The sequence below is a fragment of the Mus caroli genome, unplaced genomic scaffold (genome assembly GCF_978045245.1).
Source record: "Mus caroli unplaced genomic scaffold, Mus_caroli_1 scaffold_4, whole genome shotgun sequence".
Lineage (NCBI taxonomy): Eukaryota > Metazoa > Chordata > Mammalia > Rodentia > Muridae > Mus > Mus caroli.
The window spans coordinates 125,280,236-125,405,251 of NW_028227259.1; the positions used below are offsets into that span (position 1 = coordinate 125,280,236).

The window sequence follows — 125,016 nt, forward strand, 5'->3', positions numbered from 1 at the left end:
GGACATCACAGGTAATGATTGCTTAATAAATGTCATCGTCGTTGCTTGTTTTGCAGTTAGTTTTAAGAATGGAAGACACGTGGAGAGGGGGAAATTTAGGCTACACATTTTCCTGATGTCACAAGTGTGTCTAAGAAGTGGATTTAGTTTTCCTCTCTGCTGAGAGAAAGATGTCTATAATTACTGAAGACACTCCGGAGTAGAGTTGGGACAGATGGAGCCTGTCTCGGTTGAGTTTGCTGTGGGTTGCTCACTGGTATTTCTTACATGTGGAGTTTTTAAATTATCACAACTCTGCTCACTGCCTAGATCATAGGCAATTTTATATTTTGTCTTTTAACTTGCGATCTTAAGCATTTGTGATGGCTGAGCAATGTCCGGTTGGGCGCAGCATTCTTAATGATTCCCTGTGAATGGACACTCAGGTTGCGAGTCTACTCGGCTGTACCTACACAGTGTGCTTCCCTCTTGTTCTGTGAAGGTTAAGCGGCATCCCTGGAAGCTCCCTACACAACTTGCAAGCAGTTCAGTGAACACCCACATCTTGTCTGCTTAATCACCAAGTCTATTCATCCACTAGGGTGGTCCTAAGAAGATGCCAAAGCCTGGGAGGGCTAGGATAGTAAGACTGTTGGCTTCCATGCATCTGTGAAGGCCAAGGTGTCACTAAGGCTGGTCTCCCTGATCCCTGATACCTCCCTGTGTGGTCACAGTGAGGGGTGAGTGAGGAAAGGACTCTTGAAGTGTTACCACCTGGTCCTGTGCTGAATTTGGGTCCTTTTCTCCCTGTGACCAAACACCTGACAGGAAACTTCCAGAAGGAAGGGTCTGTGGGGGTGGTATGGTAGCATCTCCGTGGTAACTGTAGTGTGCCGCTGTGTCTGTTTATCCATCACCTCAATCTTTTGAGAGTGGGAAGTGGAGAGTGGACAGGAAGTGGGGCAGGGCTATAGCATCTCAATACCAGTCCCCAGTGGCCCGCTTCCTCTGAGACTTCACCTCCACAAGGCTCCACAACTTTCCCAAACACCAGCTGGGGACCAAGTATTCAAATGTGTGGCAGTGGCGACATTGAGGAAGAGGGTCTCGGTGAGGTACTATCTACATCGGGTTGGCCTGTGGGCATGTCTGTGGGGGAGGTATCTTAATAACATTAATCCATGGGAAGACCCAGCCCACTGTGGGTGGCACCATTCCATAGGCAGGAGGTTCTGAACTATTTAGGGAGTGGAGAGATGGAACAGCACAGCAAGCAAGCCTGGGCCCGTCTCTCTCTGCTCTTGACTCTGGATGTGGTGTGGACAGCTGCTCAGAGCCTGCCTTGACCTCTCCACACTATCAGAGTGTAAACTGGAATTGTAAGCTAGAAATAAATGCTTTCTCCCCGAAGTTGCTTTTTGTCGGGGTATTTTATTACAGCAAAAGAAATAAAACACAGTCATCAATATCTGAAATCGAAGATTCATTTCCTAACACATGAGTGGAGCAGGGTCATGTTCAAACAGTAGCCACCATTTGATATAGATAGGTGCCACCTACAGAGAGCCCTTATAGGAGGGTGTACATGTATGTGCTGGTGTGTGTGTGTGTGTGTGTGTGTGTGTGTGTGTGTGTGTGTAACAGAGAGACAGACAGACAGAGACAGACAGAGACAGAACAGAGACAGGGACCAAGTATATGTAGAGGCTAGAGAACAGCCTCTGGTGTCATTTCTCAGGCATGGAGTCTGCCCTTTTCTTTTAAGACAAGGTCTCTCATTAGACATCAGCCCTGAAGTTCACCAATTAGACTACGCTGTCTGACCAGCAAATCCCAGGAAACCACCTGTCTCTGCCTCGCCACACTGGGATCATAAGCACATACTGCCACATCTGGCTTTTTTTTTCCATTGGATACTGGTGCTCCAACTCCAGTCTTCAGGCCTGCAAGGCAAGCACTTTACCCACTGAGCCATCTCTCTAGTCTTTGTTAAATATATCCCTCATAACAAGCCATCAGTGTGTGGTTTGTTTGTTGTTCGTTTTTATAGCTTTATTTATTTTATGTATATGAATACACTGTCACTGTCTTCAGACTCAACAGAAAAGAGCATCGGATCCCATTACAGATGGTTGTGAGCCACCATGTGGTTGCTGGGATTTGAACTCAGGACCTCTGGAAGAGCAGTCAGTGCTCTTAACCACTGAGTCATCTCTCCAGCCCCAATGAGTGTTGTTTTTAACTTCATTTCAGATGTGGACAATAAAGAAAAAAATCTGGTTCAGAGGTTCAAGGCAGGGTTAGAATAAGATCCTCGGATGCAAGTCTGAGTGTCTCAACTACCTTCCACACCCATCCCAAACTGGGCTCCGATTTACAGACAGATCCTAAAGGAGGTAGCTGTGGCTCCCACCAAGTTAGGGATCTGGTCCTGCAGAAGCAACTGTGACCGTGTGTGGAAGTAGCTTATACATGTATGTGTGAGAGCATACACACATGCACGTAGCAACCAGGGGCTGGTATCAGATGTCTGCATCAGCATCAGCTTTCCTGACTGGCCATCAAGGGATCCTTCCTTCCCCACCTCCCTGTGCTGGGATCACAGGTGCACATCACCATGCTGGGCTTCTTGCATGGGAGGTAAGGATTTGAACCCAGGTCCTCACATTTGTACAGAAAGCACCCCACTGAGTGAGCCAGCTCCCCAGAATTGCAATCTTGGAACACTTCCCCAAAGAGACTTGACGACCACCCCGTGAAACTCCCCCACACACCCCATGAAAACCAAGCGAGCTGCCACATGGTGGCTGCCTACGGACAGCCTCTCAAGCTGCAGCCTGAGTGTTAAGATGGAGTTTGGAAGGAGAGTTCTCTCAGCTCTGAAGCACACTCCACCTGCTCCCCAAAGCAAGATTCCAATTTCGTTCAAGCGCCACTTGTGGAATTGCTTCCCCACTTGCCGACGGTCCTGAAACACGGATCGAGTGGTTTTGCTCTGGTACGCACGCACGCACGCCTTCCTGAGGACTACAAGCTTTCCTGGTGATAAACCGAGCAGACCTGTTAAGTGCCGGGTGGGTGTACACTCAGAGAATCTAAGGAGAGGTGTTCGACAGACTGCCAGAGGTTTAGGTCAAGTGTCTCAGCTTCAGACTTGTCAGGAGCTCATATCTTATAAAACCAATGAGTCTCTGCACACTCATTCTGCACACCGGGCTGAGCTCTCAAGGAACACCTGAAAATTGTTCTTTTTTTTTTTTTTTTTTTTTTTTGGTTTTTCGAGACAGGGTTTCTCTGTATAGCCCTGGCTGTCCTGGAACTCACTTTGTAGACCAGGCAGGCCTCAAACTCAGAAATCCGCCTGCCTCTGCCTCCCGAGTGCTAGGATTAAAGGTGTGCGCCACCACGCCCAATCTGAAAATTGTTCTTATTTTTTGTCTTTTTTATTTTATCGTTATACTAGTTAAAAGTCAAAAACAGGGGGCTAGAGAGATGGCTCAGCGGTTAAAAGCACTGACTGCTCTTCCAGAGGTCCTGAGTTCAATTTCCAGCAACCACATGGTGGCTCACAACCATCTGTAATGGGATCTTCTGGTGTGTCTGAAGACAGCTACAGTGTACTCATATACATAAAATAATTCTTTTTTAAAAAAAGTAAAAAACAAAGTACATTGCCTTACTGTCACGATCCAGCCAGAAAAGCAAGATGTTAAAACGCAAACACCAGAAGGGAATTGTCCCCAAGGGAGAGACTGGGCTTGGAGAAGCATGTGATTCTTTGTGGTAAATGACAACCAACACACACAAGCCCTTTAGATAGGGGCAGAGAGAGAGAGGATCCCATCTCAGGAATTTGAACAGTCTGGGTGCTCGGTGAGTCTGGATCTAAGGAGACTTAATGGGAAGAGAGACATCCAGGATCCTCACCTAATGACCCAAGTCTCCAGGCCCTCCTCTGGCTCCTGAGCACACTTATTGCATGGCCTGCTGTCTGCTCACCCCCATTCTCAGTCTGTCCCTGAAGGCCTGAGAAGTGTAGCATAGAAAGCTCTAGAAGTGTGAAGTGCCGGCGTGATACTTTCCTCCCGGGTTGGCCCTCCACTTCTGTTCTGGCCACACCTTCACCCCCTGCTCCCCACTGCTCACCGATTCCCTCCCGCACACCATCATAGTCAGACATGAAACATCATGACCAAAGAGCAGTTTGGGGAGGAAAGGGTTATTTGGCTTACCCTTGTAGTCCAGGAACTTGAACAGGGCAGGATCCTGGAGGCAGGAGCTGATGCAGAGGCCATGGAGGGGCCTGGCTTACTGGCTTGCTGCCCATGGCTTGCTCAGCTTGCTTTCTTATAGAACCCAGGATCACCGGCCCAGGGATGGCCTGACCCACAATAGGCGGAGCTCTCCCCCATCAATCACTAATTAAGAAAATGTCCTACAGCTGGATCTCATGGAGGCAATTTTCTCTCAAATGGGGGTTCCTTTCTACCAGATGAATCTAGCTTGTATCAAGTTGACATAAAACTAGCCAAGACACAGATTTTCTTTTCTTTTTTTTTTTTTTTTTAAGACAGGGTTTCGCTGTGTAGACCAGGCTGGCCTTGAACTCACAGAGATCCATCTGTCTCTACCTCAAGAGTGCTGGGATTAAAGACATGTGCAATTATTGGCCTTTTTTTTTCTTTTTACTTAGCTTCATTCATTGTTATATGTGCATGCCTCTGTGTGTGTGTGTGTGTATTGTGTGTGTGTGTGTGTATTGTGTGTATGTGTGTGTATTGTGTGTATGTGTGTGTGTATGTGTGTGTGTATTGTGTGTATGTGTGTGTATGTGTGTGTGTGTGTGTGTGTGTGTGTGTGTTACAGTTGATTCTCTCCTTCCCTTATGTGGGTTCTAGTGACTGGAGACATGTTAGCAGAATCAGCTGCCAGTGCTTTATCTGCTAAGCCACCTTACCACTCACACACACACACACACACACACACACACACACATACACTTGTTAAAAGGTGAGCCACGGAAGCTGGGAACATAGTTCAGCTGATGGAATGCACGAAGCTCTGTATTCAGTCTCCACCACCACAGAAAATGTCATGCGGTGGTTCATGCCTGCAATCCCAGCACTGTCAAGGATGCTTGGAAGTATCTGCAGACAAATGGCAAGCAGGGGAGTTGGTAGAGGGGCAGAAGAGTCTGGGCTCTGTGGGTGAAACCAGCCAAATCCACAGGCAGTAACAAATCCCACCTGCTTTCCCCCAGGCTCATCCTAGAGACTGGCTGAGGAACAAAAGTAGCCATTTGGGGAATGCTGGGCGACCCCCAGGTACCCAAGAGTGACGACAGTCATGCCAGCATCTTACAGTGGGATTTACAAACCCACTGGACACAGGAAGTCGGGGCTGTTCTTTTGCCTGGTGGGGAACTCTGTCTGCAGGAGCTCTAACGTCATCTCTCTCACCTTTTTTCTTTCTTTTTGACATACTGCTCCCTAGGCAGAGAGGAGACAGCAAGGAGACAAAGAGGGAGGATTGCTTGGCCTTCTTGCTTTGGCTTCTGAGCTCAGAGCTCACAAAGAGACAGTCCATTTTCTTAGATTTTGGAAGGTGTTAGGAGGGCACAGGTGTGCAATTGTGTGTACACATGTGCACACGCGCACAAGCCAGAGAAGTAGAGTGAATGCCCTGCTCTTCACTTCCTGCCTTGTGCCCTCCTTCATCCAGGGTCTCTCACAGCACCCAGAACCACAGACTAGCAGTCAATAAGGCACAGCTGCCCTCCTGTCTCTGCCACTGTGATGTTAGGGATACAGGTATGGCCACAATCCTGCCCATACTTCTTACATGTGTGTGCTGGGATTTGAACTCAGGCCCTTGTGTTTCCATTGCAAGTGCTCTTACCCACCGAGCCATCTCCCCAACCCTTCTTCCTCTTCTTGCAGTTTTAGAAGCAGCCAAGTGTGACTGGGAGGGCCAGATCCTTGCCCAGCCCCCAAATCTACCTAGGAGAAAGTCATGCTTTATGGTGAAGTCTAATCATTTAGTTGAGCTGAGACACACTAAAGCTGCCTTGGTCTCTGCCAGGAAGGCATAGCCTCATACATCTAAGCTGTCTGCTATGCAGTGATGGCACACACCTTTAATCTCAGCCCTCTGGAGGCAGAGGTAGGCGGATCTCTGAGTTCAAGGCCAGTCTGGTCTACAGAGTGAGTTCCAGGACAGTCAGGGCTACACAGAGAAACCCTGTCTCAGAAAACAAACAAGTCTGTATTTGACCACTGACTGCTGTAGCCTGCTGTGCATCCTGAGAGCAGGTGAGGCAGGCTGAAGGGGTAAGAGAAAGGTGGTACGAAAGAGCCACTAAGGAAGTTTAAATCCCAGCCTCACCACTTAGCTGCTGTGTGCCCCTGAGCACATTGTTTAACTTCTCAAAGCTTCCCTGATACCTTTCTGTTCATCTTCCCTAAATCCCCCCACCATCTGGTCCCTCCCAACTCTTCTCCTCCTGAGACTTCATCTTGGAATTAAGTTATCAATCCCTTGAAAAACCTCTAACTGGGCCTCCAAGATTTACGGACAGATTTGTTTACCATATATAGGCAAAGCAGTTGTTTAACAGGGCCCTGGTGACACAGGCAGATAAGGTTTGACTGGGGAAGAAAGATGAAGAAGCTCCCAGAAGAGGTAACACGATGTCTAGGAGGAGGATCCAGGCCTCAGTTTCCCCATGCAAGCAGCAGATAAAGTGAACAAAGGTTCACTGAGCTAAGATTTCACTGCCCCCTTCCCTATATCCTGTTGTCACAAAGCCCATTTTACAGATGATAAAACTGTAAAATCACCCAGAGAGATGAAGCAACTGGCTCTGGGTCTCCCAGCAGCACACAGGAGAACTGTGTTGAAATCTCAGAATCTTTTGGACATCTCATGGTTCTTTAAAGGCACGAGAATGAGTCCTTGGATAGGGCTGAGGAACGGGGACAGAGAGAAAAGGGAAATCGGGGATGAAGAAAATCACTGACAAGGCCAGCCATGCTCTACACAGACACTGCTAACATGGGCCTGAGCATGAAGACTCCAAGTCTCTGAGGGAGGCTAGCTGCAGCAACACATTCCCTCCCCCTAACTGCAGACAGCCCTGGTCCCTGAAACCGTTACCATGGAAACCACTTCTCCAGGGTCCAGGGCAAAGAGCTGAGGCCAAGTGGCAGGAGGCTGAGAGAAGGAGCTGGCACGGGCCTGAGGAGTGAGTGCTGGGGACCCAGGAGGGAGTGACAGGGTCACCAGATGGCTGCAGGGCCGGAGGCCAGCACACTCCACAGCACGAGTCCCAAGTGATCCCAGTCTGTCAGGCTCTCTTCGACACAATGATGCTTCTACCCAAGAACAAAAAGAAACTACAGAGCAATACATGTTTCCCAGGCCTCCTGAGTGCTAGGCAAGCACTGGTGAGCCATAGCCTTGGTCTATACCTGAGAAACCCAATTTTCTCTCTTTAATCATGTTTGGGTTCTCTGTGTACCAGATCCTCCCAGAGTGCCAGAGTATAACGACCCAGTAAGTGCAGATCACTACCTGTCCCCAGTATAAATAGCATTAAGAACCTCAGGAAACAAAATAGGATTGAGCACCTGTAATCCTGGCCCTTGAGAGGCTGAGGCAGGAGGATCACCAGTACTTAGGAGGTTGGAGGAAAACCTGTTCCGGTGTTCCGGTGAACTTTAACATCACTTTGACTCGGCCTAGAGTCATCTGAGAGGAGATCTCCAACTGAGGAAAAACTAGGGTCAGATTGGCCTATGGCTGTGCCTGTGGGTACTGTCTTGACTGGGAGTTGATACAGGAGGTTTCAGCCCACTATGGGTGGCACTATTCCCTAGGCAGTAGGTCATGAACTATATAAGGAAGCTAGCTGGTCATAAACCTGCCTGGTCAGCAAGCAGCAATCTCATAGTTCCTGACACCATTCTTTGACTGTGAAAGGAGTTCAATGGTTGGAGATAATGCCATGTAGACTAGCAAGCAGACCCACCTTTGGGTTCCTACCTTGACTTGGCTCCAAGATAAAATGTAATCCAGAATGTAAGACAAATACACCCTTTCCCTCTCTAGGTTGCTTTTGATCACTCCAACAGAAATAAAACTAAAACAGATAAGGACCAGAGGTTCATCTTTAGCTGTATAACAACTTTAAGGCCAGTCTGGGCTACATAAGACCATGTCTCAAAAGCAGGTAAATAAACCCACTCCAAGTTAAAGGTATAGATTAAATCCAAAAGATACTCCTAGGTAGGTTTTATTTGAGGGTTCTTCACTGGCCAGCTTGTATTCACTGCTGTGTTAAGGGCACAGCAATAGTAACACCCGATGGTCATCATGCATCATGAAGGTCTATCCTGTGCCAACTCCCATCCCCATTGTTGGATAAAATGTTAGTGCAGTTACTATCATCCCATTGCACTGAGAAGAAATAGAGGCTCAGAGAGTTTTGCTCACCAGCCCAAGGACAAACTTCAGTATGTGGCAGGGTAAGTAACAGTAGAAGGAAGGGCTGGAAGCTGTTCAGATCGACACTCCTACAGCTCTGAAACTCAGATGCCCCAAGCCAGTGTGACTGGGCTGGAACTGGTGATGTAGGAAACAACTTTTCTCTCTCTAAGGACTCTGAGGTAAAGTCTCTCAGCCTCACCAGCACCCAAAGGTGGCCAAACTTGCTCTCTCTCTCTACCTAGCACCTCAGAGTTTCTGTTTCTACCTCAATTGTTTTTCTTGGCTGTGACAAAACACCTGGAAAAAAAGCTCACAGTTCATGGGGCTCACAGTTCAGGGGCTCACAGTTCATGGAGCTCACAGTACAAGGGATCACAGTTCATGGGGCTCACAGTTTAAGGGCTCACAGTTCATGGGGCTCACAGTTTAAGGGATCACAGTTCATGGGGCTCACAATTTATGGGCTCACAGTTCAAGGGCTCACAGTTCAGGGGCTCACAGTTCATGGGGCTCACAGTTCAAGGGATCACAGTTCATGGGGTTCACATTTCAGGGGCTCACAGTTCATGGGGCTCACAATTTATGGGCTCACAGTTCATGGGTGCAGTCCATCATAGTGCAGAAGACATGGCAGGACCATGAGACAGCTGGCCATACCATATCTGCAGTCAGGGAGCAGAAAGCAATGGATGCTGGTATTCAACCTACTTTCTCCTTTTTCTATTCAGCCCACCACTCCAGTCCATGGATGGTGCTGTCCACATTTAGGGTGGATCTTCCCTGCTCTGCTGAAGATTTTTGGAAATATCCTTATAGACATACCCAGAGGTTTTTCCATGGTGGTCTTAAATCCCACCAAAGTTCACAATGGAGATTAACCACCACAAGTCTGTCTTTTTGTCTACCCTTAACCCTACCGTCCTATAGACACTCATGATGACATCTGGCCACAAATAACCCAAGCCCTCTCTCATATCAAGACCCTCAACTGGACCACACATGCTGTGACCCTTCTGCCATGGAAAATGTCAGATATAGAGACCCAAGACAAGGAGGAGGACTTCTTTGGGGACCCTAATTCATCCAACTAAAGTTGGTTAGTGGTATAGCCAAGACCCAAGATCCAGGTCTGTCTGTCTGTCTACCAAGTCCATTCTGTGAACTGTGACACCCCTCATGCCTTATTCCCAGGACAGGAGTACCTGGATCCTCCAACCAGGTCACTGAGAGGTTTCATAAAGCTGCCCTAAGTAACAGCAGGCCTTGCATCCAACACCCGAGGGTTCTCCATCATCACAGTGGCCTTGGGACCTTGGACTGCATTTGGCCCTCTCTGGAAAGTGGGTATAATTAGATCACCTGCCTCATAGGACTGTGTGCAAGGGGAATAAGGTCATAGAGAGAAAAGATTTAGCAGGCCAACCAGTGTAACTCTGAGCTCCATGGACCAGAATTATTGTTATTATCACAAGAGTCATTATTGTGAGTGGAGCTAGTCACAGCCAGCCCTTCCTGAATGATGCGTTCAGACCTGCATATCACTGAGCTTCACTAAGTTCCTCGGGTGTTGGATGCAAGGCCTGCTGTTACTTAGGGCAGCTTTATGAAACCTCTCAGTGACCTGGTTGGAGGATCCAGGTACTCCTGTCCTGGGAATAAGGCATGAGGGGTGTCACAGTTCACAGAATGGACTTGGTAGACAGACAGACAGACCTGGATCTTGGGTCTTGGCTATACCACTAACCAAGGCTTACTTATAAACTTACTAAGGCTCTTGTAAGTTTAGACTGGGCATGGCGGCACTAGAACTCTGGAGACTGGGGCAGGAGGCCAGCCTGGGCTACACAGTAAGAGCTCACAGTAACAGATCTTGAGTTCAAAAAGCAAGACAGCTCAGCAGGTTAAAGCACTTTTAACCTTCTAGATTGATCCAGACAACCTGCATTTAATCCCAGGGACACACATAACAGGATGGGGGAACTGATTCTCACAAGTGCCTTCTAACCTCCACACAGACTCCACAGCACATGTACCTACCCAGATACATAGATGATGGATGGATGGATGAATACATACATGCATAGACACATAGATAGATAGATAGATAGATAGATAGATAGATAGATAGATACATACATACATACATACATACATACATACACAGATAGGTACATACATACATAAGTAGATAGTTATATAGATACACAGATAGGTAAATACATACATATATTTATATATATATATATACATACATACTAGATATATACATACATATGTACATACATAGGAAGAGAGATTGACATTTAAAAAAAATAAAATTCTCTCTCCTACAGCCCAGATACCCTCCCTGGACACTCCTCAGGTACAGATGTTCCTAAGGGCACCTCGGGGACCATCAAGAGCTCCCTGATCCCAGTAAAAGCTTTAATGGAACTCATGGGTGCGTTACCGACACCCATGAGGGAAATGACCACAGTCCTCTGCTTCAATCCCAAGGCCTGTGTAAAGTGTGAAGCAATCCCAGGACTGGAGGCAGGGGGGTGGTACCCCTAATTTTAATTACCTGGTAAGCTCTCTAAAGCCAACTGCATGGCATAACGAATAAAACAAGGGGTGCTGGGGCCTGCTCAGCAGCACACAGCCACTAGAGGCTGTAATTAACATCTTCCCAGAGCCCTTCCAAATGAACAGCCACTCGCCTCCAAAAAGAAATATTTTGACAGTCAAGGTTGAGTTACTCTCTAGACAGTGTGCTTATTTAAAGCAAATGTGGTTGGCAAAACCATTCAACCTCCAATTGGCCACTTGTTAAAAAGAGTTTTAAAAGAACTCTGTGAGTTCGAAGCCAGCCTGGTCTATGAAGTGAGTTCCAGGATAGCCAAGGCTACTCAGAGAAACACTGTCTCAAAAGAAAAAAAAAAAAAAAAGATGTATTTGTTTTATTTATGTGACTACATGTGTATTGGAGTATTGTGTGCAATTGTGTGTGGGCACCCATGGAGACCACCTGAGGCTGAAACTATAGATGGTTGTGAGCCACAAGGCAGGTACTGGGAATCAAATTCGGGTCCTGGGCAAGAAGATCAAGCATAAAGATCAAGCATTCTTAGCGCCCAAGCTATCTCTCCAGCTCCTTGCTTTATTTAACTGAAGTCTTTACAGTCCAGAAATTTCATGTTGATTCCAAAAGTACAGGAGCCTTCACAGGGGACAGTGGCAGAGCCAGCTAGCATTCTGGCTAATGATCTGTACATGGCGATGACCAGACACACCCATTAGATGAAGGGGTGAGAGAGAGGGACTGTTGTCTAACAGCAGACTGCTAATTTCTTTTTTTAAAAGAAAGATTTATTTATTATTGTATCTAAGTACACTGTAGCTGTCTTCAGACGTACCAGAAGAGGGCATCAGATCTCATTACAGATGGTTGTGAGTCACCATATGGTTGCTGGGATTTGAACTCAGGACTTTGGAAGAGCAGTCAGTGTTCTTAACCGCTAAGCCATCTCTCCAGCCCTAGACTGCTAATTTCATTAAGGGGACTTTAATTACTTTTTTTTCTTTCTTTCCTAGCTAGAGAAACAGTAGTTACCAAAGAATGCTTCTATTATTCAGAATTAAATGTGAAGTTGAGACATCACCGTGATTGCGCATGCGCTGGGTGGGGCAAGAGTGATTCTGCATAGCACTAAGAGGGTTCCTTGAGAGTGACGTCAGTCCAGTTCATAAGGGAGAATGCCTGAGCCTCGCTTGACTCGAGTGTAATCTTGGGGGACATTACACTCACTGTGTCTAAATTCATTCCACGGAGGCTTCAAGAATCAGCTCTCACGTACAGAAAGGAAAATATAACATTATTCTGGACTAAGAAAATTGACTAATAAATTAAGAAGTATAAAAACCACATGGGCTCTGCTCCAAGCTCACAGTCGAAATGGTAAGGAGACAAGACACTGGCTGGGGACATGGTCCCCCTGCAAGGCACACACTTAGCAACCTTGAGGACCTGAGTTCCGTCTCCAGAACCTGGGAGTTTATATATAATTTTATATACATTAAAAATAAATATAAGGGCTTGAGAGACAGCTCAACAGTTAGGAGCACTGGCTGCTCTTCCGGAGATCCTGAGTTCAATTCCCAGCAACCACACGATGGCTCATAATCATCTATAATGAGATCTGGTGCCCTCTTCTGGCCTGCAGACATACCATACAGGTAGAAGGCTGTGTACATAATAAATAAATCTTTGAATAAATCTTTAAATAAATAAATAAAATAATAAATAATCAGGGCAAAGTGGTATGCAACTATGATCCCAGCACCGAGGATGTAAAGATAGGCGTCTCCCTGGGGCTCAGCGGCCAGCCTGCCTAGGCTTCATGGTAGGCTCTAGGTCAGTGAGAGTCCCTCTCAGGAGCAAGGTAGACAGGTCTGCTGTCTAACGTTTTTCCCTCAGAACTGAAACTCTTCCAGGATGCGCAGAGAAAGGAGGTTTATCAGACTCAGGCTGGGAGCTCCTAGGCTGCAGGTTTCCTGGCTCTGTCGCCAGTGATGGGGTGGTCCTGTGGGGGTCACTAGTGTTGGGATAAGCTTCAAGAATGTTGCTGCCTCTGAATCATTCCTGCTCTTGTAAGTCACCACAATAAGATCTCACTGGGGTATAAATAATTGGCCCAGCAGTTCAGAGCATGTACTGCTCTTCCAAAGGACCTGAGTTTGATTCTTTATTTTTTTTTTTTTTGGTTTTGGTTTTGGTTTTGGTTTTGGTTTTGGTTTTGGTTTTGGTTTTGGTTTTGGTTTTGGTTTTGGTTTTGGTTTTGGTTTTTCGAGACAGGGTTTCTCTGTATAGCCCTGGCTATCCTGGAACTCACTCTGTAGACCAGGCTGGCCTCGAACTCAGAAATCCGCCTGCCTCTGCCTCCCAAGTGCTGGGATTAAAGGCGTGCGCCACCACTGCCCAGCCTGAGTTTAATTCTTAGCACCCACACCAGGCAGCTCACAACTGCTTGTATCCCTAACTCCAGGAGGGGCCAACCCCGCTGTTCTCTGCAGGCACCCGCAGCTGTGTGCATGAACACGCATATCCAAATTATTTAAAAGAACAACAATCAATGTTTTAAAATCTTATTGGCTCACCAAGGAAGAAGGATGCTAGCTAATCAGTCGCCATGGCAGTAAGACATGGCGACTTTGGTCAGGGTTGGCTTTCTAGAGAATTGGGTTGGTCTGCTTCTCACTACTGAGCTGCCTCTCAACAAGATTCAAGATGGTAGACGGACTTGGGCATGGCCTGTTATTTGTTCAATGTGTATTATCAGGCTCTGGGACACTGTTACAGCAATAAACGAACAGCTGTGATCTGAGGGGGGGTCTACTGTGAAGCCATCGGTAAAGAGCAACTGACAGCAACTGGGGGTGGGGGGGAATCTACCAAGGAAGAGAGGGAACAGGGCTTCAGAGAGACAGACTATCACATGCAAGGGCTCAGGAATCACAGAGGAAATCCATGGAACAGAAGCTGGGTGTGAAGCCTTAGAAGTCTCATTGAGGAGCCTTGTGTGGCCCCAGGGGTCCATAGAGCCATGGGAGGAGAGCAGACATGCATGTAAGAAAGAGAGGAGATGGAGGGGGCTTGGGGTTCAGACAGAAGATGGGTCCCTAGTGAGGAACAAGCACTATCTCCAGGATAGAGCACAGAGTTGCAGTTCACACTGCAGAGGGAGAGAAAGGATGGGAGTGTGAACAGGGAAAGATGGTTTCAGTGGGACCGGAGTCCGGTGGGAGGTTTCAGAGGATGGAGGAACTTCTAAGGCCCCGCCCCCCAGGTTAATTGTATGGTGGGGTCAGTGGATGAAATGAGTCTTCATGGGCTGGGGGAAAGATGGGGCCTGTCCAACAGCATCTCTGATGCTATGCAGATGGCCACAGCCACACAAGGCTACGTAGCCTGGACCTGAAACAGGCCTTGTCCTGTTTAGCTTTGAGGAATTAACTCTAATGTTTACCTGAGTTCCCTTCCCATGTTATAGACACACTCTCTGCTCCACCCCCTGTAAATGTTCAAGACCGAATCCAGAGCAAACATTTCTGGTGAAACTTTAGTTCCAAACTGACATGTGATGTGTCCCGGTTTCACTTCTGCCGCTGTGGTAAAAACCTGTTGACACACAGCACCAGGAGAGAGGGCTCATTTCAGCTCCCGAGTCCATGTTACAGTCCACCACAGTAGGGAAACCAAGGCGGCAGGAGCTTGAAACAGACAGTTACATCACAGCCACAGTCAAGAGTGGGAAGAGTAAGAGCAGGCAAGCTTGCTACTCTGGTAGCTTTCCCTACGCCTTCATAGTCCAGAGCCCACACCTAGGGAATGGTGCTGCCCACTTTCCCTATGTCTACATAGTTCAGAGCCGGGGCCTAGGGAATGGTGTTGCCCACTTTCAGACTATGTCTCTTTACGTCAAGACAAGGCAGTACTCCACAGACATTGATCTAGACAGTCTTCCCATGTGAATCTAGATAGCACCAATTAAAACTGGTCATCATGCGTTATACACACAGATATTTTAAAATATAGTGTAAGAAGTAAAGTCGTGTGCTAGGAATGGTACAGCGTGCCTGTAACCCCAGCACTTGGGTGGCCAAGGCAGGATTGAAGATCTACTAGCCTGGGCTATAGGATGAATAGAAGGTTAGTGTGGGCTGCAGGGAAAGAAGAATGGAAGGGAGGGAAAGAGAGGAGAGGAAAGAGGGAAAGGGCGGGAGAAAGGGAGAGAGGGAGGGGAGAGGGAAGGGGCCTTAACTTTCCACCACCTTGTCAATACTTACTAGCAATCCGAGCAGTGGCTGAAGCCACAGGAAATGTCGATCTAACATCTCCACTGGAAGCAGAGCCCTTAATTAATGAAACAAACAATTAACCTTGAGCACAGGAACGTTCCCCAAGGCACAGTCCAGGAGTTTGCTCATTCAATTCAATAAACATTCCCACGGAGCCTCTGGCGGGCAGAACTTCACAGGCACTCCCTTAGGAAACAACCATCAGCCAATGATCTTCAGCCTGTGGTATACACACACACACACCAGGCCAGCCATCCTGGCAGGCGGGCACGGGCAGCCCACTTCCGGTCTCCAGGACCTCTTCCACTTCTGAAACCTGGGCTGCCATTTCACCACCTGGCTGTTGTCAAAGCAAAGTCAGATCCATTGTGAAGCCAAAACCGGCAAACAGATACCAGGAGTTGAACTCAGATCCTCAAGGTTGGCAGCAAGCCCCTTTATGTGCTGAGCCGTCTTACAAGCCCAATTTAAAAAAAAAAAAATTCAAATAGCTCCCCTGCTTTATGTACTTCTATACGATCTACCTTTATTCTCTTGATGTATTTCAGGGGATTCACGGGCCCAGATCCTTTGCTTCTGGGGAATTCGCTGACTCACTGTACACACTCACTTTCCTCCCAATAAAGGCCACCTTTTGTCCAATTCCCAAACCCATTGTACCCAAGACTGTAAAGAAGAATTGAGTGTTGAAGGTGCCTGTGTCTCAGCCACATGAGATGAGCCAAGTATCTTTAATGCCAACCTCAGGGGGCCTCTGTCAGAGCTGGAGAAGGAAAGGATAATAAAAGTTAACATGGTCACATGGCTGCCTACAGCCCCCACCCCCCAAAGAACTTTGCAATCATGAGCCATTTAACCTTCAGCTCAGCCTGCCTGACAAAACAGCAGTGTCCTCATTCCCAGGTCAGAGATGGAGGCCGGCCTGAAGATAGGCCTGCTTCTAGAAGGTAAGGTAAGGATTTGAACTCACAACCCCTCCCTACACTTTTTAACTCTAGACTTACTATGCTGCCTGGTCTCATGTCAACTCGACACTCAAACTAGAGTTATCTGAATGGACAGAACCTTAATTGAAACAATGTCTCTGTAAGATCCAGCCATAAGGCATTTTAAAAATTATTATTTCTGAGCTAAAGGGATCTGCAACCCTATTGTTGGAACAACATGATGTACTAACCAGAACCCCGGAGCTCTTGTCTCTAGCTGCATATGTATCGAAAGATGGCCTAGTCAGCCATCAATGGAAAGAGAGGCCCATTGGACTTGCAAACTTTATATGCCCCAATATAGGGGAATGCCAGGGCCAAAAGAATGGGAATGGGTGGGTAGGGAAGTGGGGGGCGCTATGGGGGACTTTTGGGATAGCATTGGAAATGTAATTGAGGAAAATATGTAATAAAAATATTAAAAATTTTTAAAAAATTATTATTTCTTAATTATGGATAGGGGAGGGCCCAGCCCATTGTGTGTAGTTGTACCCCTGGGCTGGTAGTCCTGGGCTCTATAACAAAGCAGGTTGAGCAAGCCATGGGGAGCAAGCCAGTAAGCAGCATCCCTCCATGGCCTCTGCATCAGCTCCTGCCTCCAGGTCCCTGCCCTGTTTGAGTTCCTGTCCTGACTTCCTTTAATGATGAACAGTGATGTGAAAGTGTAAGACAAAAAAATTCTTTCTTCCTCAACTTGCTTTTTGGTCATAGTGTCTTGTGGTGGCAATAGAAACCCTAACTGAGACACTCACCATAAAAAGGACCCGAGGTAGGGTCTGGCACAGTGGAAGCCCTCAGTCACTGGTCCTTGTTGATACAGTCACAATGAGCAATGTTGGAGAACTGCAGTGCTGTCAGAACTGGCTTTAATTATTCAGCCACTGGGGACAGTGGCCTGCAGTGTAACCTGTATTTAAACTGAGAGGGGGAAAAGAGATTGCTCCTTACCCAAGATCCATTTCTAATTACCCCCTCTCCCAGGGGTAAATTGGTGGGAGTGCAGCCTCTTCTTGCTAGGTGCTGGGTATCAGGTGAGGAAGCTACACTGGTTTGAGCATCTGCCTGAATCCTCTGTGCAAATTAGCTCCATCTTCACCGCAGCCAGGAGGCTGCAGCTGGGGGTAAAGCCACTTAATTAAAGCTGTTGGGCTAGGGAATGATACACATCGAGCACCTGCCCACCACAGTGCCAGGGATAGAGGCAGGACAGACAAGAATATCACATTTTAATAAAAAAGAAAGAAAGAAAAAGAAAATATGCCAGGTAGTGGTGGTGCACAGCTTTAATTCTGGCACTTGGGAGGCATAGACAGAGGATCTGTGAGTTCAAGGCCAGGCTGGTCTACATACAGAGTTCTAGGTTGGCAGGGTTGGGGATGTGCTGAGGTATCTGAGGGAAAGAAGCAGGGTGAATAGGAATGGACCCAGTCAAGATAGTCAAGAAAAAATGTACATATGTATGAAATTGTCCATGAAAATATTTTTAAATAGTATAAAAATGGGAGGGGAAATCAAATTTTAAAAAGTTAAAATACAGCCACAAAAGACTCACAGTATCAGAATGGGGAGCTGAGCTAATTGCCGTTAACCAGTTGGTGAAATGTTACATTGTGTCAGGGTGGATACAATGTAACATTCCTCTGCTGTTTCACAGGCCCTGGTGCCCTAGCAGGGCCTAGATCTTCCTCTGAGTCTCCAGAGGCTCAGAATCACCAGCCCTGAGCCTCCCAGGCTCCCCACGGACATCTTAGCCCCAGGAATAGAATGTCACTTTTGTCCTGCTCCACAGACACCTTGGCTCACTTTTGCATATCTCCAACGCCATCCTGCTAATGTGTCAAAACCAATACAGCAGGCAATGGTGTGGAAAGAGGCAGACAGATGCTGACAGCAAGCAGAATACCAGGAAGACAAATGACTCGCAGGCACACCTTGGGATGCAGAGGTTAATTACTGGCATCTCAGATACCAGGCACACCCAGCCCCTCAATTAACCTGTTCTCATCTGAAAATCTGCAGCTGTTACAACTCACAGGAAGTGAGTTCTCTGGCTGGCAAGGTGGCTTGGTGGTTAAGGACATTTGCTGCTCTTGCAGAGGACCCAAAGGAGCCCTGTCCACTTCCTTTGTGGCATACTCTCTAGTTGACTTGGAACTTGCCAATTAAGTGAGGCTGGCTGACCAGCAATCCCACCCCCACCCCCCATCCACCTGTCTCTGCCTCCCCAGAAGTGGAATTATAAGCTCTTCCCACCATATCTAGCATTTTATGTGGGTTTCAAGGTTCAATTTAGATCCTTATTCTAGCAAGGGAGGTGCTTTTCTGACTGAGCCACGTCCCCCCAAGTTGATATCTCTTCACATAAGAGCACCAATCCAACTCAAGTCACGCCACGTTCCATACCTCCTCATCGCCCCCCATGGTCTCCTAACACCATCAAACAGGGAATCGTGATCTTAGCACATCAATTGTCAGTGTGGGTGTACCTTGTACAGAGCACAGTTTCTGCTAAAGTGACGTTTACATCTTTTATTTTTATTACTTTAATTATATGTGTGTACACGTGTGTGGGTTTGTGTATATGAGTGCAGGTACCAGTGGAAGCCAAAAGGGGGTGCTAGGTGGCCTGGAGCTAGAGTTACAGGTGACTGTGAGCTGCCTAACATGGGTCCTGAGAAGAGACCTCTGATTGGCTGCAAGAGCAGCAAGTGCTCTTAACTGCTAAGCCATCTCACCAGCCCCTACATGATGTCAGTCACACACTTAGGACAGGTGGACTGCCATCCACGCCACAGCAGAACGGAACATGTGGAGAACAGACTGTACTCTCCTTGGCCAGAACTGACCACATAGTTTCCATGTACTGAGAACTGCCACACGGGACTATTTAATGAATGTCACAACCACAGCTCCATGAGTCACCACATAAATAAATACATCTTTGCCATAGTGTTACCACACGTCACTGACTGAAGGCTTCAGAGAAGAGCTCACACGGGTAAGGAGAGTGAAGTGGCTGGCCATCCCCACACACAGCCATGTGTTCAGCAAGTCATCTGTCCCTGCCAACTGCCTTTGAAGGGAAGGCTTCGTTTCAAAGAACAGATCGCAGGAAACAAGGCCACACGATGCCTGCGGGCTACCCGAAGCCTCTTGCAATGGCTCCCTGCCCAGGCCTGATCTGAGTCCTGTTCTAAAAACCCTGAGCCTGCCAGCGCTGGTGCTGAGAGCAGATCCAGTAGAATAATCCTGGAACCAAATGCCTTCAGGGACCACTGATGGAGGAAAATGTCCTCCTTTTTCACGGGGACAAACAGGGATGGATTCCCCAGCTCAGTTAAAGGGACAGTTGTCACAACTCTCTTGCTGTGTCTACTTAGGGTTGCTTTTCAATTTCTTTGTCATTATTATTATATTGTTGTTGTTATTGTTATTCATTCCTGATGCTGTTTTTATTGTGTGTGTTGTAATTATTTTTATTGTTATGTGTGTGCCACAACGTGCGTGTGGAAATCAGAGAATGATGTCGTTGGGTTCATTCTCTCTTCTCACCTCTATCTGGAGTCAGAGAATCAAACTCAAGTTCCAAGGCTCACAGGGCAAGCTTCTTTACCTACTGAGCCATCTCTGTCGGGCAATAACCCAGATTTCCAGTCAGAACTGCTAGTTTGGTTTGGTTTGGTTTGGTTTGATTTGGTTTGGTTTGGTTTGGTTTGGTTTGGTTTGGTTTGGTTTGGTTTGGTTTGGAGACAGGGTCTCCCGTATCTAAAGCTGGCCAGGACTTCATGGTCCCTATGTGGAAGACAGCTCTAACCTTATGATTCTCTGTTTCTGCCTCCCGAGGTCTGGGGTTACAGGCACCTGCCACCACACTACACCCTGTTTAATGTGACTGGGAATCACCCCAGAGGCTGCCTAGGTGAGTGCTAGGTGAACTCTACAGGCTGAGCTGCATCTCCAGCCCCAAGATCTCTTGCTCTTTAAATGTCAGGATTAAAAACAGTAGATTGTACACACTGTGGAGACTGGATGGAAATCTGCTGTCAGCTGTGCATGGTGGCACACACCTTGGATCCCAGCTCTTGGGAAGCAGAGGCAGGTGGTTCTCTGTGAGTTTCAGGACAATCTGGGCTACAAAGCAAGTTCCAGGATAGCCAGGGCTCTGTTACACAGAGAAATTCTGTCCTTAAAAAAAGAAAGAGAAAGAGGAGAGAGAGAGGGGGGGGGGAGGGAGAGAGAGAGAAAGAGAGAGAGAGAGAGAGAGAGAGAGAGAGAGAGAGAGAGAGAGAGAGAAGGAAAATTACTGTCTTTTCCTCATCAGTCTCCTGCTGTTTGAGTTGAGGCAATGCCCAACCTTAACTGGACTGAGCCACTCACTAACACAGGCCACCCAACCAAGGTGAAGGGATGAGGCATCTGCCCCTAACCAGATAGGGCTCCAGGATGCCTAAGGCTTTGTGAGCTACACCCAGTTCACTATACAAGGAAAAGGTATAGGGTCAAGGTCAAACCTGGGCTGGGGAGGTGGGTCAGTGGGTAAAGTTCTTGCCACACAAGCATGAGGATCTGAGTTCAATCCCCAGAACCAATAGTAAAGTGACCGATAAAATGGTGATCCCTGTGCTGGGAAGATAGAGATGGGAGGGTCTCTGGGGTTCCCTGGCCAGCCAGCCTGGATGAACCAGTGAGCCCTGGACCATTTGGAAACCCTGTCTCAGAAAGCAAAACAGATCGCTCCTGAGGAATGACACTTGAGGACAGACTGACTTCCACAGGTGTATGTGCACACATATTCACACACACACACACACACACACACACACACACACCAGTCCCTCAAGTCCCACAGTAATTGACACCCCTGGGCCCCTCATTTCATGACTTCTTCCTGGGAGGGCCAGCTCACACATTAAAGCAAAGCACCTAATTTAAAGTTTTATGGTTAATAGCCACACGAGGCTTTGCTGTACAGTGACACGCCGTGGGGTGTCCCCTTGAGGAAACATCCTGTCCTTGAGCTGCTGAGCACCTCTCTAGGACAGACATGCTATGACTCAGATACGAAACGTTCCAAAGGCTTGAAGCAGGAGAAGGTCCCCACCCTCACCAACCGAATCAAGAATCCTACTGCCATTAATACCGAGAACGGTGGCCAACGTGGAGAGACAGTCTGTTCTTAAGTTCCAGCCACGTTTCTAATAAGAATGTTAAAATAAATAAAATACAATAAAATAAAATAGGCTTTGCAGACGCTACTGCCCCTGTGACCACTTGCTGCAGGCGTGGTCAACCCCACCATGTTCTTCAGCATCTCCGCTTATGACGAGCCCTTGGGCTTCGTCTCCTTCAAGCTGTTTGCAGACAAAATTCCAAAGACAGTAGAGAAGTTCCATGCTCTGTGCACCAGAGAAAAAGGATTTGGATATGAGGGTTTCTCCCTTCACAGAATTATTTCAGGATTCACGTATGGCGGTGGGGCGGTGATTTCACACTCCATAATGGCACTGGCGGCAGGTCCATCTACAGGGAGAGATTTGAAGATGAGAACTTCATCCTGGAGCATACAGGCCCTGGCATCTTGTCCATGGCAAATGCTGGACCAAACACAAACGGTTCTCAGTTTCTTATCTGCAGTGCCAAGACTCAAGGGGACACCCCACCCCACAGCGTGTCACTGTACAGCAAAGCCTCGTGTGGCTATTAACCATAAAACTTTAAATTAGGTGCTTTGCTTTAATGTGTGAGCTGGTCCTCCCAGGAAGAAGTCATGAAATGAGGGGCCCAGGGGTGTCAATTACTGTGGGACTTGAGGGACTGATGTGTGTGTGTGTGTGTGTGTGTGTGTGTGTGTGTGTGTGTGTGAATATGTGTGCACATACACCTGTGGAAGTCAGTCTGTCCTCAAGTGTCATTCCTCAGGAGCGATCTGTTTTGCTTTCTGAGACAGGGTTTCCAAATGGTCCAGGGCTCACTGGTTCATCCAGGCTGGCTGGCCAGGGAACCCCAGAGACCCTCCCATCTCTATCTTCCCAGCACAGGGATCACCATTTTATCGGTCACTTTACTATTGGTTCTGGGGATTGAACTCAGATCCTCATGCTTGTGTGGCAAGAACTTTACCCACTGACCCACCTCCCCAGCCCAGGTCTGACCTTGACCCTATACCTTTTCCTTGTATAGTGAACTGGGTGTAGCTCACAAAGCCTTAGGCATCCTGGAGCCCTATCTGGTTAGGGGCAGATGCCTCATCCCTTCACCTTGGTTGGGTGGCCTGTGTTAGTGAGTGGCTCAGTCCAGTTAAGGTTGGGCATTGCCTCAACTCAAACAGCAGGAGACTGATGAGGAAAAGACAGTAATTTTCCTTCTCTCTCTCTCTCTCTCTCTCTCTCTCTCTCTCTCTCTCTCTCTCTCTCTCTCTCTCTCTCTCTCTCTTTCTCTCTCTCTCCCTCCCCCCCCCCCTCTCTCTCTCCTCTTTCTCTTTCTTTTTTTAAGGACAGAATTTCTCTGTGTAACAGAGCCCTGGCTATCCTGGAACTTGCTTTGTAGCCCAGATTGTCCTGAAACTCACAGAGAACCACCTGCCTCTGCTTCCCAAGAGCTGGGATCCAAGGTGTGTGCCACCATGCACAGCTGACAGCAGATTTCCATCCAGTCTCCACAGTGTGTACAATCTACTGTTTTTAATCCTGACATTTAAAGAGCAAGTGATCTTGGGGCTGGAGATACAGCTCAGCCTGTAGAGTTCACCTAGCATCCACCTAGGCAGCCTCTGGGGTGATTCCAGTCACATTAAATGGGGTGTGGTCTCTGGGAAGGTGAGAGAAGGGGAGAGCACTGTGGAAACCATAGAGCAGTTGGGGTCCAGGAATGGCAAGACCAGCGAGAGGACCACCATTTCCAACTGTAGTCGGCTCTAATTCCTTTGGCTTTCGAGCATCTTATCCACCAGACCATTCCTTCTGTAGCTCAGGAGAGCGCCCCCACCCCATCTGCGCACAGTACCCTGTCATCTTTGCTCTCACTCAAGTTCTTTGGGTTCCAAATTTTTCTCGTTCCCTTCCAAGTCTAGCTAGATTGCAGAGTTGAGTTTATGATTATGAATAAAAACTAAATAAAGACATATAAGATAATAAAAATGTTGCCAGTGAAGGGCTGGGGCGACGTCTCAGTGCACAGAGTGATCGTCAAGCATGTGCAAAGCCCTTGGTTCCCACCGTAGTGCAGCTTAAGCCCAGCATGGTGGTGCACACTTCTCCGGCCAGGGCTCAGAAGGTAGAGGCAGGAGGGTTGAGAGTTCAAAGTCAGCCTCGGACATCTAGGATAATCAAGCCAGCCTGGGCTACAGAAGACTCTATCTCCAAAGAAATCAATCTTATCTTAAAATTTAAAAGGGATGGGTAGATTTCTCAGTGGATAAAGGCAATGTGACCTGAGCTGGATACCAGAACTTGCATGGGGAAAGGAGAGAACCAAGTCCTCTGACAGTCACTTTCACATGGACATTCACAAACACATATACACACACATGTGTACACACATGCACACACATACACATACATGTGCACACACATACACATATATATGCACACACATGCACACACACACAAATGTATTTTTCAATTATTTATTTATTTTATGTGTATGAGTACATGGTAGCTGTCTTCAGAAACACCAGAAGAGGGCATCAGATCCCATTGCAGATGGTTATGGACCACCATGTGGTTGCTGGGAATTGAACTCAGAACCTATGGAAGAGCAGTCAGTGCTTTTAACCACTGAGCCATCTCTCCAGCCCCTAAATGTAATCTTTAAGGTAGTGATGAACCATACCTAAAGCCTCAATATATGTAACCTTTCTATTCTCCTAGTTGTAACCCTGAAGTTTTCTGATGGGTAAAAAGCCCTGCTACCCTGTGACCTATAGCTTTATCTTACCCCAGTGCAAATCCTACCCATGGACTCTGGAGCCTCTGTATTATCTCATTTATAGAAGAGAGTAAGGAAGATAATGGGGCAGATGACGCCCCTTGGAAAGTCTTTGAGCACAGCAGTTTCAATGGCCTCCCAACCCCTGCATGCACCTATAGCCATGACTCTTCAGAAGCCCACACACTCACTTGAATATGTTTATCTCGTTGCTCTAAGCACTTCTCTTCTGCAAACCCCCGTCCTTATGTATATATCCAAGTCTCTTGTTGATACATAGTCTCCCCGGGATTCTTTCTGCAGTTGGGACCCCCTGGGGTGGGGGGTCTCTGGCGAGAATTCCTCAGCCACTTCAGGTGCCACACCTTCTAGTTCAACTTAGAGGATACCGGTTCAGTTCAGAGATCTGAAAGTCCAGTGAACTCCTGGGAGAGGGAAGCTTGGGAAACCCACTGGAGTGTCTATTTTATGACAGTCAGACACAGATGGAAGGCACCTGGGTCGTTGTCCTTTTGTGTGTAAGTTCAGGGGCCCACTCTAAAGAAATCCCAAATTGCAAGGCCTCAGATTGCAGATCCATGCAGGGTCCAGCAAGTTTGAGCCAGTTTAGGAAGTAGGTGACTCCCCCATCCTTGGTTTGCGATCCACACAGGCTGTAACCATCTCCCAAGTTAAGAACCCTTAAAGATTCTACACCGGGGACAGCACGATGTCTTCAGAAAATGTGAAGCTTTCTGCCAAGCCTGACTGCTTGAGTTCCATCCCTCAGGACCCACATGGTGGAAGGAGAGAATCAGCTCAGGCAACTTGTCCTCTGACCTCCACACATGCGCTGAGATACGCAGACACACAACGGACACACAGAGAGACATACCAAATCAATAAACAGATGCCTTAAAGTGTAAGATACTATGCTGTAGCCCTTTCGTTGTGGAAGTGGCAAACTGAGGCACAGGGCTGCTTCCAGTTGACACGGATGATGTCATTATCCAAACAAATGAGGTCAGCCCTGGGAGGAGTACAACAGCAGGTGAGTGGAGGTGAGGTTATGGTGCTGTCAGAAATGCAGGACCCTTCCTTCCCTGGACCCTGACCCCCACACCACACAGAAACACAGCCGCAGAGTAATAAGGGGTCCAGGCAGGATGGATGGAGCTGGCAAGCTCTGCATCATTTATGCATGTCCCTAAGACTATAAATGTAGTCACTGACAAGGCTGTAAATGCGAGAAAATGAAAAGATGGGGATTCTGAAGGAGAAGCACAACGAGGAGCCAGAGTCGATCAAAATGCCTACCGAGCAGGGCTTGCTCAGACTCGGCCCAGGGCTAGGTCCAGACTCAGCCCTCGTGAAATATTATGCATCCATTAAAAATGTTGCCCATAGTGGCTGAGGTATGCTCTGTGACACTTGCCAAGTACACATAAGGTTTGTCCTGTACTACAGAGAAGGCAGGGCTGTCCCCTGATGACCATGGTCCCACATGCCTGTCATGCCAGCACTAAGGACCTGGGTCTGTAGGTCTGTCCTTCTGCGACCAGCTTCTTTTAACGTGAGTTGCGATTTTTCTGTGGACATCCCCAGATCTCTGTCTTCTGGTGGTCGTGGTCTGGGTTGCTTTGGTTTTGACCTTATTTGGGGTTTTGTTTGTTTCTGCGTGGGCCCTATCAGCATGTGACTCTCAGAGAACTTGATTTCTCATAGCACCGGGGGTAGCAGCAACCTTGGATGTTCCTATGTGACACCCAAGAAACCACGGTCAGCCAAGCCAGCCAGAGTCTTGAGAGAAAATCTACTTCTGTATTGAGGAAGGTGACTCAGGGCTGGGCTGGGCTCCCCGGCTGCTTGGTGACCATAAAGGGGCAAAATGCCTTTAAACTGAGGAGCATAGCTGTCCCTTCCACAGAGCCTTCTGTGCTGGTGAATGGCAAGTCCCAGCCACTGTAACTGAGGGAGAGTTTTTGCCTGAGGCCGGTGTCTGAGAACAGCAATCTCCACTGAAGATCCACTCAATCCTTCCTCTCCAGCAAGGAGCAGAGTATGACAACTCTGGGGACAGAGATGCAGCCCTCAAGAAAGTAATAGTGTTTCAGATGAAAGCTAAAAGAATAACTCTCAGGACTCATGCATTCTGAGGGACATCTGATCATCCTCTCAAGTGCTTGTTCTTTTTAAACTTCATCATGTTTTTAACCTCCAACGGTCTTATCCAGATAAGTGAGTCTCCGGGACTACTCCTGCCTTCTGCACAAACAACCAAGCCATAATAAACACCTGAACCTGACCATGCCTGAAGGCCTCCTCCCCAAAGCCCAGAGCTACAATCACAAAGTGAACACACACACACACACACACACACACACAGTCTCTTGTAACAGATTCCCAGACCTTAGCATGGCTGATGCCATCAGGGAAGTACCATTCAGACCATGGGACCCAGCACATAGGCAGCATCACCTGTCAAAAGGAGAACAAAGACCTATTCCATTGGCATCCATGGTTCTGGGAAAGTCCCTACCTGTGCTAACCTTGCTCTTTGGCTCTGTAGTTCTACTTCTGCCTAACTGTTCTTACTGAGGTGTGTTGTTAACCCAGGATGTGGTTTTGTTTTGTGCTTAAAAATAAAAGCTCACCCTGAGAAAGGTCCAGGACTGCACTGAAGTCCCTAACATCCAGTGTAGTCACTGACCAGCTAATAAAGACTTGCTATTAAGCCTCATATGCTCTACAGAGTGAGTTTTAGGGCAGCCAAGGCTATAGAGAGAATCCCTGTCTCAAAAGAACAAAACAAACAAACAAACAAACAAACAACTTGCTATTGACTTGAACCCACATCTGAGAATAGTCTTCTCTGGTGGATACCCAATTTCAATCTCTCTCTCTCTCTCTCTCTCTCTCTCTCTCTCTCTCTCTCTCTCTCTCTCTCTCTCTTTCTCTCTCTCTCCCTCCCTCCCTCCCTCCCTCCCTCCCTCTCACCTTCCCTTCCACCCCTCCTTTCCTCCCTCCCTCTTCCTGCTTTTAGTTACAATGGCCTTCTCATCTTCAAAACAATCCTGTAAAAATTACAGGAAGGTTTTTCTTTTTTTTACAAACTGAAGCATCCTGAAGAAAATCCTTCTTGCTATCTGTCTTAGTCAGGGTTCCTGCACAAACATCATGACCAAGAAGCAAGTTGGGGAGGAAAGGGTTTATTCAGCTTACAATTCCATACTACTGTTTATCACCAAGGAAGTCAGGACTGGAACTCAAACAGGACAGAAAGCAGGAGCTGATGCAGAGGTCATTGAGGGATGTTCTTTACTGGCTTGCTCAGCCTGCTCTCTTATAGAACCAAGACTACCAGCCCAGAGATGGTCCCACCCACAAGGGGCCTTTCCCCCTTGATCACTAATTGAGAAAATACCTTACAGTTGGATCTCATGGAGGCATTTCCTCAACTGAAGCTCCTTTCTCTGTGATAACTCCAGCTGTGTCAAGTTGACACAAAACTAGCCAGTACACTATCAAAGTATCTGAGGCCAGATCTGAGCTATAGGGGTGTTGATCACTGCACAGGCAGAGACAGGAGGGCCCTGGAGTTCACTGGCCAGCCAATCAGTGAGGGAGACCTTGTCTCAGAAAATAAGGTGGACAGACATTGAGGAAGACGCATGGATCCTCCTAGAAGCTCAAGGCATTGTCACAAGTCAAATGCATCCCAGTGTGTCACCTGGCCCGGCCACTGTCACTGCTCTACTGCTCTGCCACACAGCATTCCTTGAGTCTCCATTGCTTCTCCTTATGATGTAATGGTCCCCTGGGACCTGAAGCTCATCGCCACCAACCAGTGCCACAAACAAGATCCTGAGTCATATTGCTAGCTCAGGAACAAATCCCCAAATCAAAACTCCCAATCCAATTCCAATGGGATGTTCTTCTGCTTCACACACCATGGTAGAACCAAACCACTGAGAGCCAGACACCACTGGCACGATATTTAGCTTGGAAAGTGGTGCCTACCTGTAACTCCAGCACTCAGGAGGCTAGGACCAGAAAGGACAGGCCAAGTTATGCAGGGAGATCCTGCCAATCAATCACCAATCAATCACCTAGGATTTTTTAAATGTAAATTTTCATTGCCAAAATATTAACACACGGTTACTTTAGAAGCCTCCGTTCCTGCTTCTTCAGGAAATAGGGCAATCCTGTCACACAAGCCCGGATGCCTCCTGATGGTATGTCTCCCGTAACACTGCTGCTCAGACTGGCGCCACCTGCCTGGGTTAGCATTCTGCCTTGTCCCTTGCTACCTCACGGCTGCAGGCACGTGACTGGCACCTTGCAGGCCTCAGGCTCCTGGTCTGGAAGCTGCAGCTCAGGTCACAAAGAGACTCCCCATGTGCCAGGCGCTGCAGGTGGAATGCCTGAGGAAGGGACAGGGAAGACTGAAGGGTATGACCTAGTTTCAGTTCTTCCCTGTCATCATCGTCCCTGAGGCACTACCATTGGCCCTCATTTGGTGTCCCCAGCAGTGACCTTTACCTTCGGTGGCCTCCAAAATTGGAGTACCTCACCTTCTACTTCCCAGGACCCAGATCAATCAGGGACAGGTTGTACCCTGAGTCACCCAGATTCCCATCTTCCCCATGAAAGTCCCACACAGGGTTTGGTGGTCGCTGCACACAGGACAGAGAGGAACAGGGCTGGCTGGGGATGGGTTCAAGTTCTCTTTCTCTCTGGGCAAGAGGGCATTTTCAGGGGTGTGGCTGAGTGCCCCTGCTGGATCGTCACTGAAGCTCTAGAAAAGATAAAGATGCATTGCCAGCCTTCACAAACAGAATCAGCTCTGTTGGGAGAGCGCCCCCCTAGCATGCTCAAAGCCCTGGGTTCTAGGCTGGAGAGATGGCTCAGCGGTTAAAAGCACTGACTGCTCTTCCAGAGGTCCTGAGTTCAATTCCCAGCAACCACATGGTGGCTCACAACTATCTGTGATGAGATCGGATGCCCTCTTCTCCTCTTCTGGTGTGTCTGAATAAATAAATCTTGAGAGGAGGGGGGGAAGAGGAGAGAGGGGAGAGAGGGGAGAGAGAGGGGGGAGAGAGGGGGGAGAGAGGGGGGAGAGAGGGGGGAGAGACCTGGGTTCCATCCCCAATAGGGCAAAACCCAGGCATGGTGGCTCAGGTCAAGCCTGTCATCCTAGCAGGAGGATTAAGAGTTCAAGGTCGCCGGGCGTGGTGGCGCACGCCTTTAATCCCAGCACTCTGGAGGCAGAGGCAGGCGGATTTCTGAGTTCGAGGCCAGCCTGGTCTACAAAGTGAGTTCCAGGACAGCCAGGGCTATACAGAGAAACCCTGTCTCGAAAAACCAAAAAAAAAAAAAAAAGAGTTCAAGGTCGAGCTGGAGAGATGGCTCAGTGGTTAAGAGCACCGACTGCTCTTCTGAAGGTCCTGAGTTCAAATCCCAGCAAACACATGGTGGCTCACAACCATCCATAATGAGATCTGACGCCCTCTTCTGGTGCATCTGAATACAGCTACAGTGTTCTTAAATATAATAATAAATAACTCTTAAAAAAAAAAAAGAGTTCAAGGTCACAGTCAGCCAGTGGTTTGGTTTTGCTGTTGTTTTTTTATTTGGTTGATCCATTTCCGTCTACCTCTCTTGTGTGTGTTAGGGTTACTCTCCTGTGATGAAACACCATGACCAAAGCAACTCTGGAAGAAAAAGTTTATTATTATTTGGCTTACACTTCCAAATCACTGGAAGGAAATCAGGACAGGAACTCAAACAGGGCAGGAGCCTGGAGGTAGCAGCTGATGTAGAGGGTGATGGAGAGATGCTGTTTACTGGCTTTCTCCCCACAGCTTCCTCAGCCTGCTTTCTTATAGAACGGAGGACCACTAGCCATGGGGTGGCCCCGCCGATTGGGCTGGGCTTTCCTCCGTCAATCACTAAGAAAATGCCCTACAGGCTTGCCTATAGTCTGCTCTTCTGGAGGTTTTCCTTCATTGAGGCTCCTTCTTCTCAGATGACTTTAGCTTATGTCGCGTTGACACAACACACCTCTCTTTTTATCTCCTGAGCCCCCTCCCAAGGAAAAGGCTTTTGAGTCTGTCCTGGAGAATACTGAGTTTTCTCTGGTTAACAGAAGTAGCCGTCATTATCCTGTTTAGTAGGCGAGAAAACTGGAAATCAGAGACGCCTAGTGACCTACTCAGTCACTCAGCTCCTAAAGGTCCTAATGGAAACTTGAACCTGGTGAGCCTTTATGCTCCAAGCACCTTGGCCTGGCAAGCGCTTGTGCTAAGCCACCTTCTGAAAGGAAGGTTTTTATTAATAGCATACTTTCAATACCAATTTGTTGGTTTCGCATGAATCTAAACCTCTGCCTTCACCTGGGCTGGCAGCAGCCTCTCCCACACTCAACTTGGCCCTTCTTTTATGATTAAAGCATTTTGGAAAAAGACCAAAGTTTGACAAAAACTGAAAATGTCTCTTATTTCATCCAGCCCTAGTTACTGGCAACAGTGGGCGGCTTTTCCTTTCCTCTCTTATTATTTTTTTTTTTAAAGCTGCTTTCTTTCTATTTCACTCTTTGTAGTTGGTAAATTCCCTGCGAGCAGCTGCTTGTGAAATCTAAAGCCCTGAGCTGTGGAGTCCGTGTGAGGCTGCGCAGCTCTGGGTGCAGGAAGCCCACATACCAGGAGCAGCTGCGCCCATCCGCTGCCGCTTCGACTTCCCACTCCCACTCCTAACCCGTCTCGGGGTCCTTCCAGGTCTCATGGTCCCCAATGTTATTTTTAGACCTGACACTCAACTCTCACAGCAGTGTCTGTTTGAGAACTCGGAAGATCACTCTGTCGGTGAAGCGCTTGGTTTTGCAACCCCAGCCCTGGCTGCTTCTGGGCTTTCACGCAGGGTGCTGACGATTTGAACTCGGATCCTCGTGCTTGAGCAGTAGGCCTTTGACTGACTGAGCCACCTACCCCACCCCGGCCCCCACCACCAATTTTCTGAAGTGAAGTTTTCTCTGTAGCCCGGGCTGTTCTCAGACTCTCAAACCTCTTGCTTGGCGTCTTGAGGGCTGAGCTGAGGCTGGGCCCATCACACCTGGCTTGGATTATTTTGAAATGCCAGGTCCTTGCGAGGAAAATTGCAAACAACAGAAGACATAGAGGCCATCCTGGGCTCGGGAGTGTCTTGCACACTGAGCCTGTGCGGGCATGGCTACAGCAGCACAGCAGAGGTTTTTCCTCCATCAAATAACATCACATACCCGGTGTTTGGAAGGAGGGCAGCCCCTGCTCCGTACAATTACCAAGCACTCCTCACAGTGACCCGTGACAGACCCCTTGTTAGCCTGGGCCTGAACACTGAGCCAGAAAGAATCAGCTGGGGGCCATCAGCAGGAGAGCTGCAAGTTCCAGCTCCAGGCAGCAGCTCCTCACCATACTGAAGAGCGCACACAAATCAGACTGAGTCCTGAGCTGACGACCTGCAGGGGGCGCCACTCATAGAGAAGGCCATGCCATCCTCCTGGGAATTAGGCAACAAAAGACCTCATGCAAGATGTCACACCATCTGTGATGACCTCTGGCTGTGACTTATTTTACAGATAAAGCTCTTTTAACATCTATTTCTACAGAAATCTAGTTAGGTTGGGTTTTTTGTTTGTTCTGGGTTTTTTTTGTGGGGGAGGTATTTTTGGTTTGGTTTTGGTTTGGCTGGTGTGGGGGGGGTTGTTGTTTTGTTTTGTTGTTGTTGGGTTTGGGGGTTTTGTTTGTTTTGGTTTTGTTTTGTTGTTGTTGTTGTTGGGTTTGGGGTTTTTGTTTGTTTGTTTGTTTTGTTTTTTGTTTTGGATTTTGTTTTTGTTTGTTTTTTTTTCTTTTTTGGACAGGGTTTCCCTGTGTGGCCCTGGCTATCCTGGAACTCACTCTGTAGACCAGATTGGCCTCCAACTCAGAAATCCTCCTGCCTCTGTCTCTGTCTCTGCCTCTGCCTCTGCCTCTGCCTCTGCCTCTGCCTCTGCCTCTGCCTCTGAGTGCTAGGACTAAAGGCACAAAGCACCACAACCCAACTAATTTAACCCCAGCCACTGGTGACATTGGTGGATCCACAGGTTGCACGATGTGTATGTACCCCTTTAGGTGGACAGATAAAGATCCAGGCTGAATCTAGGTCAGATGATATACATAAGTAACTCCAGATAGAGGATCTCAAGTTCAAGGCCAGCCTAAGCTGCATCGTGTATTCCAGGACAGCCTGAGTCACAGGGTAAGACCCTGCCTCTAAACAGATAACTCTCCAGATCAGCAAAGTCAAAGTGGGCCAGGGGTAGAGTCCCTACCTGGCCTGCACAAGACCCTAGAATCCATCTCTACTACTAGATAGAAATGGTCAGGCTGCCAATCAACGGTGATGCCATTGAAAGCCATAGATCTGCAAGCCCAAAAGTGTGTGCCATGGGAGGCCTTTGGTAGAGTGCATTATGGAGGAAAAAGAGAGAGAGAGAGGAACGAGTACCAAGGGGGTTGACAGGACACCCACAATATCTGCTGATGGGACCTGCTGGGCTCCTTCTAAGTCCCCCCTGGTCCTCCACTGAAGTGGAAAATAAAGTACAGGTGACATGGGAGAGGGGAGGCCAGCCTCTAAGCCTGCAATCGTGGAGTGTCAGGAGGCCTCACAGTCTGGTGGCCAGTGGTCAGCCATGCAGTGGTGGTGTGGGGAAGAAGAGGATGATGGGTAGATGGAGGAGAAAGAGAGAGAGAGAGAGAGAGAGAGAGAGAGAGAGAGAGAGAGCTGAGCCAGAGTCCTCTGCTGGGAATGGTAATTACAGGTGACATTCCCTGAGGGCACCATGTCATTTGGAACTCAGTTCAAGGTAATGTGATGTGTAGCAGTTTTTTCCCAACCTGAGGCCTATGCCCTGCCTCGGGTGGTTTGGAGGGGACTCAGAACAAAGGACAGGCTGAAAGATGGCCCCTCTAGGGATAACATTCCACACAGGGCTGTGTGCACAATCCACTCCAACAGTGAGATTACCAGAAACTGCCTTCCATCTTAGAGGACCACGGTGAATTGCCCCAGCTGGCCACCTTGGCAGGTGAGCTGGCTTCCGGAGGGGCGTGGTCACTTCCTGCTAGAGAAGCACTTTGCATTCAGTCTTTTAAAATTGCTCTGGTTTCTCTTCTTAAACAGAGCCTAAAAATACCAACTGAATGGCAAGCGCTTGGGATTCACGCCAGAAAAACTAAATCAGTCACAGAGGGAGTCAACAAATCAAGGCGGAAGGACCGCTCCGTGCCTGCAATCTCAGCGATTGGGAGGTGGAGGCAGGAGGATTCCGGCCTCACTGCCACATGGGCAGGCGTACTGACGACTGCTTCCTCAGCCAATGACAGTCCAGGCTCAGACTGGCCCTGAACTACACAGGGTCCTGTGTGTGTGTGTGTGTTCAGGACACAAATACCCAGGTGAGAAACTTTGGTATCAGGAGCAAAACTGAAGCCATCCTCAGACTTACCCCCATCCTCCCTGACCTCTCATGAAGCTGCTCAGTTGTACGTGACAGGGCCTCCCATAGCCCAGACGGGCCTCACACTCACTAAGTAGCCAGAGATGACACTGAACTCTTGGTCCTCCTGCCTTTACCTTGTGAGTGCTGGGATGGTAGGCATGTGCCACCTCACCTGGTTTTAGGTGGTACAGGGGAACAAACAGGAGGCTATGTGCCTGCTGGGCTGTACCAACTGAGCTATGTCACAAGCCCTGGACTTGGGGATTTAATGGAATTCAGTATCTCGAAGACCAAAACTGAAAAGCAGGGCATATCAACACACACCAGTAATCCTAGCACTCCAGGTTTGAGGCCAGCCAGGTTACAAAGATGCTGTCTCAAAAAAAAAAAAAAAAGGAAGTCATGGGTAGGCATACTATCCTGTTTTATACATGGAGGTAAAGAACCTTTTTGGAGGAGGGTGGCCTTGAATAGGTATAAGGATAGCCACAGCTCTCCCAGAATCTCATGCAAAATGTGGGCAGCCTGGAAGTTGCTGGAATTTTCTAGTCCAGAGAATTCTCCAGGTCTCTGAAATCTTCACACACTGCCCATTCCTGCTCTAAGCACAGAAACTGTCATCACTGTCAACTGTGTCTCCTCTGGTTTCTATCACTTTAGATCCCTCCTTTCCTCCCTACCTTCCCTCCTCCCCCTCCCTTGCCCTCTCCCTCCCCTTCCTTATCTCCTGTTCACCCTCCCCACCTTCCCTCCCTCCCTTACCCTCTTCCTCCCCTCCCTCAACTCCTTCCATCTCTCCCTGGTCCTCTTCCTTCAAGTCAGCAAGTATCAATTTCTTATCTCACATTCAGAAGACACCAGTAAGACATCGCTAAAATACATCTGAACCATGGTTTTGGGAACCGCAGCAGGCGGGCAGCCTGCCATTCCGTGCTTCTAGATTGCTCCTGGCTGCATTTTTCAATGCCCAAGGATGGCTCTTAAAAAAAAAAAAAATCACCCGCAGGATGACAAAAGGGCTTGCTGCAGCCTTAATTCAGCATTGATCTCCCTCCGTCTTTGTCCCCACAATCACAGCCATCTATCCTGCCTAAACAGGGGGATGGAACTGACTTATTACAATAATGGAATAATACCCGCTCTCCCAGTCTAAAAGCCCATGTTTCTGAAACCTCTTTAAACGTATCTATCATTCACCCAAACCAATGTGTCAGTTTTCAGGGAAAACTGGCAAGATGGGGAAGGTGGCTGGGGAGGAGGGGAGGAGGGGAGGTGAAGGGTGGATGGTTGCCATGGTAATAGAGGATTTCAGTGATGAGTATCCATGGTGATGGGCTCTGGGTTCTGAGCGGTTTTAAATGCTTTAGTTAAAGTCTGTAGCAAGTGCACAGCTGAGGACCCAGGAGAGGGAGCAGGGCACTGTCTGCTCCTGGATGGGTGCAGCAGCCCTGGATTGTTCAGGAAGAAGGGAAGGAATAAGGCCGTCTAAGGACGGGCATGCTCCTTGGGAGACACTAGTGAGCAGTGAGCAGAAACCGAGCTGCCTCTAAAGAGTGCTTTAACACCTGTGGGTCCTGTTGCATCTCCATGGCTTGCTCCACAGGGTGGCACCTATGATAGACCCCAGCCATGCCTGCTTCTTTCCACAGCAACCCCCAGCTCTCCTCAGAACCAACGTCATCAAGATTTGGCCTTACCAGAGATGGTTTTACCATCTCCTTCCACATTGATTCTCAGAGAATAGGAACTAGAGAGAAATCCACCTGACAGCTGGATATTTTGGAATGTCCCAACAGAAGTTGGCATCCTCTGAGCTCACTCCAAGTCTAATGGCATTCCTTTTATGCCAGGATACTCACTGGGAACAGTGAAGACTAACACAGCAGGGACTTAAAAAGTGACAAGCCAGGGGGCATAGGTCTGTCATCCCAGCACTCAGGAGGCAGAGACAGGAAGATCGATCATAAAAGTTGGAGGCCAGCCTAGCCTACATGGGGAGTTCTGGGTCAGCCAGGGCTACTTTGTAAGACTGGCTTCAAAAACTAAATCAAGCCGGTGGTGGTGGCGCACACCTTTAATCCCAGCACTTGAGAGGCAGACGCAGGCGGATTTCTGAGTTCGAGGCCAGCCTGGTCTACAAAGTGAGTTCTAGGACAGCCAGGGCTATACAGAGAAACCCTGTCTCAAAAAACAAAAACAAACAAACAAACAAAAAAAAAACAAAAAAAAAACCAAAAACTAAATCAGTAAATAACACAACTGCAGAGGCTTGCGGGAGTCAGGCTCTGTCTACATTATTATACAGCCACCATATAAAAACTCCCTTAGCCGGGCGTGGTGGTGCACACCTTTAATCCCAGCACTGGGGAAGCAGAGGCAGGCAGATTTCTGAGTTCGAGGCCAGTCTGGGCTACAAAGTGAGCTCCAGAACAGCCAGGGCTATACAGAGAAACCCTGTCTCAAAAAACCAAAAACCAAACCAAAACAAACCGTCCCTTTTCATGGTCAGCTCATTATTTAATAGGACTCCCCAATTCCAGCCATTGCTTCTGAGCTCCGGGGGGAAAGGAACAGAGGAAATAAAAACAAATACAAAATAAAAGCAGCCTTGTAGAGAAGGTCTCTGGGAGATAACTGACGAGTCCCATCTGCATCACCTAAGATGGGATGGCACCTAGCCTCGAAGGAGAATAAAATCATAGTCTGCTTTCTGGGATGCTACCAAGAACTCATGGCAGAGCCAACACTAGGGGAATAAGCAGCAGTCTTAGCCACATGCTCTCCAGTGAGAGCTAGACTCCACCTGCATGCCCTCCCTTTTCCCTCTCCCTCCCCACCAGCTCTCCTCCTCCTCTTCCTTCTTCCTCCCCCTCCTCTTCTTCCTCCTCCCCTTCCTCCTCTTCTCCCTCCTCTCCCTCCTCTTCTCACTCCTTCTCCCCTTCCTTCTCTCACTCCTCTCCTTCTTCCTCATCCTCTTCCCCCTCCTCTGCCTCCCCCCTTCCTCTTCCTCCTATTTCCCCTCACCTCTCCTCTCCCTCTTCCTCCCCCTCCTCTTTCTCCCTTCCTTCTTCCTCCCCTTCCCCCTCCTTCTCACCCCTCCTTCCCCTTCTCCCTCTTTCCACTTCCAGGAATCTCTGAAGTAGCATGTTGAGGGAGACTCACTTTCCCCATGCTCTGAGAACTGCAGTGACCACTGGACCCTGCAGATCCCCAAGTGGCCTTCTTGGGAAACTCTTGGGGGCTGGCCACCAGAGAAGGCTGTCATCTTCCACAGAAGGCCCAAGGTCGATTACGACTCTGGCTAGACCAGCCTGTGCCATTTGTGGGCCACTCTTCTCACTGTTGTAACAAAATTCCCAACAAGCAAATTAAAAGGGGATCCATTTATTTTGACTCACAGTTTGAGAGGGAAGGGATCCTCTGAATCGAGAAAGGGCCTGGCAGAGTTCACAGCAGCAGTGGGCATGGGAGACAGCGGATCGGGGAATAGAGCTCAACACGTCAAATTGTAACTGGGTCTTAACTGCTCCCACCCGGACTTAGTATTGCATAAGAGTTCAGTCAAGAGAAGACCAGAGTCCCTGCTCTCCATCAGAAATGAAGTCCCAGGGCCTTGAGGCAGTGGTACACACACACACACACACACACACACACACACACAGTGCAGTACAATCACCAAGGGAAACCCATCCCTCGCCATCCCCTTCCAATGGTAAGGGAGAGTCAGACCATGAAAGTCTCAGGATGGTGCTACTGCGTTCTGGATGTTCTCCTTTGAACAAAGAGAGCACCTGAGCTTCACGCATCTCTAGACACCCAGGAATGTTAACCGTGGTTCAGAGCATCTGTTGCATTCCACACGAGAGGGGATCTGGTTCCTGTGATAAAAATCTCTGACTAAAGTCAGCTTGGTCACGACCATATGGTCACAGTCTGTCATAGAAGAAGTCAGGACAGGAGCTAACTCACAGCCAAGGAAGCAAAGGAGAGGCCATGGAGAAAGGCTGCTTCCTGGTTCACTCCCTGGCTCATTCAACTAGCTCTCTTATACCGCCCTGCCTATAAATAGCCATGCCCACACTGGGCTGGGCCCTCCTCCATCTATTAACAAAGCCTCACAGACAAGGTCATTCTGCTCTGGACAATCAGCCAGGTGAGGCTCCCTCACCAGGTTGCCATAGGTTGTGACAAGTTGACAGAGGGAGCTAACAGGGTCTTAGCCGGCAGTCACCCAGCCAGTTCGTTCACCTTGGTTTAATTTTTACTAGCTTTCTAGTTTGGTAAGCATTCGGAATTTTCCATCTGTAGCTGTGGTATGCTTTCCTTTCACATGAAATGTCTTTTGATAGGTTTTATTATGTTTATTTGGTGTGCGGCCTGTGGGTGTGCTGGAGGTCAGAGTGCATCTTTCGGGAGTTGGTTCTCTCCTTCCATCTTGTGGGTTCCAGGAATGGAACTCGGGTCGTCAGGCTTGACAGCAAGCACCTTCACCTACTGAGCCATCTCACCAGCCCCCAGTGTCTTTGCATTTTCACAAGTAGATTGATTTTAAAGAGGGAAACAACATTAAGCAAGCAGTGGTAAGGCTCAAACACATTAGATTAAACATGGGACACAGTGGGTTTAATGGAAAACATAACTGTTGAAGCAGGAAGACGGATGAGTTCTAATCTGAGTTCTGACACTGCCTTGCTGTGTGATCTTGGACAAATTCCTTCACCTCTCTGAGCATCCATTCTCATAGCTATAAAATGGGGGTGGGGGTTATATAACTCCAAAGGTCTCCAAAGGACAGAACTCCAAATGTTCACAGAGAACCCCAAATATAACTTGGAGATCCTAGCTATCACTTTTTTTTTTTTTTTTTTTTTTTTTTGGAGATAGGCTGTCATGTAGTCTAGGCTGGCCCCAAACTTGTTATGTAGCTAAGGCTATCCTTAAGTCCTGGGAAGACAAAGCTTGCACTGGCTAGATGCCATTCTTCTCAGTCGCTTACCCCACGAAGCATCCGAATGTGCACACGCAGCCAGCCCAGCTTAGCAGCGGAGAGCGGGCCACATTTGGCGCATCATAATGATGTCTTAAACCAGTGTGGAGCCCTCTCCCAAACTTGCAAAATTAGACTCAATTATTTTTAAAACAATGTCTCCCTTAATTTGCAAATGAGCACAGCAGAACATTAAGCAGGCTCCTATTTTGGATGCTAAATATATGGCCTTTTCCATCAAGATTCTGTCTTCACACACACAAACACACACACACACACATGATCACCATCACCACCCCCACCCCGGCTGTTTATTTTATTAATAAACATTTCCTGGGTTTAAATTAGCCCCAGGCATCAAGCCCAGGGCACAGAGCAGCTGCTGGCTTTTGCACTGTAGGAGCTGTTCGTCTGATTCTACCCCAGATCTAACGCCGGCTTCCTACTTTCTCAAGAACTGTGGGCAGATTCTCCTTGGCATGCTGGAGTTGAGCTGATGAGCGATCACTGTGTCTCACACCTGCATTCCCCCAGCTCATCAAGAAACACACTAAAACTACAGGAGGGACCTTGAGAGATGGCTCAGCAGTGAAGAGCACAGACGACTCTTATAAGGGATCCCAGTTTGACTCTGAGCACCTATGTTGGGGGCGCACAACCACCTGTAACTCCAACTCCAGGGGATCCAACACCTCTGGCCTTCAAAGGTACCTGGACTTATGTGTACATACATATACATATACATATACATATACATATACATATACATATACATATACATATACATATACATATACATATACATATACATATACATATACATATACATATACATATACACACATACACGCACATACATGCACATACACATACATACATATACACACATACATATACACATGCATACATATATACATCCATGTATATACACATATATACACATACATACACACATATACATACACATACATACATATATATGTACACACATATATACATAATTAAAAATAAGACAAAAATCCTTAAAAAGAAAGACAAAAAAGAGAAAGGAAGAAATGACAAGCCATTGTGGTGAGCATATCTTTAATCCTAGCACTTGGGAGGCAGAGACAAATGAATCGATTTGAGTTCAAAGCCAGCATGGCCTCCATAGTCAGCGCCAAGCCAGCCGGGGCTATAAACTGAGCTCATTTAATTATTTGTTTAAAACCCCTACACAGCTGCAGCTGTGGCTCAGGTGGTGGAGTGGTGCATACCTAACATCCCAGCATGGGAGAGGGGCATATACAGGAAAATCAGGAGTTCAAGACCAGACTCTGCCACGTAGTGAGTTCCAGGGTAGTCTAGGCTATGTGAGACCCAGGGTCAAAAAATTTTAAAAACAAACAAACAAACAAACAACAACAACAACAAAACGCACAATAGCAAGCTCTGCCACACCAGGCAGAGAGAACTGAGTCTGAGAACAGCAACAGACCTCAGCAACACCGAAGAATTCTGCATGACACGAGATTCATCTAGGGAGGCATCGGGAGGATGTATCAGGGGAACAGTAGCTCAGAGGCTCCCATTTGATGAGCCTCAACTGAACCCTCAGCCATGTCAGGCAGCAGCTTCTCCTTGTTCTTGGGTACCACAGAGCCAGTGTGGTCGGATGCTCTGCAAGAGTCAGGTGGATCTCTCAGCCAAGAAGAGCGGATCACGTTGAACAGTAACAGGATAAGTGAGAAACCTTATTAGGGAGAGAGATTAAAAAGAGAGAGAGGGGGAATCGGGATAGCCAGAAAGGTTTATGATTTTAAAACAAAAACAAAACAAACACAAAAGGGAACAAACAAGATGACTCCTAAAACAAGCCTGAAACAAGCGTGCATGGAAGGGCATCCCATGCCAAGGGAACAGACTGAGCAAAGGCCCCGAGGTTGGAGCCTGCCTGGTCTGCTTAAGGGAAGTAAGGAGTCCTGTGTAGCTGCAGCACATCAAGGGACATACAAAAGAATGGAAAAACAGGGAGCCAAGGGGGCTGAGCAGAAGGACCCAGCATCCTTCAGGGCCACTGGAGTGGACCATTGGGGTGGACAGTGGTAAGGAGGGCATAGGCAGGAAGAGACTGCCACACTAGTGGCACAGGGTGGAGGTGGCTGGGCGGCTGGTAGCAGCTCTGGATATAATCAGAGGTAGAACCAACAGAATTAACTGACTCCACCCGGGACTGAGTTCGAATCCTAGCACATTCCCGATCTTGGGCACATCACAGACCCTCCCTGAGACACTGTTTCCCTTGGGGCTACTGTGTGTCAAAGCCTTCTTCAGCCTCCTCCATCCAGCTCCTGTGACTTCACAGAGCTAAGGAGAATGGGGTCTAATCAGAGATGGACTCTGAGGAGTTGATGGGATCAGGATCATGGAAGCAAGGTGGGTCACAGCCCAGGACCATCCTTGATCCATCTTTGGCCTTCCTTTTGATGCCCAGCCTCAGTCTTTCTCTTCCCTTCTGTTTACACACACACACACACACACACACACATATACACACATACACACATACACACACACACACCACTAGCTGCAGCCTCTTGTCCATTGAAAAGGCTCAGACGGCCCCAGGGCCTTTGCACATGCCAATCATGTAGGATACAAAGATAGATAGATAGATAGATAGATAGATAGATAGATAGATAGAGATAAATGATAGATATATAGATAAGATAGGTAATTATGTCCTACCTTCCTTAATGGCTTCTAGCTGAAGTCCAAAAAGCTCTTGCGACTTAGTTGTGGCTGCCAGGGCAGGATACAGGAGACTGAGGTGGACACATTGCTTCCTAGTCAATCCCATCCACAGTTCCTCTCTGCTACCCCAAGTGGTAACACCAAGGCAAACACCAGTCAGACCCACCAAGTCACATTAAAACAGCAGACACTGTGGGCCAGGCTACTGCCAGGGACCATATTGGTGCCTATGGCCCCTGCTACTGCAGAGGGCTGTGTTGAGTCATGCCTGCGCTCTAGACTGCCATCAGAGACCAGGCTGAGGTCTGTGGCATATGCTGACACTGGACACTATGTGAGTGTTCACGGACCACGCCGTCATCCGTGCTCCTGCTGACTGTAAAGCACGAGGAAACTCCTTCTGCAGTGGATGACTGGGTGCAGACTCACAGTTGAGAAACAGGGACACAGAAGGCTTCTGTGACAACCCACCCCATGCCCAGAAAGAAAGTAACAGCCTAGAGAGCCATGGACAAGATCTCTTAAACACTGTGATATGGATGCTGAAGTGAAGCTCTCAGTAATCGGTGGCTTCAGGCAGGGGTGCAGGTGGGGAAGGACTCTGTTTTCTTTAAGGGGCTGGCCACCAGGAGTCTGACCAGGCTCCAGTGAGTATATGGACAATAGAAACTGGATTTCTTCTTCCTCTTCTTCCTCCTCTTCTTTTTTTTTTTTTTTTTTTTTTTTAGTGGTAGTGGGTAGTTAATGGATGGGGGTGGGTGCAGGAGGACTGGAAAGTGTGATCAGGGTCCATGATGTGAAATTCCCAAATCAATAAAAAAAATTTATGTTGTAATTAAAAAAAAAAAAAAAAGCAGACACGTACTGGCTGAGAGAGGATCAGTCAAGAGAACTTACCAAGCAAGCATGAGCACCTGAGGTCAGCTTCCACCTCGAGTGCTGGAATAGCATACATGTTCCACTGTGCCCAGTCAAAAAGCCAATGGTTTCCCTGGTTTGCTACATATTATTAACTATGCCTCTGTGCATGTATGCATGCATACACGTGTGTGCGCGCACTCATGCCTGATCGTGTGTGTGTGTGTGTGTGTGTGTGTGTGTGTGTGTGTGTGTGTAAGTCAGAGGACAATTTACAGGACAATTATATCCCTTCACCATGTGGGGCTCAAACTCAGGTCATCTGGTTTGGCAGCAAGTGACTTTACCTGCTGATCCATCTCTCACTGGGCCAGAGAATCATTTCCAAAACAAAGTTTTTGTTAGAAATGCTGGGTGGGAGCCTCCATTTGGTTCTTTCTTTTGCAAATGTTTTCTGTCCCATCCTCTTAGCTCACACTAGATGGAAAAATGGATGATTAATAATCTGGAGAGAGAGCCGTTGGCACCATTCACATGCCAGCTGCTATTATGCAAAATTGTTATTCAGATTATGCAAACAGTGTCCTCTCAGAGGGGCAAACTTGCTCCAAAGTGGGTGGAGGAGACCATAGGAGGAAGAGGTCTCAAAACACAGGCAGAGGCTCCTAAAGCCTTGGAGCAAGCAGGGATGCCACGCCCTACTTGAAGTTGCTTCAGCATCTTCCGGTCACTTGGACCTTGCTCTGCCCAGTCCTGGGGAGGCAGAAACAGGCAAGCCCATTGGGCAAGCTCTGGGCCCATGAGAGACCCTGTCTGAAAAACCAAGCTCCTGATACCCGATACACACACACACACACACACACACACACACACACACACACACACACACACACACACATTTTAAAATTAAAAACTGCCAGGCTCAAGGAAAGGGAATGAAAGCAGTTGATAGAGCTGCCTCTGGAAGAAAGTGAGCCACTTAGCTCTCCTCTCAGGGTTTGGGTTCCTTGTCTCTAGAAAGAATTAGGGTTGGACATGGTGGTATAAGCCTGTCATCCCAGCACTGAAGAGGCTGAGGCAGGAGAATGGCAAGTTTAAGAGTGGCCTGAGCTATCTAATGAGAGCTTACCAAGAGAGGAGGGGGGGGGGGGAGGAGGAGGAGGAGGAGGAGGAAGGAAGGAAGGAAGGAAGGAAGGAAGGAAGGAAGGAAGGAAGGAAGGAAGGAAGGAAGGAAGGGGTGTTAGGATGCAAAATCGCTAAAGGAAGACCCCAGACTCAGTATGCAGACAAAGAGATGCAGAAACATCCAACATGCAGGGGTCAAGCATTCTCCAAATGAGGAGTGCAGGCCTTCTTATGGAGAGCCAGGGGGACTCTGCAGAAGGATTAGGTAATCTAAAATTTCACTGGTGGGTGCTAAGGGGGTCACAGGTGGTCAGTGGTCGCATTCCTAGGTCATGAACGTTTAACCATAGGATGACATGGCCCATTCTGAGATATTTCCCCATTTTGTAGTTATGCCCAGGCTGTTCCTTGAGAGGGGGTTTTATGACCTTGTTTCTGGTTTTTATGGTCTGTTCCTGGAGCTGGTGTCTCAGAGCCTTCTTTTCAAAGTCAGGGCTGGTCCTTAAATGGAGACAAATGGGGTTTATGTTGTCCTTTCAGAGGGAAGAAGAGGAAGCAGATGCAGAGGATGGGGAAAGGGGAGCTTTGAGTTAGAAAGGGAAAAGGAGGAGCAGAGGAGGAGGGGAGGGGAGGAGGAGGGGGGAGGGGAGGAGGAGGGGGGAGGGGAGGAGGAGGGGGGAGGGGAGGAGGAGGGGGGAGGGGAGGAGGAGGGGGGAGGGGAGGAGGAGGGGAAGGGAGGAGGGGAAGAGATCCATTCTATTAGAGCAATTTCATGCCTGATACTATAGCAGATTTTAAAAGTTATGGGTTTGGGTGTTTCACCGGCATCTATGTATGCACACTGTGCAGACACAATGCCAAAGAAGGCCAGACAAGGGGAACATTGCAGACCCTGGACCTGAAGTTACAGACATGCTGGGAGCCAAATCCTGGTTTCCCAGAAGAGCAGCAAATGTTCTTAATTGCTGAGCCATCTCTCCAGACCCTATACCTGAACTGTAAACCAGGTCAACAGCCCATGACTTGAGGTAGGGGACATCACCAGGACATCCCATGTCCCAAATGCAGGGCACATTCTACCCTTCAGGGGACAACCGTAAACACGCAATCAAGGATCTTTGTTGCAACCACTACCCCATGCTCTCCCAATGCTTTCCTAATGTGCAAGCAGCAGAAGCTGGAGGTAGGGGTGCTGCCAGCCCCAGCACAGGAAAGAAGGCACCTAAGGTGCCATGTGGGACCTGCTTCAGTATGCCGAGAGCAACAGCGGAAGCTCTGTGAATGAAGACGGACATGACTTTCTCCTGAGCCTAGAAATCTGTCAAGGCTCAGACATCCGCAGCTCCCGAGAAGACTCTAATTCCAGCATCTTCCTCTTTCCGTTGCCATCTCCTCCCATGGTTACAGGGATCTGGCAAGTGCTTTGGGGTTCCACACGCTGGCGTGGTGTCTAAGAATATCTAAAGCTGCTTCCCAGGCATCTGCGAGGTTGCCTGCCTTGGTTGGTTTATTTGATTTTATTTCAATACTGTCTTTGGATCCCTGTCTGCTCCGTGAGCCCGGGTACCAAGCAGGCTTCAGATCTGAGGGCCAAAGAGATGGCACTAAAGCCAAAGGAGCTTGTCACCAAGCCTGCTGAACTGAGTTTGGTCACCAAGATTCATGTGGCAGGAGAGGACCGAGTCCCACCAACTGTCCTCTGACCTCCACATGCATGTGATAGCACATATGTGTTCCCCGCCCCCACCCCCATATACACAAATAAATGTAAAACATAAAATAAGGCTCAGAGTTTGAGAACATTGGCAACAATGGGATGTGATTCCCAGAGCTACACGGTGGCCCTCAACCACCTGTAACTCTGGCTTCAAGGGATCCTGGAGCACTCTTCTGGCCTCCACAGGTACTGCAGCCATGCGGCAGACATAAATGAAATTTTAAAATGATTTTTTAAATTTTGTTTTTCAAGACAGGATTTCTCCATGTAGCCCTGGCAGTTCTAGAACTAGCTCTGTAGACCAGGCTGGCTTCAAACTCACAGAGATCTCCCCACCTCTGCCTCCTGAGTGTTGGGATTAAAGGTGCGAGCTGCCACCACCACCTGCAATAAATTTTTAAAAAATAAAATAAGCTGGGCCCCATGGCACTCAGGAGGCGGCGACAGGCAGAATTGGAGACCAGCCTGGTTTACATAGTGAGGGCTTGTCTCAAAATATTAATTTTAACTGTGTAAAATAAGAATTCAGAGCCTCACCTCCAGACGAACTAGCATAGCCTTGGCCATGATTTTCAAGAATATTTACCTCCACAGGCAAATCTGCTTCTACAGTTGTTCTCAAAGTACCAGAGGACAGATGGGTGTCCTGGCAGCTTCAAGAAGTTGCACACTTAGAGCTGTTGCTCCATGGTAGATTGCTTGTGCCACTTGTCCAAGGCCCCGGGTTCCACCCTCGGAGGTACAAAAGGAAGTGTGGAGTCAGGTGTGGTATTACATGCCGGTAATGGTAATTCCACCATTTGGGGAATGGAGACAGAAGGATCAGGAGTTTAGAGTCACCCTCAGTTGTTTAGTGAGTTTGAAGCCAGTCTAGGTTATATGAGAACCTGGTCCCAAAGTTAAGGGAAGAAAAGGAAAGAAAAAGGAAAGGGGAAAAGGAAAAGAAGGCAAGGAAAAGAGGAGGAGGGAGGGCAGATAGATCTGATCAAGGGCAGAAGTGGGTCCTGAGACTGAATTGGCCACCGTCCAGAAGAGAGTGACCATTCTTTAGCTGGGAGGGTCCAGTGAGCCTCCCCCAAGACCATCATCCTCTGCCTGGCTCTGCTCTGGGAAGCTGAATTCTGTGGGTCACAGGAGAAGGTGGCCCACGCAGATCCCTCTGAGCACATGCCTGTACCCCTGCCTCTTAGCCCTCTTGACTTAGCAGTGGGTTAGGACAACGCAGCTAGAGTTGGAAAGGGAGGAAGGGACCGCCAGGAACTTCTTTCTCTCTTCCCCGCCACCTCTTCTAAGCCCGAAGTCTCTGCTGAGGGCATTTTCCCTGGCCCAGGACCCTCCCACTTCAACCAAGTGACAGAATCTATATTCACATCTTCATAGCTACACGGTGCCTTTCAAAGGCAGGAAACACTAACCTGTCTCAGGACTGAATCTTTGCTAAATAGAAGAGGATTTGAACCCCAAATTATTTTCAGTATAATTGTCATAATTTCAGTATAAAGCTGCTGTTCCTGCCATTGTGGTGGCAGACATCTTTAATCCCAGCACTGGGGAGGCAGAGGCAGGTGGATCTCTGAGTCCAAGGCCAGCCTGGTCTACAGGGTGAGTTCCCGGACAGCCAGGGCCACATTCTGAGACTGTTTGAAAGCAAAATAGAACATGTTCTACCCCGGGAGAGGAAACATTAGATCATTTGACCCAGAACTGCAAACAGGCTCTGAAGTATAGGGTTACTTCCTTGTAGCTTTTTTTTTTTTTTGGGGGGGGGAGAATTATTTTATATACTTGAGTACACTGTAGCTGTCTTCAGACACACCAGAAGAGAGCATCAGACCCCATTACAGATGGTTGTGAGCCACCATGTAGTTGCTGGGATTTGAACTCAGGCCCTCTTAATCACTGGCCCATCTCTCCAGCCCCCCTTGTAACTTTCGATTTGCTTTGTTTTATAGAGTCTGAGGAAGACCTTGAACTCCCATCCTGCCACCACCTCCCAGGATTACAACCTTTGGTTTGCTGGTTTTCTTAGATTTAAAAGACATGACATTCTTTTACATATTCCTGGGGTCAGAGTGACATTTCAGTCTGGTAGACACTGTGGTCAGACTGAGACAAGCGGCGTTGCCATCATATAAAACATTATCATCATTTCTTCACATTAGGGAGTGCGCAAATCCTGGCAATTAGCGATTCTGAAATACACCATTAATTGCTGTCAGCCACAATCATCCTCCTGTGCCACGGCACATTAGGTTCTATAGCTCCCATCACACTGCACCCCTGAGCTCATTCATCATTCCCCCCCACCCCGTCCTCCACAGAATGCATACTTATGATCAGAATGGTATTCGGGATATTAAATATTTAGCTGGGCCTCACGTGACATGAAAAAAAAAAAGCTTTGGTAACTGTGATTTGACAAAACTGGGAGGAGAGATCCTCAACTAAGGGATTGCTTCTGTCATTCTGGACTGGGCAGACTGAACTATGGTTGGGCCCACTCCACTGTGGGTGGTGCCATCCCTAGGCTAGGGATGCAAAAGGGGGGGGCAAGTCAGAGAACGAACAGAGAGCCAAGCGGCAGTAAATGGTGTTCCTACAGTGTCTATTTCAAGCTCCTGGAATTCCTGCCTTGGTTTCCCTTGATGATAGATACTGTCTGCCAAATAAACCCTTTCCTTTCCAAGCTGTCTTTAGTCAAGGTGTGTATCACAGCAAATGCAGTTTCTGGAATCTGGACCAGGTAGGGGAGGGGCATCTGCGGTGTAAGCTCCAGGACCAAGGACACCAAGCAGAAGTGAGATGGGACCACACAGCAGGTACTTGGGCCAGAAACTTCTCTGTGGAATGGCAACCTAATCTAATCCATGGCCTCCTCGCTGTAGACTTTGGCCCTTCAAGCAAAACAGCCGCCATCTTCATTGGATCAGCCTGCTTACAAGTCCCTCACATGTGGATTCTGTATGGATTGTTGACCCTCCCTCAGAGGCAAAGTGTGAGAAGTGCCCTCAGTCTCCCTAGCCTTCCACTGGCAGCTCCTAACTTGAGATGGCCTCAAGGTCTCAGCAGCTGCTAGGGTACAAAAGGCTGAGGAAGGTAACTGATTGGGGCTCCATCTATGAAGTTATCCAGAGCCAGCACCCATGCTGGGTGTGGACTCCAGGACCACCCACATTGCCAGTCACCCCTCACCCACACTCTGTAAGGTGCCCAGTACTTCACTGGCCGCCCAGAGTGAACTCTGATGAACTTGTACTCTGGTTTGCCATTGGAACTGAATGAGACAAGGACAAGTACTGCTTGTGTCTCCACTGGGAAGGAGCTGCTCTCACCTGCCTATCTTGGAGGGGCACAACACCAGTAGGCTCTTTCACAGCGACTCTAAAAGGATACCACACTGCCCACCATGTACAGCCCAGGATCTCAGGAGGATGTGAACTAAGGCAAAGGGGCCAGGAGTCCCCTGTACTGAGGTCTCCCGGCTCCTCTTCCTCACCCCATTAGGTCTCAGGCACCTTCAGTAGTAACATCCCATTAACTCCCTTTGACCTGTGGCCTGGGAGGAGTGGGCATGTTTCTCCTGGCTAACAGGCACCATGTTAGGTGGTTTTGGTTATTGTTCACCTGTCTGGCATGGCTCACAGCCTTGCATTTAAAAAGCAATCTGTATTTTCTGGAGAGTCAAATGACTGGGTAGATCGCATCATTTTCATGATATGCCTGGGCTAGACCCTAAGGCCCATGGCATGTTATAGTGTAAGTACCCCAATGCCTTCCCTTCCAACAGAGAACAAACAAGTGCCTACTTGGGTGGTCATGAAGTGATTTCTTCCTGTCCAGAACATGCTGAGGTCGGAGGGTGGTGGCCTAGAGCTGGAGGGCATGGCTCAGCAGTAGAAAGCCTCTGTACTGCTGGGATGGGCTCAGTGATAAAGACAGAACCCTTGCTTTGAACATGACTTGCCCAGGGAACAACAAGGTCCCCAAGAGCAGTGCTGTCCCTTGACATAAACACCTTAACACTGCTCGGCCAACCCTGTGTCCTGGTCATCCCCACAGTTTGGGTCTTTATTTCTTCCCAAGTCCTTCTGGGCAGAGCTCCTGCCTGTCCTTAGAGGCCACTAGCTGCAGTTCTGTGGCTCCCGAGCAGAACCTGGGATGACGGGCCAACTGAGCCACCGTCCCACTTCTTCCCACCACTCCTTCCCCACACACGACAACAGACCAAATGACAAATACTGTAATACAAGAAAATGATTTTATTCTAATTTTTAGTTCCAGACAGCTCACAAATCCACTGCCTCTGACAATACCCAGAGTATATGCAGATACACTCATGGCACAGCTGGGGAGGCAACAACTTGAGGTTTCTCTACACAAACTATTCTGTTAATGTCGCTTAAAAATCCAGACTACACGATATGCATGGGCAGAAAGCCAGCTGAGTGCGTCTCTTGACACTAAAGTGTACTAAACAGCAAACAGCCAACCCTTACATGATTCACACCAAAATGATGACACCCAAAAACACGTTCCTTTTAAAGGACAGGTCTATCAGTAAAATATTATATTTCTTTAATACTCTGCCTGATGGATGCTTCTTATGCTGTGGGAAAGCTAAATGTGAGTCTGGTCATCGGCTTCTTGGATGGGCCTTTCCCACTAGCTTTTATTAATCAGAGTCACAATTAGGTCATAAATAAACAGGTATATTATTAATCCCATGATTGAGGTTTAGGAAGAGGAATTGTGAAAACTACTTGGATGCACAGCCAGGTTCTACAGCACCAACAGGAACTGCTCTCTGCTTCCTGTGCCCTCAACGCCCCACAAGAGCAACAGCTGCTAGTGACTGGGGATGCAGTGAGCTCTACTGGGGAGCTTCCAAGAAGGGGAAAGGGTTCAACAAAGCAGTGGGCTAGCACAGACCCTGAGACAGGCGTCTGACAATGTAGAGCGAGCCCACACTTCTGCCTGTGCTTCCCTCCCGAGTGCATCTGCCTCAGTCCTGTCCCAGAAACAAGGCTTATATTCTTGGACTCCCACCAAAACCCCTAGAAACAACACTGAGCACCTCTGAGCTGCTGACAGCAGCACTTCCTAACCCCGGTCTTCCATTAGAAAGGCACCAGCTGCAATGACAGAGGCAACCTGGGGCCTCAGGAAGGCTGCACACCCATGTGACAAGCATTATGACTCTCAAGTGTAGCTTTCTAGAAACCAATACCATGTGCTAGACAATGCCCCACCCCACCCCCTCCCCGAATAGAAAATCCTATACTTCTGATTTAAAGGCTCAACAGTGAGGGGAGACTCAGGTCACATGCAGCCTGCTCGGTGCTGGCCCTGTGCCTCTGACCTGCTCGTGAGCCACCTGTGCAACTTCCACTCTCGCTGTCTCAAATCCACACCTCCCATACCTCATCTTCCCAGACACCGCACCACACAACACACAGAGTGCCCTCTCCTGAGACCCTGCAACCACCTTCCATAACACTGACAGATCTGGGACACCTAGGGATTCCTGTTGCCCTATTGGAATGACAGCTGGCTGGCTTCTGGGGGGAATCCGAAGGAAAACATTTGCTGTACTGAACACAGGGGGCCAAGGGCAGGTCTCTCTGCTCCAGGATCTCAAGCTGCAAGTAGAAATGTTAGCTTGAGAGATCAGCAGCTCAGCTAACCTCTGTGTGCTGGTGAGAAACTTTGCCTTCCAAGTCCAGAGTCTAGACATTACCACCAACCCAACACAGTTCATTGTGACGATGTGCTATAGAGAGTAGGATCTGGGATCCTGGCTGTGAATGCTGAACTCATCTCATTACAAGCTCTTGGAGAAGACAGCAGTCTCCACATTCCCACCAGGCCATGCTGTGCTCTGAAGCAATTGAATTCAGTTGGAGAAGGGGCCAGGATCGATGCACATGCTCTAAGAAAATGGTGGCCCCTGTGCTCCCCAACTACCTCAGGCTGCCAGGGAGCAGGAGGCCCCAGACAGGGCAGCTGCAGGGCAGGTCCAGTCCTTCCTCACAGAAATGGAAGCAAGAAGAATCAAGTGGAGACTGTGCGGTTGCTTGGTCACGAGCATCACATCTGGAAGCTCTCGCTGAAACGTGCTCTCAAGGATCAAGACTGGGCAGAGGGACATCTCTGGAGAAGGCACTTACGGCAGAACATTAGCAAATCCTGCTGTTTGGTTAGGGCAGACACGGCTGACTGGAACTGATAGGAGGCCTGGCCAGGACTGCCGCTCTTCATACTCAGCCAAGGCCCAGGAAGCATCGCCTTCCCCCACCTGCGGTGCTTCAGGGATGAGCTCCCATGTCCGCACCACCAACCCTACCACACCAGGTCTTCAGGTGGGTGCTGCAGCACACGTGCGGGGCTTGGAAGCTTCCAGAAGGCCTGCTGTACATTTCTCATCCGACACACAGTTTACACCAGCTACTATAAGCAGCCTGGGCTCTTGCTAACTACAGCCACTTGCTTCTATGCCACGGGCTGGGGCTGTCTGACTGGTGGCCCCAGAGCATAGGACTTCACACCTTGGGCTGAGCCTGATTCTCTCACAGCAGCCACGGAAGAAGTCATCATGGTCACTCCAGGCTTGAGTCTGAAGAAGACCTGGCCACTTCTGCCTTTTCACCCTGGGGGACACATAAGGGTCCAGCCACCCTGCTCGTAAGGCTACACAGACACCCAGAAGAGACCAGGAAAACACCTCATTGAAGCAGAAGCCCAGGGCTTTGACCATGTTGCCAACCTCCCAAGTGACCCTCACAGGACAGCGGGGGCTCATGTAACCCAGATCAGATGTGCTGAACTGAAGAATGGGAGTGGGGTGGTCAGGAACAAGTGAGGACCAAAGACCACTCACCCCGGGATCTTACTAACACTCCAGTACAGAGACAACATGGTCACTTTGCCCAGAACAGCTTCTCTGTCCACACCTGCAGCCAAGGAGTCATCTTCAGAAGAAAGACTTCACATGCCAGTTCCCAGGGCCTTTCAGCCATGACTGTCTACCCCCTGACCCTCTCATTCAGTGGCTGAATGACCATTTCACTAAACAAAAGAAGCCACCAAAAGTGAACTGTCCTTGACTGGGTCAATCTGTTTTAAAAGTGCCCTGACATGTGTCTGCAGGGAGCACAAAGACCTCCCAATGTCACTGTGTGGACAGTGAGATGCTAAGAGATGCCTGGGTCTTGAGGGTGCGGTGAACTTGTGCCATAAAAGTGATTCCCCACTCGGTGCTCTCCCGTCCAGTGTGGCACAGCCAGAAGGCCCTCACCAGGTGCAAGTCTACAGCCTGGCCTACTGGTCCCTGGAACTAAACAGTGAGTCTCTGTGATGATGAGTGACCCTAAGCAGCCACCAGCCAGGGCACTGGGAGCCCTGTGCAGAGCAGCAAGATGAACAGTGGGTTACAGACGGCTGGCTTTTGGGGAGGCTGTGCCGGAATCTCCCTAACTCCTTTCTTCTTACAAGGGGCCCATGATTCCCCAAAGAGAGAGAAAGAAAAAAAAAAAAAGTCAGGTCTGTTAAGGTCATAAAAAGAAACAAAATCCTGCCCATAACTAGAATTTGAGTCCCATAATGTAGAAAATACAGAGCACAATTTAGCTGCTTCCACAATTCAAAACCAATTCTATGAAAATCGCATTGTCAAGAACGCAGAGCAGTTTCTCCTTAGCTGAGGAAAGGAGGTGTCAATTAGGCACGTGCTGTTCAAATGGTTCCAAACTTCGCTTCTCAAAAGGCAGTCAAGTCAGTGCCGGCGAGCTTCTGAACGCACAGGTCCTGGAAACTTTCGTCTAGTCTTGACATTTTAGGAAAGGGGTGAAAGTTCACATCTGAGAAAGAAACACGTTACACTTTTAGGGAACACACATCTATACAGCTTCTCTGAGGGGTGCTGGGCACTGAAGCCGGCATGCCACACACACACATGCTGAATAAATGCTCTCGGTTGAGCTACATCATCACTGCCAGAAATGTCAACGTTGCGACGCCATACTGTGTGTTTCTAACTTACCACAGAAGCCAGGGAGGCACACCTCACACCTCACTGAAAATGACTCAATCAAAACTCAGGGGAGCCTGGGACCCCACACCCTCAGAAGCACCCCTGCTGTTGATGCCAAGACATGGACGACACAAGTCCACTACATCCCTGTCAACTGCTGGGCCAGTCCCATGCCCACACAGTTAACTGATCTGACTTAATGCTCCATGAACTGTACACCAAACCCAGGCTGGAGAGGGCCAAGGCAAAGAAAAAGAGGCTGCTCTGCACCACTCAGTCACAGAACATCTTGCTCTGGCATGCACAAATCACCCGTCTGTCTAGACTGCTGTGAATCCGCCCCAAAGAGAGCCATGATATTCAATACCTGTGTTCTGTCGCCGTGGGCTCATCTGAAACTCCTCTGCTGCTGCATGAGGCCCACATTCTCATAGACTCGGGCACTGTCCTCCCTCATTCTGCAGACAGAGAAGAAGGAAGACGCTAACCTGAACTGCCATGTCCAGCTATGCCCAGACCGACCCCCTTCCCACTCTGGAGCTGACTCTCAAAACAGACATCAGACACATGAAGTGGGAAAAGCAGCAGGGGCCTCAAGTCCTATGCCTTTTGGAGTATGAATGGAGGGCAGGCAGCTTGGAGAGCAGGGGAGGAGTTGGGTCATGCACACAGACAGGAATGGTGGCCATTTCCCCAGAAGCATCACAAGTGAGGGCTCCAGTCAACCTCAGAGCCTTGGATGAACTAAAGCATCTGTGGGCCCAGCCTCCTTCTGTAAAGAACAGAATCAGCAGGCAGTGTGGACACGAGGACAGATCCTGAGCAGCCCCAGGGCCAGGATCTGAGGTGTGCATACTACATGGGACAACAAAAAGGGTGTGGCAGAGTTGCTTGCCAGTCACGGGTGAGCTTCATAGGAAGGGTGCTGGCTCCCCATCAAGTTACCACAGCTAACTGTGTAAGACACCAGTGTCTCCAGTCAGCCTGCTGGTGCAGAGGAGAGCAGGAGGGGACAAGGTGACTCAGGAGAGAACACCCCTGCCACATAATTTCATTTCTGTGTTTAACAGAGAGAGAATGTAAACACAGGCCTCTATCTGCTCTCAGAGCTGCGTAGTAGAGCCAATATTAAAGTCAGCGGGGCTTTAAAAGCCCACGGCAGAAGCAAACAAGTGGGATTCCAGGGGAAGGAAAGGTAAATGTTATGGCGGAGAGCAACCTTGGGCTACAGGCAGCACAGCTGCTAGCACGTGACTGGCTAACAAATACTGCCCTGTGTGTTCTACTTTAAACCAGGAGCTGCCAAAGCCCTTCTGGAAAGAACCAATGGGTGATGATGACCCTGCTGGTCAGATGGTCCCTCTGTCAGCTACGCCTTGGGGTTTTCCTTTCCCAGGTACATGAGGGGTAAAGGGGCTACAGTGTGAGACATGTAAGCCTGAGCCCTTGTGGACATCAAGCATTGAGGTGACGGGAGGAGCAGAGTGAGGTCACAGCAGACTTCAATCCTATCCTGGCCAAACAGCCCTGGAAACTGTCAGTTATGTTGCAGGGACCCGGGTCTCCTAGAATGTGAATGTGGTTTCTACTGGAGTCCTACTGCTCCCGGGAGTCTTCAGTGGCAGGCTATAGAGCACCAACTCAGAGAACTGGGGTGTTTCACCCCAACATGGCCGAAGACACTTTGACGTCACAAGTTGTAAGCAGACTGTCTAACAGACACAGAGAATGATGTGGACAGGCATAGCCACACCGCTGGTTACATACTCTACCACCTGAGCCCTCCAAGCTGCTGCTGCACAGGGTTGTTGTCGGTGACAACAGTGAGCACCAGGGATTATTTTCCATTTTTTGTCCTAAGTTCAGTCCTACTTAGAGTCTGACTAATAGGGCCTGGGCCCTTTCTGCTTCTAAGTGGGTCTCTAGTTGAACTCACATGCTGGAAATGTCACACTTTCCTGTCACAGATGTACAAACAGTTAAGATGGCATCATACTGAATGCCTCTGGAACACAATCTTTCCTGAAATCTGAGTGCTTCTATAAGAGGCAATCTCCAAGTTCAAGGTCAGAAATTTTAGTGTGCTCAGAAGGCTCTGGCGGCAGTTTGGGGCAAGCTGTCCTATGGAGCTGAACCAATGTGCTTGAACCACCACTATAGAACAGCCGTTCCTTAAAAACTGTCCTCACCACCACTGGACACCCCCTGCTGGTACTGCTTGGTGGCTCTGCTTGGTGGAAAGAACTTTGAAGCCAGGCGTTGGGGGCACACACCTTTAATCCCAGCACTTGGGAGGCAGAGGCAGGAGGATTTCTGAGTTGTCTACAAAGTGAGTTCCAGGACAGGCTGTCTTGAACCCTGTCTCGAAACCCCCCCCCCAAAAAAAAAGAAAAAAAAAAAAGAGAGAGAGAACTTTGAGCTTTCCCTTCGTGTTTGCTGGCCACACTGTAAGGGACAGCACTTTCCACTGAAATAATGCTCCCTGCAAAAGGAAAATTAGATTTTCCCCAGAGAACCCTACCTAACATGCCCAGGGCCCCACAGGATCCTGGAGAGCTCACCACGTGCCTACTGGTTAGAGGCCCTGCAACCATGAGCCCTAGAGAGTCCCTGCAGCCCACCGCCCCATGCACCATCAGTGGGTAGCAAGCAAGCCTGAGGAGAATACTGCAAGCCTGAGGAGAATACTGCAAGCCTGAGGAGAATACTGCAAGAAACTGCTGTTAAGCTCCTACCAGACCTACGCTGCCGCCACATCACTACTTACTCTGCACAGGGTGGTGTTGGGGTGCAGGGTGGCAGGGGACTCTGATCACCACTTGTCTGGTCCACCAAGGAATACTTAATATTGGTATATTCATGTCCTTTCCTTTTGCTTTTCTGAAAGTTAAGGAAAAAAAAATACAAGTAAGGAGGATTGTGGATATGATTTTTAGAAAAATACAGAAACAAACAAGCTATTTTATCAAAAGAAAAAAAAGATGCTGATGGACAGGCTAGACTCTTTTTTTTTTTTTTTTTTAAGATTTACTTATTTTTATTTATATGAGTACACTGTACCTGTCTTCAGACACACCAGAAGAAGGCATCAGATCCCATTACAGATGGTTGTGAGCCACCATGTGGTTGCTGGGAATTGAACTCAGGACCTCTGGAAGAACAGTCAGTGCTCTTAACTGCTAAGCCATCTCTCCAGCCCACAGGCCAGACTCTTAAGAACACTAACATGCTAACATGGTTAGGAGCTCACGGCACCTGCAGGAGGAGTGTGCTGCAACCACAACCCTCAGAGCCCCCAGAGCTGCAAGGATGCAGGAACTGCTGACTGACACAGGCTAGAGGCACTACTCCTGCTTCAGCACAGAGCTCTATCACTGTGTGCACGGATGGAAGGCACAATAATGTACTTTATGTATTTAGCAGTATTGGCGATGGCACCCAGAGCCCTGCCACAATGTTGAGATGTGCTCAGCCATCTCAACTACAGCACCCTAAGATGAAATGGTAGGGGAAGGAAACCAACAGGAATGTAATCTCACCTCACCATGTATTTGCATGTGTGAGAGATGTATAAAGGCTCACACATGCCACGTGTGTAGAGAGCAGACAGCCCTGCAGAGTCAGCTCTCCATTCGGTGAATATCCATAACAATGCACCTGTACTGCGCATGAGCAGACTTTCCCTATGTTCAAGGCCTTCCTGGGCTACATGAAGACCACAGGAGGAATGAGTAGGTTCTTATACAAGGAACATGAGAATCTACAGGCTTCATGTCTAAGACCAAGTGCCCTGGGATGCTTAGGCATGGGTACACTATGGGAAGAGTCAATGGCCACTGCACACTATCCATGGATACAACAAATCCAATCACAGTGAGGCTCCTGCGTGGCCACTCTCTTCACTCTGACACTTTCCATTCTGGGAGACTGAGCAGCAAGGAGAGGGAGCTGTGCACACCACCATCACAGCACCGGGGAGGAGGGGGCAGGAAGAACTGAATTCTAACCTGCAGTGGCTATTCCTGGTCATCAACTTGACTATATCTGGAATGAACTCCAATCCAGAATTGGAAGGCTCACCAAGCATCCTGACTTCTACAAACTGTGATTAGGGCAAGGGCTGTTGGGGACTGTGGCAGGAGGGAGACACTGACCGCAGTACATATCTTCAGACATAACGTCTTCCACGGGCTCTGGAGGCCTCATGCCCAGCACTGGACTGGACAAGGTAGAACAAACTTGAACTCTACTGAGAGTAGACTCCACCACCTCAGCATGCACTGCAGGGTGCTGGGCACACTAACCAACTAACCATGACAACCACCCCACAGCATTTCCACACACAAAATACACTGTACACTCTCAACACATAGACACAGTATTTTTTTTTTTTTGAGGCAGAGTCTCATTATGTAGCCCTGACTGGCCTGGAACTCACAGAAATCCCCCTGCCTCTGTGTCTCTGCACTATAGGGATTAAAGGCATATGCTACCATGCCCAGCTGGCCTTGATTCTGTAAGTTCCCAGTGAAAAAACCTCACCATCATCTTCTCAAGAGGCAGAGCTAACCTGACTGTCCTAAATCAACTTAGCCCTGAGGTACAGGAGTGGTGCAGAAGGGCCTGGCACAGCACAGCCTGAGTCTCAGCTGCAGGGTGCAACTGACAGCTTCTGGAATGTCCCAAGTATGGAGCAAGAGCAATAGTGTGACATAGAAAATATTCCAGATGAAAGACAGGAAACAAACATGAATGCTATATACACCGTGTGACCCTGACTACAGCAAGACAAACTGGAAAAATCTGAATGTGGAGTGTGGCCTACTTTAGCTTTTTGAGTTGTGTTTATGTCTGTGTGTGCACATGAGGAAGTCACCATGAGGTAGGTGTGTGTGTGTGTGTGTGTGTGTGTGTGTGTGTGTGTGTGTGTGCGTGCGCAAGCTGGATCCCTTGGAGGTGGAGTTACCTGCAGTTTTGAGCCCTCTGCCATCATGTCCTCTATAAAAGCAGTGTGTATCCTTAACCTCTGAACTGTATTTCCAAGACATATGTTTGATTTCTTGTTTGGTTGTGGTTTTATCAAGAAAAGGTCTAACATAGCCCAGGCTAGACTAGAATTCCTAGCCTTCTTGCCTCAAGCTACACAAGTGCTCACACATGCTGGGCAAGCTTGTGTGCAGTACTGGGATGGACCCCAGGAGCCTGGTAAATGCTCACACGCTGGGCTCCAGCCCTGACCTGCAGATTACACAGAGCTTTCAATTTGTTCTCCCAACTTAGTAACTGAATCATGATGATGTAACAGAACATCCTCTTTTAAAAAATATATACCAATGCACTTAGAAGCAAAGAGGTACAGACTCATGTAAGTTATAAACATTCCCTTTTTAAATATTATGTATATTAAATAAAGTTTGAAGAAAAAATAAATGCTTGTGTTCAGAAGTTGGATAAAAGAAATACCACGCACTGCTTTTGTAAATAAAGTACTTACTAATATAAATGGAAAATTAAAAAAAAAAAACAACCCTCTCAACAAAACTGCAGTGGCACAGCTGGGCACTGGTGGTGCACACTTTTTATCCCAGTGCTTGCAGGGCAGAGGCAGGCAGATCTTTGTGAGTTTGAGGCCAGCCTGGTCCACAGAGTAAGTTCCAGGATAGCAAGGGCTACACAGACAAAGAAACTCTGTCTTGAAATAACAAACAAAAAGCCCAGCAGCACAAGAGGCAGTCTTACTAAGTCACTCAGGACTTTCCCTACAGTGCTCTGTCCTGTCCTCTGCTAGCCCCTCTGTGTATCTCTTTCTTGCTGGCGCGTATGTTGTCTGTCTTCCTCTGTTTCACTCCCCCTCTTTTCCCACGGTTCTCCACCCAACTGCCACTTTGTTTTCATTTAGCAATTCTTTTACTCCCAAAGGGCTTAACTCATCCAAAGTTGGAAGATGGCTACATTTTGAACTAATTCATTATCCTAAATGAGTTTTGTCCTGTTGCTTAATTTAAGAATCCGCTGGGCTAGGGCTGGAGCCACAGTGCAGTGGTTAAGGGCACAAGTGCTTCTGCAGATGAGAGCTAAGTTCCTATCAGCAACCCTGGGCAGTGCACATCCTGGTGCAAGGGGTCTGATCCTCCTCCTCCTACACATGGACACAGGCTCACACACATTGAAATTCAATTTAAAAATAAGCAGGGAAACAGGTAGTTGAATGTTTTGTGTGCAGTTGACTCTCTTGTGTGCAGTGGTAGTTTTCTTTTTCACTGTTGCTTTGTTGTTTTTGCAATATCGTCCTATATAGCTCTCACTAACCTGGAACTCAATACACAGCCAAAGATAACCTTGAATTTCTGATCCCATCTTGGTCTCTCAAGTGCTGAGATTCAGGCACATGCCAACACTTCAGGTTTACATGGGGCTCTGTGTATACTAGGCAAGTTCTGAACCAAGTGAGCTACACCCCCAGTCCAAACCATACACGCAGAAATGTATGTTTATTTTTGAGACATAGGCCTCACTATGTAGCTCTGGCTGTCCTAGAGCATACTATGTAAACAAGGCTGACCTTGAATTTACAGATTAGTCCTTTCTCTGGGTGCTGGCCTTAAAGGCTTGTTCCACCACAACCCATCCCTCCTATATACTTTTTTAACACCAAAGTTCCAAATTCCAAAATCTGAGTTAATACAATTGCAAAGTGCTAACACATACTAGTATCAAAATGGATTAGCTGAATGAATGACTGTATGAATGAATGACTGTATGAATGAATGACTGTATGAATGAATGACTGTATGAATGAATGACCGTATGATGAATGAATGACTGTATGTATGAACGAATGAGTGAGAGAGTCAGTGAGTGCAAGCTTGCATCCTCACTTGCTAACATGTAAGTAACTGAAACACATGCTTTGTGTCCCCATCAGTAAACACCCCTGCCCCACAATCAACCAAGTTACTAAATAAGTTTTTCCCCCCAAATTATTTCCTAAATCCAACTTACAGCCTCAGTCTTAACAGTCTCAGTGCCAGGAAGCAATATGAAGGCTCCAAGCACAGTCCCGCAATGGGGAGCAGCCAAAGACCCTCGATTCCAACTCAAATACAAACCCAAACGGAACAGAGGACTTCTCCCAACAAGATGACAGCATCATGTTTCTGACCAAGCTGAGCAACCATGTGCTAGCTCTTTATTCCCTGAGCATCTCTTCTAAACTGAGTGGTTCCAATTAAATGTAAACTGGGAGACATGTATAAAAGAACTTTAGGGCAGCCATCCAGGTTCAGAGGTGGGAGGTGCAGGTCAGTGGTGCAGTGCTAACTTAGTGTGCACGAGGCTCTGGGGTGCAGCTCAGGGGCAGAGTTCTGAGCTGGCGTGCATGAGGCCGTAGGTTTGCTCTTTAACACCACAAAAAAAAAAACAAAAAAAAAACAAAAAAAAAAAACTGCTTACATTGAATTCATATTTAAAAAATTAAAGTTGGGGCTGGGTGGCTTGTGACCTCCTGACACCGCGTCTACTTGAGCACCTAACCTCAGGAAGGGGCCTCCTCTGGCTCTCGGAGGATGGCGTGGTTCTCCTTGCTCTTCCAGGCCAGCATGGCGGTGCACACCTTTAATCACAACATTTGCGAGGCAGAGCAGGTGCAACTCTGAGTTCAAGGCCAGCCTGATCTACAAATTGAGTTTTCAGGTCAGCCAGGGCTACACAGCGAGATGATCACTGTTTTTTTTTTTTAAAGCTACTCATTAAGAGACAGCCTGCTGTGCCGGGCGTGGTGGCGCACGCCTTTAATCCCAGCAGAGGCAGGCGGATTTCTGAGTTCGAGGCCAGCCTGGTCTACAAAGTGAGTGCCAGGACAGCCAGGGCTACACAGAGAAACCCTGTCTCGAAAAACCAAAAAAAAAAAAAAAAGAGACAGCCTGCTACCCTATGACAAGCACCAAGTCCCCTCTCCTGGGCTTTTTGGAAAGCAATAGCAATAAAAAGGACAACCATGGTTGGTGTTTAGACACCACCCATCTGCTGCAGCACAACAGGGTTTGGGAGAGGAATAAGAAGAGCTCCCCAAAAGAACGGCTCTCCTCATCTCCCTCAGCTTGGCGCATCCTAATTAGCTCAGCTTTGTGTCTGTTATGAATAGTCTCACATGGAAAGGCTCCAACTGCACACTCTTCATTATGCATAGCTTATTAAAATTGAAATTCACTGTTTCAATGCAGCCAAATTAGTGGCTCAAACTGCCACGCTCTATTAAAAATAAGGCATTCATTTTACAAGGCAGAATCAGAATAGATCAATCTAGAGCAAAGCTGAAATGGCTGGAAACTGTGGACCCTGAGTTCTAAGCCTAGCATATGAAAGTCACTTCCTCTTTGTAAGGCAGAGCCGACTGCCGCTCAAGACGATAGCACCACACTTCCCTCAACTGGGAGGCAGTGGATGCTGACCACAGCTTACAGGGAGGCCAACTGTTAACATTTTCCAGATGAAGAGAGCACGTCCAGACAGGAGCTGAGCCATGTGTCAGAGCCTCATTCCATACCTGCTCCTCCTCGATCCGGCGCTGCAGTGTCTCTATGTAATGCTGGACAGCCATGTAGATAAACCGGTACTGTGCTTCTGTCTGGACCATCCCTGACCTCTGGGACCGCACCATCTGAATGGTTTTAGGAACGTCGATGTCACAGTCCACACCTGCAAAGCACAGACCCTAAGGCTACAGGAGTACCGCCTTCCACAGCAAGGACAGAGAACTAGTCCTTCCCATCCCACTAGCCATGCGGGTGCAGGGCAGAACTCCTGAGTCAACACTCACAACAATGCCAGGAAATGCCAGGACAAAGTGCTGGGATCAGGAGCCCCTCACTCCCCAAGAATGTCACCCCACACCAGGGCAGGGGATGAGTGGCAGGAGGGACCATGTGACACAGGTGACAAAAGAAACAGTGATGGGACCAAAGTGCTAGGACTGTTTTTTAGCAAAACACATTGAAAGTGAATCTCATCCGTATTTCCATAACTGCTTCTTTCTCCTGTAAATTCTCTCTCGCAGGCTACTTTTCCTGGCACCTCCTGTCACAAACTTGAACAGGAATTGCGGCGGCTTGTCCTCCAATGACCTACCTTTCTCTCGAATGATGTCAATAAGGATATCAATCACAATGAACGTTCCTGTCCGGCCAATCCCAGCACTGTAGGTAGAAGATTAAGAGCAGAGGGATGAAGTGATGGAGTTTCACTCAGAACCAAGCTATCAATGTCAACGGGCTCTCTACTGTGTGTCCACACAATGTGTCTCGGAGAAGCTTCCTATCAGCTCCCCCTGCCCATGCAGAGGGGTTCAGTCCTGGCATGGCCCCCTAGGGTAGCCTTGTTTCCCCATCTGTGGAGTGGAGGGGATCGCCATGAGGTTCACAGTGGTGAGGCACGGGGCCCTGAACAACACGCGGCATCTTTTCTCTACTCCCAAGTTCCACACAACTTTTACTTGAAAACAGTTGGACAAACCATGGCTCTTCTGGGCATACAAACACAGACTCGTGGCTTCCTGTCTTAAAAGCCACAGCAGACACTCAGGGGAAGAAAGGTGTGTTCGTTTCTATCCTAAATAGCCAAAACCTAGCTGCAAAACCTACATTTATGGTGGTTTAAAAACAAAAAAACAAAAAACACTGAACAGTCCAGCGTGGTGGTACAGGCCTGTTACCACAACATTCTGGAGGCAGAGGTAATGGCCAACATAGACTACATAGTGAAATCCTATCTCAAAATAACAACAACAAACAAAGTGATCGACAAGGAATGCTTCCCTCGTTTCTGGATGGGCTCAGCATATGAACGAGACTGTAGAAAACCGAAGCATCCCTCAAGAACCATACACTCTGCTGTGGTGACCCTGGGGCAGCCTCCACAAAGGCCTATGTGGGAAGGACTGCCCTCAGAATGAGCAGTCTGCAGAGTGCTGGGAACAGTGTGTCTGTCACATCCCTACCAAGGACAACTGACTTCCCAGCCCCTAAGTAACAGAAACTATTAAAGGAAAGCAAGCTGGGCAGTCACCTGCAGTGAACCACGACAGGGCCTGCATCCACGATGCTCTCCTGCTTGTGGTGGACCTCCTCCAGGAAGTCCAGCACACCTCCAGGGTCACTAGGCACGCCATGGTCTGGCCAGGTCCGAAAGTGGTACTGCCAGACGGTTCTCTCTGTGTTTCCCTGGAGTAGAGCCAAGAAAAGCCAGAACAGAATTAAATAAACCAAGGGCTGAGGAGCCACAGCGGCCACTGACCTTTCCTGGCACCTTGCAGATGGAAAGCCACTCTCTGGTGCCCAGGAGTGCTTCTTTGACAATCAATGGGTCAGCCTGGAAGGAGCACCTGCCTGTTAGGAGATCCAAGACATGGAGCTAGGCAATTTGTAGCATCTTCTGGCAAAATGTAGCCAAGGCATAGCCCAGAGTCATCAGAGCAGGCCATATTCCCCGACTTCCTCAGTCAGGTAGCACTCAACTTCAGAGCTGCGGAGGCCCCTAAGGACTGCAGCCTGTCTTCCCAACTAGCAGCCTGGCAAACTCTAGCTCCCTCAAGCATCTGCCCTTGCAGCCTCATGCAGGCACCCACGTCCATTACAGCACTGTCACAGCCAGACAACAGGCTTTGTGAATTAGATGGTGAGACTTGGGCTCAAATCCCAAGCAGCCCCTTACTGCAGAGTCAAACCCCCAAATGCATTTGCAAAGACCTGTTCCTCACACAGAGGGTTAAAGCAGCTAAACAAAGGCCCTCCCAGCTATCGGAAGTAATGGTGAGGACTGAGAATATCCTGGCTGTTCTTAGCGACAACAGCAGCAAGGGATCAACAGAGGCACCAGGACCACTTTGACCACAGAAGCTCAAAGCTGGTCCAGAGGAAAGGAAAGGAAAGGAAAGGAAAGGAAAGGAAAGGAAAGGAAAGGAAAGGAAAGGAAAGGAAAGGAAAGGAAGAAGAGAGGGCGGGAAGAACAGAAGCTCAAAGCTGGCCTGGAACAGCCACCAGTGACTTTCCCTCGGAGACAAGCCAGGAAACACTAGGGAAAGGGAGAGGGCGGGGGGAACAACGAAAGAGAGGAAAGGAAGAAGAGAGGGCTGGAAGGGCAAAAGATATGAAGGGGAGAGAAAGGAAAGGCAGGGGTCAGAGGGAGGGAGGGAGGCTTCAATATCCACCAATGCTGGTGAACTTCCTTACATCCAAGGGCGCTTGCTGTGATTAAAAAATCTCCTGTGTGCTACATGCACTTAATCTGCTGATGTCATGGAAAACTAACCTTGTCGTTACTAAGTGATTGAAACCCAGGCAACTTCATGGGTCACAGACAGGCCAGCAAGAGAAACAGAGCATGCACGGCCACACTGCACAGCAGCACCGCTTCTTAGCCAGGGCATCTCTGTACATCAGTGCTGTACAGTAGGTGACTTGTCATAGCAAGGCGGGAGCCAGACGGATCCATGTTAGCCTCTATGCCAGGATAAGAGCGCAAGTGTGCCACCATCTCTCACACCTCCCTCTCAAAATCTCTTGGTACACAAGATGGATCCAGCAAGCCCTGCAGCATTCTCTGTACCCAGAGACAAGCCACACAACACACATTCCTTTCAAAGGAGGGAGGGGGTGTTGAACAAGATGAACAGCTTCTTGCTAGCACCAAAGAAAGAAACTGCCTGTTTGCTACTCAGAAACACTGACAAGCCTGACAGTTCATCATGAGATGTCACAAGAGGGCTGGCAAGGCAGCTCAGCGGGTAAAGACACCTGTCACCAAACCTGACAAGCCCAGAGAACCAACTCCCGAAAGCTGACCACCAGAGATGTGCCAAGAGGAACACACCTCCTGTGGCTTATACACACTATATACACGCCCCTCAGAGAGCACAGGAAACAGAGCCCTTTCTGCTCACCATCAGCCCTAGGCTCTGCTCCTCCTGCCCTCCCATCTCTACAGAGGAAAGCTGTGGTCTAGAACCAGCCTACCCACAATACACTGGGTCACAGCCCTCTGTCCAGCGTCCCTGACAACTGCACTTCCATGGCTCGAAGGCATTTCCACAGGATCCCTGCTGCCCCTCCTGCAGCCTACTCTGCAAGTCTGGAGGCTACAGGGTCATCCTGTGCTCACCCAACCATCACTTCCACTACATGGATCCCAAGCCAGCCTCTGCTATCCCGTTCTCCTATGCTCCCCCAGCCAACGCCCACCGTCTCACTTCACCTCACCGCTCTAGGCAGCATCCGCCAACTGCTCCTGAGCTCTCCCTGCAGCGGGCTCATCCCCTCTGGTTCTGTGGGTCAGAGGGTGAGTGCTCAGTACCGGCTGTGGCTGGTTAAGTGAGTATCAACTTCCTTCCCTGGCCATCTCAGCACACTGCACCCTTTGACTTGGCCCTAACTGCACTCTATAGTGACATATCAGGGCATGTGATTCAATGTAATCTGGACAGTGGAGTGTAACCAAGAGCAAGACAGCACCTGTGTTGTCTGTCCCCAGCAAGCAGCACAGTGCTAAAAACATATGTGCATCGCAACTCTCCTGACACCCGATGGAGATGCCTGCTCAACAGCTCGGCTTGATGCATCCACACAGCAGCTGTGCGTCTGGCTTCTCGCACTGGCCACAACAATGCTGTCCACTCATGGCTCTGAGACACCTTTGGTCTCTTTTTTCCCTCCAATAGCCAAACTGTCCCGACCCCTGCACATGACTTTCCAGGAGCCTGACCCTCACTGCTTCCATTCCATTCCCAACCAAAGGAGTAAGCGCAGCAGGAAAGCCCACTGCTAGAGTCATGCAGAACAGGTCAAAGGCCTAGACCAACACAGAGGCCTCCCAGAACACAGCTTTACATGTGCTGACTGGGCACAAGAATTGAGACAGGGGGCTGGAGAGATGGCTCAGCAGTTAAGAGAACTGACTGTTCTTCCAGAGGACCTGAGTTCAATTCCCAGCAACCACATGGTGGCTCACGACCATCTGTAATGGGATCCGATGCCCCCTTTTGCTGTGTCTGAAGACAGCTACAGTGTACTCATATATATATAATACATAAATAAAACTTAAAAAGATTGATTTAAAAAAAATAATAATTGAGACAAGTTCCAAATGGTGGATAAAGCTCAAAGCTCTTAATACAATATCATCAAACCACATGGCAGAGAGAGAGAACTAAGTCCCACAAATGGTGCTCTAACCTTTGCATACATACAGGCATGCATGCATGCATGCACATGCATACACACACACACACACTATAAATGTAAAAACAAGTAAGTAAACTTTAATATCCAGGAGCCAGGCATGGGGCATGCATGCCTTTAATTCCAGAACATAGACGACAGAAGCAGAGGAATCTTTTTGAGTTTGAGGCTAACCTAGTCTATATTGCAAGTTCCAGGCCAGGCAGATAATCAAAATAAAAATACTCAGATAGTCATGGTAGCACAGAACTTTAATCCCAGCACTAGAGAGGCAGATGCAGGAAGAGATCTGTGAATTTGAGCCCAGCCTGTCTCTGTAGCCAGTTCCAGGTCAGTCAGGGATTCATAGTGAAACCCTGTCCCATAATAGTAGTAGTAGTAGTAGTAGTAGTAGCAGCAGCAGCAGCAGCAGCAGCAGCAGCAGCAGCAGTAGTAGTAATCTTATTTATAATACGAGTAAGAATGTTATAAATAATAATTAATTTATTAATTTCTAAGGCTATTTCCAACAAGACCTAACCAAGAGTATTTCTGCAATACCCTCCTGAAATTCTCCTGCCCAGTCAGAATCCCATTTTCCTGCAGTCAGACTATCAGGATGTGGCTCAGACAACACCTGTGCCCAGAAGGTTATGGAGAGGCCCAACCTCACGCCAGCTGGAGAAGCCACACTCAGGTCACCTCAGCCTGAAGCACAGCTATCTAAGTGTAGGGCTTCTCAGCATACCTGACTTTAATCCATGAGGATAAAAGTGGATTTCTTCATCTAGGAATCCCCAAAGAAATCAAACAAGGCCCTTGTAAACACACAACAACATGACTCCGAGCCAGCCACTCCAGGACTAAGCTGAGCCACAGGCCATGGAGAAGAGCTCCAGCACTAACCTTGCTCACAGACTTGCTCACAGCCTGGGATGGTAGCTGCTCCCCTACCTGGAGCCTGTTTTTCTGCCTGCATGCAGAGCCCCTCTGGCTGGCAACTCAGAAAGTGTCACCTCTCAGAGGCCCTACCTACCTACCCTGTCTCATGTCACAAGAGTTGAAGGCTGCCAGGCAGTGGTGGCACACTCCTTTAATCCCAGCACTCGGGAGGCAGAGGCAGGCGGATTTCTGAGTTGGAGGCCAGCCTGGTCTACAGAGTGAGTTCCAGGACAGCCAGGACTACACAGAGAAACCCTGTCTCGAAAAACCAAAAAGCAAGCAAACAAACAAACAAACAAACGAGTTGAGGGCCAGGAAGCTGCACCCTTACCCCCATCTCTCCACACTCTGTGAGGGCAGGACCTATGCCTACCTTGCTCACAAGGGAAGATAGTGGCAAACTGGGCCCAACAGCTATGAGACACCCCACGTGGCGCTCAACCAGTGAGTGACAGGACATAGGACAAAGGTTGAATGCGAGCAGAGTACAAAAGTGACTGCGAACCATGGACAGCTATACAGTGTCTAGAATACGACAATATACTTACTTGTCCGACCTTGGAGAGTTTGAGCTCTCGTAAAGTGTAGTCATGGGCGGCACTTTCTTTGACGTTCCTAACACGCATGACCCCGTATTCTTTGAGTGCATACTCATCAGGCCAGTACTTGACACATTTGCTCTGGAAGGAACCACAAGGAGCCTGTTAATTAATGTCCCAAGCCCTAGTGAAAGTCCAGACCTGCAATGACCAATCATCCCAGGCCTGCTGGTGACAGCAGCAGGAGGCTCCTCCTGGGACAGGAGCCTGCCTCCATCCTCTAGAATGCCAACAAGAGAACAATGCAAATGAGCAAGGCAGGTCACAGGGGGGAGGGTAGGAGGTGTCACAGGTTGGCCTGATGCCCACCCCATGCCCCACCCACTAGCTGCCAGAGCAGAGTCAACACCTGCTTATTCAGCTCTGAGGATGAAACCGGCAGAGTGGGAGGGACTGTCCCCAGGCAAGCAGAACTTGTAATTCCAGCATTCTACCAGTTGTTCTGAGAGGACGGGCAGATGGCTGACACTGTCTTATCATGTGTGCCCGGATTTCTCTGACCCAAGTGTGAACAGCTCACTCAGAGGGGCAGCCAGGGTTCTGAGCCAGCTGCTTTCTCTGTATCCAGACTCATCTGACACCAACCATACACTAGCTTCCCAAAACCAAGAACACAGTCTGCAATGGCTGTTGGCTTCAAGAACAGATTGGGGGGGGGGGGGGGAGAGCACACACCATATTGATGTATGTATTGAGTATTGGCACTTGGGAAGCAGAGGCAGGGAGGTCTCTGTGAGCTCAGGGCCAACCTGGTCTACATAGCAAGTTCCAGGCCTGCATAGTGGTACCCTGAACAGATGAACTGAAAGCTGAGTGTGCACACTTGTAGTCCCTGAAGACAGAGGCAGGAGAATCACTTCCAGTGTAAGTCTGGATTGCTCTACATAGTGAATAGCAGGCCAGTCAGAACTATATAGCAAGACCCTGTTTCAAAACAAACACCAGGGCAGGCAGCTGAGAAAGAAGTAACGATGACATAAAGGGAAGAGGCCTTGCCCAGCCGAAGAATGAGCCCGTGTTATCTCCAAGAGGAACAGTTCCATCATCTACCAATGATGAGTCCAAGGCAGAACATGCTCTGTTTCTGTCTTTCTGCAAACTTCAGTCAACCGTGACACTCACTTTCTAAAACCACCCATGTGAACATCAGCAAGGGAAGTTTACATCAAAGTCTAGAAATGCAGAGTAACTTACAGGTGGTGAAAAACAAGAGGACAGCTAGCTACAGAGCTTAGTAATGAACCCAGAGAGGACCCCAAGACAGAAGTAGCAGCTGATGGAATATGTGATGTTTTTATTCTAAATTCAGCCGCACCTCTGCATTTGACAGTCTGGTAGGATTTCTATCAATGCCAATGTAATGGTGCTGTTTTCTGACCAATCAATTCAGAGGATTGCTCTGGTCACTACAGAGGCCTCAACAGAGAACACAAAACCACCCTGCCTTGAAAAGAGACATTTCAGCTGACTCACAGCACCTGCGACCCTCTGCTTAGTGTTTTGCATGTTGCAGGACTGCTGCGTAGGAGAGCTGCCACAGTCTGGTTTTGCTTCTGTGCAGTGAGGGACACAGGCTGTAAACAAAGGCTGTCAAGAGACTCCAGGACTACTGTGCACACTCCCAGAGTGACATGAAGGACTGGGTCAAGGAGGTGAGGACTGGAGCTGAGCACAGGCACCAGGTACCATTCTGCCCAGGCTCTCTGCTCTGGAGTTTTCAACTGCACTTCCAATGGTGGCTAACCTGATTCCTCTGTTACAAGCCCACGACCTCTGTGCCAGATGAACTCTGACCTTTCCATCAAGCAGAAAGCAGGAACTGGGAAGAGCTGTAACTGAGAAGAGCCCAGGAACTCAGGACACCTAACATCACTGCTAAAGGCATGCAAAAGTACACCAACCAAAACCCTGCACCATCACTTGCCTCTCAGCTGCAAGGCTCAACTACCAAGAGCCCCACCTGTCTCAAGTTAGCTTCTATATGTGACTATGAAATTGCCCTCAATTTTATATAAGGCAATAGAGAATATCCAAACAAAAACTCTAACCAAAACACAATTAAAATCCAAGTATCAAAAACCTATAAATTGATTTCACTTTGGAATGATGCAAAGATAGCACAGTCTTTCAAGATGTCTGCTTTCCTGGAGGGGCAACACACTGGGTTCTAGGAACCTACAGCTTCTTAAGGAAATAGGAGCTCAGCTGAGGCTGGGGTGTGGGGTGGAACACAAAGGATGGCTAGGCAGCTGATACAAAGTAACACACAGTGGCCAGCAGTCTTGACATCCAATCTAAACAAGCACAGGCCACAGCCTGCAAAGAGTTAAAGGCAAAAACAACTCTTCAGCTGAGCACTCCACAGCACAGAGCAGAGGTTACAGGCCAATGTGTACTAACAGTGGAAGACACTAACTATCTATCAAGCACCACCAAGAGGCAGAATGGAGCTACTGTGGGAAAGCATAGCTGGGGATGAGCCCGGTGCAGAAGAATTCACATTAAAGTGACAGGAGGCTCTCTATGCTAGAGAGTGGATGGGTGGGACACAGGCAGCTGCAACCCTCACTGTAACGTCTCAACAGCCCAGGAGTGCAGTCTGGATGATACACCTCTGTCACCCGAGGAGCTCACTGTGACATCAGTGTGCTCTGCTCCCATAGGTCCCTCCTCCCTCTTCCCTTCTGCTTCTGGACCCAGTGGGGTAACACCTTACCTAACTTGCAGAAGAAAGTGTATGACACAAACAACAAAACTAGCACATATAGATGTAAAAACAGTGACTGCAAACACAGTCCCTGTGATTAAAACAGAAAAATCATGTCAAAAGGACAGAAAATATTAAAACACTCAAGCAACATATCTGGAACAAAACCACAATGGTTGCTGTGAACACGCACCAGCCAGGCCTGGGAGCAGCACTCGCCACTAAAGACACGGATGAGCAAAGCACATGTCCTGGCTCAGACAAAGGAAGAGATCCAAGACGACACCACCATGTAGACAGGGGCTAAGGGAGTGGCACTAAGGAGCCTTCTGTATGGGTTCCCTCAAAACCAACTGAGTGGAGTGGGGACATTCCACAGCGCTCCATGAACTCCAATCAGAAAGCACCGATAAGCACGCTGGACCCATGGTTGCTCACATGCATCCCAGCACTTAAAAAGGTAGGAGCATTAAGGGGTTCCTTTAGACACCAGTTTTTTCTACATAGTGCTCAAGGCTAGGCTGAACATAAAACACTGTATCTTTGAAAAGAAAAAGTTAGAAAAGAGGAGGAAGAGAAGGCAAATAAATACACACACTGAGACCTATCAGGTCCAGCCTTTTTTTTCAGAGGATCAGCCAGACCCACCTGACACATTCAATATTTTGTTGTTTGTTTTCTGAGACAGGGTTTCTCTGTGTAGCCCTGGCTATCTGGGAACTGCTCTGTAGACCAGGCTGGCCTCAACCTCAGAGATCTGCCTGCTTCTTTGTCTTGGATGCTGAGATTAAAGCCACACAGCACTACAATCCAGAGCACATTGCATAATTTGAGCAGTAAAGAATACTTTATCAGATGCTGGGCACACAGAGCCCAGAGCTGGGGGAGGGGTGGCATCAGAAAAGATAAGTGTGTACCTTCCCTCTCTCCACTTCCTTTGTGGTCATGACAATGACTCGAGAGTTCTCCTGGAACACCATCCGCCAGAAGTCATTCACCGTGTTCTGCAGGCAGCCTTGAGTGGCAATGTAACTCTTTTTGGGTTTGGAATTGTTGCACTTGGTCTCAAACTCAGGCTAGAAATCAGGAAGAAACGCCTTCAAGCATTTGAAAGATGGTGTCATTGGTATAAAGAGGCTTTCAACACATGACCATAAAACACAGCCAAAGTCGAGCTTACCATGATGATGTTTGCATTGATGTAATCAGAAACAGGCTCGTTAGGATCCCCATCGTGCAGAACGACCCTGGTATGATCAACTGAGGAGAAAGAGATGACAGCTGTCAGTCCTCAGCTTCAGCAGAAGCCAGCGGGGCTCAGGCCAGGCCAGTCTAACAATGACTTCCACAGGATCAAATCTCCAGTCAGCACATGTGCAACCCGACACACCACCGCACTTTCCCGGTCTCGGTGATGCTCTGGGGTACAGGCATAGGGTATGAGAACCATTTATGCTATCTTCATAATGTCTCATGGATCCAAAATTATTTCAACCCAAAAGGTTTGGGGTCCTGTTTTTCTTCCTATCTGGGTTTTGGTGACAAAAGCAGGGATTGAACCCAGAGCCTTACACATGCCAGGCAAACAGTGTGCCACTCAGCTATATCCCCAGCTGGTTTCTGGTTTTAAAAAAAAGACTAAAGTACTAACAATGACATCTAAGATTTTCAAAGCCACCTAGGGAAAGAGAGGTGGGCCCGAGTACAGACGAAACAAGACTGCACAGGAGCTGGCTACTCCTGAAGCTGGGCAACAATATGTCAGCTTTTGTATGTTGATATATTTCACATGTTCTATAACAAAAGGTTTCTTAAGGAGTCAGAGTAAAATACAGTGTTTGTAAGACAAGATTCATAAAGTATGAGTTGTCTTAATTCTGTCTGTACAAAAATACATTATCAGTATAAAATTCTGAGCGCTCTATCAAAACCAACGTATTTCACGATGGCAATCAGAAGCAAGGCTGGCTATGTTTCATGGATAGAATTTTGATCTTCTGCCTCGTCCCGTCCCCCATCTTTAAAGAAATAAGATGTGCACTCATAGGATGGTGCAGGCCTGGAATCCCAGCTACACAGAAGGATGAAACGGAAGAACCACAAGTTCAAAGCCCACCTGGGCAACTTATGAAACTGTCTGAAAAAAAAAGGATTTAGGAAAGGGGTTGGTGATGTAGCCCTGGGTCCAATCACCAACATAGAAAAGAAAGAAGAAGGGTCAGAGGACACACTGATTGATTGGGGTCAGAGGACACACTGATTGATTGGGGTCAGAGGACACACTGATTGATTGGGGTCAGAGGACACACTGATTGATTGGGGTCAGAGGACACACTGATTGATTGGGGTCAGAGGACACACTGATTGATTGGGGTCAGAGGACACACTGATTGATTGGGGTCAGAGGACACACTGATTGATTGGGGTCAGAGGACACACTGATTGATTGGGGTCAGAGGACACACTGATTGATTGGAGTCAGAGGACACACTGATTGATTGGGGTCAGAGGACACACTGATTGATTGGGGTCAGAGGACACACTGATTGATTGGGGTCAGAGGACACACTGATCGACTGGGGTCAGAGGACACACTGATTGATTGGGGTCAGAGGATACACTGATTGATTGGGGTCAGAGGACACACTGATTGATTGGGGTCAGAGGACACACTGATTGATTGGGGTCAGAGGACACACTGATTGATTGGGGTCAGAGGACACACTGATCGACTGGGGTCAGAGGACACACTGATTGATTGGGGTCAGAGGACACACTGATTGATTGGGGTCAGAGGACACACTGATCGACTGGGGTCAGAAGATACACTGATCAACTGGGGTCAGAGGACACACTGATTGATTGGGGTCAGAGGACACACTGATCGACTGGGGTCAGAGGATACACTGATCAACTGGGGTCAGAGGACACACTGATCGATTGGGGTCAGAGGACACACTGATTGATTGGGGTCAGAGGACACACTGATTGATTGGTGGTTAGCAAAGCAGCAGACAGGTCATTTGAGAAACAGTAAGCAACTGATTCCTTCAGCTTTCCCTACAGCTGCACTTTACAGTGAGAACCTCCTCTGAAGGGGTGAAATTTAGAAATAAAAATAATGAGGTCCTCCAAGCCCCCGGGACCCCTATTCAGTTCCACATGATTCTCTGCAAACTCTGGTTTGCTTGTCTCATGAAAGCAATGCCTCCTCCCGCTCCCAGCCTCACCTACACAAGTCAGACAGCCATGTGGAATGAACACGAACACACACACACACACGAACACACACACACACATGAACACACACACATGAACACACACACACACACACACAGAGGCGCGGGTTTCTGACCAGGGCTGGGGCTGCGGCATGGTGGCAGAGTGCTCGCTCACCCTGAGTGATGAGATCTGCCCTTCACTTTCCCAGTGCTCAGACAAAAAACAAGTGCCCTGCTTTCATCTACACAGTTCTAGATTAGGTAACATCAAAATGTGCAGCAGCAGAGTGAGCGCCAGCCTGTGCAGTGATGGGGTCCTCACTGAAGGCCCTAGTGCCCTGCCACCGTGTGTATAGTACAGGGGGCTCAGCTTTGGGTGTTCACAAGGTCCCTTCCTTGTCGCAGGAGCTGAGCCAGCAGAAGGTGATGATGAGCCCAGTAGGCTCTCCTTTCTCCGAATGGGAAACAAAGGCCCAGAGGAGAGGCACCTACCTCTAACTCACAGATTTGTCAAGAGGAACAGAGACACAACTCAGCCCATGAGGCACTTGCCTGAGTCTGACTCTCGAGACACGATAAGCCTCAAGGTTGGTATATGTAAGTAACACAACCAGGAGAGTACCACAGAGAGCCGCTACTGCAGCTTTCTTTCCTGGCCTCAGGAGGGCATCAGTCCCATCACGGCTGGTTATATTAGCTAGCATGTGACCCCAGCGCACATTGACTGCTACTGAGGCAGGAGACAGATACTCACAGGGCAGGATGTTTTTGTATCTGTTTTTGTTTTTATTTTCTTGTCTCTGTCCTTCTTTTCGGCTGTAGAGAAGTTTGCATTCCTGTTGCTGGAGTGTCTAGAAACAGAGAAGAGGAAATGTTACCATGTATCAGACGTGCCCTATAGAGGGAAGTCAAATGGCTCACATCTGAGACCTGAGCTCAGTCCCCACAAACTACATGTGAAAGAGAAGAACATCTGAAAGCTGTCCTCTGACCTCCACACACACACCATGGTATGAGCCATCCATGTGTGTGCGCACACACACATATACATACACAAGTAAATCAACAAAGGGAGGGAGGGAGGGAGGGAGGGAGGGAGGGAGGGAGGGAGGGAGGGAGGGAGGGAGGGAGGGAGGGTCAAACAACAAAACTCTACCCAGTCACACAGAACAACTCTGCCTCTGCCACTCTATAGTCTGTCTAGAGACTATATTTCACCTGGAAAGATGGTCACAGTTAGTCACACTCACACAATGGGATGTGAGCCACATGCTTACGCTGACCAGGGTACACACCAACGGCAGAAGCACATGCACCAGGGAGAAAGCATGGACGTGGCGTTCAGTAATCCTTGCCTTCTTTTTTGTTTCAGTGACCCGGCCTGTTTACCTTAGCTGTTTTGCCCCTAAACTTGCTACAATGGGTGTAAGAAAAACACGAGGCCGGCACTGGTGAGAGCCAGCATAGGGTTTGCAGGCATCAAGCACACAGTGCAGGGTCTTCAGCCCTAGAATATGGACACAGGAGAGGCAGAAGCAGCTTGGTGTCACCAGATGACAAGACGCCCAGCTTTGGGGTCCGGTCCTCTTATGTCATGCCCAAGTCAGCGCCTTAATGACAGCTGTGTCCAGAGCTGCTGCCCTACACTTCCCCCAGGAAACCTGGACAAAATGCAAGTTGACCCAGAAGGAAAAAGCAGGGAGCAAGATGGATTCCAGAAGAAAGCACTGGACAGCTCTGAGGGGCAAAGAACTGGGGATGCCATCAAGGAAAGAGATAAAGCATAAAGGGAGACTGGCCCAGGCGGGAAAAGCCAGGCTGAGGCAGTCAGGGAGATTCGTTTTTCGAAATGACAAAAAAAAAAAAAAAAAAAAAGAATCTCTTTAGCTCTCAGCAAGCCTAGCTTGTCAGTTATGTGTTGCTGAAGGTGGAGCCTGGGGTCTCTGATGTACGCTAGGCAGTGATCTGCCACAGAGCCCTTAAGCCGTTTTTGATAGAAAATCACAGACAGACAAATGAGGAGGGTGAGAGGCAGTTAAAATGAGAGAAAGAGTTCCTCTATGATGCGTCTAACAGCGAGCAGCCTGGGAAGCTCTCTGCAAGGAGAGGCAGAGCTATCCAGCAGGACAATGGAGCCTGCACCACTTCACTTAGCTGAGATGTCAATGATGGGGGAAATGCTGGGGACTTAAAACAAGTTTGTGACTCAGTCTCAACATGCAAAGTTCAGCCTTGGCACATGGCACACAATGCAAGTCTTTAGCTGGTGGGGACCCAAGCAGAAAGAAAATAAGATCTGTAGACCTGGACAATGCAATGCTTATATGAGTTTTTTTAAACTCGTTCAGATCAAGTAATTAAAGTCATTTGCCTTCTGGGAGCTGGCATTCCCTGACCTTGAGCTGGCCACAAAGGCAATGAGGTGGACAGGCCACAGGGATGATATTCAAAAATAACTGCATGCATTGAGGGGATCCAATCCTTCAGAGCAGCCAGAGCGAGGAGCAGGGAGGGGAGGTGCCCTGGCAATGGTGACAGGGTAAGGGCCTGCAGCTTTACTAAAACTTGGCAGTAACTTGTGACCATAACCTATGATTCAAATGTCATGTGATGTTTATTCATAAGGACATGTTGCAGCTCATCTCTGTAAAAGGTAGGGCCGTGCACCTCCCTAATTTATCTTAGCTCCTGCAATGAGGGTGCTATCAAGAATGACCTTGACAAGAAAACTCAAAGAGCTTTCAGGAGCTCTATGCAACATTCCCAACTGCCTCTTGCACATGCTGTGGAGGTCATGTCAGGCTGTGAGCCCTGAGGACCCCAAGGGCCAAGCCCAGGCCCTGCATCCAGGCAGTTGGGTGCTGACTGACAGCAGTGAGCGGCCTTCATGGATAACAAATGGATGACGCCTACCCCAGCTTTCCCTCCATGACTCTGCAGCCCATCCCTACGCATGTCCAGGGCCCAAACTGCTCAGACCTCTTCAGTCCTACAATGAGGGCAGCTAGATAGCCAGTAAGATCTCAGCAGTTGCTGGGCAGTGGTGGCGCACGTCTTTAATCCCAGCACTTGGGAGGCAGAGGCAGGTGGATTTCTGAGTTCGAGGCTAGCCTGGTCTACAGAATGAGTTCCGGGACAGCCGGGGCTACACAGAGAAACCCTGTCTCAAACAAACAAACTAACAAACAAACAAAAAAGATCTCAGGAGTTAGGATTGTCTATCCTCTGTCTCCAGAGGCACTCCAGCTGTAGCTGAGATTAGCAGGTAGCCTCTGCCAAAACCACTTCCTTCTGGGCACCAGGCTAATGGGAACAGGAGTCTGACTGTATCCCGTAGCCCTTCCCTACTCCAAGGTGTATGTTCTACAGTGTCCCGTTTACCAGCAGTCCTGTGAACCTGCATGTCACTCAGCAACTGCACTGAAGACAACGCAAAGCCAGGCAGAAAAAAAAAAAAACAAAAAAAAAAAAAACAAAAACCTAGGACACAGACTGTTGACATCATTTCCCAGGAATTACAACCAAACCATGGGCTCTCAGAAGAGAAGTCTAAGCAGAGCCAGAAGTGGAGAGATACCATCCCACTATGCAACCTCAGGAAATGTGAGAAGGGGCTGGAGAGATGGCACAGCAGTGAAAGTCCTGCTGCTCCTCCACAGGACCTGGGCTTGGTTCCCAGCACCCACCCAGCAGCTCACATTTCAAGGGAATGAGATCTGATATTCTAGGAATAGCCTCTCCACAGGTACTGCATGCACGTGGAACACAGGCATTTATGCAAGGAAAACACCCATACACCCAAAAGGCTTTGTGAAAGACAAAGCGCTCATCTATGCTGGGTCTGGGATGGCTCTTCTGCAGAAGTCATGGGGCCACAGAGAAATGAAGGGAGCACGGGATAGTCCAACTCCAAGAAGGGCAGGGTGAGACTGGGCAGTATGTCTAGACTCAGTGCATGAGGAAGAGGAAGGCTGAGAAGAAATGAAGTCAGGAAACTGGCAGAGGACCAAGGGAGCAGGCAAGGCAGGGCAATCTCAGGCCAGTGGAAGGAAACACACATGGCCAACTTGGAACGGAACATGAAACAGCTTCTCCCAAGCTGAAACCGTCTGTCATCTGCCACCATGAGGACGTCTTTCTGACTTTTCTTGAGTCAGATTCTTGGTTCTTCACAATGAAAATGCCAGGCTTCCAAAAGGAAAAAGGAGTCACTGAAGGTTCCTGAATAGAAAGGCACATGGGAAACGCTGAGATTTGCATAAAGGATGTTACAGCATCAGAGGCAGGGGATGCGATGGAGAAGCTCAAGTCTTCTCAAGTAGGAGACCTGAACATCAGGCTGAAATCCTCTCTCTATGCCCTGCCCACCTGAGCCACCCCACACAGGCACCATTTCTTCATGCATCTGGAGATAGAATTAGGTGCCCACCTAGCTCAATGGTCAGAGAGGCCCAATGCTCAGCAGGACGCAGATCATGGAAATGCCTTCCTTTCCAAAAAAGGCAGGCATGGGAGGGAACAACAGTTCTGGTCATGGGAGAAAGAGAAGGAAATTGCATCAAGGGCATCAATGGTCCAGCCTTCAGCTCCAGAGCAATGCGCAACTTCCAAAGACATGGAGCAAAAGTAACGTTCTGTCTCTAGAGGAAGAGGACCAGCTTGGGAGGCATGAGTCTGAAAAGCAAAGACAGTAAGCAGCAGAGTGGAAAACCGCCCAAACCATGGAGTCAGAGCACTAAAGCATCGCACACTTATGGGTGCTGGGTCAGTCAGGAGGAGAACACAGGGGCAGCAGGACAGGCAGCAGGAAAGGAAAGGAACAAAGCAGGGTTGTGCTCCTGCTTCAAGATGCAAGGGAGGAAATGGGGAGCTGAGCAGAGAAGGGAAACAGAGGAAGAGAGGGATGGGGAGGGAAAGAACCTGCCTTGGCAAGGCAAAGCATGGTGGTGGGTACCTGTGAACCCAGTACTTAGACAACGAGGTCAGCAAAGGCTTGTCCCAAATACTGAAAAGGGGGAAGGATGCTGAGGGTGTAGCTCAGTTGGTAGTGGGTTTACGCAGCACACACAAGGCCCTTGGCCCAGTCCCCAGCACTATAGAAACTGGCTACTTGGAAGGTAGAGACAAGGAGTTCGAGGTCTCTCCAGCCTCAGGGAGCTTGAGGCTAGCCACCTGAGCTAGCTATACACAACCTTGCCTCAAATAACAAAAAAACCTCAGTGGCATCCACAGGGAGATGCCACAACTAAAGAAGGCTCAAGACATAAGGAGCTAAAAAGGAACAGAAGCTGCAGAAGGGCACTCACAGCCTGGGAAGCAGCAGTAACGTCCTCTTCCTCCACAGCACAGGGTACCAGAAGGAAAGAGCATAGGGAAAATGGAATGCCAGAACCAAGGCCAACAAAACCCTAAAGAGAACGCACCAGGCAGAGAGCTGTGCTATCAGAAACTGGACAGAGCTCAGACGGAGGGAGGAGGCCTCAGACCCCGACACTGCTGTTCTGGGGGCCTCCAGGGAATGCTCTGGTTTGCCACTAGCCTGTGACCTGGAGCATTTGGGGTCTGCAGCTAGTCTGACTGGGGGCTGTCCTTCAATGTCGACCGCTTAGTCACCAGGGGAATATGTCCAGTAGAGATCGCCAGCAAGAATTATCACTCCAGACAGCACCCAGGGTGCAGCTAAAGGCTTGTTTCTGTAAAGGATGACTGCCTCTGAGGAGAGACAGTGCCTACAAGCAGGACAGAGTCCCTTTGGAGAAATCGGGGATAGCAGCTGAAGGCCCTAGGGCTCCTCCCAGCCAGAGGCCAGCAGAGCTAACGGGCAGGACATGTCAGGCACCCTCTGAAGGGAAGAGACTGCACAGCAGAAAACTGAAATTACTAAGGAAAGGAAAAAGGAGTTAAAACACTGGGGAAGTAACCCCAGTAAAGCAAATGTCCTATGGTTCTGTCTGGTTGGAATTTAAGGGTTTTGTCTGTTGGGTTTTCTCCCCTTTATCATGTATTGAGATTTAATCAGAAACACTGAGTTCAGAAACTAAAGTCTTCCTGAAATCCAGCCTGTGAGCCTAAATCACAATGCCTGAGGCATGAGGGATGTCAAATCTCAGCTGCACACAGCCCTGGGTTCCATTGGGGACTCAGGGATGAAAGCAAGCTGTCCATCAGTGAAGCAAAGCCCAGCACACTGCCCCATGCCACCAAAGCATCAGTGGCACTGCTCCACGCCACCACAGCATCAGTGGCAGCCCCTCTGTCTGGAGTCTGGAGCAAGCGTCTTGCTTAGCCCAATGCAGCTCTCTGAAGGAGCTCAGGTTCAATGCAACCACAAAACTTTATTTGAAGTCTACTTGGGAGTCAGAGGGTTGGGGGCTGTCTGCTGGAGTAGGAGGATATAAGGAACCAAATGGAATTGTCCTAGGACCCTCACTGCACTGGTCACTTTCCTAGATGACACATGCCCTCTTGTTCCCTCAGCAGTACATCTGGGCAAAGTATTTCCTTCCTCCAATAGACTCACAGAAGTTATCTGCGTCTCTGGATGTGTGATGCATTAAACCAACAGCCACGTGGATTATTCACAGATCCCTACTCACACATTTAACAGGAAGGAAGTACCCAGCTCACAGTGGGGATGGGGAATGGGGAAGGCTCCCCTGAGAAAACTCCCAGAGGGAGAAGCTGAAGACTGAAGAGGTATCCAAAACAAACAAACACACAAAACTCTTAACAGTCCCAAGTTAAAGCTGATGGGTTCACAACCTGCTCCCTCCAGCCTCCTCCTAATAACAGCACCCTGCAGCAACTCAAGTAGTAGAATTCAGGCTCCTTTGAAAGCTCATCAGAGTGCACTTCGAAAGGTGAGATCCACCACCACCCCACCCCACCCCCAGCCCCAATCAGAGCACACCGTGGAACACAGGATGCTGCACTGATCATTCTCCAGGAAGCAGTTCTGACATGCTCATAACAGTGTTCTGCAGGTGAGGCTCAAACTTTAGCTTCAGGGATTGAAACTATAATGGGAGTAAACTTCCAACAACCCAACCTGCAGTGGTCTTTCTTCCTTAGCCTCATGGACCCAACTCCAGTTTCAATGGGCAGTTTCTTAAGGCTGACTTCCCTGGAGAGCTGGGGACAATCTGAGATCTCATCTGCAGGACCCACCCCTCAATGCTCTGACTTACTGTATAACCCCAACAATACAGATGGGAAACTGACTGGTTCACCACACACAAAGCCACTCACTTTTTCCTTTTATGCTATTATTGGTGTACAAAAAACAGACTGAACTCATGTTCATCTACAATTTGTTTTCCACGGCCACCGAGCAAAGGGTGGTGCATACTGGAATCCCAGCAGTTGGGAGGTAGAGATGAGGGACTAGCAGCTAGGCAGATCCTGGACTGGGAGGTAGATCGAGAAAGGAACACAGATAGACAGGGAGGATGGCAAGACCCCAGCTTCTTCCTCTCCTGAGAGTAAGGTCTGGCGGGCTTTGGTTTCCCACAGCAGGGCCAACTCCTGGCTGAAATGGTACAGACTATGTTCAAGGCAAACCTGAACATGTCTACCTGAAGCTGTAGTCTATCATCTCCTCTGTGCTACACTCAGAAGACTCAGAGCTGGGGGCTGCAAAGATGGCTCAGCATCTCCCCAGCTCCTCTTTCTCTCTTCACCCTCATGTTGAAGACTATATTAAAATATCCTTTACTTTATAGTAATTAATACACTGGAAAACAGTATTTTATTGACAACCAAGTATGTACTACTGGCTATGCCCTTGTGGCAAAAGGCTCATCTTTATAGAAATATTCAATCTTGAAAAAAAGAGGAAGATAATATGGAGTGCTGCTAAGTGGGACAGCACAGGCTCTGCCTGCACAAAGTCCTGCACTGGATCCGCAGGACCAATCACTAAATAAATAATTTAAAGATGGCCACATGGCTCACTCTGCTCTCATCACACCTTCACTGACACCTTTATCCCTGCCTCTCTCAACAGGAAACTTCGGAATGGTGTTCAAAGAGTCCACCCCAATGGCTCGTATGAGACCAGACCCAAGTTCTAGTCCCTATGCATCACTGCAGAGTAAACACCAAGAATGTTCTAGGATGGGCCCATCTCCAGGGCTGAGATTATCAATATCTGTGCTAAGGAGGGTGGACAGTCTACTCGACCTCTCTGACCTCACACTCCTCTGTGGAATGGAACTCGCACCTCTCTCTGAAAGCTGTCTGGCACATGGAGGCACAAACAGCTGTTGAATCCTCAAGTCCTACACAAAGCATAGACTAACCAGTCCCGTGAAACAGAAAGGAGGGAGAGGAAGGGGGAAATGGAGGAGGGTGCGTGTTAGCTGCATTCCAAACTATCAAAGAATAAATTTAAAATATTCTCTAAAATGGGCATGGGATGGCAGAAGCAGGCAGATCTCTAAGCTGGAGGCCAACCTGGTCTACTGAGCAAGTTCCAAGGCCAGCCAGGGCTACATAGAGAAGTCCTGTCTGGAAAAACCCAAACAAAATATAAACGTAGACAGTGCACAGACATTTGTAGGTTTGTGCCGTGTGCAGACATGAGTGACATAAGGTGAGTGACTGTGGAGGGAAAGAGGACAGAAGATTTGTCTGTAAAGCTCTGGTCAAAGGAGCAAGGAGAGAAAGACAGACAAACCAGAGGACACACAGGTCGGCAGCATATGAGCGCACAGGGCCACAGTCAGGCCCACACACGAGCAGGGCTCGGGACAGAGGTCAGCCCCTTCACTTCCCTGCTACACTGTGAACTCACAGCCAGGCCCCTTCTCCTGGCCTCACACATGGCACTGAAGCTGCCGTTTGCCTGAAGCCCCTCAGATGCCAGAGAAATTCTATCCTTCTGCTTTCCTGGGGTCCTGCCAGTGGTCTGAACCAAAAAGTAAATGGAGCCGCTGGCACATCTGTCTGAGACAAGCTGCCAACCTTTCCCAGGAACACAATGCCCCTCTGCTTCAAAGAAGTCTCTCAGCAACTGGCCACACACACAGCAAAGTAAGCCAGGCCCCAGTGCAGCCCTCTCACCTGTTTAAACATCATCTAATAGCACACAGAAAAACAAGTTGTCAGTGACTTACCTCAAACTCTTCCCAAAAGCCCTGCTTGACTTTATCTGTGGTCTCAGCCAGCTTGCTTAACTCTCGAACCCGGCTTTCAATTTCAGCAGCATTGATACGGGTTGTGTTGAGGGGCTGTTGTGTTCAGCAGTGGTAGAAAAGGAGAAAGCATGTTATAAACAGTATCAATGCAGAAAGAAAAAGACTTCACAGAAGCAAAGGCAGGAGACACATCATCCCAAATTGGGGGGGAGGGGTCACTGAAGCAGATCAGCGCCTCTTCTTGTCAGATGTGTGGTAATCCCTGTGTGCTGAGTGTGCTCCCGCCATGGTAAATGTGCCATCAGAGGCCCAAAGCAACAGGGTCACGTGGCTGTGGAATGACCCTTAAGCCCTTTCCCCTGTTAGTCAGTCCTCATGGATCCTGACCTGCTTGAGCTGCAGGACTGTGCCCAGCGTTTCCACCATGGGGTTCTTCTTGTAATGCTCCACCAGGTCTGTAAGAGAGTCAAAGCGCTCTCCCCCACCAACGTCGTATTTCAGCTCCTTTCAAAACCAAACAGATGGCGCCATTACCTCATGCTACATTCCTGTCTTCCCACCTGCCTGCAGCCACTATGTTCTTAGTGACATGAACCTGTGCACAGACGTGTCTGTCTAGAGAGCATGATGAGAATAAGACACACATGTATCATGTTAACATACCTCGTGTCCACGTCATCACAGTGGAGCCACACTTGGCCTTGACAAGAGAACCCTGTCATTGGTGGCAGGAGAGCCTCCCAGTAAAGCAAATGATCCAAGTGTGAAAGGAGCATACAGTGTCCCCTCATTTATATGTAGTATCCAAGGAAAAAAGTCCAAGACACAGTGACAAGAGGTCAAACAGTGACTATGAAGGACTTAGGGGCAGGGGAAGGTACTGGTGACACGCAGACCCACAGATGCTCTGGATGGTGAACAGGCTCAGGAGCCCCAGTCAGAAGCAGACGACAACAGTGTTGCATACTCTGGAGATTGGCTGGGAGGGCATCTGAAGTAGTGTGCAGTGAGTGATGGGCACACTGAACTAGCCAACTGCAGAAACCTGAACTGTAATCAACTGAAACCTAGAGACTGACTCCCAGAAACAGAAACCCCAACAGCACCACCGTACTCTGAAGGACAGGAAGCGGCAGTGCTGAGGAGGCAGGGGCGGCAAGGGAGGCTGGGGAGGCAGGGGAGGCAAGAGAGGAAGGAGGGGAAGCAGGAGACTGCAGCTCAGTGATGGGACAGGTACTAGGCTCCATCCCAGCACCAAAGACAATAAGTGGCATAAAATGTAATTAAATCAAAATCAAATGTAAACTCAATCATGACACAACACACTTCCCATCACCTCAGACTCCTCACCATGCCTCTGCCCAGTATCACATGATGTCACGTGTACAACCATGGTGCTGTACACTAGGGAATGTGACAAGAAAGCAGTCTGTGTGTGTTCAGATAGACACAGGATGCTTTTCTGAAGTCTGCTGACCCCAGGGGTGCACCCACAGACATGGGAGGGACGGTGCAGTGTCACCAGCCAATGGGCTTCAGGACAGTCATGGATCCATACAACCCATCTCAGAAAAACAGAAACAAAACAGCCAACAGAAAAACACAGCAACAACAAAAAGGAAAGAAACAACAGTGCTTCAAAATGATGAACCCCACACGGGGTGCAGCCAAGCAAGGACAGAAGGACAGGCGGTGTGCTGGTGTCTAGTCCTCTCAGCAGAAGCCCCCAATGCAGCTGCTGCGGGCCCACAGTCCCCATGGTGCTCTACCTGACAGCGGATCATGACGTGGGTCACTTTGGACTTGCCGTCGTTGCTCTCCCCTTTGTCATCACCAGTGCGCACAGAGAGAACGAAGTCTCCGGGGTGGCTCTGGCTCTCTCGAACGAGGAAGCTGCCATGCTTGCCCTTCTCCGTCAGCAGCTTCTCTGCTTCTTTTCCAGACAAGTGACCATGGAACCACCTGTGAACATATTTGACAGGGAACAAGTTGAGCTCAGCTGCGGTGTGTGCACGGCACATTCTCACGGACCACACACACTCACTCTGCTCAGCACAGGCTCCTGACACACAGCTTCCTCCAGAGGGTACTGTCTGACAGGCAGTCTACATCTCGGACAGGAAAAATGACAAAGATATGTTAAAAATGACAACTAAAATTTGATTTTCTTTTTTGAGGCAGTCTCACTGTGTGACCCAGGTTGGTCTTGAGCTGTAGACCGTCCTGCCTCAGGCTCCTAAGTGCCAATATTGTGAGCGCTGCCACCACATCTGGCCTCCATTAAATCTTTTAAAGGAGCTCAGAATCACTGGAAAACAATGTCCACAAGACAATGATGGTGCACACCTTTAATCCAAACACTGGAGAGGCAGAGGCAGGTGGATCTGAGTTCTAGACCAGCCTGGTCTACAGAGTGAGTTCCAGGACAGCCAGGGCTACACAGAGAAACCCTGTCTCAAAACCAAACCAAACCAAACCAAACCAAACCAACCAAAAAAAACTATATCCTCAATGCTTCCTATTTCCTCTTAAATCTCCCATCTTTTAAAAACACAATTTAGGTAAGAAAGTTACAACTGGGTGTGGTGGTACATGCTTATAATTCATGTGCACTGCTAGCTTTAGTCAACTTCATAGAAGCTACCATCACTTGGGAAGAGACAGCCTCAATTGAGAAAATGTCCCTACCAGACTAGTCTGTGGGCTAACCTACTGCACATCTTCTTAATTGATGACTGATGGGGGAGGGCCCATCACTGCTGTTAATGCCACCCTTTGGGTAGTGATCCTGGGGACTATAAGAAAGCAGGCTGAGCAAACCAGGAGGGCAGGCCAGTAAAGACCATTCCTTCATGGCCTCTGCATCCGTTCCTGCTTCCAAGGTCCTGCCTCGAGTTCCTGCCCTGACTGCCCTGGATAACAGACTATAAGCTGTAAGGTGAAGTAAGCCCTTTCCTCTCTAAGTTGCTTTTGGATATAGCATTTTATCCCAGCAACAGAAACCCCGACGGAGACCCCATCCACTGAGGAGAGGAGACCGAAAATGAAGAGCACGAGGTCATCTGCAGCTACACAGCCTTCTGGAGACAGCCCAGCCTACATGAGGCCTGGACTCCAACAACAAACAAACAAGTGATCAGAGACAGGGGATCACATGAACCTGCTCCCGCTGTGCCACTAGATACAAAGGGATCTTTGCTGTAAGCTAATTCAAAGCATTTCAGATTTTTCCCTATTTCCAACCTAATTGTACTTGTCTCTGACTCTGCTGTTCAGGTCTTCAAACTACACTGGGTTATCCAGTCAAGCTTTAATGGTGTTCCATCCTGGAGCAGGGACAGGGGTTTCCTTAACAATGTGAGTTCCCATGGACAGAGAGAACAACGTCTACATCGGACCAAGACATCTGTACTTTAGCTAGTGTGCTAGGGAGTCTTGATACAGGCTGCCCAGGGTCATCAGATGGCAGACTCTAAGACCAAGGCTCTTAACTTAAGCTGTCACAGAAACATCCTGACACAGTCACTCGAACGCCATGGCTTTAGGTAAGGAAGAAGCTAACCCGAGCAGTAACACTCATCACCAAAGACTTGGTAGCATTCTTCCATCTACATGCCCCTGGAAAGGCACGTGCAGATCTAAAGCAGGTGGAGACAGCTTGAGACTACAGTATTAGCCAGAGAAACAAATTACTAGCAGATAGGACAGAAAGCTGGGAAAGGCAAGATCCAGGATCTTCAGTGAGAGAGGAGAATGCAAAGCCAATGCCAGGTAAATAAAGCAAGTACCAGCTCTCAACTCCCAACACCACCACCCTCCCATCCCCCAACGCACATAGGAAGAATGCCACAACATGGCAGTTCTTTCTCTACAGACACAGATGTGCTACACATTTGGGAGAGAATGTTAAAAGCTGATGAGAAGCTGGTCCTTCAGGACTCTGCTTTCCCACTTCTGGCCTGACCTCTGTTGGTACTGTTGCTAAATAACTGGTCAGAGCACCTTGTAGCACCGCTGCTATTTCGGCATCTCAAGCTCCATGTTCTCTGCCCCAACTCCCAAAGCTCATCAGCTGTTGATAAAAGTTACAATTAAAGCACATTCTAAATCTACCCGGAGAAAACGTAGGAGCCCTATAGAATCTGTGTAAGGAACACTAACTGCAGCTGCCAATACTCTGACACTGCAGGCAGGGGATGTAGCTCAGTATATAGAGTGCTTTGCTAGCATGCACCAAGCCTATGTTCAATCTCTAGAACCACGTAAGCCAGACATGGCGAAGCATGCCCGTAACCCTAGTGCTAACTCAGTGGGTAAAGGCAGGGACAGGAATTCAGTCATCCTCAACTACACAAGCTATACAATAAGTTCCAGGCAAACAAACAAAAACACATCTTAAAAATGACAGCATGAAAATTTTATATGGGGCTGGAGAGATGGCTTAGTGATTAAGAGCGCTGACTGCTCTTCCGAAGGTCCCGAGTTCAAATCCCAGCAACCACATGGTGGCTCACAACCATCCATAACAAAATCTGATACCCTCTTCTGGAGTATCTGAGGACAGCTACAGTGTACTTACATATAATAAATAAATAAATCTTTAAAAAAAAAAAAAACTTTATATGCCTCAGTACAGGGGAACATCAGGGCCAAGAAGTGGGAGTGGGTGGGAAGGGGAGAGGGGGAGGGTATGGGGGACTTTTGGGATAGCATTTGAAATGAATGTAAATGAAGAAAATACCTAATAATAATAATAAAAAAAAAGAAACGTGGAAAAAGAAAAAAAATGACAGCATGAGGGATAGACACCAGCCTCTGGAGTCACACAGATCATATGCATCCCACAAAGTGGGCTTACAATACACTGACCTGGTCACGAAGATGTCACTGACCTTTCAGAGGTAGGGTCTGCACAGTTCAGCGGGTACTTGAGCTCGATAACATCTCCATTCTTCTCTTTCAGCTGCCCATGGTGTTCCATGTAATACTGGACCAGTTCAGCCAAGGTGGCAAACTTCTCCCCACCATAGAGGTCATAGTAGTCCCCAGTGTTCTGAATCTTGATGTGGGTAACAGCTCCATTTCTTCTAAAATAGTCCATTGGGAGAAGGCGTATCAAAGAGTTGGAAAAAGAGACCTCATATTCAGTGGAAGATTTCACCCAAGCACCAGAACTAACCCAAAGGAAAGATTTAACCCCTCCCTGAAACTAGAGATCAAATAACCCCATTAACTATGGCAACCCACAGCACTGTCTATGCCTCGAACCTGCGAAGATTCTACTTTGAATGGCTGGCCTAGTTCACGGTCTAGGTTAAGTGACAACATTATTGTCCTTAACAATCAAGGACACAAAAGTAGTTAAAATGAAACGCCCACTCACCTTGTCATGTAGCAACTCATAATCATTTTGTTCAAAGGCAATAAAGTTGAATAAGCACCAAAAGATTTTAAAAATAGACAAATAAAAGACGGAAACTCAAAATATTCAAATAAAAGACGGAAACTCAAAATATTTACCATAAAAATATATCAACAGGACCTGAGTTGGGCTGGAGAGATGGCTTAGCAGGTAAGAGCACTGACTGCTCTTCCAGAGGTCCTGAGTTCAATTCCCAACAACCACATGGTTGCTCACAACCATCTGTAATGAGATCTGATGCCCTCTTCTGGTGTGTCTGAAGAGAACAACAGTGTATTCACATACATAAAATAAATAAATAAATCTTTAAAAATATATCAACAGCCAGGCACTTGGGAGGCTGCAGCGGGAAGGCACTGGGCTACAGAGCAAAGCCATGTTGAAAATAAATTGTGAAAGCTTGCTTTTTTTACATGTGTAAATATTGCCTAAAGAGTATGATGATGCACACCTATTATCCCAGCACTTGGGGGCTGAGCCAGGAGGGTCAGAAGTTTATCTTCAGCCTTCTCTGCATAAGATCATGTCTCAAAAAACACAAAACAAAAGGACTCAACACCAACAACAATCAACAGGACCCAGTAAAATGGCTTAGTGGGTAAAGGTGCTGACCTGCAAACTTAATCTGACAACCTGAGTTCATCCCCAGTCATGCATAGGAGAGAACCAACCCCCAAAGCTGTCCTCTGACCTCTGACCTATCTGACCTATCCATTCATGCCATTGTTTATGCGCGCGCGCACACACACACAATAAATGTTTTTAAAAAACAACTAATTTTTTTTAATTAACACATTAAAAAAAATTGGGGGTAGGAGAGGGGTTTCTAGACAGGGTTTCTCTGTGTAGCCTTGGCTGTCCTGGAACTCAATCTGTAGACCAGGCTGGCCTCGAACTCAGAAATCCGCCTGCCTCTACCTCCTAAATCCTGGGATTAAAGGCGTATGCCACCATGCCCAGCTCCATTAAAAAAAAGTTAATGTTTAAAAAAAAAAAAAAACAAACAAACCTCTGGAGGTGGTGAGCTGGCTCAGCAGAAAAGCCTGACAGCCACAGCCAGGTCCCTGGCAGCCATGGAGACTCTGATGTAGGAGGGAACTGACACGCGAGCACAGAGAGTACACAACAATGGAGAAGTATTCTCAAGCCCTGATGAGTAACAGTTTCATATGCACTCCCTGGTAGGCAACACTGTCCAGTCAGTGCTGACATCTCCTCTACCAAGGTCAGAATGTGCTTACACAGTCACCCTTACTCTCAGGGACAAATGTCACAGTCCTGCATTTTGCTTCAAAGGAATCAAGGAGTCCATGTGCTAGCATTCGCTTTTAATCCTAAAACAGAGGCAAGTAGATCTCTGTGAATTCAAGGCCAGCCTGATCTACACATCAAATTCCAGGCCAGCCAGCCTCGTCTATTGAGGCCCTATGTCATGGATGGATGGATGGGTGGGTGGGTGGATGGATGGATGGACAGACAGATGGATGGATGGGTGGATAGATTCTTCCTAAGTCTCAGTGAGATTCTAAATAAATTCTCAAGGACATGATTTATTCACATTTATATGAACAGTAAGATCTATAAAAATCAAACCCATTTACTGCAGTTTGAACAGCTACAACAGGCATACAGAAAACATCTAGAAAACTTTCCCATATCTGCTCAGAGGGACAGTGAGAATACACCACACTGTCCAGTGGGATGTAAAACAAACCAAAGCTGTCCAATGTCCATCACTGGAAGAATGGAGAAGCGAGTGTGGTGGCACCATTTGACCACCAAGGAGCCAGTACAATAAACAGCTCGATGTCCCAGCATGCAACTCTCGCTCTTCAGTGGATACATGAATTACAGAACTATTAACGCACCAGGCCACAGAGCTCACTAGACAGTGTAGTACACAACACATCATCAGGGGGATCCATGCCAACCTCTGCACAGTGGAGGAGGAGAACAAGACTAGGCAGGGGGCTCACAGGGGACCACATCTACCTCACAGAGGTTTCGTTCTGGACAAATGAAAGTGATGTGAAGAACCTTGCAAAGACTGTTCCAAACTAAGAAAGAAAAACATAGAAAGCAGGTCAAAGGTGAGGAGCCAGGACTCAGCCCTGGAAGCTCCAGGGATGTCTCTCTGCCCAAGGTATTCTCTCTCAGTCCCCTCGGTAAGTAGAACGCCCAGCAGTCCTTTCTAGTACTTCACAAGGCTGTGACTCTGGGAGACCACAAACAAACAAGAGATAGAGGCTGGAGAGAGGGCTCATCAGTTAGGAACACTGGCTGCTCCTCCTGAGGGCCCAACATTCACATGGTGGCTCACAACCACCTGTAACTCCACCTCCAAGAGATATGATGCCCTCTTCTAGCCTCCAAACACACAGGGTACACATACATACGCACAAGCAGAACATTCATACAGATAAAATCTTTTTTTTTAAAGATGTATTTATTTATTATATGTAAGTACACTGTAGCTGTCTTCAGACACTCCAGAAGAGGGAGTCAGATCTCCTTACAGATGGTTGTGAGCCACCATGTGGTTGCTGGGATTTGAACTCAGGACCTTTAGAAGAGCAGTTGGGTGCTCTTACCCGCTGAGCCATTTCACCAGCTCCATACACATAAAATCTTAAAAAAATAAAATAAAAACCGGGTGGTGGTAGCACACGTCTTTTATTCCAGCACTCGGGAGGCAGAGACAGGCGGATTTCTGAGTTTGAGGCCAGCCTGGTCTAAAGAGTGAGTTCCAGGACAGCCAGGGCTACACAGAGAAACCCTGTCTCGAAAAACAAAAATAAATAAACAAATAAATAAATAAAAATAAAAAATAATAATAATAAAATAAATACTGGGCAGTGGTGGCGCACACCTGTAACCCCAGCTCTCAGGAAGCAGAGGCAGGTGATCTCTCTGAATTTGAGACCAGCCTGATCTACAGAGTGAGTTTCAGGACAGCCAGGGTCTATACTGAGATTTTCTGTCTTGAAAAACAAAAACAAAGTAAAAGAAAAGAAAAAAAGAGAAGAGAAAAGAAAAAGCCTAGAAACAGGCCAGAGCCCTGATTGGCTCCACAGTGCTACAGACAGGACAGGCCCCAAACTAAAGGGGAAGAAGCAAGGCAGCCAAGTGTGGCCTCACCTCTCCTCTGGAAATACAGATCATGAGTGTCTCTTGTTACCTCCCAACTTACCTAACAGACAGAGTGAAGTCTCCAGGGTTACTCTTACTGGGCCTTGCTAAAAAACTGCCATCGACTCCTCTGGTCAGCAGGAGATTCTCTGCCTCCACACCAGTGATGTTGGGGTGAAACCATCTTGAGGGAGAAAACCAGGACAATGAGAACCAAAGCACAGCTGAGCACCCTTACCCCACCGTGTGGAGGCTGTGAGTGCCCTTACCCCACCGTGTGGAGGCTGTGAGCACCCCTTACCCCACCGTGTGGAGGCTGTGAGCACCCCTTACCCCACCGTGTGGAGGCTGTGAGCACCCTTACCCCACCGTGTGGAGGCTGTGAGTGCCCTTACCCCACCATGTGGAGGCTGTGATCTGTGGCACCGACAGCTTCCAGGCTCACCCCTGTCCTTCCCTCCTTAGCCCCCTTTCCTGGATGGGACATTGGGATCCTGCACCCTGCAGGCTCAGGAGCGGCATGGCCAGTGGGGCTGGACTGATAACACAGTGCACTGGTGGGTTTGCCTCCCCCAAAAGATCACCCACATAGTCAGGAAATTGTCTGCATGCAAAGAAACCAGACAAGCCCAAACTGTCATAGGTACTGAGGCTTACAGAGTCAGGTTCTCATTGCTGGGGAGGGAGAGGAAAAAGCCAGAACACTTGCAGGGTACCAGACTGTAAAGGAAGACACCCATATAAATTCAACTTTCTAATATATATATGTAGAAAGAAATACATAGATCTACAAACTGAACAAGGTAATTTCCAGAAATAAGTGTAAGCTACCTTCCCACAAAACACTTGTTCCAAAAACAAAACAAACAAAACACCCGATAAACATCATAGGAGAAAACTTTAACAGGATTTCTCTCAAAGAGGTGTCACTATGTAACTATGTACTCAGGCTGGCCTACACCTTGGGTCTCTCCCACTTGCAGCCTCTGGCATAGGATTACAGGTGCACACCATGCCACAGGAACAATCTTAGTCAGCTGGCAGTACCACCTGTTACAGGTAGCAAACTGCATGTCTCCAGATCCCATGATGGGAACTTCACATGCAATGTCCTTTAGAAGACACAAGTGCCCACTGTAGGTGACATTCACTTCAAGGGACTCCCCGGGTTCCAGCAAGTTCTCCTTCATGTCACTGGACAGATGGCTCAGCGGCTAAGAGTACTTACTGTTCTTGCAACAAACCTGAGTTTAGTTTTCCCTAGCACCTACATTCTGTAACTTCAGCTCCAGGGGAAGTGGTGCCCTCTTCTGGCCTCAAATAAATAAATAACATATTTAAGATCTCCTTCATGAAGCCTCAGGTGAGTGAGTCAAGGCCAAGGCAGACCCTGTCTCTGGAGGCTGGCTGACACATCTAAATAGTCCCAGGGAGTAAGCGTCAATACTAATGTTGGGAGCCAAAGGCTGGGGCTGTACCACAGCAGCAGTGTTTGCCTAGCAAGCACGGAGCCTGGATTCACTTCAGCACTGCACAGGGCACACCACATACACCAGAGGGCTTGATCCACACTAAGATGGCATCCAGGAGAAGTGGAAGCCATGCTCACCCACACAGGAAGGAGGAGGTCAACCGAGGCTACATGAGACCCTGACTCCAAAAATAAATAAACAAAACAAAAACAAGGTTTTTGTGTGTTGCTGGGAACAGGATTGAGGCCCTACACACACTAGTCCCATCCCTGAGGTAGTGAGTGAGTGAGGCAAAGACCTAAGCTGCCTGCTAGCCACTCAAGCACCTGGTTCTCAGTAAGCAGCCACATCGGAGCTCATCTTTAAAATAATAAGCACACTCTGTCCCAACAACATGCAAGCTGAGAACAGAAAAGCCCGCAGCAGCCCAACACAGACATCTTACAGGCTTCAGAGGGCTCCAACCTCTGTTCTGAGCACCTCACGTTTGAGCATCAAACTCAAGACTCAAGTCAAAGGAATAAAATGGGAGTTGACTTTTTGTTTTTTGGTTTTTTTGTTTTTTGGAGACAGGGTTTTTCTGTATAGCCCTGGCTCTCCCTGAACTCACTCTGTAGACCAGGCAGGCCTCGAACTCAGAAATCCGCCTGCCTCTGCCTCCCAAGTGCTGGGATTAAAGGCGTGCGCCACCACGCCCGGCTTGTTTGTTTGGTTTTTTTTTTGTTTGTTTTTTGGGAGTTGACTTTTTACTCCTCCAAGAGCTGTTCAAATCCCAGCACTCAGGAGGCAGATGCAGGTGGATCTCTGAGTTTGAGGTCTAGCCTGGCCTACAACGTTCCAGAATAGCCAGGGCTACACAGTGAAACCCTGTCTCAAAAATAAGTAAAGGAAGGAGGAAAGGAGGGATGGAGGGGGTAGCACAGGCAGGCAGAGGCAGGCAGAGGCAGGAAGGCAGGCAGGCAAGTAGGCACCCTCCAGTGGATGAAAAAGCATTTAACAGCAAAGTTTCAAAGGTAGAAATGGAGAACCTGGTGCCACTGTCCTGGTTCAAATCCCAGCTAAGTGAGCTAAATGACTAACCCCTTTTAAGGCAACCATGGCTTAAAAGAGAGTAACTGCCTCCTACTGCACAGAGGGTTGAGAGGGTGGGATCATGTAGTTCCTAAAGCACACAACAGCCTAGAACAGTGCCAGACAGCACTGTCTCCCTGTGGCAGACAGCAGTGCCTACCTTAATCCTCAGGAGCTGGAGGCAGGAGGATCAGAAATTCAAGGTCAGCCTGGGCAAGCTCCTTCATCTGTATGTGGGTGACAGAGTCCCGCACCTGCCCCGGCCTCTGCCTGCAGCTTACCAGATGCTTTCCATTCAGCACTCTTCCTCCACAGCCGAGCCTGTTCTCAGAAACCGACCGACCGACCGACCGACCGACGGCCCCCTCTGCCGGTGTGTGTGAGACTTAGCGGCTGTCCTCTCTAAGCAGAGGCCTGGACTGTAAAGTTCTGTCCGAATCAGCTGGGTGAGGCCCAGCTTTTGCTTTCGCTTTGGAGACACGGTTTCATTCTGAAGTTCAGGCTAACTAGCCTGCAGTCTCACCCTGGTGCTGGGGTCCCAGGCATGGCTCTAAGCCTGGCTCTGGCCATCATCTCCAACTTTCCCTTTAGCTCTTAGGTGATCTGCAGACTTTTCCTGTTTGCAGTGAGAGTCACATTCCTTTTAAACTATTTTGTATGGCTGTGTTCAAGCCACAGCACTCGTGTGCAGATTACAGAATAAACTGGGAGTCGGGGGTGGGGAATGTTCCCTCTTCTACCATGTGTGGCTCCTAAGGATGGAACTCAGGTCATCAGGGTCAACAGCAATGCCTTTACCCACTGAGCCATCTCACCAGCCCTTAGTCATCTTTACACTGTGATAATGGATACCTAGCAGTGTTTGAAAAGTTACCTATAAGCCCATGCCCACAACCACCAGAGTTTTTAGAAGATTTATTCTTTTTTTAAAAAAAAAAAAATTGTAGCCGGGCATAGTAGCGGACACCTTTAATCCCAGCACTTGGGAGGCAGGGGCAGGCGGATTTCTGAGTTCGAGGCCAGCCTGGTCTACAAAGTGAGTTCCAGGACAGCCAGGGCTATACAGAGAAACCCTGTCTCGAAAAACCAAAAAAAAAAAAATTATTATATATGAGTACACTGTAGCTGTCTTCAGACACACCAGAAGGCATCAGATCCCATTACAGATTTACAGATAGTTGTGAGCCACCATGTGGTTGCTGGGAATTGAATTCAAGACTTCTGGAAGAGCAGTGAGTGCTCTTAACCAGTGAGCCATCTCTCCAGCCCAGATTTATTCTTATGTGTATTTTACCAGTGCATCAGATGTGTGCAGTGCACTCAGAGGCCAGAAAGGATGTCAGATTCTCTGAGGTCAGTTGTAAGCTGCCACATGGGTGCTGGGAAGTGAACCCAGGTCCTCTGGAACAGCCACAAGTGCTCTTAACTTCTAGGCTCTCTCTCCAGCCCCCAAACAATCAGGTTATTAAAGGGGAAAATGGTGCCTCGTCTCTATGGACAGTGACACAATCCCAGCCTCGCCCTCTGGCAAGGGCCCTTATTAGTCCTCCTGAGATGAAGATGGTGGGCTCTGCAGTTGCTTCACTGTGCAGTTAGTTATCAGCCTGGGTCCCGTGATTTACCTGATAGCCTCTACTGTCCCCACTGTCCTCTCTTCCTATTTTACAACAGAAAGCTTGTAGTGTTTGGAAAATTACCCTTAAGCCTACAATCATCAGGGCTTTTATTTTTCGTCTCCTTAAGACTACTTGTATTTTGATGTGTGTGTGTGTTTTTTGCTAGTATATCAGGGCTGGAAAAGTGACTTATTAAAGTGCCATCCATGCAAGCATGAGGCTCTGAGTTCAGATCCCCAGTACCAGTGTAAACATTCGAAGGGGAGCAAGGGGAGTGTGTCTGTAACCCTAGTGCTGGAGAAGTGAGGCCAGAGGACTCCTAGAGCTTGCTGGCCGGATGCTCTGGCCAGAACTCTGTGAAGATGGTTCTTCCACTTTTGTGTGGACTGGAGAGTCATTGAGAAACCAACTCTCAAAAATAAAGTGTAGAGAGCCGGGCAGTGGCACACCTTTAATCCCAGCACCTGGAGGCAGAGGCAGGCAGATTTCTGAGTTCAAGGCCAGCCTGGTCTACAGAGTGAGTTCCAGGACAGCCAGAGCTACCCAGAGAAACCCTGTCTCGAAAAACCAAAAAGAAAAAGGAAAAGACCCACAGTCAGGCCATCAGTGGAAAAAGAGGCCCATTGGTCGTGCAAACTTTATCTGCCTCAGTACAGGGGAACGCCAGGGCCAAGAAGGGGGAGTGGGTAGCGGACTTTTGGGATAGCATTGGAAATGTAAATGAAATAAATACCTAATAAAAAAATAAAATTAAAAAAAGAAAAGAAAAGAAAAGAAAGGGGCTGGTGAGATGGCTCAGTGGGTAAGAGCACCCGATTGCTCTTCCGAAGGTCCAGAGTTCAAATCCCAGCAACCACATGATGGCTCACAACCATCCGCAACGAGATCTGGCGCCCTCTTCTGGAGTGTCTGAAGACAGCTACAGTGTACTTACATATAATAAATAAAATCTTTAAAAAAAAAAAAGAAAAGAAAAGAAACAAAGACTCAAATCTGCCACTGAGCAGGCAGATCTCTCCAAATTGAAGGTCAGCCAGGTCTACAGAGCAAGTTCCAGGCCAGCTACTGATACAGTTGAGACTCTAGTCTTCCATCTCCTGGTGGTGGCATCCTCAATTGTACTACTAACTGCTGTTGGCAAAATCCATCATACTTTCATCCCTATGCAATCCTAGTTCCTCATCTCACCTGGCTGCATTTTATGGCTTGAAGGGATGTGAGTGTATGTATGTGTGTGTGCGTGCATGCCTGCCTGTCCTGTGCACACATGCAGGCATACATGAGTGTGCCTTTGTACATATACAAAGGTTGCTCCTTGAACACTCTCCACTTCTTCTTTTGAGGCAAGAGCTCTCACTTGCCCAGGATATACCAAAGAGGTTAGCAACTAGCCTGCCATCAAGCTCCAAGGTTCTACACACTCCACCACTTCCAGTTATTTTACTTAGGATGTATTTATTTTTACTTTATGAGGTTTTTTTTTTGGGGGGGGGCTTACATGCATGTATGTGTCCTGTGTCTGTGCCTGGTACCAGTGAAGGCCAGAAGAGGGGGTTCGATCTCCTGGAACTGAAGTTGTAGACAGTTGTGAGCTGCCACATGAGTTCCCATGTGCCACTGGGAACTGACTCAAGCCTTCTGAAACAGCAGCCAGAGCTCTTCACCACTGGCCAGCTCTGCAGCCCCCATCCAGCTTCTGTTTTAACATGGGTTTGGGGAGCTGGACTCGGGTCCTGTGCTCATAAAGACAGGCAGATAGAAGCCGTTTCTAGCCACTGCTAGAAACTATTCCTCTTCGCCAAGCTGTCCCTGAACTCTGGGCTCAAGCACTCCTCCTCACCTCATAGCTGGAGTTAGGTACCCAGCATGTGCCAGGTTTCATTTATGTGTGTATATGATGCTGGGAACTGAGCCCTCAGCATCACAGACACCCCACAAGTTCTCTATGGGCCACTGAGCCAACCACAGACCATGCCCCTCTGACCTTTGAGACTCAGTATCTTTGGGGATCTTAATGAAAATATAAACATGCTTTCTAAAATTGTTTTAGTTCATTTGTGACTAGTCAGATAAATAGGAACTAGGTAGGTCTGGTAGGGCAAGACTAGAACCCTGTTACCCAGAAGGTAAGAAGACCCCAAGTTCAAGGCTTCCAAGTGAATTCAAAGCCAACCTGAGCAAAACAGTGAGACTCTGTCAAAAAAAAAAAAAGTAAACAGAGTTCCAGCTTCGGATCAGAGGTAGAAGGCTTGCCATATGACACAAGCCCCTAAGTACAATCACAAGGACCACAAGAGAAGGCAGGAGATGGCCAGGCATGGTGGCACAAGCTTTTAATCCCAGCAACTGGAAGGCAAAGGTAGGAAGAGATAAGATCAAAAGCCAGGGCCGGGCAATGGTGGCACATGCCTTTAACCCCAGCACTTGGGAGGCAGAGGCAGGCGGATTTCTGAGTTTGAGGCCAGCCTGGTCTACAGAGTGAGTTCCAGGACAGCCAGGGCTACACAGAGAAACCCTGTCTCGAAAATAAATAAATAAATAAATAAGAAAGATGGAAAGCCAGCTTCTTTCAGACACACAGGTGAACTTATCACAAGTAATTAGCCAGAGCTGGGAGCTCAGCTCAGCAGTAGAAGCACTTGCTACCAAGCCTGAGGACCAGACCCACAGGAGGAAAGAGAACCCACTCCTAACAGGTGTCCTTTGACCTCTACAGATGCAGCCCGAGTAGCACATACAAGAAAGGAATTTTAATTGGGTCTCAGGGTCTTTAGCAGCCTATGTGTGTATATCTCCATGTTCATGCATGATGAGATTGTGTGCACATGTGCTAGACATGCTTCCTCCACATCACCTATGAGAAATTCACACACGGGAGGGAACCCAACCCTTTAACTTAAAATGTGAAGGTCTCCCTGTAGGCAGGCGTGCATTCCTTCTCATGAGCATACAATATTCTATTGTATGAATGTGCCACCGCGGTCAAACCCATGATATAAGAGGTTTGCATAGTTGCTTATGGCTGCTCATATCTACAATAACCACGTTGACGAGGCTAAGGCAGGTAAATCTCTGACACACAGAGGCCAGCCTAGGCAACACAGCAAGACTGTCTCAAAAAAACCCAAAAGCTCAGCCAGGCATGGTGGTGCACATGTGAGATCCCAGCACTCATGAGGGAGAGAAGAATCCAGCCTTGTCTACACAGCAAGTTCCAAGCTAGCCACAGCTACAAAGCCAGACCTTATCTCAGAAAGGAAGGAAGGAAAGAAGGGAGGGAAGAAGGGAAGGAAAGAAATGGAGGCTGGCCGGGCGTGGTGGCGCACGCCTTTAATCCCAGCACTCGGGAGGCAGAGGCAGGCGGATTTCCGAGTTCGAGGCCAGCCTGGTCTACAAAGTGAGTTCCAGGACAGCCAGGGCTACACAGAGAAACCCTGTCTCGAAAAACCAAAAAAAAAAAAAAAAAAAAAAAAAAAAAAAGAAATGGAGGCTGGTCTCATGATAGTGCTACAGCTATCTTTGGACACATGAAAGTCAGATTCTCAGCAGGTAAAGTGCCTGCGTGCCATTCAAGCTTGGCTCTCCACATTTGATCCCCAAAACCTATGTACAGGTGGAAGAGATCCAGCTCCATAAAACTACTCTTTGACCTCCATGTGCACCATAGCAAGCATGCTCCTCTCCACAATAATAAATTACCAATGAGGTTAATCTACCTAAGTAATGTTTCAGTTCTGTTTTGTCTTGAGACAGGGCTATCCTACTTACTGACAGGCAACACTGAGCTCAAAAGATCCCCTGACTCCATCACCAAGCACGGCCACTAGGCTCCACTCAAAGGATTCTTTTGTGTGTAGACATGTGTGCTACTGGACTGAAGCAGCCTAGCACATGCTAAACTCTGAGCTGTATCCCCAGCCCCTAACCACTATGGTAACAAATACTGCTGCTGCCTTAGGAAGGCACACAACTGCGTGCAACTCCATCCTCACTTTTAGCAACACTGCATAAATTACCAAGCACTGTCTGAGCCCCTGACCAGTGGAAAGTGTTTCCATCTCAATTTGCATCTCTGACACCTTTTCATGTTTCCAGTCGGCCGATTTCCTTTCTGAGCTGTCAGCTCATCCAATCCTGTGTTTGTCTTTTAGGTTTTTTAAGATAGGGCTTCATGAATTCAAGCAGCTCTGAACTCCATATAGCTGAAGATGACCTTGAATCCCTTGTGAAGTCTTTCTCAGTACTATGCGGGAACTCGTGGTATAACCAGAACATAGCTGTTAGCTACAAGTGTGGCAGCTAGCTCAGGCTTTGTCCCCTCTTCCTTGGCTGTTTTTTCCTACAGAAGTTCCTCTTGATGGAGATAAGTCTGCCAGATATTTCCATTGTGGGCTCTAAGTTCCTGCCATGCTTAGAGATGAACCTGAGTGAGCACTGTCATGCGCTGAAGTGAGCTATGAGCTAGTACAAGACCAGTGTCATGCACAGCCCAGACCAGAGACTCCGCTTGGAAAGCAGGCACGGCACTGACTTTAGAGAAGAAAATTCTCACAGGCCGGCAAGATGGCTCAGTGGGTAAAGGCGTTTGCCATCACAGCTAACCATCTGAGTTTGGCCCACAGAACCCACATGGTGAAAGGAGAAAAGAGACTCCCACAAGATGTCCTCTGACTTTCACATGTGTCACGATACCTTTGTGCTCTTCCCCAAAACATGCACACACACACACACACACACACACACACACATACACACACACACACACACACACATACACACACACACACACACACATACATACACACACACACACACACACAAGTAAATAAATCATAAGGCCAGTGAGACAGCTCAGGGCTTGTAAAAGCACTTACTGTTGATCCTGGCAACAGCGTTAGGCCCTGGAACCAACATGGTAAAGGAGAGAACCATCTCTTGAATGCTGTCCTCCAACCACACCCAGGGACAGACAGACAAACACACTCACCTTTCTCTCATCCATAAAACAAGAAAGCAAAAATTTTAAAACAAAATAAAAAATTGTAATACAAATCTAAAAAAAAAAAAAAAAGAACCACAGTAAAATCTTGTATTTTATTAGGGCTCTTCCCCTGGGTGATGCACAATTCAGTGCCTAGTGCAGATCTCAAGACCAGCAATTCCATAGGGACAGAGGACTGTCTCTTTCTTTCTCAATGGAACCCAAACTCCTGCAAAGGGCTAGCACACAGCAAGATTTTCTTGGCTAAGGACTAGCACACAGCAAGGTATTCTCAAGTCAGAAGAGCCTCACTCTGCAGCCCAGGGTGCTCTAGAGCCCCAGTCTTCCTGCCTCGGTCTCCCCAACGCTGGAAGACTCAGTGCAGCCTGCAGAGAATGGCTAGTGATTCTAGTGCATCCCTTACACTGGACACACACAGCTGATGAAGCAAGCTCCCATCTACAGGGTGCTGCAGACATGTTAAGAACTTGACGGTTCCCAAATATAGCTGTCTCTTGTGAGACGATGCCGGGGCCTAGCAAACACAGGAGTGGATGTTCACAGTCAGCTATTGGATGTATCACAGGGCTCCCAATGGAGAAGCTAGAGAAAGTACCCAAGGAGCTAAAGGGATCTGCAACCCTATTGTTGGAACAACATGATGTACTAACCGGAACCCTGGAGCTCTTGTCTCTAGCTGCATATGTATCGAAAGATGGCCTAGTCGGCCATCAATGGAAAGAGAGGCCCATTGGACTTGCAAACTTTATATGCCCCAATATAGGGGAATGCCAGGGCCAAAAGAATGGGAATGGGTGGGTAGGGAAGTGGGGGGCGCTATGGGGGACTTTTGGGATAGTATTGGAAATGTAATTGAGGAAATTATGTAATAAAAATATATAAAAAAAAAAAAAAAAAAAAAAAAGAACTTGACGGTTGCCGGGCAGTGGTGGTGCATGCCTTTAATCCTAGTACTTGGGAGGCAGAGGCAGGCGAATTTCTGAGTTCAAGGCCAGCCTGGTCTACAAAGTGAGTTCCTGGACAGCCAGGGATACAGAGAGAAACCCTGTCTTGAAAAACCAAAAGAAAAAAGAAAAAAAGAAAAAGAACTTGATGGTCAGCCAGAGATGTGAAGGAAGAAACATCAGGAATTCAAGGGCAACCTCAGCTACATAAAAAGCATAAGGGTAGCCTGAGCTACATGAGATCCTTTCTCAAAAAGCACAAATTTAGACAGTGGCTATCTAAGGACTTGGTATAAGCTACAAGCTTGTTCCAAATGAGAACTATGAATTCCCATACTCTCGCTAACTTGGCTGGAGAGAACCCTCAGCCATCTCTCTCTGCACTGTTGTACTGCATCCTAACAGCACTTGTCCCAGTTCTCTGTCCCAAGCCCAGCCTTACACAGTGGTGTATATCCATAACCAATACAAACAGAACAATATGGGCCAAGGTTCTTCCCACACAGACGGCAGCTCAAGTGGACCACATGGTGAAGAGCACCAAACAGTGCCCAGGCAAAGGCTTGAAGCTCCCGGCATAACTGGGCATAACTGGGAAGGTCTACTGTGCTCAGCCGGGCAGGAAAAGGCCCAGTCATAACAGCTCTCCAGAGGTCAGTACAGACACAGGAGATAAACTTCACCTTCGACCTTGAACTACAAAAAGAAAGCCATTGTTTCTACTTAGTGCATTTAACAGTTAAAAACAAAAACGAAAGACCCACATTTTGGAATTCTCTTCCACAAAGCCAACATGTATATATATCCATTTTCATTCATTATCATGAGCTGTACTTTTATAAAATTAAATATGCAGAGTAAGGCTGAAATGCTAGATTATCCTCTGGGCCTAAACACTTAGACAAGAAAGCAGAAGAAAGAATGCAGATCTGAAGTCTGAGTTGGTTTTATTTGGGGGATTTGTCTATTTGTTTGTTGAGACTTTATTTTTGTTTTATGTATGGGATGTTTTGCCTGAAGTGCCTGGGGACTGTTGAGAGGGAGGCTCAGGAAGAGGATGTTGATTGCCTAGAACTGGAGTTACTGACCATGGTGGAGTTAGCCACCACGAGTGTGCGTACAGTCCTCTGCAAGAGTAACAAGTGCTTTTAACCACTAAGCTGGCTCTCCAGCCCCAAGTTTTCTCAATATGCAATCTAACTGGAACAGAGATACTTTAACGTGTATAACATCAGTAACAATGCTGGAGGTTGTTTATTCCCAGACAGCTAGGGCTGCACAGAAAGTCACCTCCTCTCAGAAGGAGAAAAAGGAAATGTACAGCATGTGACATATTCCTGTAATCCCAGCTACTAGGAGGTTGAGGCAGGAGGACTGTGAGTTCAAGGCCAGCCTGGGCTACATAAAGGTAAAGGTCACCCTGGGCTACATAAACTGTGCCAGGCCCACCTGGTGAGATCCTGTCTCCAACTAAAATTTAGAGCCAATATATCTGTAACGCCAGTCCCAGGAGATCCATCTCCCTGCTTTGGCTTCCTCAGAGGCACACAGTACATAGATATACATACAAACAGAACGTCCATACACATAAAAATAAATAACATTTTGTAAACCTTACTAAAATTTGGAGCCACACATGGTGGTAAGCCCCTATCACCCCCAGCTCTCAGGAGGGAAAAGTGGAACTGCCCACAGCTTGTGCCAGGCGGGCTATCCAGGACCACAGAGATGCATACACATAAAGGTGAGTGAAAACTAGATTCACAAGGATTGGGGTGGGGTGAGGGGAGGATATGGATGGCTCCATGGTTGGAGCTCTTGCCGCCCTTACACCTGTGCTCACATTCACACACCCCACATTAAAGACACACACAGAATTTTAAAAAGTAAAAATCTTTAAGTTCAAATTTAAATTCCAAAGAAAAAAGTACATTTTTTTAAAAAAACTTCTAAATTATACTATAAATTTTAAAAGGTTTGTATATTTTAAAAACACTATAAAGTTAACTTTTTTTTTGAGGCTAGCCTGGTCTACAGAGTGAGTTCCAGGACAGCCAGGGCTACACAGTGCAATCCTATCTTGGAAAGAGGGGGGTGGGGAGGAAGGAGAAAGAGAAACAAAACACCTTTTTTTCTGAGACACTGTTTCATTGTGTAACCTGGGCTAGCCTCTAACTGGCAATCCTCCTGCCTCAGCCTCCAAGCTGCTAGTATTACAGTAAGCAACCATATGCCATCTGGAAGTAACTTAATCATTGGTCTGCTATTTATTTCAAACTCAGGGATGGCTGGGTCCTCACCCTAGCTATCTCAGTCTCCTCCCTTCCCTACAGCATCCACTATGGACACAGATGTAGGTGTGGGAGGTACTGTGAGAGCCACCTCCGTGTGTGCCTCAGGTGAGGTCCAGTAAACATCGCTTTACCCCTCAACAGGATCAGAAGCAGGCGACAGGACAGGTAGCCCTTTCCTTACCCTTCTATTAAATAAACTGCAGTATTTCATTTACAACTTATAATTATGCCCATCCTGTTATTGAGAGTAAGAAGAGAGTGATGTTTGGGAGAACGGTAGGAACCAGTATTTAGTGCAGAGGCCCAACACAGGCAAGGTTTAATAAGCATTAGTTTCCCACCGCTGTGGATGTCCGGAGGGACAGCGCTCTCATGCGTAATTAGGATCGTTTCCACAAGCCATTTAGTGTGTCATTACGCTCCACTGTCCTTCCAGACACTTTGCTTCCTCCTCATGTGGCTCGGGGACTGTCCCTATGGTTTTCAAACACATCTTCACCAATCGAAGTTTCCATGCTGGGTGCCATCCCCTTGGGCCTGAATACACAGAAAGTCAACTCTGCTCTTAGCTAATTTTTAAAATAGCATTTCTGATGAGCAAAGCCTTCCCTCAACTATGAGGATAATAAGCTAGCTCTGCAGACAGCAGCATGCTGACTAGGAGCCGCTGCTGAGATGTTAGCTGGGAGACTAATGAGGGGATGAAGAGGAAAGTGCATTTGTAGGACTAGCATGGAGGGCTCTGTGCACTTGAGTTTGGGGGTTGTTCTTAGTTTCTGATTTATTATTATTATTATGTGTGTGTGAAGTGTGTGTATGAGTGTAGCTGCAAGCCACAGTATGCTACAGGTCAGAGGGCAGCTGTGGGAGTCAGGACTGAATTCCGTTGCTTAGGCATTGTGCAGCCCAAGCCGTGCCTTCTACAAGGCCCTGCACTTGTTTTTGGTTTTAGGAGATCGTTTCTGGGTTTGTTGTTATTGTTTTGAAACAGGGTTTCATGTAGCCCAAGCTATCCAGTCTCAAACTCCTGATCCTCCTGCCTCCACCACCCAAGTGTTATGACTCTAAACATGGACCACCTGAGACTGGCTCAAGTTCTTCAGACATTAGGTACTGAAACCAACACCTGGTACCTAGCTAGCAGAGTTTACCACAGTAGGGACTGACTACCCACAAACCACCACAGTAGCACCGCCATGAGCAGTGTCTATGCTAGCTAAGGAAGAAAGGCACACACAAGTCCATTTGAGTTTATCAATGAAGTGGCTGATATTTACTGACCAACAAGACTCTGGAGGATGGCTGGGGAGTAGTGTGCGTGCGTGCATCTAAGCATCCCCAGCAGAGGAGGATGGCTGGGGAGTAGTGTGCATGCGTGCATCTAAGCATCCCCAGCAAAGGTACTTATGAAAAAGAGCCTCAAGTCAGCTTCTGAAACATGCCCTCTGCTGAGAGGACTTGAAGAAATGAATGGCATACAATAAAGTTACACTCAAACCAGGCAGAAGCCCAGCAATGAGGACTCTAAGTTCGAGGCCAGTTCTGCTACACAGCAAGTCCTGGAGGCCAGCCTGGGCACGGGAAGCCCTGTCTCGAAACACCAAAGGAACAAAATCTGGCGTGAGAGTAGAGTCTATCATCCCAGCATTCACAGGGTGGAGGTAGATGGACTGAGAAGTTCAAGGTCATCTTCCATTCCATAGAGGTGGGATGGATACTATTAGAAGGGTATTCAAAGAGAATCTAAATCCTCGGATAGAGACCAGGCACGTAGCTCAGTGGTAGAGCACTTGCCTAACATGCAGGAGAGCCTAGGTTCAATCCTAGCATTGCATTAAGAAATTAATTAATCAATCAATCCAAGCTGTGCACCACCACACAGTAATAATAGATAGAACTCAGTAAAACAAATGCTGAGGTAACAACAGGACCCACGAGACAGTGCTGACATCTGCTCTGAGAGCTTCCCGCCCCAGGACACAGGAAGAGCAGCTGCAGCAAGGAGGGGTTAGAGTTGGAGGTCCACAGTCTCCTCTCAGCTCCTTGCCAGCAAATAAGTGACCCTGTTCTACCCTTCTCACCTCTAGCCCCAGAAAAATCACGTGCCTTGCAGCAGGAACACCACAGCTTGGTACTCCCCTAGTTACATGTGAAGGCTAAGTCAGGAAGAAAAGCAGTCATTAGGGACGAGCAATCTAAGCTACAAAAAAAAAAAAAAAAAAAAAATTGTGAGAGCAGCTCTTCTCAGTCCGGTAGCAGACGCTCTGTCCAGATAAGTCACTGTCTTCTGGCGTCTCACTGGTCAGCATCTCCGCTCTGATGACAGGGCAATAAAAGAAAACGGCCTCCAGAAGCCAATTTCCACAGAGTGCTTCTCCCCCACTTCAAAGCCTCGCTCTGTCTGATCTCACTGAACCCCCTCCTGCGTTCCTGCCTTCCCAGGAGCCAGAAGGATATTTTTAAACAGATCAGCTCTCGCCACTCCCCATCACATCCTTCTAAGGCTTTTCACTGCTCTGGGGTGCACATGACACTGACGACCTTAGGAGTACCCACGGGGCTGTGGGGGAAGCTAAGTGGTAGAGTACAGGCTCAGCTACAAGAGGCCTTAGGTTCCATTCCCAGCACAAGAAAGGAAAAAAAAAATTTTTTAATTAAAAAAAAAAAAAGTATTCCTGTATGGTTTAATCCCTACCACATATGCACCCCTAGTTCCACGGGCACTGCTCCCTCCTGCTCACCAAACACACCTGAAACTTCCCCAGCTCAGTTCCTCTAAACCACGGATTCCTCAGACCTGGAACACTCAGTGCCTAGCCCAGGAGCTGGCATACAGTAACCCCACCTTGAGATCAAAGAACAATAGGTGGGGTATGCCCCTAATCGCAATACTCAGGAGTCCTAATAAGCATGGGTTAGGTGAGACCCTGTCTCTAAATAAACAAATGAGCCAGGCGTGTGGCACACACCTATAATCCCAGCACTATGGGGCTGCAGGAGGATCAAGAGTTTGAAAGCATCCTCAGCTAACTAAGTTTTAGACCAGACAAGCTACACTCGACCTGTCACAATGAACAAAATAAACTCACCAGTGAAAGAACAGACATTTCATTCCTGTGGCTGATACAGTAAGGACTTGCTTTTGTTTCCTACACCCCAGGCAGGCCTCAAATTCACAGCAATTCTCTTGCCTCAGGCTCCTGGGTGCTGGGATTACAGGTGTGCACCATCAAACCTGGAATTATCTTTAACACAGACTTGTAGATGACATCCTCTGTAGACTTGAAGATGTAGGTTAGTGATAGAGTGTTTGCCTAATATGCTAAGGCTCTGAATCCAAGGCCAGCACTACAAACACTGAAGTACAGTATGGTAGCACATGCCTGTAAGGCCAGCACTCAAGAGACACTAAAGCAGGAGGATTCTGAGACCAGTCTGAACTATTCAGAGACACCCTGTCTCTAATTAAAACAGACTATGTGCAGCTAGTGAGGGGATGCTAGCCAGCTGACAGGCCTGCCTCTGGCAGGTCTTGCCCTTATCCCCATTCCCTGACTTGCTAAATAACTGTTAGATTATATTCTTAAAGCCAGCCACCAAGGCCTATTCCCTTATTTGGCCACTTCCTCCTCCTGAGGCTGACTCCCAAGCTCCAGCTATCAAAGTATTGAGGTCCAGCAATCAAAAGTCCCCTTTGTCTCACCTAATTAACATGCCTAATTAAAATTAAGCACCTCAGAGCCAGGCGTGGTGGCGCACACCTTTAATCCCAGCACTCGGGAGGCAGAGGCAGGCAGATTTCTGAGTTCGAGGCCAGCCTGGTCTACAGAGTGAGTTCCAGAACAGCCAGGGCTACACAGAGAAACCCTGTCTCGGGAGAAAAAAAATTACATACCTCATCTTAACATATGGTTACCCTTTTTACCTTTATAAACCACCATTTTCCTATGGGTCATGGGCTGTCTCCTCTCTATCCAAAGGCTGTAGTCCCCTGGGACAAATACCCCTGCCTTCTCTTCTCCTTCATCCACTATCTCCTGACTTTGACTCTTATTTCTTGCCCTGTTTCTCTGGAGCAAATAAATCTCCTTGTGCTGAGAATCTGGTCCTGAGCCAGTCCCCACACACACATTACCTAAGTACATACAAACATATATAACTGCACCTAAGTGTACATTACAATGCAGTCAAACAAATGTGTTCTACATGGCATCATCACACACTGATCAGCTGCAGATCTCAACGTGGTATTAGTTTCATCCACCTCATTTGGTGTTGGTAAAGAAGTTGGATTCCTTCATAAACTCAATGCTCCTTGCAAAGATGCACAATCCACAGCCCCCTTCCCAAGACAGCATTGCCAAGAACCACAGCAACTTTGCTTAACACACACAATACTCTCGAAGTCACAATAATGAACTGGGCTGCACTTTAAAACATCTGAACCCATCTGAGGGGTCTTAAGCCCCAATACAATGGAAACCCCCTAGTAACTGCCCAACAACAGTGTTTGCCCTTCCCCTAAAAATGTCATTCTCAGATGGCAAGTGCTGCCTGTGTCTCCTAAAGCACAGAGCACTCAGCTCAGTGTCCCTATTGTTCTGTGACGGCCTATGTCCACCAGGGCCTCCTAGTGACAATTACAAACAAGAGTTGGCTCTGCCTTTCCAAGATCATGTGCATCTCCTAACAGTGTACACATTGAGCATGATCAAGAATGGAAAGCAATTGGTACAGCCTGTGCCCTTGGGCAACGCAAGCCCAAACCCAGACTCTTTGTAGGGTCACACCAAGAATAAAGACAGCGAGGCACACTGGAGAGACTCGGGCACTGCTGGTTCTCCCCAGGGAGATAACCAACGTGGCTGCCAGGGAGCACCTGGGACAAAATGTACTTGCCCTGCAATGACAAACCAGAACCCTCCAGTCTGAGGACAGTTCAACATTCCACCCTCCACTCCAGCCAGCACTTGTATCTTAGAGGAACAGAAAGCGACTGAAGAGAGAAGACTGGCGAGGGCAGGCAGTGGTGTCAGCCGGGGGAGAGCAAGGTAGGGCACAGGACAGCTGGAACATCTAAGTCCACCGTCCTCTCAGCTAGATGGCCCGGGACCAGCCACTCAATTACTCCATGCTTTAGTTTCCCTCCCCACCTTCAAGGTTGGGAAGCCAACACGACGATTATACCCACATGTTGGCTTCGGAATGCTCACAGAAACGTAGTCTGCAATACTAATCAAAATGAACCCTTTTCCGACTAGCGCTGGTACCACTCAGGAAGATCTCTGTGCACTCAAGGACAGCTTGTTCTTCGTAGCAAGTTCTAGGCCAACCAGAATGGCATGGTGAGACCTCATCTAGCTTTACCATGACAATTAAGTAAAACAAGCATCAATATGGTGTCTGCCATCCAAGTGTCAGTTCCTATGATCACTTCCTCAAAATGACCTTCCCTGAATCCCCATCGGAACTCAAGAGTGTTCTCAGATCCTCAGGCCAGCACGATGGCTCCATGTGTAACTGTACTCTAACAACCTCAGTTCCAGAGATTCTCCCTAGAATGCAACTGTTTTCTGACTTACACACACACACCACCGAGATCATGGAAAAAACAAAAAACCAAAACATGTGCCAGCTACAAACAGTTGCTGCTCTTGCAAAGGACCCAAGTTTCATTCCCAGAACTCATGGGAGGCAACTTAAAACCACCTCATAACTACAAGTCCAAGGGATCTGACACACTCCTCTGAACACTGCAGACACAGATACACACACACACACACAATTAAACAAAATTTTTTTTTCTTTAAAAAAAAAAAAAAGAGCCGGGCGTGGTGGCGCACGCCTTTAATCCCAGCACTCGGGAGGCAGAGGCAGGCGGATTTCTGAGTTCGAGGCCAGCCTGGTCTACAAAGTGAGTGCCAGGACAGCCAGGGCTACACAGAGAAACCCTGTCTCGAAAAACCAAAAAAAAAAAAAAAAGAACTAAGACCATTTGGAACTGACATGAAGATACAGAAATATCCATGGAAGAGAACCGAGTCAAGAAACAAACTCACAATAAGGACAAGTGTTCTTCGACAATGGAGCAGACTCTACCTGTGGAGAGGCTCCCCAGCAGTGTTGCTGGGACAATGGACGGCCACTCGGAATAGAAAGCAGGTACCCACACAATAATCAATCACCAGCCCCAGAGGGAATGGAGGCAGGCGCACGCTGCCTACGCCTACAAGATACCCATACAAGTAAAATCAGAATAAATCTTTATCAAACAAGGAAATCAGGACTCAAAGCTATGGACAAGCTGTATGCAGCTCTCCCGGAGTAAAACTGGAAAGTAAACAGTGACAGCCCCATTGCAAACAGGCTGCAAGCGCCTGTACACAGTAAACCCAACCGTTCAGCTTGCAGATAGCTACAGGAGAGGTGAGGCTGCGCTGACGCCTCTGCAGCAGCATTCACAGAATCACATGTGAGTGACAAACTCGAGACAGCCAAAGGTCCTCAGAAAGGATAAATAAGCAGCCCCACAACGGCATGTTGTTCAAACAGCAGCAGCGAGCAACGAACGCTCAGACAAAACGGAAAGCGAACGCTAAGCCGGGGTGTGGCGGCACGTGGTACCAAGTCTGACAGCCTGAGTTCCATCCCTGGAACCTGGATGGTAGAGAGAGAGCCAATTTCTACATGTTGTCTTCCGACCTACAAATGCTTACCATGACATGGGCCCACACACAGTGAAGAAATATATGTTTAAAAAAATTTTTTTTTCAATAATAAAAATCAGGACCCCCCCCCAACGCAAAAAAAAAAAAAAAAAAAAACCAACAGTCCATATTAGTGTAATGCCATTAATCTAAAATTCTAAGAAAGGTAGCACCAGAACTGTGGTCTGAGGGAAAGCAGAGGACTGGTAAGACCAAGCTGAGGGAAACCTCACCAGGAGTTGTGGATACGTGCATTATCTTGACTGCTGTAATGGTCTCAAGTATACACAGAAGTCAAGGTTTAATCAAACTGTCCGCCGAATCAGGTGCAACTTATCTCAATAAAGCTGATTTTAAAACTAAAGAAAACAAACAAAAAAACAACAAAAAAAATGAAAAAAAAAAAAAAAACTAAAGAAAACAAGCACTTATAGTGTGATCCGTCCTGTAACCCCAGCGCTAAGGAGGTTGAGATAAAGGGGAAATGTACACTGGATGCTAACCTGGGCAACACAGTGAGAGATTTGCACCTCTTACCAGGTAACATGCCACAATGTACTTCATCCTGAAAACTCAATTTGGTCGTGTTTAGGAAAGGGATTCCACCACCCACCTCGTACCACTGCAGTTGTTAAGCTGGCTTCTAGTAAGAGCAAAGTCAATGTCATTAATGGAGTCTCGTTACCCAGAAGTGGAAACTCACTCATTCGCCTCCAATCTAAGCTTCAAATCCTGTCCTGTGACGAGCACGTTATTCCCGAGCCTCAGTTTCCACGTTCGTCAAACGGAGGGGACAATCCCACGACCAGATACGGTTCCCTTTCCTCCCACCTTTCAAAGCAAAGATCACAGTGGGGAAGGAACACTCCCAGCGGCTGCAGAGAGCTTCAGTTTTCCCACTTCTGGCACTTGGGGGCGAGAGCGAAGACGCGAAAAGGGGGCACCTGAAAGGGTCCTGTGTGAAGGCCCCGCGGTGGCCCGGGCGCCTTCCCGAGCGCGCGGGGTTATTTCGGAATCCCCAGGAGGCGACGCTCATGAGGCAATGGGTCAGGAATGCGGCGGCCGGCCGGGGCCGCGGGTGTCCCCACGGGCATCCCGGGCCGCGGGAGCAGGAACTCGGGGCGGCAGGAAATGAATGGGGACCCGCGGACGGGGCGGCGGGGAAGCCAAGCAGACGGGGAGTCCCCGGTGTGACCCCCGGCGGCCCGCGCAGTCCAGAGGCAGCGGGGACCCAGGCCGCGGCCCGGCCCCTGCGGGCGGCTCACCTCCGCGATGTCATGTTCCTCCCGCCTCCGGCTCCGCACGGACCCGCTGCTCGCTCAGGCTCCGCGGGGCACCGTCACATGGAGGGGGCCCGAGTGAGGCCCCGCTCCGGAGCCGACACGGGTGCGGGCAGAGCCGGCCGGTCGCGCGCGCACAACCCCCTGCCAGGCCTGGATCCCGGACACTGCGCGGCCGCCCCGCCGCCCGGCTCGCTCCGCCCTCGCCTGCGCCCCCGCCCCTGGCCGCCGGCGCCTGCGTGACGTCATCGCGCGCCGCCGCCACGGCCACTTTCTGCTTCCGGTTTGCGGGGCCCTGAGCAGTACTAGAGGGGGGTTGAGGTGGGATTCCTCCTCTGAGTCGGTGCGGCTACACCCGTGAACGCCTGGGCGATCTTTCTAAACGGGGACGTCGCACATCGGTGCGAGGACACAATACGCATCCAGGGCGGCTGCACACGGGAAAGAAGCAAACAAATAAGTAGGGAGGAGGAACACGAGTTCGATTCCCAACAACTACCTGTATGAGGCAGCCCACAACCTCCTGTAAATTCGGTTCTACCGGATCCGCCTTTCTCTTCTTGTGACTCCTCCGGCCTGCACTCACGGGCACATATTCATGCACATAATGCTTTATGATTTACTCCTTTTGCCGGGCAAGGTGGCGTACGCCTTTAATCCCAGCACTAGGGAGGCAATAGCAAGTGGATCACTGTTGAGATCGAGGCCAGCCTGGTCTGTATAGTGAGTTCCAGGACAGCTAAGTAGGGAGACCCTGTCAAAAAGCAATTATATATATAATATATCTTTTTGTATTTTTTTAATGTTTAGTGTATTAGTGGTTGCCTTGCATGTAAGTATGTGTGTAACTGCATGAGTGCCTAGAGCCCAAGATCTGAAAAGAACAACAGTCCCTGGAACTGGAGTTACAGGCAGTTGTGAGCTGTCATGTGGGTGCTGGAAACAAAACTCAAGACCTCTGAAAAAGCACTCAGTATTCTTAACTGCTGAGCCATCTCACCAGCCTCTCCCGTTGAATATTTTTTTGTTTTGTTTGTTTCTGAGAAAAGAGACAACCTATACACCACGGCCATACTTTTACAACTTGAACTAAAATGAACACAAATGTCTTCTCTTTTTGCCATTTCACCCATACCGGGATTAGCAATCCTAACAAGTGATCCTTTTTCTAAATTAAGAAATCTGACCTTTTCACTTCAAAGAAGCACTTCATAACTTCTCCTTCCGAATGTCCAAATTGTTAGTACCAGGACACTGCTACGGGGGTTGGGGAGGAGGGCTTTGTTAGATAAATGGCTTTCTTGAACAGCTCCATCTTAAAGAAGTGTAAAGTTATGAAACTGATGAACTGGAAGCTACATAGATGGATCAGCAGATAAGAGAGTTAGCTGCCCAAAAGTCAGGCAGTGGGGGCGCACGACTTTAATCCCAGCACTTGGGAGGTAGAAGCAAACGGATCGGATCGAGGCTAGCCTGGTCTACAGAGTGAGTTCCAGGGCTACACAGAGAAACCCTGTCTCAGAGAGAGAGAGAGAGAGATTGAGAGAAAGAGAAATAGCTGCTCCTCAGAGGACTAGGTTTCAATTCCCAGCACCAACCTGGCTACTTATAACTATCTTATCTCCAGCTCCAAATGACCAGACACCCTCTTCTAGCCCAGTGAGCACCTGCATGCACCCACACACAGATTTTTTAAATTGGTGAACTATTTCTGAAACTTTCCAATTTCATAGCTTCAGACTACAGTTGGCTGTGGATAACAGGGAAGACAAAATTCTGGAAAGCAAAAGGAACTATCAACATGATCATTTTTTTATTATTTTATTTTGTTTTTTCCAGCCAGGGTCTTACTATGTAGTTCTGGCTGGCCCTGGAACTCACTCCATAGACCAGTCTGGCCTCAAACTCAGAGGTCCACCTGCCTCTGCCTCCTGAGTGCTGGGATTAAAGGTGTTGGCTATCATGCCTGGCTATGATCATTTCTTTAATTTAATTTATTATTATTACTGGGAGGAGGGGCATCGAGCAAGTACATGCCTCAGAATGTGTGTGTGGAAGTCAGGGAACACCTTTAGAGTCAGTCCCAGGGATCTAACTCAGGTCAACAGTCCTGTACTGATAACACCTTGACCTATTGAGGTATCTTGCTGCCCTCATATGACCATTTTAAGTTTTAGATAGCATAGGTTTCACTGAAATGTCAGATGAACCCTTGTCTGTAAAAGACCAATATGCAGGGACAATTTAGAAGATATAAATTCAAAAAAAAAAAGAGGCTACTGCAAAGATCCTGAAGCAGGGGTCATCGCCTATACTTGGAAAAAGGTGGAAAGATCTCTGTGTAACGTGGAGACACAAGGAAGGAACACAAAGAACTGAGCTTAGAAAAGGGGAGAGCCAGGCACCGTAGCACACGCCTTTAATCCCAGTACAGGCAGAGGCAGCTGGGTCTCTGAGTCCATAGGCCAGCCTGGTCTATGGAGCAAGTTCCAGGACAGCTAGGGCTATATAGAGGGACTGTCTCAAAGAAATAAAACAAACCAAAACAGAAAGGAGGGGAGGTAGAAATGAAACTAGAAAAGGAGGCAGAGGAAAAAGTCAGGCAGTGGTGGCCCACACGCCTTTAATCCTAGCACTTGGGAGGCAGAGGCAGGCAGATCACTGTGAGATCGAGGCCAGCCTGGTCTACAGAGTGAGTTCCAGGACAGCCAGGGCTACACAGAGAAACCCTGTCTCGAGGAGAAAAAAAAAAGGAGGCAGAGGCAAGAGGAGCTCTGTGAGTTCAAGGCCAGCTTAGTCTATCTACAAGGGGAGCTCTAAGCAGCCAGTACTACATAGAAAGACCTTGTCTTAAAAAGATAACTTAGACCTCTCCTCCACCTTCATCAGACTCCTGAACCATGCAGACAGGATCAAGTTGTCCTCTGAGAGGCTCCACCCAGCAACTGACTCAGACAGATACAGACACCCATAGTAGATGGAGCTTGGAGACTCTTACGGAAGAGTAGGAGGAAGGATTGCTGGGCCTCAAAGGGGATGGAAACACCACAAGAAGACCAACAGAATCAACTAACCTGGACCTTTGGGGATCTCAGAGTCTGAACCACCAACTAAAGAACATGCATGGGCTGGACCTAGGCCTCCCCGCACATGCATAGCAGATGTGCAGCATGATCTTCATGTGGTCCCCAACAACTGGGGCCGGGGCTGTCCCAAAAGTTGTTGCTTGTCTGTGGAATATGTTCTTCTAGCAGGGCTGCCTTGTCTGGCCTCAGTGGGAAAGGATGCACCTAGCCTTGAAGAGACTTGAAGTGCCAGAGCAGAGGGGGCCTCACCTACTCAGAGGAGAAGAGAAGGGTGGGTAGGGGAAGGATTGTGAGAGTGGGTACCTGGGAGGGGGGCAGAAAGCAGGATATAAAGTGAATAAGTAAAAAAATTGAATTGAAAAATATATATTGGTCTGCAGAGATGGCTCAGCTGTTAAGAACACGGACTGCTCTTCCGAAGGTCCTGAGTTCAAATCCCAGCAACCACATGGTGGCTCACAACCATCTGTAATGAGATTTGATGCCCTCTTCTGGGGTGTCAGGAGAGGAGAGGGTAGTTGTGGGCTTCTGTCCTGCAGGCTGTCTGTAGCTTTGGCTTGTACTCAGGGAAGGAGTTTCACCATGGAAGGTGAGAACAGGCTTCTGAAAATTGCCCATTGACTTCCTCCTGGGTGCTGCTCAGGCTACACATCAGCACGCACACGTACATGGTACACACACACACACATATATGCACAAATACATATACACATTACATATTTACACACACATCAATCACATACACTCACACAGACATCAAAAAATCCCACAGACACATTCACACACACATCACTCACACACGCGCACACATAAAGCAAGGCACACTTAGTGCACATGCCAATAGTCAGAGCACTCGGAAGCTAGGAGCAGAAGGATCAGAAATTCAATTGCATTCTTTTTTTGTTTGTTTGTTTTTGTTTTTCTTGTTTTGTTTTTGTTTTTGTTTTTTGGTTTTTTTGAGACAGGGTTTCTCTGTGTAGCCCTGGCTGTCCTGGCACTCACTTTGTAGACCAGGCTGGCCTCGAACTCAGAAATCCGCCTGCCTCTGCCTCCCGAGTGCTGGGATTAAAGGCATGCGCCACCACGCCCGGCTTTGTTTTTTTTTTTTTTTTTTTTTGAAACATGGTTTCTCTGTATAGCCCTGGCTGTCCTGGAACTCACTCTGTAGACCAGGATAGCCTCTCTCAGAAATCCTCCTGCCTCTGCCTCCCAAGTGCTGGGATTAAAGGCGTGCGCCACCACGCCCGGCTTGCCAATTAATTTCTATATCATATTTATAAAAAACTGTTCAAGCACTCTTACTCCTGCTTCTCTCCCGTGCCTCTTGCCCCCTTGCTCCCCCTCTCTTCCCATTCCCTTCCCACCCTTTCTTCACGTGGTGGTCATGACCAGCCTCTACTTCTCTACTCTCTCCTTCTCTCTGCCTTTCTCTGCCTCTGCTACTTCTTAACTCCCCTCCCCATGCCCTGAATAAACTCTATTCTAGGGCTGGTGAGATGGCTCAGTAGGTAAGAGCACCCGATTGCTCTTCCAAAGGTCTGAAGTTCAAATCCCAGCAACCACATGGTGGCTCACAACCACCCATAATGAGATCTGATGCCCTCTTCTGGTGCATCTGAAGACAGCTACAGTGTACTTACATATAATAAATAAATAAATAAATAATCAGACATGTGCTATGTTGGACTTTGCTAACATTTAAAAAAAAAAAAAAACTCTATTCTATATTAAAAAAAAAAAAAAGTTCAAGCAGTTACTAAATCCAGGCCACAGAGGTAAGTAAAGTTACATTGACTTTAGAGTTACAGCTGCGCCATTCCTTTTTTGGTTTTTTTGGGTTTTTTTTCTGGGATTTGAACTCAGGACCTTTGGGAGAGCAGTCAGTGCTCTTAACCACTGAACCATCTCTCCAGAGCCCCAACAGCTCTACCATTCCTAATCCTTTATACAATAGCCAAAATCCAGGTGGCTTCTTCTTTTTACTCCTTTTTCTTCATCCTCTCTTATCTTCTTGCCTGCTTGCTTTTGAAAAAGGGTTTCACTTAGTTAGCCTCAAACTCCATATATAACCAAGGCTAGCCTTGAACTCCTGATCCTCCTGTCTCTGCCTCCCAAGGAGCGCTGAGATTTTAGGCACACATTTCCCATGCTTAAATAAGGTCGACCCAGAGCCCCTCTCATGCTGGTCAAGCATGCTATCACTGAGCTACAGCCCCAGCCTCAGTTTCTCATTATTGTCTCCTAAACAATACAGCCAGACAACTGTATTCAATGGATCAGACACCATATATACAGTGTCTAGAGAAGGATCAAAGTATATGACAGCCATGTCTAGGTTTTATGCCTGCACCATTTTACATGCAGGCTATAAAATCCCTCCTCCTCACAGACACTGAGGAGTGCATGATCTGATCTACAGCGCAGCACCAGTGCTGTTTATATTTAATCTTTCAATAGCCTCTAAGGGTACAGTCCAAATTTTTGGATCAAAAGCATGGTCTAATGCCAGGTCACCTCTCCAATCCCTCGTCTTCCCCCTACTTATCTCATGCTCTGTGACACTCCTCCCATGCTGAGAGACTTCAGTCTCCACCCCCACACACTATGGAGTAATCTATTTCTTCCCCCGAAGGGTTTTCCCCATGGCCTTCCAAGAGGACCCAATGTTTCTGCCTCTAACCTCAGACTAGAGGCAACTTCCTCTGGGATAAGAAGCCTCCCCTATCTTCCTGGTCCAAAGACAGCTGTCCTCCCGGAGAATCAACGTTCCTGGGGATCTAAGAGGAAGGATCACAGGACAATTAAGTCCTGTCTCAGCTTACCTGGATGTCCCAGGCAACCCAAAGGCCTCCTCTACTTCAGTTTCCCTCTCTGCCCTACAGAGTGTGTGAAGCATTGAGAATGGTGTGTGCCTGTTAGACCGAGTCCTCCGTTCCACATTGTGTCTCATGGGATCCTTTCCAAGAGATCAGGAGCAGTGGGGAATACTCTAGGCTGTATGGTGATGCTGTATGCTCTATCTAGAACTATCTAGACCTATCTAGAACACAAATGGAATTATATCACTCTTTTTGTTCTTAGCAGGAGGCCGGAGGCCTTGAGTTAAGCTACAATCTTCCCATTTGCACCAGATCCTTTCATATAAGGTCAAGGCCAGTACCATCAAACAACCCAACAGTTGCCAAAGGCATCATTGCTCTTCCTGTTTCTGGCATCGTTCCTATTTAAAGGTTACTTCTTTGGGGCTTTCTTTTTTTTTTAATTTATTTATTTTAAAAGGCAAGATGTCTGACTGTCAAGGACCACAGTCATACAAAGTAACCTGAACACACAGGCAGCGATCCTGCCCCAGCCTTCCAAGTTGCTACGATTATAGGCATGCACCACCAAACTCAGTGGAATATTCTTTTAAAAATATAAATTTACAACCGTAGCCTAGGGGACAGGAGTAGCACAGCCCTTTAATTGCTGCTTCGGGAGGCAGAGACAGGTGAACTCTCTATGAGTTCAAGGCCAGCCTGGTCAACAGATGGAGTTCCAGGACAACCAGGGCTGTACAGAGAGAAACCCTGTCTCAAACTCCACCCCCAAAAAGATATATATAGAGAGAGAAATTTATTTTATGCTAAATTATGTGTATGCGCGTGTACTGAGGGGGAGGGTACTTATAAGTGCAGTGCCTCTTGAATTCAGAATTCAGAAGGCTTATCAGATCCTCTGAAATTTGGAGTTACAGGCAGTTGTGAGCCACCCTATGGATGCTGGAAAACAAACCCAGGTCATCTGTAAGGTCAGCAAGTGCATTTCATTTGTGAGTCATCTTTCCAGCCACCGCACCCCCTTTTATTTGAACGGCCTTTTATTTGAAACAGGGTCTCGGGTATCCCAAGCTGGCTTTGAGCTCTCTCTGTGTAATTGAGTATGACCTTAAACTTGCAATTCTCCTGCCTCTACCACTAAGTTCTGGGATTCCATTCATGTACCACCACACAAGAGTCATGCAGTGCTGGGACTCAAACTCGGGGCTTTATGCAGGTTAGGAAAGTATTCTGCCATGTAAGCTACATTACCAGCCAAAGTCTGGAACGATCTGTTAGTTAGTTAGTCTGTTTGTTTTTCAAGACAAGACTTCTCATCATAGTCCTGGCTATACTGGAACTCATTCTGTAGACAAGCTAGCCTTGAACTCAGAGATCTGCCTGCCTCTCCCTCCCCAGTGTTAGGTTAGGATTAAAGGCATACACCACTTCCACCTGGCTATAGCATGGTCTTCAAAGCTTCGACGAGCTAGAAAACTAAAGGTCAGGCAGTACTAAATTCCACTTAAGTAGGGCTAACCCTCAGGACACACCCCTTGACCACTTTACAAAAATAAGTAAAAGCCTCTTTCCTGTGGCCTCCCTCAACAGTGGCTGCTCACAAATCTATCAGCCCCTCACACATGTCAGTGTCACAAGGGCTGAACTTTCTGAGTCTTCTGTCAGACCACAAGCTCCTTGAGTGACAAGGGCTCCCTCCACAACATGTGCCCAGAGCCTAACACAGCGACTGGTTTATAACAAGTTCAAATGCATTCATTTAAAGATACTTTATCGGAGCCGGGCGTGGTGGCACACACCTTTAATCCCAGCACTCGGGATGCAGAGGCAGGTGGATTTCTGAGTTCCGGGCCAGCCTGGTCTACAAAGTGAGTGCCAGGACAGCCAGGGCTACACAGAGAAACCCTGTCTTGAAAAACCAAAAAAAAAAAAAAAAAAAAAAAAAAAAAAAGATACTTTATCGGGGGCCAGCAAGATGGATCAAGGGAAAGAACAGAGTCCTGGGTATTGCCCTTTGACCATCACAGGTGCCCTGGCATGCGTGCACTAGACACACATACACACACACACACACACCACACACACACGAGAGAGAGAGAGAGAGAGAGAGAGAGAGAGAGAGAGAGAGAGAGAGAGAGAGAGAGGAGGAAGTGGAGGAAGTGGAGGAGGAGGAGGAGGAGGAAATAGATATTTTAAACCACACATGGAGCACCTGCCTGAGTTTCCAACACTCAGGGGCTGAAGCAGAAAGAATGCTGAATTTGAGGCCAGTCTGGGAGATTTAGCAAACCTCAGTCTAGCTAAGGCTATAAAACAAGATGCTACTGGGCCTGGGCGGTGGTGGCACATGCCTTTAATCCCAGCACTCAGGAGGCAGAGGCAGGCGGATTTCTGAGTTCGAGGCCAGCCTGGTCTACAGAGTGAGTTCCAGGACAGCCAGGGCTACACAGAGAAACCATGTCTCAAAAAACAAAAACAAACAAACAAAAAACACAAGATGCTGTCTCAAACAATAAAAAGCAGGGGGTGGAGAGATGGCTTCTAGGTTAAAGTCCTTGCCATCTTTGATGGCTATTCTTGCTTGTCAACTCGACCACATCTGGAACTAACTAAAACCCAAAGATGGCAGAACATACCTGTGAGGGATTTTTGCTTAGTTAGATCATTTGAAGTGGGAAGATCCATCTCTGATCCAGATCTTTGAGGTGAGAAGACTCACCTCTAATCTGGACCACACCTTCTGTCTGTGGCTTATATAAAGGGCATGGAAGAAGGAAGCTCTTGCTCTGCCTGCTTGCTCTCATCTTGTTGGCAAGCCCATTCCTTCACTGGTATTCGAGCCTACTTCTTTTTTTTTTTTTTTTGGTTTTTCGAGACAGGGTTTCTCTGTGTAGCCCTGGCTGTCCTGGCACTCACTTTGTAGACCAGGCTGGCCTTGAACTCAGAAATCCGCCTGCCTCTGCCTCCCGAGGGCTGGGATTAAAGGCATGCGCCACCAAGCCCGGCGAGCCTACTTCTTTTTTTTTTTTTTGGTTTTTTGAGACAGGGTTTCTCTGTGTAGCCCTGGCTGTCCTGGAACTCACTTTGTAGACCAGGCTGGCCTCGAACTCAGAAATCCGCCTGCCTCTGCCTCCCGAGTGCTGGGATTAAAGGCGTGCGCCACCACGCCCGGCTCCCCTACTTCTTAAGGATTCTAGAATACACTGAAGCCCAGCTGAGACATCCAGTCTCATGGATGCAACAACTACTGTGTTTTGTTTTTGTTTTTGTTTTTTTGAGACAGGGTTCTCTGTGTAGCCCTGGCTGTCCTGGAACTTACTTTGTAGACCAGGCTGGCCTTGAACTCAGAAATCCTCCTGCCTCTGCCTCCCGAGTGCTGGGATCAAAGGCGTGTGCCACCATGCGCCAGCAACTACCGTGTTCTTGAACCTTTAAAGCATAGCCGTCGATTGCTAGATTATTAGCTTGACCACCACAGCTTGTAAGTCATTCTAATAAATCCCCATTGGATGGATGGATAGATGGATAGATAGATAGATTCATCCTATAAATTCTGTTAATCTAGAGAGCTCTGACTGATACACTTCCCTTTTAGAAGATCTGGATTTAGTTCTCAGAATCCACATGGTGATCCACAACTGTCTGTAACTCCAGTTGCAGGAGCACAATACTGTCTAGTGGCTTTCTTGGGCTTCTACACACATGTAGTACCTACCTATATGTATATGTATGTGAATATGATGTATATGTTATTTCTATGTATCTATATCCATCTATATTTATATACATACTCATATCTATCTGTATATCCATATATACCTATTGCCTATTATCTACCAACTGTCTATTCATCTACCTGTCTATATATCTACCTATTATCTGTTTATTCATCTATCTATTCACCTCTCTTTCTCCCTCTCCCCCTCTATGTATCTATCTATCCATATGCATACATACATACACACACACTCAAGCATACACCCATGAAAATTAATAAGTGAATCTAAAGACAAACAAACAACAAAAACCATGGACCAAGGTTGGTTCAGCAGATAAAGGAGGGGCTTGCTGCCAAGTCTGATGGTCAGAGTTCAATCCCCAAGACTCACAGAGTGGGAGGAGAGAGTCAACTTCCTGTAAGCTGTCCTCCGACCACCACAAATGCTCCGCTTTACACACACACAAACACACACACACACACCTGTACAATACACAAAATGAAACATTAACACATTTGAAGAGTCAAAAAAAGCCAGTCGTGGGAGGCAGAGGCAGGCGGATTTCTGAGTTCGAGGCCAGCCTGGTCTACAGAGTGAGTTCCAGGACAGCCAAGGCTACACAGAGAAACCCTGTCTTGAAAAAACCAAAACCAAAACAAAACAAAAAAGCCAGTCGCTTTCTCTTATTTTTAACTCCTACACCCCCTAATAAAATTATTATTGTTGTTGTTGTTGTTGTTGTTGTTGTTGTTTGAGACAGGGTCTCTCTGTATAGCCCTGGCTGTCCTGGAACTCACTTTGTAGACCAGGCTGGCCTTGAACTCAGAAATCCACCTGCCTCTGCCTCCTGAGTGCTGGGATTAAAGGCGTGTGCCGCCACGCCCGGCTATTTTTTTTAAAGAGTTATTTTATTTAATTATATGAGTAAACTGCTACTCCCTTGAGACACTCCAGAAGAGAGCATTAGTTCTCATTACAGATGGTTATGAGCCATCATGTGGTTGCTGGGAACTGAACTCAGGACCTCTGGAAGAGCAGCCAGTGCTCTTAACCCCTAAACCATCTCTTCAACCCAGGTTATTTATTTCAAAAAATATATTGTATTTTATATCAAAAGAGAGACCCGGGTTCCCTGGAGCTGGAAGTAAAGATGGCTGTGAGCAGCCATGTTGGTCCTGGGAACCAAACCTGGGTCCTCTGCAAGAGCAGTCAGTGGTCTTAATTGCTGAGCCACCTGTCCAGCCCCCACTTCCCATTATCTGCAAGTTAAGTGTAATTCCTATGCCAGCCCCCAGCCTCCACCAGTGTTACCTGGGCTGGAACCCAGAATTTGAGAACTTTGTACAGCCCCAGCTCATTTCCTTTCCTTAGATTGATTGATTGATTTATGGTTTTTCCAGACAGGGTTTCTCTGTGTAGCCCTGGCTGTCCTAGAATTCACTCTGTAGACCAGGCTGGCCTCAAACTCAGGAATCCACCTGCCTTTGCCTCCCGAGTGCTGGGATTAAAGGCATGCGCCACCACACCCAGCAGGATTTTTTACTTTATTATTGTTATTATGATTATTGTTGTTGTTGTTGTTATTTGAGACAGTTACACAAATGATAAAATAGATAAATACTAGAAAAAAAGAAAAGTAAAAACAGGTACTTACTGGGAGTGGTAGTTCACATGTTCAATCCAAGCATTTGGGAGGCAGGTGCAGGAGGATCTCTGGGAGTTTGAGGCCAGCCTGGTCCATACAGAGCGCTCTGAGACAGCCAGAGTTGAACAGTGAAACCCTGTTTCAAAAAAGTTAGAGCCGGGCGTGGTGGCGCACGCCTTTAATCCCAGCACTCGGGAGGCAGAGGCAGGCGGATTTCTGAGTTCGAGGCCAGCCTGGTCTACAAAGTGAGTGCCAGGACAGCCAGGGCTACACAGAGAAACCCTGTCTCGAAAAAAAAAAAAAAGTTAGAAGCAGGAAGGTACTTTTTACCTTATGATCATGAATTCTGCAATACCATATGCAAACACAAGAGGGGGCTCAGTTATGCCTTTACTTCAGTATCAGATCATTTAACAAGCCCGCCAGGTGAGTGAAAGACTCTGGCATGGTCAGGCTTTCTTTTTTTTTTTTTTTTCTTTTTTTTTTTTAATTCATTTTTTTTTAATTTTTTATTACATATTTTCCTCAATTACATTTCCAATGCTATCCCAAAAGTCCCCCATACCGCCCCCCACTTCCCTACCCACCCATTCCCATTCTTTTGGCCCTGGCATTCCCCTATATTGGGGCATATAAAGTTTGCAAGTCCAATGGGCCTTTCTTTCCAGTGATGGCCGACTAGGCCATCTTTCGTTACATCTTTTTTTTCAAGACAGGGTTTCTTTGTGTAGTCCTGGCTGTCCTGGAACTCACTCTGTAGACCAGGCTGGCCTTGAACTCAGAAATCCACCTGCCTCTGCCTCCTAAGTTCTGGGATAGCAACAACGGCCAAGAAGTACTTTCCTCTGGAAACACACAGAGACACACACACTATCTAGTTAGCTAAAAAATAGAATAATTAACTTTCTTCTTAAGACTCTGCTTGGACAGTAAATGAGCCTCACCATCATAAAATTCAACAATTGATAATCAGACTGGAGCTGGGCATGGTACAGCATGCCTTTGATCTTAGTACTTGACAGGCAGAAGCTTTGTTCAAGTTCAGCCTGGTCTATTGATGCTGTCTTGAAAAACCAGAAGTGGAGCTTAAGAAATGGCTCAACGGTTAGGAGCACTGACTGCCCTTCCAGAGGTCCTGAGTTCAGTTCCCAGCAACCACATGATGGCTCACAACTATTTATTTACTTATTTCAAGATTTATTTATTTACTATATGCAAGTACACTGTAGTTGTCTTCAGACACACCAGAAGAGAGCATCAGATTTCGTTATGGATGGTTGTGAGCCACCATGTGGTTGCTGGCATTTGAACTTGGGACCTTTGGAAGAGCAATCAGTGCTCTTAACTGCTGAGCCATCTCACCAGCCCCAGCTCACAGCTAATTATAACAGGATCTGATGCCCTCTTCTGGCATGTAGCTATATATGCAGATAGAGCATGCATACATTAAATAAATATTTCAAAAAGAAAAACTAGAAGGGCTGGGGAAGAGAGAGAGAGTCGGATTGTACTCTAAGGTCTTCACATTGCTCTGTTTTCTGTGGTCTTCAATGTCATGAGGTCTTTAGAGGCAGCCCACCACTCCCATTTTCACCTTTAACCACAGCCAGAGAAAGCAAAGAGATTCCTGGAGACTCAACCATGAAGATGGGGTTTAGAGCCAAATTGAAGGGCCACAGACATGGCTCAGTGGGTCAGGTGCTTGCTACAAAGTTCTGAGTTCCATCCATGGGACCCATATTGTGGGACAACAAAAGTGGTCCCTGGAAGTTGTCCTCGGACCTCCACCCACACAACACACACACACACACACACACACACACACAGAAAGTC

General features: G+C 48.0%; 1 protein-coding gene and 1 pseudogene across 2 annotated transcripts; one reads left to right on the forward strand and one right to left on the reverse strand.

The window, feature by feature from the left end:
• Positions 1-21,577: 21,577 nt before the first annotated feature.
• On the forward strand, positions 21,578-23,206 carry LOC110294929 (peptidyl-prolyl cis-trans isomerase A-like; annotated as a pseudogene).
• A 26,172-nt stretch (positions 23,207-49,378) lies between these two features.
• On the reverse strand, positions 49,379-112,118 carry Ptpn11 (protein tyrosine phosphatase non-receptor type 11). Of its 2 annotated transcripts, none has more exons than XM_021162053.3 (16): positions 111,900-112,118; positions 91,590-91,712; positions 87,870-88,064; positions 84,747-84,939; positions 83,365-83,481; positions 82,957-83,070; positions 74,595-74,691; positions 71,800-71,879; positions 71,537-71,695; positions 67,862-67,993; positions 63,226-63,380; positions 62,290-62,357; positions 61,709-61,860; positions 55,931-56,043; positions 53,531-53,621; positions 49,379-52,990 (listed from the first exon to the last, which is right to left on the reverse strand). In XM_021162053.3, the coding sequence occupies exons 1-15, from the start codon at positions 111,911-111,913 to the stop codon at positions 53,552-53,554; spliced, it is 1,782 nt and encodes a 593-aa protein (XP_021017712.1). In that variant the 5' UTR covers positions 111,914-112,118; the 3' UTR covers positions 49,379-52,990; positions 53,531-53,551. The 2 variants fall into 2 exon arrangements, with proteins under 2 accessions (XP_021017712.1, XP_085693227.1); XM_085837101.1 differs by having other exon boundaries at positions 63,226-63,391; positions 67,861-67,993.
• Between the last annotated feature and the right edge of the window lie 12,898 nt (positions 112,119-125,016).

Excerpts from the sequence above, each read along its gene's own strand:
- Ptpn11 (XM_085837101.1), bottom strand. Across the intron at positions 83,482-84,746 it reads ACGTCATGATCCGCTGTCAG|GAGCTGAAATACGACGTTGG; the intron begins GTAGAGCACCAT and ends TGGTTTTGAAAG. Across the intron at positions 83,071-83,364 it reads CAGTCCTGCAGCTCAAGCAG|CCCCTCAACACAACCCGTAT; the intron begins GTCAGGATCCAT and ends TGAACACAACAG.